This window comes from Nycticebus coucang, chromosome 2 (assembly GCF_027406575.1).
Source record: "Nycticebus coucang isolate mNycCou1 chromosome 2, mNycCou1.pri, whole genome shotgun sequence".
In the NCBI taxonomy this organism is placed as follows: Eukaryota; Metazoa; Chordata; class Mammalia; order Primates; family Lorisidae; genus Nycticebus; species Nycticebus coucang.
In genome coordinates, this window is record NC_069781.1 from 45,541,929 (window position 1) to 45,646,738 (window position 104,810).

General features: G+C 42.0%; 2 protein-coding genes across 4 annotated transcripts; one reads left to right on the forward strand and one right to left on the reverse strand.

Annotated features, from left to right (window-relative positions):
• Positions 1 to 376: 376 nt before the first annotated feature.
• On the reverse strand, positions 377 to 101,749 carry NFX1 (nuclear transcription factor, X-box binding 1). 3 transcript variants are annotated; one of them, XM_053570701.1, is made up of 24 exons: positions 101,573 to 101,749; positions 96,898 to 97,902; positions 80,880 to 81,038; positions 76,916 to 76,993; positions 70,176 to 70,281; positions 68,323 to 68,394; positions 65,685 to 65,824; positions 51,156 to 51,255; positions 50,850 to 51,067; positions 44,700 to 44,797; positions 41,214 to 41,244; positions 31,162 to 31,244; positions 30,086 to 30,194; positions 27,385 to 27,504; positions 23,535 to 23,614; positions 17,567 to 17,801; positions 16,309 to 16,378; positions 14,540 to 14,641; positions 13,854 to 13,895; positions 6,614 to 6,712; positions 5,989 to 6,055; positions 4,774 to 4,919; positions 3,721 to 3,825; positions 377 to 1,897 (listed from the first exon to the last, which is right to left on the reverse strand). In XM_053570701.1, exons 1-24 carry the CDS (start codon positions 101,595 to 101,597, stop codon positions 1,825 to 1,827), a joined length of 3,363 nt encoding a protein of 1,120 aa, XP_053426676.1. In that variant the 5' UTR covers positions 101,598 to 101,749; the 3' UTR covers positions 377 to 1,824. The 3 variants fall into 3 exon arrangements, with proteins under 3 accessions (XP_053426676.1, XP_053426679.1, XP_053426682.1); XM_053570704.1 differs by having other exon boundaries at positions 31,162 to 31,241; positions 101,573 to 101,708; XM_053570707.1 differs by lacking the exon at positions 101,573 to 101,749 and adding an exon at positions 100,436 to 100,456.
• On the forward strand, positions 35,357 to 36,004 carry LOC128571052 (60S ribosomal protein L18-like). Its single transcript, XM_053570733.1, has one exon. It carries the CDS (start codon positions 35,400 to 35,402, stop codon positions 35,964 to 35,966), a length of 567 nt encoding a protein of 188 aa, XP_053426708.1. The 5' UTR covers positions 35,357 to 35,399; the 3' UTR covers positions 35,967 to 36,004.
• Positions 101,750 to 104,810: the final 3,061 nt, after the last annotated feature.

Below are 104,810 nucleotides of genomic sequence, written 5' to 3' on the forward strand. Positions count from 1 at the left end.
TTATCCCTCCAGTTGTCTGCCCACTCTGGACAACTAATCCTTCTTCAAATCCACCACAAACCAAACCCTCAGCCTTTCCTCCTGCAAATAGCAGTCTGCTACCCCAAGCCGCAGTCTGAACTCTCCCCAACCAGGAGGGCTACCCCATTCCTACAACTTCACAATATACTCCCCTAAGGGTTCTTCAGCTCTTAATAACAGATTAGCAACCTATTTGTGCCAGACCAACCAATTCTATTAAAAACTTGTATTCAGGTATGTGTCCTCATTGGATTACTATCAGTAAATGTAGGAAAACAGGCCACATATGCTTCCCAGAGCCCTAGCACAAGGCTGGCACAGGGTAGGCAGGCAAACGTTCACCAGAAGAGGCATGTTGAGCATTCCATATTTTTTACTTGGCTAGTATTATGGATAAAGATGTTTACATATTTTCTAGATACCAAGTATCATTTTTATGAACTCTGAGCACTTATCTCTATATATGTCATTCCTGTAATCCCCACAACACCGGTGAAGCTGGTGAAACTTTCACTCCATCAAATGACAAGCTGTTATGTGGCAGAGCTAGAATCTGAAATCAGGGCACCTGCCTCCTCCTGACTGAGATGCTCTCACAAGTACAGTTTACCACTGAATCTACTGCTTGAAAGATGAGGACCAAAGGGCAGCCCTGATCTTCCCACAAAAATTAAGTGCCTTGCTTCGTGACTCCATTTTTCTAATCTCCTGCTGCTGCTCTGGGGCTTGTGGCCTGTGCTGGAGCAGAAGGAAATTGCTGGAAGTCTGCCCTTTATGCTGGAGAAGTGCCAATATAGAAGGTGAAACTAATCTATCAACACACCTAAAAGCCTGAAGAATGCCTCCAATGGATGCTGGACATAAGCCCTGGACTGTCCACATACTTCTTTGAATATTCAAACAGAAGTGCAGAGCTCAGAGACAGGGAGAGCCAATATGGTTGTTGAAGGCCTAGGAAAAAGCTACACAGTTGTCCATGTGGAGACTCTTTCTAACATAGGAGTTTGGGCTACACTGGTCAATTAAGAGGCCACAGTGTGAACTTGGCAGAAGAAACAGTTTGCTCTATGTACTCCCATGGTGGATGGCTAAACTGACTGTCACTGAATAGGCTCAATGATGTGGTTTGAGAAGTGCCAGGGACCTAAGGAATTGGAATTCTGTAAAGCAACCCGATCCTTCTCCCTAGGTTCAGAACTAACAGCACTGAGAACCATTAAAAGAAGTTCAGCTAGATAGATCAATGAGAGCTTTTGGCAAAAGACTTAGGTAAGAAAGTTGGGTTGAAGACAAAATGTGTGATTCCAGATATGGTATACCAGTTCAATGTTTGATTATTTTAGAGTACAAAATGCGCTTGTGTCTTTCCAAAGATTTCAATCAGTTTGGATAAAGGGAGGTTTGTTGACATTTCAGATAGTTTGAGGAGAATGAAAAACTGGGACAACTGAGGCTATGAATAAGTGCCCTAAAGCCGGTTTTGGGCTAAAATTCTGGTTTGTCCAAATAAAGCATAATAGTCAACCCTCAGAGCAAGCACAGCGATGGCATGAGAAGCCTCTTCAAATATATAACTGAATTCCTTGGACTCATCCAGTCAGAGATCTGGCCACACTGAAATGTTTTATGCAGACAGGAATAGACAAAGGGATTTCTGATACACTCATGCTTTGGATGTATCAGCATAAGACAGTATATGACGCTGATTCTGTCAGGCAGTAGGGAACAAGCATGATTTATCTGCTGGCAGATTAGTCTCCACTACACCTAATCATTCTTTTATCTAAGTGCATCTTGATCTTCTCAGTCCTGGACATCAAAGTAGTCAATTATTGGCTCCTTGGCTATTTTCTGTAAATTACAGCTCCCAGAATTCCTGAAAAGCAAACAAAGAATGTTCAATCTTTTCATCTTTGGAGGAAACAAATACAGGTCTTCAGAAAGTTAAGGATTAGCTGATTTACCATTTGTGAGCTTTGATAAGACAGGGGCAAACATGAGCTGGTAATTGTTAAAATTTGGTGATGGCCACACAGATATTTATTATATTAGTACTATTCTTTCTAAACATAAAGCAAGCAAAGGGGCAAAAAAAGACATCATGGCATAAATAGGCCAATGATTCCATATGATTATGCCTATGGGGCACAGCTGGGGCAAGGTCTTGGAATATCCCTCACATTTTGAAAACCTCTGTCCATGAGGGACCTCTGTCCTTTTGATCAGACCTGGGACCCCTGGTTTTTAAGGGGAAGAGGAACTGGTCCTGGGGAGCTGCATGGCTCCAGATGCTCTTGGCTGAGGCTGTACCCAACAGGCAACACTTAGCTATCTTGTTTTTTCTTCCTTTTTTGAGGCTATTTTTTGTTGCAGTTGTCATTGTTGGTTAGCTGGCCCTGGCTGGGTTTGAACCTGCCACCTTCGGTGTATGTGGCTGACGCTGCAAACACTGTGCTATGGGCACCGAGCCAATACTTAGCTATCTTATCCAGTCCCATGCAACACTAATTTGCTACGGCCTTAATGGCGACCTAGTAAACTGTCCTAACCATCCATCTAGAGGTTTTTTTTTTGGCCGGGGCTGGGTTTGAACCCGCCACCTCCGGTATATGGGGCCAGCACCCTACTCCTTTGAGCCTTAGGCGCTGCCCCCATACAGAGGTTTTATTCTGGAAGCGTAGTAGAGGTACTGCTAGAATTTGTGTGAAGGCCCGAACAGGAGTAGGAATCTCTTTTGGCCCACTGTCTTGGTCAGAGTATGGCATCTGGGGTCCCTTTCTGACAAGGAAGAAAGAGATTGCAGGACGGTGCCCCCCTCTGCTCCTGTCTGAGAAAATATCACACAGACTTGCTCCTTGCTGGTTTGGTTTTCTTTTCTCTTTAAATCATGAATATGTTGTAAAAATTGTTCAAACCATATAGAAATAAAACTTTCAAGTTCCCCCACCCCCTTCACTTAGCTAGCTTTCACCTCTAAACCCATTTCCATCTACAGAGTAACAACTTTTTTTTTTTTTTTTTTTGAGACAGAGCCTCGAGCTGTCACCCTGGGAAGTGCCATGGCATCACAGCTCATGGCAGCCTCCAACTCTTGGGGTCAAATGATCCTCTTGGCTCAGTTTTTTTTTTTTTTTCTATTTTTAGTAGAGATAGGGTCTCGCCTTTACTCAAGCTGGTCTTCAACTTGTGAGCTCAAGCTATCCACCCACCTTGGCCTCCCAAAATGCTAGGATTACAGGCATGAGTCACTAGCACCCAGCCCAGAGTAACTATTGTTAAACCAGGGGTGTTCTAGTCCTAAACCATCTGGTGTGACAGACAGAATCTACTTCCCAGTATCACCACATTCTATACTGTGGAAACTATGTTCAGCAACTGCTCTCCCTGGAGTGGAATCTAGTATTACAAACATCAAACTTGGATTCCTCTGGCACAAACATATTTGACATGCCAATCAAATCTTACATATTTGAACATGGCACCCCAAGGCCAGGCCTGAGAAAGCCACCAATGGCTGGTGCAGCCCAAGACAGTTCAGCCCCGGCTGGCTTCTCTCAACAGACAGGTCCCTTTGGAGAGTGGCTGGAGAATTCTTTTTTTTTTTTTTTTTAATTGTTGGGGATTCACTGAGGGTACAATAAACCAAGTTATTACTGATTGCATTTGTTAGGTAAAGTCCCTCTGCTGGAGAATTCTTACTTGTCTGTTGGATGTCTGTGATGAGGAATTGGTGGTGGAGGCCGTGTCTGCATTTCCCTTTCAAGCACAACTGTCAGTGTGGTAGGAGGACAGATGGATTTCCCTCTGATAAAAGTCAAAACACCAAGTATTAAAAAATAAGAATTGTTTGGGAGAGACAGGCAGTTAGAAACTCAGTCTGTGACACTGCTAAGCACTCTCTGGTATATCTGTCTCCTCTCAGGTGTGGTCACCTGCATTTAACCCTTGGCATTTCCACCCTCCTCTGCTAGGCCTAACGCTGCTTCCTCTCATGTCACACTTGAGTTTTTTCCACTGCTAAGTGCTTCCTATTCTTTTTTTTTTTGTGATTTTTGGCCGGGGCTGGGTTTGAACCCACCACCTCCGGCACATGGGACCGGCGCCCTACTCCTTGAGCCACAGGCGCCGCCCAGTGCTTCCTATTCTTTCAGGTTCTGACAGTGACTCTAGGTTATGCCTGTCCCCTCCTGGCTCCTGTTACTGCCTCAGTTTCCTCTGATGGCAAAACACTGCTCATAGGGGATGCCTTGACTTAGCATTCTTTCCATTTCCCTCATACCAGCAGGATAGAGCCTGGGAGAGGTTAGAGGGAGGATAAGAGAACAGAAGGGGAAGGGACTGATGTGATGGGCAGGCACTCTGCCCAGGCCCGCAGGGTCTGTTCCTTCTGCCTGAAAAAATGCTGCTCCCCGTGTGTGCTGTGGATTTGGCAGATGCGAGGCTTGGATACATTCAGTATTTTTGCCCTGTGGACTGAGGAATGGGTTCTTCTCTCTGGCTCAGGCCTATAGATCATCTTAGAAATCCCAGGGAAGGGCAGCTCCTGTGGCTCAACAGAGTAGGGCGCTGGCCCCATATGCCGGAGGTGGCGGGTTCAAACCCAGCCCTGGCCAAAAACTGCAAAAAAAAAAGAAAAACAGAAATCCCAGGGAAGCAGATTTTCCTTCTAGGCTTCCAAGTGGGAGAGTGGACCTAAGTGGGTCCAGTCTGCTCTCTTGAGGAGTTCCTCCCATAATAGCAAGATCAACCTACCTGATGGCAGTGACCACAACATTGCGCTTTGGTTCACTGTCATAGCTCACGCTCTCCAGGCCGTAAGCCTGGGCCAGGTCATGGATAATCCGGCGGTGGTCTCTGTTCATGGGAGGGAAGCAGTGGCTTTTCTTAGTATTCTTTCCCTGTATTGAGAGAAAAGATGACTGACTGACATCATTCTGAAAACAGAAAATACTTAAAACTAACCTTACTACAAGAGTAGTGTGGGTCAGTAAGAGCAGACTAAATTTTAGAGGTCTATAGTACATACTGCTTTATTAACTACCAAGCAAACCCAGAGAGGTTTGAGAAGATGAACGCTATTGCTCTGTAAGTGACAACAGTAGCAGCTGGACAGGGTGAGGGACAAAGAGACTAAGACAGACACTAACTGCTCCTGCTTCTGACAGGTCCCACAGCTAGAGAATGAGTGATATTCCTAAGAAATGACCAAATACACTGAAGACTTATGAAACAAGAAAATCTCATTTCCTATAAAAGCATGTTCTATTCTAAAAACCATGAGTATGCATATAAGGACACAGAAGCAGAGGAATACATTTGCTCAGGTTTCTAAATTAGGATAGAAACAATGTATTCCATATTTTCTTTCATGTAGGTATTCCATAGGGAAGTGTTAACAGAAGGGAGAAAAGGAAGGGAATGGGAAGAGGGGGAAGGAAAACCCTCAATCTTAGATATGCAGCTCAATCAGTCATCTTGACCCCATTCCCAGTCCCCACTGACTGAAGAGGGAGGTGCTGTCACACTGGCAGCTTCTGACTAAGTCAGACTTTTTTCACTTAAAGCTACCTTCTTGACATCCCTGGCCAGTCTAGGACAGGGGGGTCTTAGCCTTTTGAAGGAGTCTATCCACTCTCTTCAGTTCCAGGCATACTTTTATCCTTCCCCTAGGATTTCTTTCCAGCCTTTGGGTTAATAAAGACCCAGTGTGCTCTCCTACCGTATCACAGCCCTTCAAAGATCTGAGGACTTCTTGTGACTGCCAAAGTGTTCCACGCAGTCTTTCAATTATTACCAGTGAGTTTTTCTTAGCTTACATGGATGGGATTTGGGGAAAAATAAGGACTCTCAAGGAAGTTATGACTTCTTCCTACAACTACTCTAGGCTGACAGTGTTCTGCAACTTGATTTCTTTTTTTTATCAAGTTAGCCTTAGAGAAATGTTCAGTGGGATGTTTTGACTTCAACCTTATTCACAGCCTCCACAAGGGTTTCCATTTCCTTCTCGATGTCACTGACAAACCTTAAGTCCTTCCTGAAATGAAAAATCACCACAGTTAATTTCATCTGTCCTTATGGGAGCCTCTTCCTTCCACCCTTTGCCTGCACAGTGCAAACAATAGACAGTGTTGGCAGAAAAACTGCAAAGGTCAGGAATTGTCACACAACAGAAGGTCAACTGTGACAGAATGAAGGAAGAACGAGAGAAAAAAAATATGAGAAAAGAAGATGGAGAAATAGCCATCAAAGGGCCAAGAGACAGGAGCTGTTACTGCTCCAGGTGAGAACCCATGTGAATGTCAGATGCAGGTAGACCAGATGGAATGAAGCCCAGAGATCTTTCACTTTCATCTAGTTGAGTCTGAAAACTTACAAAACAAGAAGGCTCAAACTCTTACCAGAGTCCCACCCCCACCTCAACTTCAGCTCTTCAAAGGGACAGTTTTGAGAAACTAAGAGAAGGATATCTTATAACAGATTTAATTGGCTTAACTGCAGAAGAAATGTGTATTAGTTACTACATCTTAAAGGACTAAGCACTCTTATTAAGAGTGTTACTCTCACAGGTAAAAAGGTGTAATAAGTTACATACCTGCCATCTTCTTTCAAACTATCACTGAATTTTGACCCTGAAGAACGTACATTGAAAGGATCAGAATCCTCAGTGATATGAAATGCCTCTGCTAACCTCCTGGAAGTGGGAGAGAAGTATGTAAATAAAAGGAAAGGAGTGGGAGAGAAACTATCATAGAGTACCTACCACATCCTAAATTCCTTATGCATTACTTATCTCAAGTCAGTAAACCAAATTTTTGTTGTTGTTGTAGTTGTGATTGTTGTTTGGCAGGACCAGGCTGGGTTCGAACCTGCCAGCCCTGGCGTATGTGGCTGGCACCTTAGCCGCTAAGCTACAGGCGTCAAACCCCAGATTTTTTATGTTTTTTTTTTTTTTAGACAGAATCTCACTCTATTGCCCTTGGTAGAATGCCATCACGTCATAGTTCACAGCAACCTCAAACTCTTGGGCTCCAGACTCAGCCTCTTGAGTAGCTGGGACTATAGGCGCCTGCCACAACACCTGGCTAGTTTTCTGTTTTTAGTAGAAATGGGACTCAAGTCCTCTCTTCTAGCTATTTTGAAATATCAAATACATTGTTGTTACTATGTAGTGTCCCGAAAGTCACCCCTAAAGTCGATGTATATAGGGAAAATGGGAAATTGTAGCTAAATGTACCTTTATATACAAAATATTCATTATAAAATTTTACAAGGAGGTGGCTAACACATAGAAAATACTTTGTAAAATTTTGTAATGAATATTTTATAAGTAGGGCTCAGCGTGGTGGCTCATGCCTGTAATCCTAGTACTCTGGGAGGCTGTTGCAGGCAGATCGCTCAAGCTCATGAAATCGAGACCAGCCTGAGCTAGAGCGAGACCCTGTTTCTAAGAAACATAGCTGAGCATTCGTGGCGGGTGCCTATAATCCCAGCTCCTAGGGATGCTGAGGCAAAAGAATTGCTTGAGCCCAAGAGTTTGAGGTTGTTTTGAGTTACGATACCACAGCACTCTACCGAGGGTGACAAAGAAAGACTCTTGTCTCAAAAAAAAAAAAAAAAAAAAAAAAATTTTTTTTTTCTTGGTAAATGAAGGCACCTTTAGCTCCGATTTCCCATTTTCCCTATATATGGCGACTTCAGGGACACCCCTGTATAGTCACTCTAGTCTGCTGTTGAATAGAAATTACGCCTTTTATACTCATTAACCTACCTCCCTTCAACCCTTCTCCCACTGACCCTCCCCAGACTCTAGTTATCTATCATTCTACTCTCTACCTGTATGAGATTAACTTTTTTCCCTTTCGCATAGGAGCCAAAACATGTATTTTCTTTCTGTCCTGGGTTCTTTCACTTAACATAATGGCCTACAGTTCTGCTCATGTTGCTGCAAATGATTTCGTTCTTTTTATAAGGCCAAATAACATTCCACTATATACCCAATTCCTTGAATTATTACTCTGTATTGGACACTTGAGTTGATTCTGTATCTTGGCTATAGTAAATTAGTGCTGCAATAAACATGGGCGTGTGGATATCTTTTTGACATTCTGCTTTCATTTCCTTATGTATCCAGTAGTGGCATGCTAGATCATATGATATTGCTACTTTAAAACTTTTAAAGAAACTTCCATATATATTTTTTTTTTTTTTGTAGAGACAGAGTTTCACTTTATGGCCCTCGGTAGAGTGCCGTGGCCTCACACAGCTCACAGCAACCTCCAACTCCTGGGCTTAAGTGATTCTCCTGCCTCAGCCTCCCGAGCAGCTGGGACTACAGGCGCCCGCCACAACACCCGGCTATTTTTTGGTTGCAGTTTGGCCGGGGCTGGGTTTGAACCTGTCACCCTCGGTATATGGGGCCGGCGCCTTACCGACTGAGCCACAGGCGCCGCCCCCATATTGTTTTCTATAGTGGCTATACTAATTTAAAATACCCTGAACAGGTTCCCTATAATTTCTAAAATTCATTTAGGATCTTGCTATGTTGCTTAGGCTGGACTTAAACTCCTAGGCACAAGGGATTCTCCTTTCTTATCCTCCTGAGTAGCTGGGACGATAGTCATGCGCTACCCGACCTGGCTTGCCTATCATTTTAAGCATCTGCAATTAGTTTATATGAAACTCTGTTTCACCACATGAAAATAAGAATGTAAGGCAATGCATATTCATTAGCTTAATTTAGCCATTGTACACATATTTTAAAATACTATTCTGTATACCATAAATATCAATATATATAACTTTTATTTTTCAATAAAAATAAATTTAAAATTTAAATTAAATTAAGAAAACTTTTGCACCTTCCCCCTCTTCATTTTATTATTAGCATTTTTCATATTACTATTTTGCTTTCTTTTTTTTATATAACACCTTTTTATTAATTAATTTTTCTTTCTTTTTTCTTGCAGTTTTTTTTGGCCAGGGCTGGGTTTGAACCCGCCACCTTCGGCATATGGGGCCGGTGCCCTACTCCTTTGAGCCACAGGTGCCGCCCTTACTATTCTGTTTTCATACTTACTGTTCATTATTTTTTTAAGAGACTGGGTCTGACTCTTTCACCCAGGCTGGAGTGCAGTGGCACGATCATAGTTGCCAACTATAACTTAGAATCCCTGGGCTCACACGTGATCTATCTGACTTAGACTCCAAGTAGCTAGGACTATATGCACATACTGCTAATTTAAAAAACTTTTCTTGTGGAGACAAGACTTCACTATGTTGCCCAGCCTGGGCTTGAACTCCTGATCTCAAGCAGTCCTCCCGCCTCAGCCTCCTTAAGTGTTGGGATTATAGGCATGAGCCATGGCACCCAGTTGGACACTTAACTGTTTTAATAGCTCATACTCTTCTAATTATGTATTTCCCATAATTTATTTAAACATTCCCCATTTAGGCTTTTTCTTTCTAACTTTTTAAAGACAAGAGTCTTACTCTGTTGCCATGGGTAGAGTACAGTGGTGTCATCATAGCTCACTGCAACCTCCGATTCTCAGGCTCAAGTGATCCTTGTGCCTCAGCTTCCCAAGTAGCGCATCCTATAGACCACTGCCACAACACTCAGATAATTTTTCTATTTTTAGTAGAGATGGGGTCACTTTCTTGCTCAGGCTGGTCTCGAACTCCTGAGCTCAAGTGATTCTCCTGCCTCAGCCTCCCAGAGTGCTAAGATAATAGGAATAAGCCACTGTGCACAGCCAAAATACCATTATGACAGCATTAAAAAACATTAAAGAGCAAGGAACAATCTATTGAAAGACATAAAAAAATCTATATACAGAATATTATAAAGTATCAGTAAGAGAAATCGAAGAAGACATGAAATGGCAGGATATGCTCTGCTCATGGATTTAGAAAACTCAGTATTATAAAGATGCTGAATCTCCCCAAGTTAATCTACAAATTAAATACCCATTCAATCAAAATCCCAGCAGATTTCCTGGGTATCTATTAACAAACTAATTCTAAAATTTAAGTGCAGGCTCAGTGCCTGTAGCTCAAGCAGCAAGCCAGCCACATCCACGGGAGCTGGGGGGTTCAAACCCAGCTTGGGCTTGCCAAACAATGACAACTACAACCAAAAAATAGCCGGGCGTTGTGGCAGGCGCCTCTAGTCCCAGCTACTTGGGAGGCTGAGGCAAGAGAATAGCTCAAGCCCAAGAGTTTGAGGTTGCTGTGAGCTGTGATGCCACAGTACTCTACTGAGGGCTGACATAGTGAGACTGTCTCAAAAAAAAAAAAAAAAAAATTAAGTGCAAATGCAAAGGACCAAAAATAGTCAAGACAATCTCTAAGAACCATGTTTGAGGAGGTAGACTACCAGATATTAAGACGCATTATAAAGGTGAAATAATTAAGGCAGTGTGATACTAGTGCAATGGAACAGAATAAGCTCAGAACAGACTCACATATATATGATGTGATTTATGACAAAGGTGGCACTGCAGAGTGCAAGGAAAAGGGCAATATTGGCATTGGTCAAATAAATATTCACATGGAGAAGAAACCTGAATTGTTCACATTTAAAAAATCATTATAGGTGGCTCAGTGCTTTTAGAAGTGGCTAAGGCGCCAGCCACATGCTCCACAGCTGGCGGGTTTGAATCCAGCCTGGGCCCGCCAAACACCGACAGCTACAATCCAAAAAAAAAAAACTGGCTGGGTGTTGTGGCGGGTGCCTGTAGTCCCAGCTACTCGGGAGGTTGAGGCGAGAGAATTACTTGAGCCCAGGAGTTGGAGGCTGCTGTGAGCTGTGATGCCACAGCACTCGCCCAAGGGCGACAGCTTGAGGCTCTGTCTCCAAAAAAATAAAATCATTATAGGGCAGCTCCCATAGCTTAGTGGGTAGGGCGCCAGACACGTACACCCAGGCTGGCCAGACTGAATCCAGCCTGGGCCAGCTAAAACAACAATGACAACTGCAACAACAACAACAACAAATAGCCGGGCACTGTGGTGGGAGCCTGTGGTCCCAGTTACTTGGGAGGCCGAGGCAAGAGAATCGCTTAAGCCCAAGAGTTTGAGGTTGCTGTGAGCTGTGATGTCATAGCACTCTACTGAGGGCAACAGAGACTCTGTCTCCAAAAAATAAAGAAAAAAAAATCATTCTAGAGCCGGGCATGGTGTTTCATGCCTGTAATCCTAACACTCTGGGAGGCTGAGGGGGAGGATTGATTGAGCTCAAGGATTTGAGACCAGCCTGAGCAAGAGCAAGACCTTGTCTCTACTAAAAATAGAAAAACTAGCTGGGTATTGTGGCAGTTGCCTGTAGTCCCAGCTACTTGGGAGGCTGAGGCAAAAGAATTACTTCAGCCTAAGAGTTTGAGGTTACTGTGAGCTATGACTCTGTAGCACTCTACGCAGGGTGACAAAGAAAGACTCTGTCTAAAAAAAAAAGAAAATCATTCCAGGTCAACTGTAGATCTAAATGTGAAAGGTAAAATATTATGACTTCTAAACAGTAATAGCAGGTCATCCTGACCTTAGGACAGACAAATTTTTCTGTCAACTAAGGAAAAGACAGTAAACTTTTACTTGAACATAAGCATTGTGGTAAAAAGAAAAAAAGACAAGCTGGACAAAATTAACATTAGAAACTTCTATTTATCAAAAGACATCATTAAGAGAGTCAAAACGAAGGTACAGAGTGCAATAAAATGCACATGATGTGTAAGACCAACAAAAGACTTTTATCCTGAATATGTAAAGAACTCCTATTAGTCAATAGGCTTGAAAAAAGAGAGGCAACAAAATTAGAAAGTAAGCAAAAGACTTGAACAGGCACTTCACAAAAAGGGATATCCAATGGCCAAAACATGTAAGAAAGGTATTCGACTTCATAAATCATCAGGAAAATAAAAATGAAAAGCTTAATGATATCCTCCTACATATCGACAATGGTGGCTAAACATTTAAAAAGACCGACAATGTCGGGCGGCGCCTGTGGCTCAGTGAGTAGGGTGCCGGCCCCATATGCCGAGGGTGGCGGGTTCAAACCCAGCCCCGGCCAAACTGCAACAAAAAAATAGCCGGGCGTTGTGGCGGGTGCCTGTAGTCCCAGCTGCTCGGGAGGCTGAGGCAAGAGAATCGCGTAAGCCCAAGAGTTAGAGGTTGCTGTGAGCCGTGTGACGCCACGGCACTCTACCCGAGGGCGGTACAGTGAGACTCTGTCTCTACAAAAAAAAAAAGACCGACAATGTCAAGTACTACAAACAATGTGTAGCAATGGGAATGACTACACTGCTGGTGGGAGCATAATCTGGTATGACCACTTTGGATGCTGTTTGGCAAAATCTTCTAAAGCTAAACATATGTAAATCCTATTAACCAGCAACTCTACTCCTGTGTTTAAAACCAACAGAAATTATATGCAAGTATAAGAATATTCTTATCAGCTTTATTTATAACAGCCCAATATTTTTAACAACATACACACACCCATTAATAGTAGAATGTATAAATGAGTATTAATACAATAAAATATCTTGCAGGAATGAAAGTGAACAAAGTTGCTATGTGTAACAACAGGAATGAATGTTACATGTGTAATGAAAAAAACCACGCAAAAATACTACAAACTAGGGCTGGGTGTGTTGGCCAAGGCAGTAGGATTGCTTAAAGCCAGGTGTTTGAGACTAGCCTGAGCAAGAGCAAGACCCCATCTCTATAAAAATAGAATCAAGTTGGGCTCAGTGGCTCACGCCTGTAATCCTAGCACTCTGGGAGGCTGATGAGGTGGGTGGATTGCTTGAGCTCACAAGTTCGAGACCAGCCTGAGCAAAAGCAAGACGCCATCTCTACTAAAAGCAGAAAAAACTAAGGCAAGAGGATCGCTTGAGTCCAAGTTGGAGGATGCTGTGAACTATGATGCCCTCTACCCAGGGCAACAACTTCAGACTCTGTCTCAAAAAAAAAAAAAAAAAAAAAAAAAAAAAAATCAAATCAGAAGTTGGCCAGTAAGTATATGATGTTTACATCATGCTCCAAACCACACGACTTATGCTTCTGAATATGCTGAAATCACTTGAGTGGTTTATCACTTAGACCAGTGGTTCTCAACCTGTGGGTTGCAACCCACAGGAACTGTATTAAAGGGCCATAGCATTAGGAAGGTTGAGAACCACTGACTTAGACAATTCGCTTTTTTTTTTTTTTTGGAGACAGAGCCTCAAGCTGTCACCCTGGGTAGAGTGCTGTGGCATCATAGCTCACAGCAACCTCCAACTCCTGGGCTCAAGCGATTCTCCTGCCTCCGCCTCCCAAGTAGCTGGGACTGCAGGTGCCCGCCACAACGCCTGGGTATTTTTTGGTTGTAGCTGTCATTGTTGTTTGGTAGGCCAGGGCTGCATTTGAACCCACCAGCTCAGGTGTATGTGGCTGGCGCCTTAGCTGCTTGAGCCACAGGTGCGGAGCTGACAATTCGCTTCTTAATGATCGTGTCTCTCTTACTCTTGAACAGCAATAAAAGATTCAGAGCAGTCCTGAATGTCTTTTTTTTTTTTGAGACAGAGCCTGAAGTGATTCTCCTGCCTCTGCCTCCCAGGTAGCTGGGACTACAGGTGCCCGCCACAATGCCCAGCTTTTTGGTTGCAGCCGTCATTGTTGTTTGGCAGGCCCAGGCTGGATTTGAACCGGCCAGCTCAGGTGTATGTGGCCAGCGCCTTAGCCGCTTGAGCCACAGGCGCCAAGTCAGTCCTGAAGGTCTTAAGGGTTGCTCCCTCTCTTTAATTTCACATAGCTCAAGGGCAAGGAGATAAACAGGGGTTGAAACTACTTACTTTTTCCTTTCTAAGGCTGAACACTCCTCATCACACTCCAGCCTTGATAAGCAAATAGAAAAAATAGTTAAGTTATAGTTCTTATCCAGCAAGAAAAGAAGTCTTAGACAGCTGACTTTTGCTAAAGGAAATCTCCCCAGGCCAGGAAGACCCTGTGAGGCCACTTACTCTTCAGGTCCCACAAGCATCCCCTACCTTGGGACTCTCCTTATCTCCCTGGGACCCCAACCCAGGAATGGCTGAATGAGGCCCCCTTTCAAGTACAGGTGAGCAGCCTTCTGGGTTATGGGGATCTAGAAGTCCTCAGGTGGCCCTCAGAGTATTTCTGGCTGCTCAGCTCCCAAAATGCTCCCCAAGTGTCCCTCTAATGGACTCACTTCCCTTTTTAAACACAACCACCACTTTGGTTCTCTATTCTCCTTGGCTGGACACATACAGGTCTTTGCTTCCTGTGTCTACTATCCAGAGTGAGGTCTGGAAGGTCTCCTCTAGTCTTAGCTGTATGTTGAGTAGGATTCACTATGGTTGGAATGGGCTTGGCCTCTTAACATCAAATGTTTGTTGAACACCTTCTGTGGGTGCAAGGCTGTACTGTGGAGTGTTGAGATAAATGAATGATCCCTGGCCTCTAATCTAATTGAACAAAGAAGGCATATATGAGTATATCCGTTTTAAAGATGAATTACCTGGCTTGGTGAACTTCCTTCTTGGTAATTAACTTGCTGATCTCCACTGAATCTCCGAGCTGCATGTCTGTTATTTTAGAGGCTATGGAAATAGCAGCTATTCTGAAATATAAAAAAGAAACAGAAGAAGAGCCATTGCAGTTTCATTAGAACCATACTGGGGATGCAGAAGACCTTTTTCTTTTCTTTTTTTTTTTTTTAGATACAGAGTCTCACTTTATTGCCCTTGGTGGAGTGCTGTGGTGTCACAGCTCACAATAACCTCCAACTCCTGCGCTTAGACAATTCTCTTGCCTCAGCCTCCCGAGTATCTGGGACTACAGGTGCCTGCCACAATGCCTGGTTATTTTTTTGTTGCAGCTTGGCTGGGATCAGGTTTGAACCTGCCACCCTCAGTATATGGGGCCGGCGCCCTACCCACTGAGCCACAGGTGCCACCCCAGAAGATCTTATTCAAAACAAATCTATGCGTGACAATCTGTGTGGCTTTGGAAGCCCATCTATTACGAACTACCCACATGCTGTATCATTTCTCCTCAATTAGATTCTAAGAAGCTATACAGGAAACAGTGAGGTAACCCAACTGCTCAGTATCCACTTGAGCATCCAGGCCAATGCCTGGCACTCTGTAGGTACTCAAACACGGCTAATCCTATGTCTGCATACCCTGCATCTGTGTATCTAACCACAGATACACACACCCATTCATTCTCTAACACCTCTACCTCTGTCCTGAGATCCCTGTATGACTTTATAGGTCCTAAGATTTCAGGAATCTGCAAAGATACCTCACAAAATAATCAGTCTCCCTCTGTCACCCAAGCTAGAGTGCCAGGGTGTTAGCCTAGCTCACAGCAACCTTAAATTCCTGGGTTCAAGCAATTCTCCTGCCTCAGACTCTCAAGGAGCTGGCTACAGGCACTGTCTACACTGCCAGCTAATTTTTTTCTATTTTTAGTACAGAAAGGGTCTCACTCTTGCTCAGGCTGGTCTTGAACTCCTGAGCTCAAGAGATCCCCTTGCCTCAGCCTCCCTGAGTGTCAGGATTATAGACATGAGCCACACCGTACCCAGCCAAGAAACTAGATTTAAATAAATTTCTTTAAAAAAACTTTCTAGCCATGGCTCAGGACCTGCAGCACAGTGGTTATGGTTCCAGCCACATATACCAAGGCTGGTGGGTTTGAACCTGGCCTGGGCCTGCAAAACAACAACTACAACCAAAAAATAGCTGGGCCTTCTGGCAGGTGCCTGTAGTCCCAGCTACTTGGGAAGCTGAGGCAAGAGAATCGCTTAAGCCCAAGAATTTGAGGTTGCTATGAGCTGTGACACCATGGCACTCTATCAAGGGCAATAGAGTGAGATTCTGTCTTAAAAACAAACAAAAAAACTTTCCAGCCTTTCTTAGAAAAGCTGAAAGGATCCCACCATAAACACATGTATCCCCTTCACTTGGGTCCACCAGTTGTTAATGTTTATTTATTTATTTTTTTTTTTGTAGAGACAAGAGTCTCACTGTACCACCCTCGGTAGAGTGCCGTGGCATCACACGGCTCACAGCAACCTCTAACTCTTGGGCTTACGCAATTCTCTTGCCTCAGCCTCCTGAGCAGATGGGACTACAGGCACGCACCACAACGCCCGGCTATTTTTCTGTTGCAGTTTGGCCGGGGCTGGGTCCGAACCCGCCACCCTCGGCATATGGGGCCGGCGCCCTACTCACTGAGCCACAGGCGCCGCCCAGTTGTTAATGTTTAAGTAGCACTAACCTTTGATAAGTACTGGATGCTTCAGAGCAAATCACCATCTCTTTTCTTCGTTCACATTCGCACTGCAGCTCTACCTGAAATCAGATTAACATGCAGCAACTTACAGCACATAGGAACCATGTGAATAAGCAGGTTTCACTTTTAAATCTTTCTCAGATCAAACTATGGCAGAGAATAGAGTCAGTGAGTGGCAGCTCTCTAAGATAGAAGAAACTAACCACATGTGTAAATTAACAGGAGTTAATTGTTAACAGTTGAAAGGCTAGGAGGGAATTGCTCTGTCCACAATGTCCCCTTCTGGAAACTACTTCTGTTCTTAATCCTGGCTGATGGGATAGGACTAAAGTTTTCACCACTGATCCAGAGATGGACACTTGCCCAAGGTCAAAGTGAGGTCTAACCAACTCTACCTGATTCCTTTGCTTTCACTTTTTCAGGGTGGCCTTGCCTGACCCCACAGATTAGGCCAACTCTCCCATCTACATGCTTTCATAGCACCCTCCATGAGGGTATAATAACTTCTCCATGACACCATAGTCATAATTAGTTAACTGAGAGAACATTGAGTATTTGTTCCTTAAATTGTGAGGTACCGTATGTCTCCTACTCACTAATTTAGCCCCAGAACCTTAGACAATGTCTTGCACAAAACAGATTTTTTTTTTTTGAGACACAGCCTCAAGCTGTCACCCTGGGTAGACTGCTGTGGCATCACAGCTTACAGCAACCTCCAACTCCTGAGCTCAAGCAATTCTCCTGCTTCTACCTCCCAAGTAGCTGGGACTACAGGCGCCCGCCACAACACCCGGCTATTTTTTTTTGTTTGCAGCTGTCATTGTTGTTTGGCGGGCCGGGCTGGATTCGAACCTGCCAGCTCAGGAGTACGTGGCTGGTGCCTTAGCTGCTTGAGCCACAGGCAACGAGCCTCACAAAACAGATATTTATATGTGTGTTGAATAAATGGAGTGGATAATCAGTCTCTTGAGAATTTGACCTAAGGGAGGCTGAGACTGCAGTCAGGTGACAGTGGGTACCTGATAAATTAAAAGGCCAGAGCAAGCTGATGGCAGAAACCTACATGATACGTATCACCTACTTATTACCTACATACCACCTTTTTCTTGCTATCTTAACTTATAAGTTTCTTGCAACCAATCATTCCTGAGTAAGAGGCATGCCCAGGGACCACTGCAGACAATTCTGGACTCCCTATTAGCCTCAGAACCACAGTTAATCCCCCATCTTGGGTCAGAAATACCTACCTTGGCTTTACAAGAAGTCACAGGGCAGGGTGAGCTGGGGTGGCAGGGTGCCATACACGGGTGGCCACAGTTAGCTCTAGGAGTAGTGCAGGGTTGCTTGCAGGCCTCATCCACAAGACACTCTCCTTTGTGACAGAGTCTCTGACACTTATGCATCCCACACGGAAGCGTGGCATTGCAGGGTAACCCGCAAGAGATATCAACCAGGTGACAAGGTATGTTACTTCGTAACTAGGAGAGACCAAAAACAGCCATATTCTCATCTCCATGTAGGATTTGGAGTAAGTTTTAACTTCCTCTTAAAACATTTGCCTTTGTTTTCTTTTGAGACAGAATCTCACTTTGTTGCCCTGGGTAGAGTGCCGTGGCATCATAGTTCACAGCAACTTCAAACTCTTGGGCTCAAGTGATTCTCTTGCCTCAGCCTCCCAAGGAGTTGGGACTACAACGCCCGGCTATTTTTAGAGATGGGGTCTCGCTCTAGCTCAGGATGGTCTCGAACCTGTGAGCTCAGGCAAAAAACATTTTTGAACTTACACAATTATTTATTTATTTATTTATTTATTTAAATTGCAACAGAGTCTCATTTTGTCACCCTCAGTAGAGTGCTGTGGTGTCATAGCTCACAGCAACCTCAAATTCTTGGGCTCAAGCAATTCTCTTTCTTCCCTCCCCAGAAGCCTGGACTATAGGCACCTGCCACAACACCCGGCTATTTTTTTTTTTTTTTTTAGTTTAGCAGGCCAGGGCCAGATTTGAACCCACCAGCCCCACAGCATGTGGCTGGCGCCCTAACCACTGAGCTACAGACACCCCTGAACTTATAAAAATGTTTAAATGAATATTTTTTTTCTTCCAAGCTAGGGTCTTACTATGTTGCTCAGGTTAGACTTTAACTCGTGGGTACAAGTCTCCCAAGTAGCTTGGGAATATAAGCATACACCACTATGCCCAGCTTAAAATGAGTATTATTTGAAAAGTTGTTTTTATCTGACAAAAAATTAGTGTGATTTTCAAAGTTTGAAAGGTTTGAGAAAAGAACAAATCTGAACTTTATTTAATAATAATGCTTGTTATGATCAAAAAGGATTTGTGGTGTTAGGCAAAAAACGTAACCAGGACATAAACTTTCCACGGTGGCAACAAGCAAATGTAGGGAGATAACTAGGGAGTACTCAAAAAGTGCTACGACGAACTGGGAGGATCAGATGACCTTTGGCCTTCTATCCAAACTGCTATGGCACTGAGTTGACAGACTAACCCTCATATTAACACTTGCTGGGGAGGAGGGCAACTCTGCTCCAGGGTTCTGAGACTGCTGACAGGGCTGTTTTATGTAATTAAATATTCAACTCTTCCTCACATCTCCCAACTTGTGTTCTCCACAGGCAATGAAACCTCGACTCATTTTTTTTCTTGAAAAATTGCCTGCTTCTAGGCTTCTCGAATGTAGGAAAAACCTGTTGCATTTTACTCCTGTGGGATCAAAGGTTGTTTCTTACATATTCACTCAATTCTTTTAAGAATCCTCACAAAGAGGAATGAATATACTTCTATATGGCAGTGACGCGTAACTTCCACCCTTAAAGAACCCTTCAAAGGCAAACATGCTTCCAATCACTCCAAAATCAGTATTTGGTAGAATTTAGTTCCCAGTCATGAACCTTTATCTACTCTACTAACAGGTTGATGGGAAAATTTTTGCACGTGCTCTGCCCTGTCATCCCCTCCTTACATTACTTGCCGATTGTTTCATGATTCTTTAGGATGTTACTTCCTCCAGAACACCTTCACTGGGTAGGGGTCATTCTGTCCCCCTCAGTATCTGTACTTCCCACATCACTGAGATTGTCTGTTTACATGTCTGCCTCCCACCCCAAAGTGAAGGCTCCAAAAGGGTAAGGGCAATATCAGTTTTTTTCACTTCTGAATCACCCAAAGTTAGCCTGTGACCTACTACCCAGTAGGTACTCCATATTTGAATAAAGTTTGAATAAGCCATCAACACAGTGATGATACATGGATGTCTTAGAATGGAAAAACTCAAAAGAGGAAGTGAGATCTGTAGAGGAAGAATAAATATCAAAGACTTGAGCACCACCCACAGGAAATAAGTGGAGAAAAATATGTCCATCAAGGTAAGAAAAGAACACGGAAAGCATGTTGTTACAGATGCTGAGAAAGTCTCAGGGCTTGTTGGCTAACATGTTATGCAGTAAAAAGAGCAAGTTATCAAAGAGCAGTGTAATCTTAATCAGTGTAGGAAGTGTGTATCACACATGCCTGATAGTTTATATACCCACCACGGTGTTAAGGAGCATTTCTTTCTTTTTTATTGTTGGGGATTCATTGAGGGTACAATAAGCCAGGTTACACTGATTGCAATTGTTAGGTAAAGTCCCTCTTGCAATCATGTCTTGCCCCCATAAAGTGTGACACACACCAAGGCCCCACCCCCCTCCCTCCGTCCCTCTTTCTGCTTCCCCACCCATAACCTTAATTGTCATTAATTGTCCTATCAAAAAGGAGCATTTCTTTCTTACTAGCAGAATTATATCCTCTCAATTGTCTGCAATGAATATGCACTTTTTAATTAAAAAAATTTTAAGTGTTTTAAAGAGTCTACAAAACTCTTTGACAATACCAAATGTGGCTTAGAGTTTAAGAATGAGGGAGAATGTTTTTCAGGGTACTGGCAATATGGAAGTATAAGTGAGACCAGAGGAAGGCATGCTGGCCCAGGGGTCAGGATGGGCGGCTGCATAGGGCATAAAGAAGAAACAGTGGCAGGTGGTAGAACCTTATCTATTCTTGAGATGCTCTCATTGAAACACCTTTTCCCAGCTGTCAACTTCTCTCAATGCTGGTTAACCCAGATGCTGTCTCTGAACATAGTACATGTTCTCAAAGCCAAGTGGATGAATTTCATTTGGTTGTAACCAGATTAAAAAATGACACCAAAACAGATTCTAAATGCTATCTACTATATGATTCTGTTTACATAACATTCTGTTTTTAAAAATTTTAATTTTTTATTATGGGTACAATAGCTGAATATCTTTATAAGGTACATGAGGTGTTTGATATAGGCATATAATGTGAATTAATCAATCAGGATAATTGGGGTGTCCATCACCTTAGGCATTTAGCATTTGTGTTAGGAACATTCCAATTCCATTCTTTTAGTTAGTTTAAAGTATACTCTTAACTTATTGCTGATTATAGTTACTTTGTTGTGCTATCTTATGTTGTTCATTGTAGCTAACTATATTTTCTTTACCTGTTAAGCACCTCCATTTTATCCCTTCTCCTCACTATCCTTCCCCACCTTTGGTAACCATCATTCTACTCTCTCCATGAGGTCAACTGTTTTTAATATTTAGCTTCCTAGGCCAGGTGCGGTGGCTCACGCTTGTAATCCTAGCACTCTGGGAAACCGAGGCGGGTGGACTGCTTCGACTCACAAGTTTGAGACCAGCCTGAGCAAAAAGCAAAACCCCTTCCCTACTAAAAATAGAAAAACTGAGATGAGAGGATGGCTTGAGTTGGAGGTTGCTGTGAGCTATGACACCATGGCATTTATCCAGGGAGACAGCTTGAGACTCTGTCTCAAAAGAAAAAAATTTAGCTCCCACATGTGACATTTGTCTTTCTATGTCTGGTTTATTTCACTTAACTATGTTTTCCAGTTCCATCCATGTGTTTGCAAATGGCAGGATGTCATTCTCTTTCGGCTATATAATATTCCATTGTCCACACATACCACAACTTCTTTTTTTTTTTTTTTTTTTTTGTAGAGACTGAGTTTCACTCTATGGCCCTCGGTAGAGTGCCGTGGCATCACACAGCTCACAGCAACTTCCAACTCCTGGGCTTAGGCGATTCTCCTGCCTCAGCCTCCCGAGGAGCTGGGACTACAGGTGCCCGCCACAATGCCCGGCTATTTTTTTTTTTTGTTGTTGTTGTTGCAGTTTGGCCGGGGTTGGGTTTGAACCTGCCACCCTCGGTATATGGGGCCGGTGCCCTGCTCATTGAGCCACAGGCGCCGCCCTATACCACAACTTCTTTATCCATTCATCTGTTGATGAACACTTAGGTTGATTTCCAATCGTCGCTGTTGTGAATAGTGCTACGACAAACGTGGGAGTGTACTATTGCAATATACAAGGGCTGTATGGAAAGTACCCAGCCATTTTTAATATAACAAGAATGGTATTACATGGCTAGATACTTTCCCAACATTCCTCGTACTGAATTCCTTTCTTTGGATATATACCCAGCAGTAGGATTGCTGGATCATATGGCAGTCTTGTTTATATGACATTCTGAGAAAGTAAACTATTGGGATGGACAACTGATCACTGGTTCTCAGGATCAAGTGTTTGGGGTGAACGAAATCTTGTACATTTTGACTGTGACAGTGGTTGCAGGACTGTATGTATACTTTAGTTAAACTCATAGATCTATACATTAAAAAAGGCAAATTCTATTGAAAACAAATTTTATCTTAAAAGAAAAAAAGGGCAACAGAAAGCTTTTACTTCCCCTTTTCTTTTTTGTTTTTTCTTGAGACAGAGTCTCACTATCACGGCTTACAGCAACCTCAAACTCTTGGGCTTAAGCGATTCTCTTGCCTCAGGCTCCCAAGTACCTGGGACTACAGGTGCCTGCCACAACGCCCGACTATTTTTTGTTGAGGTTGTCGTCATTGTTGTTTAGCGGACCTGGGCTGGATTTGAACATGCCAGCCTTGGTCTATGTGGCTAGCACTGTAACCACTGTGCTATGGGCGCTGAGCCTTTTTTTTCTTGAGACAGAGTCTTTGCTTTGTTTCCAGGACTAGAGGGCCATGTCCTCAGCCTATCTTACAGCAACCTCAAAGTCCTTGGTTCAATCAAACCTCCCGCTTTGGTCTTGTAATTAGCTGAGAACATAAGCACACACAACCACGTCTAGCTAATTTTTCTTAATTTTTTTTTTTTTGTAGAGACAGAGTTTCACTTAGTTGCCCTTGGTAGAGTGCTGTGGCATCACAGCTCACAGCAACCTCCAGCTCTTGGGCTTCGGCAATTCTCTTGCCTCAGCCTCCTGAGTAGCTGGGACTACAGGCGCCTGCCACAACGCCCGCCTATTTTTTGTTGTTGTTGCAGTTTTGGCCAGGGAGGGGTTTGAACCCACCACCCTCGGTATATGGGGCCGGTGCCCTACTCACTGAGCCACAGGCACATTTTTGTATAGACAGGGGTCTCAGTTTTGCTCAGGGTGGTCTTGAACACCTGAGCTCAAATAATCCTCCTGCCTCAGTCTCCCAGAGTGCTAGGATTATAGGTGTGAGGCAACATATGCAGCCAAAAGCTTCTACTTCTCTTTTTTTTTTTTTTGAGACAGAGTCTCAAGCTGTCACCCCTGGGGAGAATGTCGTGGTGTCATAGCTCACAGCAACCTCCAATGCTTGTGATCCTCCTGCCTCAGTTTTTTTTATTTTTAGTGAGATGGGGTCTCACTTTTACTCAGGCTGGTCTCAAACTCATGAGCTCAAGCAAACCACTTGCCTTGGCCTCCCAGAGTGCTAAGCACCGCACCCAGCCTAAAAGCTTCTACTTCTTTTTTTTTTTTTGTTTGAAATAAGAGCCTCACTATGTCACCCTCCGTAGAGTGCTGTGGCTTTCACAGCTCACAGCAACCTCAAACTCTTGGGCTTAAGCAATCCTCTTGCCTCAGCCTCCTAACTAGCTGGGACTAGAGGCACCTGCCACAACACCCAGCTATTTTTTGGTTGTAGTTGTCATTGTTGTCTGGCAGGCCCAGGCTGGATTCAAACCTGCTAGCTCTGGTGTATGTGGCTGGCACCCTAGCTGCTTGAGCTACAGGTGCTGAGCCGAGACTAACACTCTTAACTAATTAAATCATAAATCTCATTGGTCCTATGGCTGGAACAATAAACACTTGAGAGAGAAAACTTACCTCATGTTTGCCCATGCACCACTTCTGAGTTAGGAAAGTGCAAGGGGGACACTTCTCTTCACTATGACAAGAATGATACACTACAGAAAAAGAAAGGCAACATTAGGAATAATTTCTAAGTAAAGCCGTACTATTAACATTATAAATGGCATATGATATGAGTCTTTTAAATTCAGGAGCTGGGAGTACTATCTATCTATCTTTTTTTTTTGAGACAGAGTCTCACTATGTTGCCCTCAGTAGAGTGCCATGTGTCACAGCTCACAGCAACCTCAAACTCTTGGGCTTAAGTGATTCTCTTGCCTCAGCCTCCCAAGTAGCTAGGACTACAGGCGCCCAACTACAATACCCAGCTATTTTTTTGATGTAGTTGTCATTGTTGTTTGGCAGGCCAGGGCTGGATTTGAACCTACCAACCTTGGTGTATATTGCTCACACCCTAGCCACTGAGCTACAGGCGTCGAGCCTATTTATCTGTCTGTCTATCTAACTATGAGACAGACTGTTGCCCTGGGTAGAGTGCTGTAGCATCACAGCTCACAGCAACCTCAAACTCTTGGGCTTGAGTAATCCTCTTGCCTCAGCCTCCTGAGTAGCTGGGACTACAGGCCTGTATCACCATGTCCGGGTAGGCTACTTTTTTTGTTTTTTTCTGTTTTTAGTACAGATGGAGTCTCACTCTTGCTCAGGCTGGTCTTAAACTCCTGAGCTTAAGCAATCCACTCACCTGGCCTCCCAGAGTGCTAGGATTTATAGGTGTGAGCCACTGCACACTAGTCAGGGAATATTTTTCAAAATGGTCACAGGAAAGTAAAAAGCACTTAGCTTTACATTGAAGTGTTGGAGGATTACCATGAGTGAGAAAAAGAAACCCAACTGAGGGGGAAGACATGCCAAAATGCAGAGGCAGAGAGGAAGGCTTCCCACCCCATTTCTGCAGCACAGCCATGTGGTCTGTGTATTCTCCTGCGTCATCCTTTCGGCCCTACCTTACATAGCAACTACTCACTTTTGCTCATCTATCTTTGTTACTGATTCCTTCTAAAATGCTTCTGCTGACTCCTTCCAATTTCTTTATTGACTATACAGGGCAGTTCGTCAAAACTCATCTGTAACAAAGCCTTCCTTGACAGACTAGACTCTAGTCTGAGTTCTCTCACACTCCTTGTTAATTTTAGCTCTTAAGGAAATGGGTTGCTGGCATGGGTGTGTCATGTGTCATGTGTATTTAACTGCCATCCTCTTCCTCTCAGGGAGAACATAAGAACCTCAAGATCATGAGCTATTTTTTTCTTCCTCTGAAGCTCATTCTTTGTCAGACATCATGATAGATATACAACAAATACTTAAGAAAATAAAAATGAATTCTAAACAAAAGCAGGCTAAAACAACACAATTCACAAATGGTTACACTTCTTACTATGGATATTGCCCTGCAGGATTTGGATTTCATCTGTAACATATGCAAGTGAGTGTAAAGGAAGAATGTGTGAGCATTTGCCTGAGTATTTAGTTCACAGCAGGGGCTCACAAATTGTGTTGGGAGAGACATTCTAAAGCAGTGGTTCTTAACCTTCCTATAATACAGTTCTTGAACCGCTGTTCTAAAGTCTCCAGGGAAGGAAGAAACTTCTCACTTCCTGAGGAATTTATTTAAGTCTGTTTTACTCTATTAACTTAAAAAACTGAGAGCTGACTGTTTATAAGTCTGGATCATATGGTCAGATTTACTGTGAGTGTCAAATCTGGTGCCTTCAGTTATTACCAGTTTGCCTCTGGGACATGGTAAAATAAAATGATGAGTCCAATTATGTTCCCAGAAGAAAGCCAGCAAGTAGACTTGACAGATTCAAAAAATGGGTGACACCAAGAAGCTGTTGGCCTCGTAGCTGAGCAGTTTACCACAGAAAACCTGGAAACAACTGTATAGCAACTATAGCAACACACGACTGCCTGAATAAATTATGGCGAATCTATGTAACAGGACACTTACTTGCCATTAAAAATTTATACTGTAGAAAAATACTCATTGACAAGGGGAGAGATTAAAACTACATTAGTAAGAGGGGAAAAAAACCTACTTAAAATTATAAAGTACGAATAGCCGGGCATAGCCGGGTGATGTGGCGGGCGCCTGTAGTCCCAGCTGCTCTGGAGGCTGAGGCAGGAGAATCACCTAAGCCCAAGAGTTAGAGGTTGCTGTGAGCCGTGTGATGCCACAGCACTCTACCCGAGGGCGGTACAGTGACCTTGTCTCTACAAAACAAAAAAAAATAAATAAAAAAAAATTATAAAGTACAAGGTGGCACCTGTGGCTCTGTGGGTAGGGCGCCGGCCCCATATACGGAGGGTGGTAGGTTCAAACCCGGCCCTGGCCAAACTGCAACAAAAAAAATAGCCAGGCATTGTGGCAGGAGCCTGTAGTCCCAGCTACTCACCAGGCTGAGGCAAGAGAATTGCCTAAGCCCAGGAGTTGGAGGTTGCTGTGAGCTGTGACACTACAGCGCTCTATTGTGGGCAATAAAGTGAGACTCTGTCTCTACAAAAAAAAAAAAAATTAAGTACAGCAGGATCAGACTTTTATTTTAGGAAAAACACAAATAGATATCTTTGAACATAGAAAATAAGCCTGAAAAATACGCACTGGGGTGTAATTCTTCAAAGGTATCACAATAGACAATTTAATTTCAATCTTTTGACTTTATCTCTATTTTCTTTCTTTCTTTTTTTTTTTTAAAGACAGAGTCTCACTCTGTATCTCAGGCTAGAGTGCTGTGCCATCAGCCTCACTCATAGTCACCTCAAAGTCCTAGATTCTAGAGATCCTCCTGCCTCAGCCTTCCGAGTAGCTGGGACTACAGGCAGCAGCCACAATGCCTGGCTAATTTTTCTATTTTTAGTAGAGATGGGGTCTCGCTCCTGCTCAGGCTGGTGTTGACTCCAGAGCTCAATGGATCTTCCCACCCTGGCCTCTCAAGAGTGCCAGGATTACATGTGTGAGCTACCTTGCCCAGCCTACTTTCTTTATTTTTATATAATAAACAGATACTGCTTCTGTAAGAGCACAACCAGGTTACTTTTAATTTTATAAAAAGGTTGGGTGTGGTGGCTCATGCCTGTAATCCTAGCACTCTGGGAGGCCAAGGTGGGTTGATTGCTTGAGCTCACGAGTTTGAGACCAGCCTGAGCAAAAGCAAGACTCCATTTCTACTAAAAACAGAAAAAAGACAGCGCCTGTAGCTCAGGGAGTAGGGTGCCAGACACATACATCGAAGCTGGAGAGTTCGAACCCAGACTGGGCCAGCTAAAACAACAATGACAACTGCAACACACACACACACAAATATGTGTATATGTTGAAATTAAATCGTATGTATGTATATACGTATGTATAAAAACTGAGGCAAGAGGATCACTTGAGCCCCAGTTGGAGGGCGTTGTGAACTGTGATGCCATGGCACTCTTCCGAGGGTGACAAGCAAGACTCTGTCTCAAAATAAAAATAAAAAATAAAATAAAATAAAAAAATTAATTTTGTAAAAAGATGCTCATCTTTAAAATATGCACCAAAAGAGGAGCCCACAAAGCAAGAAGTTTCTTAGAGACAAGATCAGTTGGGGCTTCTTGCGACCTTTTTCAGTGTGTTTGACATCTTTAGAGTAAAGCAATGGAGGGCACTATGATTTTCAGCTGTGGCCCAGATCACATATCCACCTTCACAGAAGCAGCCCCGAGGACAGGGAGCAGGGGGAAGCCATCACAGCAAGACCTTAGAGCAGTGAAGACACAGCAACATCTTAAATGATACGGTGTAAGCAGGCTGGAAAGGGTGGTGCAAGATGAGACTTACCTGGATGGTCACATTCATGGAATCTGGCACAGGTCTGGGTACACTCAGGTGGCCTAGTGCCACAGGGAACTGGAGGGTAAATCACTGATGCACCACAGTGGCAGGTTAATTCATCAAAACCTGGTGGAGTAGCAGGTGAAACAAAACAATTAATCTTTTTTTTTTTTGCGCTTTTTGTACAGGGCTGGGTTTGAACCCACCACCTCTGGCATATGGGGCTGGTGCCCTACCCCTGTGAGCCACAGGCACGGCCTCAAAACAATTATTCTTGAGTGTGAAATTGTACATACATATTTATAAATACGTATTTTTAGAGGAGAATCTTTTAGGGGGCTACTTATTTTTAAAAAGTGTTTTATTTTATTAAAGCTGAGCTAGTAAAAAAGCCACACACAGATATGAAGTGTTCTGTTTACTATTTTTTTTAAGAGACAGAGTCTCGCTTTATTGCCCACGGTAGTGTGCCATGGTGTCATAGCTCACAGCAACCTCCAACTCCTGGGCCTAGGCGATTCTTTTGCCTCAGCCTCCTGAGTAGCTGGGAATACAGGCGTCCTCCAGAATGCCCTGCCATTTTCTCATTGCTGTTTGGCCAGGGCCAGGTTTGAACCTGTTCTGGTATATGGGGCTGGTGCCCTACCCACCGAGCCACAGGCACTGCCCAGAAGCGTTCTGTTTACTACTATGAATGTGACAACTCAATACTTTCCCTAACACATTTCTAATTAGATTGGATATTAATGATTAGGTTTTTAATATTGTATACAAAATACGACAACATTTCAAAGATCTGTATAACCCAGTGAACAACTGTTTTCCAAATGATTGATGCATGCCATTATAAAATCATGCATGGGTAAAAAAATCCATTCTGAGTATAAGATCCTATTCTAGCAGGTGCAGTTAGAAAAAAAAACCAGACAAATAAAACACAAGAAACCATGAAGTATAAGACCAATGAATTTGAGCATGACAGAGAACAAAAACACTGTCTTAAGTCCCTTCTGAAACTAGGTTGGGTGTTTTTTTTTTTTTTGAGACAGAGCCTCAAGTTGTCACCCTGGGTAGAGTGCCATGGCATCACAGCTCATAGCAACCTCCAACTCCTGGGCTCAAGTGATTCTCCTGCCTCCGCCTTCCAAGTAGCTGGGACTACTGGCGCCTGCCACAACACTAGGCTAATTTGGTTGCAGCCGTCATTGTTGTTTGGCGGGCCTGGGCTGGATTCGAACCCGCCAGCTCAGGTGTTATGTGGCTGACGCCTTAGCTGCTTGAGCCACAGGCGCTGAGCCAGTGTGTTTTTCTTTTTTTTTTTTTTTTGGAGACAGAGTCTCACTATCTCATTATATCACCCTCCATAGAGTGTTGTGCTGTCATAGCTCACAGCAACCTCAAACTCTTGGGGTTAAGTGATTCTCTTGCCTCAGCTTCCCAAGTGCCTGGGACTATAGGCTTCTGCCACAATGCCCGATTATTTTTTCGTTGTAGTTGCCATTGTTGTTTGGCAGGCCCAGGCTGGGCTTGAACATGCCAGCTCTGGTGTATACGCCCTAGCCATTTGAGCTATGGACACCGAGCCAGTTGTGTTTTGGTATAATTTCAAAGACGAATACCCATAATTATTTCAAAATGTTTTAAAAATATTCTTCCCTTTTTTTAACTAGGTATCTGCATGAGGCTGGATTTTTCCCATATGCTTCAACTATACTGCAACAGACTGAATGCAGAAGTATGTAAGAGAATTCACCTAACTTCTCTTAAACCAGGCATCTGCTATTCTCACTATTTTATTAAAAGTATAGTTATTTTCTAAAAGTATGATGTTATTTATATACATGCAATTAATACATAATTACTATTTTAAAATAAACTAATGAATCAATTATTTTTAAAATTTCTTGTTTAGGGCTGGGCTATGATCATGCCACTGCACTCTAGCTAGATGACAGAGACCATGACTCAAAAAATAATTCTGTTACAATTAATTTCCTTTTTATGTGAGTTATAGTCGCCAATAGGTACCATATTTAAAAATTAAAACTGCGGCTGGGTAAGGTGGCTCGTGCCTAATTTTAGCACTCTGGGAGGCCGAGGGAAGAATGTTTGAGTTCAGGAGTTTGAAACTAGAACAAGCAAGAGTGAGACCCTGCCTATAATCCCAGCACTGTGGGAGGCTGAGGAGGGAGAATCGCTTGAGCTCAGGAGTTCGAGACTCGGCTGAACGACAGTGAGACCCCGACTCATGAAAAAAAAGAAAAACCCAGCCGGGCCTCACGGTGCCTGTGATCCCAGAGGCTTCTGGAGGCTGAGGCAGCGGGGTGCCTGCAGCCCGCATCTGAGATTGTGGTGAGCTACCACGCCCATTGCACTCTGCTCAGGGGCATAGGGTGGGACCCTGTCTCAACAAAAAAAAAAAAAAGAAAAAGAAAAAATTAGCTGGGGATGCTGGCAGGTGCCTATTGTCTCACCTACTTTGGGAGGCTGAGATGGTAGGGTTGCTTGAGTCTGGAGTGTGAGGTTGTACTGAGCTGTGATGATGCAGGGGGTAGTTTTAGAGATAATCATTTCTGAATTCTAGCATGGGTGAAACAGTGCAACCTTGCCTCAAAAAAAAAAAAATCCATACAAATTTAAGCAAATCAATTTCTCAAAATAGATTATGCCTGAATTTCTAGAAAATTCTGATAATGAAGACACTCACTGGCTTGCCAACATGTTTGGCAGTTCCCACGATGGCAAGGTTCTTCACATCTATGAAGGCCACAACGGAGTTTCCTCCCACAAATCAAAGGACACTTGTGCTCTTTATCCTGGGAAGAGAGATTCATTTTATAAACTGGCATCCATTTTTTATTTTCCATAACAAACAAGATTAATAAAAATAAAGCTCTACACATTCATGGATAAAATGAAGTCTGAAAATAGCTTCAAAATAATCAGTAAAAGGGGGAGTAATGGGGATATGGGTAAAACAAGATTAGACATGAGTTCATCACTAGTGAAGCTAGATATTCTGTCTAAGAGACTCGCTACACTAGTCTCTGCTTTTGTGTATGTTTGAAATTTTTGAGAATAGGAGTAGTCATCAAGCCTTAAAACTCTGGTTTATATGTCTTGGTTATACAACAATTTTACCACTCTTTACCTTGTCAGTATATAAATTGTAAGAATAATAATGATGTATTTTAAACACATACATATACATGTATATGTACTACTTTGCTGGTTATCTTATTTATATAGGTGTGCATATACATGTACACACATACATACACGTTATCTATATACATAAAACAATATGACAAGATAACACATTATCAAAAACCAGGTAGTACATCCTTTAATTAGTTCTACAGAAGTAAATATCTCAATTAAATGAAACTTATTCTTTTAAAAAATGTTATACTCATTTTACCTACTGACATGATCCAAGGAGTATATGAAACCTGAAGCGTGAGTTGCTAAGTCTAGGCAAGCCTGTGTTGGGACAACACACGATCTCCTGCAGAAGACTCTGTGCTCAGCTAGTGGTCTTGAGCTCTGGGGCCTGAGGTCTTCTTTTTTTCCCCTTTCTCTGCCTCCTGGCCGAGGCCTTAAAAGGCCTGGTCTGTCTCTCTGCTGAGCAGGTATAGGGACTAAGAGAGCTCTCTGACTGCTGCTTAGGGACCCCTCCCAGTGATTCCTCAATCTGGGCTGTGTTCCAGATGGCCGAGGCTTCCAGAAGTTCAGCATTTGGATGAATGAAATCTGAATATGCCTAATGATAAGTCCACTTACCACACAGCATATCTCATTACATTTATGGCGTCCACACAACCGTTTCTTGTTACACCGCTTGTCACACATAAATGTAGCATCTGCTGTGGCCAATTTAAAAAAAAAAAAAAAAAACAAGCAAAGGATAGGAACATTCATTCAACAAATATTTGAGAGACTATAGGCTGAAAAATTTAAATGTAATAATGAAAATAAATTAGTGATGATGAAAATTCATGTTAAAACATCTTTTACTTTTTAATTTGTCAAAAATTAGAATACAGCAAGACTGATTAACACATAGCATGAGTTTAAAGTGTGGAGAAAAAGGTGCACTCATCTTAGCAGATGGGCATATAAACTTTTGGAGTATAACTGTCCCTTGATATCCACGAGAAACTGGCTCTGTGACTTCTCTCAGATACCAAAATCCATGGATGCTCAAGTCCCTTAAATAAAATGGTATATAGTATTTGCATATAACCTATGTTATATGCATAGGTTCCTTATACTCAAATCCTCTCTAGATTATTTATAAGACCTAATACAATGTAAGTGCTATGTAAATAGTTGTTGTATTGTTTAGGGAATAATGACAAGAAAAAAAAAAACCCTCTGTACATGTTCAGGACAGATACAATTTGGTGTTTTGAATGTTTTCAATCTGTGGTTGGTTGAATTCATGGTTATAGAACCCAGGGATAAGAAAGCCAGACACTGTCTATACCCTCATATTACTATAAAATAAAAAAAAAAAGAATAGGACATGGAATTAATTGAAATAAAAAGGAATAAAGTACTGATATGTGCTACAACATAATAAAACTTGAAAACATGCTTAGGTGAAAAAAGCTAGGCAAAAAAGTTTATATATTATATGACTCCATTTCTATAAAGCATTTAAAAATAGTAAATCCATCAAAACAGAAAGCAGATTAGTGGCTTGCTCCTTTCCTTTCCTTTTTCATTCCTTTTTTTTTTAATGAAATAGAGTCTCACTCTATTGCCCAGCATAGAGTGCCATGATAGTGTCATAGCTCACAGCAGCTTCAAGCTTCTGGGTTCAAGTGATCCTCCTGCTCAGCCTCCCTCATAGCTGGAACTACAGGTGTCTACCACAATGTCAAGCTAATTCTTCTATTTTATTTTTTAGTAGAGATAGGGTCTCAGCTCAGACTAGTTTAGAACTCCTGAGCTCAAGCAATCCTTCCACCTCAGCCTCTCAGAGGACTAGGATTACAGGTGTGAGCCACTATGCCCAGCCTTAAATACAGGGTTTCTCTAGGCGGTGATGAAAATGTTTTGGAACTAGATTGTGAATGTACTAAATGCTACTAAACTATACATTTAAAACAGTTAATTCTATGTTATGTGAATTTTAACTAAAAAAGGTGACCAAAATGAAGTATTTACAGGTGAAATGATATTTGAGACTTGTTTTTCAAAGTCCTTCAGCAAAAATAAAACACATGGAGAGAGGGAAAGATAAAACTAGAGGTAAAATGTTGGCAATTGGTGATGACAGGTTCATGGGAGATCATAATACTAGTCTACTTCCATATATGATTGAAATTTTTCATTATAAAGTTATAAAAAGTGGGACAGGAGGATTATTGCATTATTAGTCATGTGGAAAAACTGGAGACAACCTAAATGACCATGGAGGGCCAACGTGAACTAACTATAACATGGTAGATCACACATGGAATACTCTGCAAGAAGGAACATTTTACACATTGACATGAAAAAAGGTCTTTGATGTATCAGTAAGGAAAAATACCAAGGTATAGATAGTATGGTTAATATGAATAAAAATTTAGGGGAAAAAAACAAAACTATGCTGACATATTGATATACCTCTATGAATAGAGTAAAACCATATCTAACAAACTATTAGAGTGGTTTTATCAAGGGAATAGAACCAGGAGGCAAAATGGGGTGAGGGCATATTTTCACTTTATATACAGCGTGGCCATAAAGTTCATGTGCAATTTAAATTTACTTTTACTCCAAAAATGTATTAATTTTTTCAAATTATGTCTTTAATAACCAAAATTTTAAAAATGGTTTTCAGGCAGATATTGCTGGTGACCTCCTAAGTCACTTCTATCCTCCTCCAGCCTAAAAGAACTTTAATTTTATTCAGAAGCTGAGTATCCATGTGCTCCTCAGTTCCAGGGGTGAATGGTTAATAATAGTCTTGCCCACCACAGTAATTCCATTCCCTTTGCTAATGACAGGTTTATGATAAAGCAAGTATATACTGAGGACCTTTCAGGACTTTCCTTGCTCTGAAAAAGAAAGGTGTGGTGGTTTATGCTTACAATCCTAGCACTTTGAGAGGCTGAGGCAAAAGGATTGCTTGAGGTCAGGAGTTTGAGACCAGCCCAAAAAATAAAAGAATTAGCCAGATGTGGTGGCACATGCCAGTAGTCCCAGTTTCATAGGAAGATAAGAAGATTGCTTTAGCCCAGGAGTTTGAGGTTGCAGTGAGTTATGATGAGGCCACTGCTCTTTAGCACAGACAACAAAGTGATACTCTGTTTCAAACAAAACAAAACAAAAACAAAAAAACAGGAAGAGAAAATAGAGGAGGTAGAATAAGCTGGCCAAATAGAACCCTCCAGAGATCATCCCCCTCCAACACCAAATTTATTATCCATGTAAGAAAGAACCTCCATAAGAACCAAAAGTAGTCACCAGAAGAGTATCACCAAGAGTCTGTAAAAGTTGCAGCACTGCTGAGCTTGGGGTGCCCCCTAGTGTTAATATGGCCAGTGACCAATGACTTATAACACTCAATTTGAATATCTGGAAAGACTTCTCAAGGATGGGTTCAAACAAGACCACACTGAGAAGATCAGAATAAACACCTAAGCCTTTAATGCCCAGACATTGATGAATATCAAGAACACCTAGGAAAACATGACCTCACCAAAGTAAATAAGGTACCAGTGACCAATCCGGAGTGATGGAGGTATGTGACCTTTCGGAAAAAGAACTCAAAATAGCTATTCTGAAAAAGTTCAGTTAACTTCAAGACAACACCAAAAAGGAATTCAGAAGCCTATCAGGGATATTCAATGAAGAGACTTAAACCTGAAATTCTGGAGCTGAAAAACTGAATTGACAAACTGAGAAATACATCAGTCTTTCAACAATAGAACTGACAGAGCAGAAGAGAGAAATAGCAAACCGGGCCAGTCTCAGTGGCTCATCCCTGTAATCCTAGCACCCTGGGAGGCCGAGGCGGGTGCATTGCCTGAGTTCACAGGTTTAAGATCAGCCTGAGCAAGAGTGAGACCTTGTCTCTAAAAATAGCTGGTAGTTGTGGTAGGTGCCTGTATTCCCAGTTACTGGGGAGGCTGAGATGAGAGAATGGCTTAAACCCAAGAGTTTGAGGTTTCAGTGAGCTGTGACGCCAGGGCACTCTACCAAGGGTGACAAATGAGACATTGTCTCAAAAAAAAAAAAAAAAAAAAAGAAGAAAAAGAAATAGTGAACTTGAGATAAGCACTCCAAACCCAGCAATGCTGCAACTTTTGCAGCATACTTTTTTTTTTTTTTGGTGATACTCTTCTGGTGACTACTTTTGGTTCTTATGGAGGTTCTTTCTTACATGGATAATAAATTTGGTGTTCTTGGAAGGGGATGATCTCTGGAGGGTTCTATTTGGCCAGCTTGCTCCACTTCCTCTATTTTCTCCTCCCCCCAACCCCTATTATTTTTTTAAAGACAGAGTCTCACTTTGTTGCTTGTGCTGTTTGGTAATATACATCCAGAAGAGAGAGAGAGAAAAGAAAATCAGAAAGAATGAAGTAGGCCTAGAAAATAGTCTCAAAAAGGAAAATCTAAGGATTCTGGCCTTGAAGAGGAGGTAGAAAGATTAGGGTACAAAGCTTATTGAAAGAAATAATAACAGACAACTTTCCAAACCCAGAGAAAGATATCAATATTCAGGTATAAGAAGGTCACAGAATACTGAGCAAATTTAACCCAAACAAGACTCAAGGCATTTAATAATCTAGCTCCCCAAGGTGCAGATAAAGAAAAAGTCTTGAGAGACATGATGAAAGAAAATAAAAAGCTCCAGGTGCTGGGAGAACTAGATATCCACATGTAAAAGACTGAAACTGGACCCGCACCCTTCTCCACTCACAAAAATTGATTCAAGATGGATAAAGGACTTAAAGTTAAGGCACGAAACAATAAAAATCTTCAAAGAGTTTTCCGGACCTGGCCGAGAGGGTGTCGCCATCATGGGAGTCGATATTCGCCACAACAAGGACCGAAAGGTTCGTCGCAAGGAGCCCAAGAGCCAGGACATTTACCTAAGGCTCTTGGTCAAGCTGTACAGGTTTCTAGCCAGACGAACCAATTGTACCTTCAACCAGGTTGTGCTAAAGAGGTTGTTTATGAGTCGTACCAATCAGCCACCACTGTCTCTTTCCCGGATGATCCGGAAGATGAAACTTCCTGGCCGGGAAAACAAAACAGCTGTGGTTCTGGGGACCATAACAGATGATGTGCGGGTTCAGGAAGTGCCCAAACTGAAGGTGTGTGCTTTGCGCGTGAGCAGCCGGGCCCGCACCCGTATCCTCAAGGCTGGGAGCAAGATCCTCACCTTCGACCAGTTGGCCCTGGACTCTCCCAAAGGCCGTGGCACTGTCCTGCTTTCCGGTCCTTGCAAGGGCCGGGAGGTGTACCGGCATTTTGGCAAGGCCCCAGGAACCCCGCACAGCCATACCAAACCCTATGTCCGTTCCAAGGGCCGGAAGTTCGAGCGTGCCAGAGGCCGACGGGCCAGCCGAGGCTACAAAAACTAACCCTGAAACCTACTGTTCTATTAAAAAGATTTTGGATGCGGAAAAAAAAAATCTTCAAAGAAAGCACAGGAAAAACACTGGAAAATGTCAGCCTAGGGAAAGACTTTATGACTAAAACCGCTGTGGCAATTGCAACAACAATAACAAAAATTAACAAATGGGACTTAATTAAACTGAAAAGCTTCTGTACAGCTAAGGAGACACCAACCAAAGCAAATAGACAACCTACACACTGGGAAAGGATATTTGCATATTTTGAATCAGACAAAAGCTTGATAACTAGGATCTACAGAGAACTCAAATTAATCCACATAAAAAAGCCAACAATCCCATATATCAATGGGCAAGAGAGATAATAGACCCTTCTGTAAAGAAGACAGGTGAATGGCTAACAAACATATGAAGAAATGCTCATTGTCCCTAATTATTAGAGAAATGCAAATCAAAACCACCCTGAGATACCATCTAATGCCAGCAAGAATGGCCCACATCACAAAATCTCAAAAATGCAGATGCTGGCATGGATATGGAGAGAATGGAACACTTTTACACTGCTGGTGGGACTGCAAACTAATACAACCTTTTTGGAAGGAAGTATGGAGAAACCTCAGAGAACTCAAGCTAGACCTCCCATTTGATTCTGCAATCCCATTACTGGGCATCTACCCAGAAGGAAAAAATCCTTTTATCATAAGGACACTTGTACTAGACCGTTGATCGCAGCTCAATTTACAATCGCTAAAATGTGGAAACAGCCTAAATGCCCACCAACCTAGGAATGGATTAACAAGCTGTGGATATGTACACCATGGAATACTATTCAGCCATTAAAAATGATAGAGCCTTTACATCCTTTGTATTAACCTGAATGGAAGTGGAACACATTTTTCTTAGTAAAGCATCACAAGAATGGAGAAGCTTGAATCCTATGTATACGATTTTGATATGAGGACAATTAATGACCTGATACCCGGTGGGGGTGTGTGTGGGAAGGGGGAGTAGATAGAGGAGAGAGGGGAGTAGGGGAAAGGAAGAGCAGAGAGAGGGAAGGAGAGGGGGGTGGGGTTTCAGTGTGTGACACACCTTCTGGAGGCAAGACACAATTGTAAAAGGGACTTTACCTAACAAATGCAATCAGTGTAACCTGGTTTCTTGTACCCTTGATGAATCCCCAACAATAAAAAAAAAAAAAGAAGGGCGGTGCCTGTGGCTCAGTGGGTAGGGTGCTGGCCCCATATTCTGAGGGTGGCAGGTTTGAACCCAGCCCTGGCCCAAATGCAACAAAAAATAGCCAGGCATTATGGCAGGCCAGCTACTCTGGAGGCTGAGTCAAGAGAATCGCCTAAGTCCCAGAGCCGGAGGCTGCTGTGAGCTGTGATGCCACAGCACTCTACCGAGGGTAACAAAGTGAGACACTGTCTCTAAAAAAAAAGTAGAAAAACTTCAAATAAACAATCTAACACATCTGAAAGAACTAGAAAAACAAGAGCAAATCAATCCCAAAATTAGTAGAAGAAAACAAATAATAAAAAAACAGAGCAGAAATAAATGAAATTGAAACCAAAAAATAACACAAAAGATCAATGAAAAACTTAAGTTGTTTTTTTTTCTTTTTTGAGACAGAGCCTCAAGCTGTGGCCCTGGGTAGAGTGCCATGGCATCATAACTCACAGCAACCTCCAACTCCTGGGCTCAAGTGATTCTATTGCCTCCACTTCCCAAGTAGCCGGGACCACAGGCGCCCGCCACAATGCCTGGCTATTTTTTGGTTGCAGTCGTCATTGTTGTTTGGCATGCCTGGGCTGGATTCAAACCCACCAGCTCAGGTGTATGCATGTGGTTGGCGCCTTATCCGCTTGAGCCACAGGCGCCAAGCCCTTAAGTTGGTTTTTTAAAAAAATAAACAAAACTGACAAACCTTTAGCTAGGCTAAAAAAAGAGAAGACCCAAATAAATAAAATCATACATGAAAAAAGAGACATTACAATTGATATTGTAAAAATTCAAACGATCATTAGAGACTACTATAAGAAACTATATGGCAATAAATAGGAAAACCTTGCAGAAATGAATAAATTCCTTAACACATATATACAACCTGCCAAGGTTAAACCAGGAAGAAATAAAAAAAATTTGAATAGATCAATAACAAGTAATGAGATAGAATCAATAAGAAAAAGTCTCCCGGGAGGGAGGGGGAAGGAGGGGGATTAATGGGATTACACCTGTGGTGAATCTTACAAGGGTATATGTGAATCCTAGTAAATGTGGAATGTAAAGGTCTTAGCAAAATAACTAAGAAAATGCTACAAAAGCTATGTTAACTAATGTGATGAAAATGTGTCAAACGATCTATGAACCAAGTGTATGGTGCCCCACGATCATACTAATGTACACAGCTATGGTTTAATAAAAATAAATAAATATTAAAAAAAAAAAGAAGAGATACTTAGAGAGGGTATTAAAATACAAATAACAATATTAAACTAGAGGGCGGCGCCTGTGGCTCAGTCGGTAAGGCGCCGGCCCCATATACCGAGGGTGGCGGGTTCAAACCCGGCCCCGGCTGAACTGCAACCAAAAAATAGCCGGGCGTTGTGGCGGGCGCCTGTAGTCCCAGCTACTCGGGAGGCTGAGGCAAGAGAATCGCTTAAGCCCAGGAGTTGGAGGTTGCTGTGAGCTGTGTGAGGCCACGGCACTCTACTGAGGGCCATAAAGTGAGACTCTGTCTCTACAAAAAAAAAAAAAAAAAAAATATTAAACTAGAATTGCTACTTGAAAAAAAAAAAAAAGAAAAAGTCTCCCATCAAAGAAAAGCCCAAAATCCGATGGCTTCACTGCTGAATAAACATTTAAAGAACTAATACCAATCCTACTTAAACTACTCCAAAAGATCAAGGAAAGGGGAATACTCCCAAACTCACTCTAGAAGGCCATTATCACCCTGATACCAAAACCAGAGAAAGAGACAATAAAAAAAGAAACTAAAGGTCAAATTTCTGGTGAATATAGATGCAAAAATCCTCAACAAAATACTAGCAAATGAAATTCAAGAACACATTAAAAAGATTATTCACCATGATCAAATGGGATTCATCCTGGGGATGCAAGGATGGTTCAACATACACAAATCAATGTGACACATCACATCAATAGAACAAAGGACAAAATCATATGATCATTTCAATTGATGTTGAAAAAGCACTTTATAAAATGCAACACCTCTTCATGATAAAAACTCATAAAAGTAGGTATAGAAGGAAAATACCTATTATACTGAATGGGGAAAAACGGAAAACTTTTCTAAGATCTGGAATGAGATAAGGATGCCCACTTTCACTGCTGTTATTAAACACAACGCTGGAAATTCTAGCTACAGCAATCAGATAAGAGAAAGAAATAAAGGGCATTCAAACTGGAAAGGAATCCAAATTATTCTTGTTTGCAAGGATATGATCTTATTTCTAGACAGAAACCTTAAGACTCCACTGAGTCTTACCAGAACTGATAAACAAATTCAGTAAAGTTGCAGGAAAAAAAATCAACATACAAAAATCAGTAGCATTTCTATGTCAACAGTAAACGATTGCAAGAAATCAAGAAGAAATCAAGAAAGTAATCCCATTTACAATAACGACAAATACAAACAAATAGCTAGGCCTAAACTTAACCAAAGTGAAAAGTCTCTACCAATAAAAACTACAAAACATTAATGAAAAAAACTGAAGAGGACATTAAAAAAAGAGGAAAGATACTCTATGTTGTGGATTGGAACAATCAATATTGTTAAAATATCCTTACTTCCCAAAGCAATCTACCGATTCAATGTAATCCACATCAAAATGTTATCAACATTCTTCACAGAAAGAGCAAAAATAATTTTAAAACTTACATGGAATCACAAAAGACCCAGAATAGCCAAAGCCACCTTGAACAAAAAGGACAAAACTGGAGGAATTGTATTATCTGACGCACATTGATAGTGAACTCATTTTTGACAAAGGTGCCAAGAACATAATGTTGGGGAAAGGACAGTTTCTTCAATAAATGCTGCTAGGAAAAATGGATATCCATATACAGAAAAATGAAACTAGAGTCCTATCTCTTCCCATATATTAAAATCAAATGAATTGAAGACTTAAATCTAAGACCTAAAACTACGAAATTACTAAAAGAAAACACTGGGGAAATGTTCTAGGACATTTGTCTGGGGAAAATGATTTCTTGAATAATACCCCAAAGCACATGAAACTCAAGCAAAATTGGATAACTGGATCAAACTGGATCATATAAAGCTTTTGCACAGCAAAGAAAACAATCAACAAAGGGAAGAGACAACCCACAGAATGGAAATATCTTCAAACTACACATTTGACAAGGGATTAAAATAGAATATACATATAAAGAGCTCCAACAACTCAACAGGAAATAAATCAAATAATCTGATTAAAAATGGGCAAAATAGGGCCAGTTGTTGGAGCTTCTTATATGTATATTCTAGGTTTCTTGGGGCGATGGGGTCTTGCTCTGGCTCAGGCTGGTCTCGAACCTGTGAGCTCAGGCAATCCACTTGCCTCAGCCTCCCAGAGTGCTAGCTTCTATCACTTTTCTAAAAAAGTTTTTAATGGCTTAAACAAGATTATGTGATGGTTATCAAAATTAGGATGGAACCAAAAGAGTGTGGGAAATCAGGATCCAGGCCTAAGGAAGAGATAATATTCTATGCCTCAAGGCTGCTGCTATGTCCCTGCTCCAGGTATCCAGCAGTCCTGTCAATCCTTAAGGGGAACAAACATCAGAGCCAGTGCATCAAAAGTTTGCTTCATTAGGGGTCATTTACCTTTACTCCCCACTTTCTCAACAATTTATAAAAAATTCAAAACAGATAAAAAAATTGAAACAATTTTACAGAGAACACCCATGTACCCACTACCTAGAGTATAACATACTTTTTAAATATATCTATTCATTCTTTTATCCATCTTATCAATCTACCTTATTTTTAAATGCATTTCAAAGAAAGCTGTAGATGTGAGCACACTTAGCTTAAAATTTTCAGCACTTCATTATCTAGAATTTGATTTAGGGTTTTTTTTTTCCCCCTTTGTAGGTAAAAGTTATACAGTGAAATGCATAAATCTAAAGCATATCTTTGTTGAATTTTGACAGTTACATAAACCAATCCTCTATCAAGATATAGATTACCCTCATCCCAGAAATTTCCCTCATGCCCCTTCCCAATCATACCTTCACTTTTGAGACTGGTACATGGAAGTTCCTATGGAAAAAGAAAAAGAAACTCTAACTACTTTAGGAATAATTAAAACAATACAACTACAGTATAACACTAAATGTAAAACATATATCCCAAACATCCTGTATTTCCTCTGTCCTCATCAACTTTGCATGCCTGGAGCTAGCTCGTTCCCTGGATTAAGGTGAAGACTCTAGGTTTACAGACTTTTCATGCAAAAACAATTCTAACAATCTCTGTGGTCTGGTCAAAGCAGATTAGGAATTATAAAATCTGAATGGAAACGGGCTGTTTAATGCAAAGCAAAGAGTAGTAATCGCCTAATATGTGTACAAACAGAAAAAGCCATAAAAAGCACATGTAAGAATAGTAAAGAGGTAAAAATCTGGTCATTTAATGTAGGGGCAAAAGGTTCTACACACTCAAGAGCACCTCTGACAATACCATCAAACCACAGAGAAGAGAACTTTGTTTTGGCCTCCAAAGTTTCATTACTGTAGTTTCAATTTAGTGTCCCAAAGACCTATCACATACAATTTTGCTGAGACATGATCCTGAATGACACGTGCAGTGAGGCTGGTGTGTGGAAAGCGAGTCAGCCACTTGGGTTAGAATGAGCCCAGGTGGCTGCCTAGCATCTGTATCTGATTTTGGCTTTAATGTCATTTACAGGTTGCCATATGTTCAAAAACTGGAAAAATGATAAAAACATTCCTTCTTAGTAAAAATGATCCTGAAAAAAGAAAAAAAGCAGCTACTAGAGTTGATAGTACATGTGAACAGGTATAAAAAATAGAAGGTTTTTGGCTAGAAAATAATATGTTTTAGATAAAAGATAAGTTGCCTAGGATTGTTGATATGAAATAGCTCTTCACATGCTCTCTACAGATCATAAAGCAAAAAAGTGACTCATGAAACTGAATGTTCCTGTCAATACAAATGCTAGATTGTACAGAAGAAATTTCATAACCATGGGGGTGGTTATCTATAAAGTTAAGATATGGCACACATTTCTCAAAGATTCCCACCACAGTGATGAAAAGAAAATGACCTTCGAAGGCTTAAGAATAAATTTTATTTATCTAGAAAAGTGCTTTCTGTGGAAAAGCCCATTCTTTTACAAAAACTATTTCTTTAAAAATCCATATTCATGAAAAATCTGGTTGAACAATGTGGTGATGAGTATCAGGTTTTGAAGATGTTTTAATTTTTTAAAAGTATTTAACAGAATTTGTATTGACAGTGAGCTCCTCTGTCAATTACAGATATGAATTTTACTTGTAAAGATTCAACTTAGGCTTGGTGCCCGTAGAACAGTGGTTACTGGTGCTAGCCACATACACCAAGGGTGGCGAGTTCGAACCCAGCCCAGGGCAACTGAACAACAATGGCAACTGCAACAAAAAATGGCCGGGTGTTGTAGCTGGCGGGTGCCTGTAGTCCCAGCTACCTGGGAGGCTGAGGCAAGAGAATTGCTTAAGCCCAAGAGTTTGAAGGGGGTGGCACCCGTGGCTCAGTGAACCACAGGTGGGTTCGAACCCGGCCCCGGCCAAACTGCAACAAAAAAATAGCCGGGCTTGTAGTCTCAGCTATTTGGGAGGCTGAGGCAAGACAATTGGTTAAGCCCAAAAGCTGGAGGTTGCTATGAACTGTGACACCACAGCACTCTACCAAGGGTGACAAACTGAGACTCTCTCTAAAAAAAAGATTCAACTTACACATAGCTTTTCAAGAAAATACTCACTGCCACGGGGTTCACTATTAGAAGAATTGAGGGTAAAGAATGTATGAGAAACAGGAAAGCATAAAAATAGAGATAGGAACTGTTGAAGAGAAAGAAGCAAACTGACAGCAGCCATTTCTAGCTTATACATCCCAACACTGCTTGTAATTCTAAGTCACAGGGAGCATGTGTGGGCATTGCTAAATTTAGGATCACTAAATCATATCTCAATCGTTAATCTAGTATTTATGAGATAAAAAGTGGTTGCATACCTGGCATTCAAAATACCTCATGTCCTGTGTATACTGCAGGAAAAAAACCCACGTATGCTTACACAACTTTTGTCACGTATAAACTGCACTGCTTTTACATTTCTCTCCCTTTTATCCTGAAGCTTATCTACTGAACTAGCTTCCAATTTATGGCTATATTCTCAGAATCATTTCCAAGTTGGTTGTTGCTCAGACTTTGAGTTGTATTTAATAGAACCAACTTTTCAGAACTCTGTCTCCACCCTGGCCTGTGCTCTACTGGGACAGGTGTTAATATGCACTGAAATTACCAGAGTAGGTCTAAGAGTAGGACAAATCAATGCTCAGTATGTGTATGTTCCATGGGCTAGATCACCCAAAAACCACCACAGGAAGTCTACAACATGCCTTTTCTGGTTACACACGTGTGCATGGACACTACAGTCTAACTCCATCACAGTAAGAGGCTCCTTTTTATAACACAAATTTTGATCATAGCTACATAGAGCAGAAAGTAGAAACTGATGACACAGTTATTCAGTGAAGAATTACCCTTACCCAAGCCTTTCTACATGGCTTCTGAGCTCTAAACCTACTGGAATGCCATGCCTGATAGCAGCATCATTATTTGCCTGGAGCCTTGTATCACTGGATCATTTAATAGTATCATTTAGGAGCAGGCTGGCCACACTGGATAGTCTTAGGGTGGGGGCTTTAGGTCACATAGTATCAGCAGACCTACTGGAGACTGAGATCAGTTACATAGGCAGCCAGCCACAGCTACACGATAGAACCCCGAGAAAAACTCTGAACACCCAGGCTTGAGAGAGCTTTCCTGGTTGGCAATGTGTACATATTGTCACCCATTGACACTGAGAAAGTAACACTGTCTCAACTCCACAAGAGAGGACAAATGAAGTGCCACATTCAGCATTTGCCCCAAATACTTCTTTCCTTGGCTGATTTAACCTGTATTCTTTTCCTTGTAATAGAACAGTAAACAAGAGTATAACCATCAGTGAATTCAGTGAGTCCTTTCACCAAATTATCAAGCCTTAGGGAACATTGAACTTGTAGTATCAGGAGTGGGTGGTCAGGTGACTGTTTTGTCTAATTTAGCAGTTGTCTAAATTCTTGCAGTAGGTGTCAGAAGTGAGGGTAGTCAGGTGGTCTGGGTTTCCTCTAACTTCTTAGTTGCTGACTCCTTGCAACAGTGCTATTATTCCTCTTTTCAGGCATCCATTACTAATACACTTGTACTTGGTAGAGCTATCGGTATATTTGCCTTGTCCCTCTATTGGCCTCTGAGCCTTGAGTGCTGCCACTTTCCCCCAGACCTATACTACAACTGGCCCATTGTGGCTGTTAGTATACCGTGGCTGGATTCACTGAATCATGCAAAGTATGATGGGAATAAAACTGAGGTTATTTTGATTCCTCTTCTCCCACAGTCATCATTTTAAAAGGCATTGATAGCAACAACTCTAGCATTGTTTAGTATTTACCTTTGTTCGGAAAGAGCATCTACAGGAAATAACTGATGTGCGAGAGCAGGGTCCACAGTCTCCTTCATGGCACAGCTTTTCACAGGTATGAATGAAATCTTTAATAAAAATGAAGAGCTGGGAATGACAATTGCAACTATTCACTTTCATACTCCTAAATTCACTAGCCACATTGGTCTTCCACCTCTACTTCCTATAACTCCAGAATCAAGAGTTGAGGGAAGGATGTCATCAATCTTCTTCCCTTCATCCATCCTTCTGACAAGGACAGGGACCAGCATTAGATAATGGAATATGCTTTGGAGTGCATGATGCTTAACCTAAATCAAAGAACAGAACTACTGACTCTTTAGGCCCCAAGCCTCTAGGTTAGACTCGAGTCTCCTTAAATTGTTGCCATGGATGAATTTACTGAAATGCTCTTGACTCTGAACGTCACCTGGGGATCATAAATAATCATAATCCATGATCCATAATTTCGTTGTCTCAAGCTATGTGAATGTCTGGCTATGGGCAGCCTGCAATCACTCTGCTTAACTAGGTTTAGGGTAAGTCTCGTTCCTAGGAGCTCTCTGGGATAACCCCAGAATCTCTTTCTTATAGCTAATATTAATACCACGTATTTTTACATCCTTTAACTTTTAGCCTCGTTATATTTTGGACTCTAAAATCTATCTCCTGAAGACAGAATAGTTTGGGTCTTATTTTTTTTAATCTAGCCTGAAAAATATGCTTCTGTTTAAATCCATTCATATTTATTGTTATTAGCAATGTAGTTAGATTTATGCCTGCCATTCTAGTTTAGTTTTCTATCTATCTCAAGGTTTTTTTTTTTTGTAGTGACAGAGTCTCACTTTATTGCCCTCAGTAGAGTGCTGTGGCATCACAGCTCACAGCAACCTCCGACTCCTGGGCTTAGGTGATTCTCTTGCCTCAGCCTCCCAAGTAGCTGGGACTACAGGCGCCCAACACAATGCCCGGCTATTTTTTTGTTGCAATTTGGCCGGGGCTGGGTTTGAACCTGCCACCCTCAGTATATGGGCCAGTGCCCCACTCACTGAGCCACAGGTGTCACCCTGTCTCATGGTTTTGTTGTTAATCTAATCCTTCTTGACTACTTTCTTTCACATTAAGTAAAGATTTTTCCATAGTGTAATTCTTTTACTGATCTAGCGCTCTCTGTCCTGTGGATTTGAATTTCCGTTTGTATTTACTTGCTTTTAGCCTGAAAAACTTTATTAGTATTTATTGTAATCCAAGTTGGCCTGCTAGCAATGAATTTTCTTTTCTTTTTTTTTTTTTTCCCGAGACAGAGTCTCACTATGTTGCCTTTGGTAGAGTGCCATGGCATCACAACCTCAAACTCTTGGGCTTCAGAGATTCTCTTGCCTCAGCCTCCCAAGTAGCTGGGACTACAGGCGTCCGACAATGCCCAGCTATTTTTTTGTTGTAGTTGTTGTTGTTTGGCAGGCCTGGGCTGGGTTCGAACCCTCCATCTCTGGTGTATGTGGCTGGCACCCCAGCAGCTGAGCAGCAGGCACCAAGCCCTGTCTACTTTTTTGTTGCAGTTGTCGTTGTTTACCTAACCTGGGCCAGGTTTGAACCCACCAGGCTCAGTCCATGTAGCCAGCACCATAACCACTGTGCTACGGGTGCTGAGCCATCTACGTTGTCTCTGATGTGAAGTCTGAGAAGTCTATTGTTAATCTTAGAGAGGTTCCTTTGTACGTGAGGAGTCATTTTTTTCTTGCTGCTTTCAAGATTTTCTCCTTGTCTTTGTCCTTTGCCATTTTTATTACGTGTCTGACTGTGGATCTCTTTGCATTTATTGTACTTGGAATTTGTTAAGTTTCATGGATGTGTAGACTAACATTTTTCAATAAATTGTAACATTTTCATTATCTCTTCAAATATTTTCCTGCTCATTTTTACTCTCCTTCTCATATTCCCATTACATGTATACTGGTGCACTCAAAGGTGTCCCACATTTCTCTAAGGCACTGCTCATTTTTTTCATTCTATTTTATCCCTGTCTTTTGGATTACATAATCTCCATTGATCTATTTTCATGCTTATTGCTTCTGCTGGCTCAAATCTACTGCTGAGCCCCTTTATCAAATTTTTCTTTTCTTTTTTTTTTTCTGAGACAGAGTTGCCCTTGGTTGAGTACTGTGGCATCATAGCTTACAGCAACCTCAAATTCTTGGGCTCAAGTGATTCTCTTGCCTCAGCCTCCCAAGTAGCCAGGACTACAGGCACCCTTTACAATGCTTGGCTATTTTAGAGGTGGGGTCTCGCTCTTGCTCAGGCTGGTCTCAAACCTCTGAGCTCAGGCAATCCACCTGCCTCAGCCTCCCAGAGTGCTAAGATTATAGGTGTGAGCCACTGTACCCGGCCTTTTCTTTCTTTAAGGACAGAGTCTCACTTTGTTGCCCTTGGTAGAGTGCTATGGCATCATGGCTCACAGCAACCTCTAACTATTGGGCTCAAGTGATTCTCTTGTGTCAGTCTCCCAAGTACCTGGGACTGCAGGTGCCTACAACAATAGCTGGCTGTTTGTAGAGACGGGGTCTCTATGTTTACTCTATGTTCTGAGTGTAGATTTTGTCAAGCTGAGCCAAAGGGAGGAGGGTGAGTGTATACTGTAGCTCATTGTCACAAATTCTTGCTGTTGCTTACCTAAGTTTGACTACATTTTCTTTCTTTTTTTTTTTTTTTTTTGAGACAGAGCCTCAAGCTGTCACCCTGGGTAGAGTGCTATGGCATCACAGATCAAAGCAACCTCCAACTTGTGGGCTCAAGCGATTCTCCTGCCTCTGCCTCCCAAGTAGCTGGGACTACAGGCGCCTGCCACAACACCTGGCTATTTTTTGGTTGCAGCCGTCATTGTTATTTGGTGGGCCCAGGCTGGATTCGAACCCGCCAGCTCAGGCGTATGTGGCTGGCGCCTTAGCCACTTGAGCCACAGGCGCCGAGCCGACTAGATTTTCTTGAATGAACATTTCTTCATTTGATGGATGCCCTTAGTACACTTTCCAGACTTTAAATGGCTAATTTTTACAGTTTTCCCCAGCTTTGCTTATAGTGCTGGGGAGCAGATCCACAGGGAGCTCCTCATGCTATCACTCTGAAAGTACAATTCTACTTAGTCTCTTGTACTGAGGCTATCTGTATCTTGGAGATAGAAATTTCCCACCGGGTGAGATACTAAAAGACCTGAACAAACTGTCTACAGACAAACTAGGTCCAAAAACTTGAGCACCTCTGTTACTACTAGCCACAGGTTTGTCTTTGAACTTCTCAGCCCAACTCAGCCTTGTTTCTTAAAAGTGTCCCAAGATGGCTCAGCACCTGTGGCTCAAGTGGCTAAGGTACCAGCCACATACACCAGAGCTGACAGGTTCGAATCCAGTCCGGGCCCGCCAAACAACAATGACAACTATAACCAACAAATAGTTGGGCATTGTGGCAGGGGCCTGTAGTCCCAGCTACTTGAGAGGCTGAGGCAAGAGGATTGCTTAAGCCCAAGATTTTGAGGTTGCTGTGAGCAGTGACGCCTTGACACTCTAAGCAGGACGACAGCTTGAGACTGTCTCACAAAAAGAAAAAGGTTCCCAAGATTAAAAGTTGGCTAAAGGCCAGGTGCAGTGGCTCATACCTGTAATACAAGCACTCTGGGGGGCTAAGATGGGAGGTCTGCTTGAAGTTAGCAGTTTGAGACCAGTGTGGGCCACATAATGAGATACTATCCCTACAAAAAAAATAAAAGAATTAGCTAGGCTCAGTGGTGAATACTAGCAGGCCCAGCTCGTCAGGGGTGTGGCTGAGGCAGGAAGATTGCTTGAGCTCAGGAGTTTGAGTCCGCAGTGATCTAAGATTGCACTGTTGTACTCCAGCCTGGGTAACAGAGTAAGACATCATCTCTTTAAAAAAAAAAAAATTAATAAGAAAATTTGCTCAGTATCCTCTAATCTAATGCCTTAACTTGCTTTTGTACCCCCTTAAGGTCTATTACTGATAGTTACTATCCCTTTCTTGCTCAAGTCCCCTTGTATTACCCATTTCACATTTTTTTTTCTCTCATTGCCAACAGCATACCTAAAAGCCCCTCAGGTAGAATTTTTGGTTATTTTATATGAAATTCTTATAGAATCCATGTACATTTGGAAAAGGGAAAAACTTTATCATCCTTGATTTAGAAGTCATTTGATCTCTATACTATAGATACATTTTCTTGGTAGGTGTAGAACTAATGGACAATTGATTTTCCTAATATAGCTGGAACATATGTTAAAATGAGGACAGCATTTCTCCTCTGTAAGTGATTTTAGACACCTTTTTTTTTTTTTTGCAGTTTTTGGCTGGGGTTGGGTTTGAACCCACCACCTCTGGCATATGAGGCCGGTGCCCTACTCCTTGAGCCACAGGCACCACCCACAGAAGTGATTTTAAAGTCAGACTGAAAAAAAAAAAAAAAAAAAGGATTAAGTAGGGTACTCTTACTGATTCCTGCAGGTATTAAGAAGAAATAGAAATCTATCTATCTTCTTGATAAAATGAAAACCAAATCTAAAGAATCTAGCATTACCAAAAAGATGCATGGCTACTTATAGGAATACCTTTCCTATTCAGTCTCAGTTGCCTGTTTTCATTATTCTAAATACAAGGCCTTTGAACACTCACTCATTAAGGAGAGTTGCCAAGTCACTGCAAACTTGCATGCATATACTCCCCAATGACAGGGTCGGACAGGTTCATTTAGAAACTCAGATCATTTTATATCTAATTCCAACAAGCATTTTCTGGTTTCTATGTCCAAGTAATTAAAAGCCACAAATTAGAAGGAGGAATCACTAAAGATAGGCAGCCAGGCATGGGACAAATTGCCTGAGAAACCCGTATAGTCCCTGAGGGCAGCTCTGTATTCACTATAATATAGTAAGTGAGGTTCAAGAAAATGATGACCGAAAAAAAAAAAAACAAACAAACAAAAAAAAAAGAAAATGATGACCGAGTCAATAAGAAAGAGATTAGGCTGGGTGCAGTGGCTCACGCCTATAATCCAGGCACTCTGGGAGGCTGAGGTGGGTGGACTGCTTAAGTTCATGAGTTCGAGACTAGCCTGAGCAAAAGCAAGACCCCTATCACTACTAAAAATAGAAAAACTGAGGCAAGAGGATCACTTGAGCCTGAGTTGGAGGTTGCTGTGATCTATGACACCACAGCACTCTACCCTGGGTGACAGCTTGAGACTCTGTCTAAAAAATAAATAAATAATCTCCACCAACCCATTTAAAGAAAAGAATGTAAATTTTACAAAAATCTTCATCCAAAATGATGTTTAAGAGCTGCTATCCTCAGTTAGATGGGAAACTTAGCTACAAAGAGTGATAGTCCTTAAGTGGTCTAAATGGTAGAAGTGACATTATACCTCAAATTCATCTGCTAAAATAATCTTTCTGCCTCAGCCTCCCAAGTAGCTGGTACTACAAAAGTGTATGTCACTGCATCTGACAGAATTTTAATTCCTCAATATCTTACCCATAGTTATTTCAGTGTGTTCCTATTATATGAAAATGCTTTTTAAAAAGACTTGCTGAAGCCTGGATTAGTAAAAACATATGTGGTATTCATAATAGTATAAGCACTTAAGAGAAATCATAACCCTCCCTGGAATAGCATCTTATCAATACTCCTCTATCAAATTCTCAGAATTAGTCTAAGGTAGAGTATTTTTTTTTTTGTGGTTTTTGGCTGGGGCTGGGTTTGAACCCACCACCTACGGCATATGGGACCAGCGCCCTACTCCTTGAGCCACAGGCGCCGCAATAGCATCTTATCATAGTTGTCTAGAATTTATAATAAAATATCTGAATCATGAAGATAACTTGTGCAAATGTATGTATATTTTCACAAGTATACTTTGAAAAGGAAAAGGTACCACTCAAATTTCATCATAAGAACTTCTGATATTGTCACTGGTGTTGCTGCCAAATATTTAAATTTTTTTTTTTTTTTGCAGTTTTTGGCTGGGGCTGGGTTTGAACCCACCACCTCTGGCATATGGGGCCAGCACCCTACTCCTTTGAGCCACAGGCACCGCCCTACTTTATGCCTATTTTTAAAGCCAACTTTATGCCTATTAGTTACCTAAGGAACCACAAGGCAGAGGCTTGCCACACACTTTTCCACATGAAGGGACAGGATCCATGCACGTTTTCCGACCACTACTTCCAAATTCTAACAACTGGCTGAGAGGAGTTTGGCCACAAGGGCAACAGCGCACCAGCTGGGGAAGCCGGGGGCATAGCTGGCAGGGTTGAGGGTGGCACACTTGAGAACAGGTATGGTTCCCACATTTCAAGTCCCTGTTAAAAAAACAACAATAACATACTATTACATAATTGTTACATAAACTGCAGCTTTATTCTAACTGAAGAAAATGTAACACCTTACTTGCCACACATCTTTAAACAGCTGAAGTTCCCGAATCCATCAGATTTTCCTACATCTGTTCCACACAACACATCTTGGGAGGTGCTGCCACAGTAGCATACTTGAGGACATAATTTCAAAAACAAAAGATTAGTAACCTGCATGAGATCTTATAATATTCTAAATGATCTATAAGAAAACACAAATGCCACTCATTAGTGTTGATCACTCCTGATGCAGAAATGAACGTGGCTTATATAGCAGCTCTAAGACCTACCTGAGAGCTTTATCACAGAAACAATAAAAATAAAATAAAATAAAAAAGTCCTTGTTAAACTCTGTTAATTTCATAGTGCCTCTACATCCTAAGAATAGCATTAGAGTGAAGCAACCCCTAAATTAAGAGAACATTATCTGGTCCATAAGGCTGTGCTTGAATACCATGGATTGTGAGGTTCCCTGGGGTACTCTGGAAATGTGAGTGGGGGGGACAAGCTGAGCTGGTAGTAGTGGTAGAGGGATTGAGACCTGGATTCCCCATCCTCACTTCAACCCAAGAAGCACAGACTTCATACTTTCTATAACAGGGTTTACATGAAATGCTTAAAGGTCCCTATTGCTAAAAAGAAACTTAAAAAATTACCATGATAGTATGAAATCTTTAATAATTTGTATACTACTATTGTTGAATTTAAAGTACTCATGTTTGAACAGTCACACTATGAAGTTTCAAATAACTTGACTATTACTTGCTAGACAGAGAACCCCAATCTAATGATTTTCCTATGGGTTCAAGAAATAATGGACTCATTTACTCTCTGGGATCAACAATAAGCATATGTTACTTTTAGAGAGCTATGTTTTAGATGACTAAAATTTAACAGAGTCCTAATAAGAATTGATTTTCATTAACGTAATTTTTCTGCTAAGTGTCACTTCACATCTTTAGTTTATATCATTGGCTTGGCGCCTGTGGCTCATAGCCACATACACCTGAGCTGGCGTGTTTGAATCCAGCCTGGCCGGCATGACGGCTGCAACCAAAACATAGCCATGCTTTGTGGCGGGCATCTGTAGTCCCAGCTACTTGGGAGGTGGAGGCAGGAAAATCACTTGAGCCCAGGAGTTAGAGGTTGCTGTGAGCTGTGATGCCATGGCCTCTACCCAGGGTGAAAGCTTGAGGCTCTGTCTCAAAAAAAATAAAAAATAAAAATTTATCTCATTAAAATCAATCCATGCAAGTAAAACCTGCCCTACATAACACATAGTGACTGGAAGAATGAAAAGCAAATTGAAACTGTGCAGATCTAATGTTGACTTTCTTTTTCCTCAGAACAATTTAAATAGCTACTTACAGAGAAAATCAACATCTGAATACATGCAATATTATAAAAACATATCAAATCTTTTCTTTCTTTTTTTTTTGAGAAAGAGCCTCAAGCTGTCGCCCTGGGTAGAATGCCGTGGCATCACAGCAACCTCCAACTCCTGGGCTCAAGCGATTCTCCTGCCTCTGCCTACCAAGTAGCTGGGACTATAGGCACCCACCACAACGCCTGGCTATTTTTTGGTTGCAGCCATCATTACCGTTTTGGTGGGCCTGGGCTAGATTCGAACCTGGGCTGGAACTCAGGTGTATGTGGCTGGCACCTTAGCCACTTGAGCCACAGGCGCCAAGCCAACATGCCAAATCTTAAAAATCACATGTAATAAAAGAATGTTTCTAATAAACATTAGAAATAATACTCATAAAATAAAATAGTATATTGAGCAGAACCAAAAACTTTCACAGAGCCAGGAGAAGAGGAAAGCCTCAAATCACTGAAGATACAATCCAGACTCTTGATTTTTAAAATACACATCCCATTTTCTAGTAAGTATATATGCGATTTGTCTCCTGTTCTAAAACTCATTTAATAGGCCAGATGCGGTGGCTCATGCCTGTAATCCTAGTAATTGTGAGGCCAAGGCAGGTGGATTGCCTGAGCTTGCAGGTTCAAGACCAGCCTGAGCCAGAGTGAGACCCTCGTCTCTAAAAATAGCTGGGTGTTGTGGAAGGTGCCTATAGTCCCAGCTACTTGGGAGGCTAAGGCAAGAGAATTGCTTGAGTCCAAGAGTTTGAGGTTGCTGTGAGCTGCAATGCCAGGGCACTCTACCAAGGTCAATAAAGCAAGACTCTGTCTCAAAAAAAAAAAAAACCAAAAAACAACAGAGTTCTTCAGTTCTTTCCCCCTTCCAGAAGCTCTGGTGATTTCTGTATTCCTTTTTAACTTCTAATAAAAGTCCTATCTTACCACTGATCTGTGGTCTGTGGGTTCATTCTTCGAATCCCTGAAACCAAGGACCTACTGAAGAGCGAAATTCCGGTATCATATTTGGGGGCTCGTCGTCAGGGATTGAAGATCTGTGGTAAGCAATGGGACCACTTACCTCTATCCTGCTTTTCTCTATAGCTATAATAATGGAGACTATTTTGATGCCCATTGGCCGGTAAATGTGTATAGTGTGACTGCTGACCTCCAGGTCACAGGCGACAGGCTGTTGGGGCATGAACTTTCTAATTCCCCTGAATGAACTTTCTTTCCCCAAAAGAAAGGAGTGGAAGGGAATGTTAGAAGGCTTGAGAACCGGACAAACAGAAGTAGCTCCCAGAGGTCCTGGGGCACCTAGCAATGGTTCTACCCTACGGCAAGGGAGGGCCTTCAGAAAATCATGCTCTCCCAGCTCTATCTTCTCTCCTCTTCCATGGTCCCAAACTTTTCCTATTTATCTCTATCTGCTTCTCTCTCTCTCTCCTTGTAGTTTATATGCTTGGTTTGAATGTTGGTAAAGGATTGCTTTATATACTAGTTAAGTTTGTACGGGCTCATTCTGGTATTTTTCAAATGTTATAAGTGTGCTTTGGATGTTGTACGTGTGTCATAAGGTCTTTCTTACTGCCTTTCATTGCAGAATTAAATTCAATTGGCTCTCTGTATATTTGAGAAAAAACTTAATTATGTTAACAGTTAGAGGCCAAGAAGCTGGCTCCAAACAAAGAGCAAAATAACTTCTCTATATGGCTTCTCTGGGCGACCAGGAGCCTACAAATGGAAGCCTGGGAGCAACTTCCCAGGGCAAGACTGGCTCTAAACCCTCGGCTATGGTTTAGTCTCTTGAAAATGAAAAAGGCAGGAAAAATAACCCCAGCTATTTGATTTTTCCTGGTCTGTGGCATAAATGGAAGAGTTCAAAGCCATTCTGGATTTCTCCGAGACTTCACCTAGTTGTAGCTGGTTATAATGCAAATTTTAAATCGTCTCTCAACCTTGAGTTTAATTATTGTTGCCTTTCCAACTTTTTGGGAAAGAAAGGGAGGTTGGAAAGCACAGCACTTGAGACCTGATCGTGATAAATAGCCTATTTTCCTTTGTTACTTGGAATTTAAAAGAAGCCTCTAGAAATAATGGAAAGTTAAATGTGCAAACACTGCACAGCCATTTTCTCCAGGGCAGGGCTCATCTCCACTTTGACTGATACTCTGGAGCAGGTGCAGAAAGGGGCAGAACTTGCATCAGGTGGGACCAGGCTCCCTGATACCTGATTTCTCCGGCTGTGCTGCCGGCAAGTAATATGCACAAGAGAACCAGCGGGTACTAAGTGCTACACTGGTAAGAGTGGCTAATTCCAGACAAGCGCAGGGGCTGAGGCCATTCTCCTCAGGGATTCTTCCCAAGCATTGGAAGGACACTTCCTTTTGTTTGGCTGGAAGGGTTCTTGGGTTGGTCAGAGGACGTTTTGACAACCCAGGAATACAGGGTGGGATTGATTAATACGCTGATGTTTGTTCTTTCCCACAGATGGGTAATATTCTCTCTCTGAGAACAGCCAGGTAACAAGTTCTTTTGCCAAGAGAACTATCATCAGGTGAGACCAGGCTCCTGGATACCTGATATTTCAGCTGGTGTTGCTGGAACACCCTGCCGGGCTGTATTCTGAAGCACTGGGACATGTTTGATCCCCAGATGCTAAAAAGAATATATGGTTTTCTTCTGCACCCAGGCCTGGCCTCAGTATCAACTCTTCACTGGTGAACAATGCTCCCCCCACCCCACCCAGGGTACTTTAAATTACAGTATCATTTTTAAGTTAGATACTTTTTGTAAACAACAAGAAAAGTGGTCTCAAGCGCCATATGTGCAAGCTTTCTTTTCCTCAGGGACCACCCCCAACTGTGTAAGACCAGTTGTGGGTCAGATAGATTCAGCTCTCCTGGCTTTAGTAACTTCCCCAAATGGTCAGGGATTCCCGAGAGAGATGCTGTCACCACTTAGTTCAAACCCACCATCTAGTTCTCCCACACCTTCCTCCATGTGTTCAGAAAACCCCAGGAGGGAGACTGTCCCAAGAGTTTTTTCTGGTCCACTGGGACCCCCAGAAGGCAACCACATCCATCTTTGTGTCCCTTAGTGGAGACTGCTGGTGGTGAAAGGGGAAGTACGCGAGTATACATTCCATTTTCTCTGGCAGATTAGAGACAAATTAACATTGATTTGGGAAAATTTGCTGACAACCCTGATAAATACATAGATGTTCTCCAGGGGTTAGGACAAAGCTTTGACCTCTCTTGGAGAGATGTAATGCTACTACTAGATCAAACTTTAACTTTTAATGAGAAAAATGAAGTCCTGGAGGAAGCTAGAAAGTAAGGTGATTGTGGTTCATGTCCAATACTAATGGGCAGTATGTCTCCTGAGGAAAGGGGCAGATATCTCACGGGAAGACAGGCAGTTCCCTTTGAGGATCCTGAATGGGACCCTGAGAAACAAGATGACTGGTGGCGTAAACATTTTCTAACATGTATCCTGGAAGGTTTACGTCAATCTAAGAAAAAAACTATGAACTATTCTAAGTTGTCTACCCTTTACCAGGAACAAAATGAGAGTCCCTCAGCCTTTCTTGAGCAGCTTAGGGAGGCGATGACAAAGCACACTCAGTTGACACCTGATTCCTTAGAGGGCCAAATTATTTTAAAAGATAAGATTTATCACTCAGGCAGCCCCAGACATTTGAAGAAAACTCCAGAAATTGGCTCTAGGCCCAGATCATAATCTGGAGAATCTTCTTAAAATGGCCACTGTGGTCTTTTATAATAGAGATCAGGCGGAAGAGAAGGAAAAACAGAGAAAGGATAAAAAAAGAATGACAGCTCTAATAATGGCACTACAACAAACAGGCACCATCAGGGGCAGAGGGAAGCCAGAGGAGCTAAGAACAAGTGCTGCCAACGTGGTCAGGCTGGCCACTTCAGGAAAGACTGCTTCTGGCAGAACTGCCTGTCAGGCAAGCCACCGGGCACCTGTCCAGAGTGTAAGGGTGATCAATGAAGGGCAGCCTGTCCCCAGAGGTGAAGGCCTCCTGGAACAGTGATCTCATCAGTGCCCAGACTGGACTGAGGGTGCCTGGGGCAGATTCTCATGGCTCTAGCTTGTGTCATTGCCCCTCAAGAGCCCCAGATTTGCCTCATAGTGGAGGGCCAGGAGACAGAATTTCTTTCTTTCTTTTTTTTTTTTTTAAGAGACAGAGTCTCACTTTCTTGCCCTCGGTAGAGTGCCGTGGCATCACAGCTCACAGCAACCTCCAGCTCTTGGGCTTAGGCAATTCTCTTGCCTCAGCCTCCCGTGTAGCTGGGACTACAGGCACCCGCCACAACGGCCGGCTTTTTTTTTTTTTAATTGCAGTTTGGCTGGGACCGGGTTCGAACCCACCACCCTCAGTATATGGGGCCGGCGCCCTACTCACTGAACCACAGGCGCCGCTCCAGGAGACAGAATTTCTTCTGGATACTGGAGCAACCTTTTCTGTACTCCTGTCTAACCCTGGTCTTTTATCCCCCAAATCTGTAACTATACAGTGAGTGTCTGGACAGCTGGTTACCAAATTTTGCTCTCAGCCTTTAAGCTGCAATTGGGGTGACTAGCTGTTCTCTCACGCCTTCCTAATCATGCCTGAAAGTCCTGTTCCCTTTTTGCGATGGGACATAGTAACTAAAATGGGAACAACCATTTATATGAATATGGGACAGGAATCTATACTACGCCTTCCCTTATTAGAGACAAAAATTAACCCAGAAGTGTGGGCTACCGAGGGACAAGAGGGAAGAGTAAAATAAAATTCCCAATACCTTTTTGCTTTTGAAGACCCCTCTGACTCGAACACCCAGCTCACATGGACTGTGTTACTCCAGGGATTTAGGGACAGCTCTCACTTGTTTGGATAAGCCCTAGCCAAAGACTTAAGTCGTTTTTCATATCCTACAACAACTCTTTTTTTTTTTTTTTTTTTTTTTTTGTAGAGACAGAGTCTCACTTTATCACCCTTGGTAGAGTGCCGTGGCGTCACACAGCTCACAGCAACCTCCAACTCCTAGGCTTAGGCGATTCTCTTGCCTCAGCCTCCCAAGTAGCTGGGATTACAGGCGCCCGCCACAACGCCCGGCTATTTTTTTGTTGCAGTTTGGCCGGGGCCGGGTTTGAACCCACCACCCTCGGCATGTGGGGCCGGCGCCCTACCCGCTGAGCCACAGGCGCCGCCCCCTACAACAACTCTTATTCAGTATGTAGATGACATTCTTTTGGGAGTGCCAGGTGCAGAGGAATGTCACAAAGCTACCCAAGCTCTATTAAACTTTCTAGCTGACTGTGGGTACAGTTTCCAAGGCTAAAGCACAATTATGTGTACCTGAAGTTCACTGTTCAGGTCTCCAGTTTTCACAGAAGAAGAGAGCCTTGGGCAAAGAACGAATAAGACCAACTGGTTCACCCTAAACTTCAAACTCTCAAACAGCTTCAAGGCTTCTTTGGAATTACAGGCTTTTACAGATTCTGGAAAGCCACCGTGGCGCAATGAAGGTGAAGGCCGGCGCTCTCGCCAGCTGAGGGGGGTCCCGAGGCTCCTCCACTCTGCCAAGGGCACACCACCCACCTGTCGTGCCGGGGAGGTGGAGCACGAGCACATGGGTTAGAAGTCTAACACGTGCACGAGTCTGGGGCTCTCATGACTCTTCCCTCTAATTCACCTTCCCTAACCCCAACTTGGGAAGGTCCCTTTTCTGTTATCTTGTCTTCTACAGCTGTTAAGTTAAGGAAATAGATTCCTGGATACAGTTTTCTCTCAAAATCGACCCCCTCCTCTCACTGTTCTAACCTTACCTTTTAATGTACTAATGAGATTTATGTCTTTCAGAGATAATATCATCAAACCACAGACAGTGAAAGGGTTCCAGCCCAGACCTGACTCTATCACGGACCCCTGGATCACCGCTCATCTGAAGAGACCCTAACTGTCCCCTTCTACTGATACAGGGTTCCCTCATTCCAGCCTGGACAAGGGACCCCAATTTTCAGGGCTTGGGCGATTTCATGAAGAGAATACACTAACATTTTACCCCAAGCTAGAAGAATCAACCTAAATTTCCATTTACTGTGAACCTTGGATCCACCTCCTCTGAGGAACCTCTAACTGCTTCCCCATATCACCATCCGTGTTCACCAGGAAGGAGTTTGGAGCAGTCAGCGCCCCTTTTCCCTAACAGCAGTTAGAGCTTCTATTTGGAGAGGGAGGATTGATACAGGATTCCACCACTCAGGGCTAGACAGGGAGTCCCCCATTCTCTAGGCCCAGGGGAGCTCAGAAGTCAGACCCCCCATTTCGAGGCACAAGCAGACTGCCTTTTTCGGGACACACCCTCTGGACTCTGATAAAATCATGAACAAAGCAGCCTGTGACGGTTTTGGGAGTGGTTCCACCTTGGGTAGGAGCACACACCATTATCCCTTTTCAGAGACAAAGACTGTAAAGGACCTGATAACCTCACCCTAGTGAAGGAGAAACTACAGTCATTCATTTGTTACCAGGTGCCAGCCAGATGTAATCCTCTAGACTTAAAACCCCTAGATAAAAGAGTCCTGGTGGAGACTCCTGAGAGTTTTTCAATTCTTTCCCCCTTCCAGAAGCTCTGGTGCTTTTCTGTGTTCCTTTCTAACTTCTAATAAAAGTCCTATCTTACTACTAGGGGGAAAAAAACAAACTCATTCAAAATAAAGACTTATTGAATGGGTGGTGCCTGTGGCTCAGTGGGTAGGGCACCGGCCCCATATACTAAAGATGGTGGGTTCAAACCTGGCCCTAGCCAAACTGCAACAAAAAAATAGTCGGGCATTGTGGCAGGCGCCTGTAGTCCCAGCTACTTGGGAGCCTGAGGCAAGAGAATCACCTAGCGTGGGAGTTGGAGGCTGCTGTGAGCTGTGACACCACAGCACTTTACTGAGGGCAATAAAGTGAGACTCTTGTCTCTATTAAAAAAAAAAAGGACTTATTGAAGGCAGGAGGTGCGATCAATCAACCCTGATAAACCCTGGCAACTGGGAGCTTCTGTAAGTAGGCTCTTCTTTGCTAAGTTTCTGCTCAAACAGAACAGAGGCTTTTATCAGAGGTAATGAACAGACAGCTGTAAACAAAAAAGTCAAAGTCAGTAACACTGTGAAAATAAAAGTAAAATGATTAATTAGGAAATAATCTGAGTACAATACTAAAAAGCTCTTCTATCCTTAGGTACAAGAGATAGAAATAGGATCTAGTGATGAAAATTGGAGCTGGTTAAATAGTATTAATGAACCAAAGACAGTCTGGAGAAAGGACCCTGTTGACAGCCTTAATCTGTTCAGTATTTTATCAACACACAAATAAAGGAATGCTTATTAAATCTCTAGATAAGGTTGAAAGGGATTGGAGAAAGATTATACTTTGAGAAAAACTACACACGTGGCCCAAATACTCTGTTAGATATTTAATGCAGACAAAATATTTTCAACTGGGTTTGAAAAATCAACTATGCAGAAAGAAATAAGAGGGCGGCGCCTGTGGCTCAAGGAGTAGGGTGCCGGTCTCATATGCCGGAGGTGGCGGGTTCAAACCCAGCCCTGGCCAAAAAAAAAAAAAAACCACAAAAAAAAAAAAAAAAAAAAAAGAAAGAAATAAGAGATTGGAATCCATGCAAATTTGTATAAGACAGACTTTAGGTAATTGAGGTGAATAAAAATCAACATGAATCAAGAGCTAAAAATGGCCAGGATCGAGGGGACTCTCCAACAGCACCATCTATACTGCTAAGACCAAAGGGCCAGAAGTATACTTAACTCCTGCTTCACCTCAAAATAGATTTGAAGCAGCTAATAGGGATATGTGAAATTTAACAAGAGAACATAAATTAAAAGATGTGAAAAAAAAAAGCAATAGCAGGAATACAGAACGTGCCATAGCTAAAAAATGTACACTATAAAGGTAAACATTAAGTCAGTTATACAGGATTCCTAAGATAAAACAAGATCAATAGTCTTTGAGGATAAACAATTATTTTAGGAACTAAGACCAAGCAGGAATTTATTCCAAGAAGACCCATAAAAAGAACATTGAGTAGGCCGGGCTCTTCTGTTCACACCTGTAATCCCAACACTCTGGGAGGCCGAGGTGGGTGGATTGCTTGAGCTCAAGAGGTTGAGACCAACCTGAGCAAGAGCAAGACCTTATCTCTAAAAATAGCCCGGTGTTGTGGTGGTGCCTATAGTCCCAGCTACTTGGGAGGCTGAGGCAAGAGAATCAATTGAGCCCAAGAGTTTAAGGTTGCTATGAGTTACGACACCCTGGCACTCAACCACAAGGCAACTGAGTGAGACTGTCTCAGAAAAACAAACAAAAACAAAACAAACAAACAAACAAAAACCATTGAGTAATATACAGCACAGTTCCTTACATAAAAATCCTAATAGAGCACACCACAAAACATTTTCCATAACTGTGTTACTGTAAATGCCAACATAGGTCAATAGTATCACCCCAAGGTGAAATTTAATGAAGTAACAATCTAGAAGGGACCGATACCTGTGGCCTAGGATCCCTGCTGATTAAGGGCAATCAGAAAAGAGGGGCTAGTTGGGCGAATGCATAGGTTACAGATACTGCAAGATATCTTCTCTGAACACTGTTTCTCACAACTGAGATTCTGAGAACTACTGTGTGGCATGGGTTTGTGATTATATGCCTGATAGATCCCTGAATAGAGCTTTTCTGTTTATACTTTCTGTTAAATACAGACTTATAGGACATAATGGATAATCAAGTATATTTGTAGAGTTGACATTCTTTTGAGGAGACTATCAAAAACAGGAGCTTGGAGTAGTGCCTGTGGCTCAAAGGAGTGGGGCGCCGGCCCCATATACTGGAGGTGGTGGGTTCAAACCCGGCCTGGGCCAAAAACTGCAAAAAAAAAAAAAAAAACAACAACCCAGGAGTTTGAACAGAAAATTACTCTACTTTGACCTCTGATAAAACTGAGGGGAGTTTTCAGAGATAGGAGCGAGATTCAGAACAGGTGAATAAAGCCTTGAAGTTTTACTCTATAGAGCAGTGATTTTTCAACCAGTGTGCAGTGGCACACTGGTGTGCTGTGAGAGGATCTGAGGTATGCTGTGAAAATTTTTAAAGATTAATTAAATTATTTACCTTTTTCTTTCTCTCTCTCTCTTTCTTCATTTTGAGATACAGTCTCACTTTGTAGCCCTCCATAGAGTGCTGTCCTGTCACAGCTCCCAGCAACCTCAAACTCTTTGGGCTCAAGCAATTCTCTTGCCTCAACCTCCCCAGTAGCTGGACTACAGGTGCCTGTCACATACCCGGCTATTTTTAGAGATGGGGTCTTGCTCTGGCTCAGGGTGGTCTCGAACCTGTGAGCTCAGGCAATCCACCTGCCTCACCCTCCCAGAGTGTTAGAATAACAGGTGTGAGCCACTGTGCCTGGCCCTAAATTATTTTCAAAAGAAGTTCAAAGCACAGTAAGTGTATTCTTTTTTTTGATCAACATAATTTAGGTGTGCTGTGGAAGTTTAACTATAGGCTCAAGTATGCCTATAGATAAAAAAAAAAAAGGTTGAAAAACACTGCTATGGAGAATAGACTGCAGAAGTTTTAGCTTGGAAAATGATCAGGATACCTTTAACTAGTCATCTGTCTCAGTCAAAAATCTCAAGGAAGTACACAGAGAAAACCTCATTTTGAATAATATTGACTTTGATGATGCCCACAAGAAAACTGGCATTGCTGTGATCAATCTGGCCACTTTTAAGAGGATAAGTATGTATGAGAAGCATGTTTCACAGGGAAGAAATGAAGCAATCCCAGCTGGTAGGCATGGAAATAGAACACTGGGGAGAGAGAAATACAGGACAGCTGATTTTGAACCACCCAGGAGGAATGTGGAGAAAGGTGAACCAATGAAAGGATATTTCAGGGCAGTAGATGTTGGCTCAATAAAAGAAAAAAACTGGGACAATTAGAGTTGTCCCATGACCAAACTGTCTACCAATTTAATCAGAGGCTGGGTAACTGACAACCACCACCCTGGGTGGCAAAGAGGGGATAACTGTGATAAGAAAAAAATCAATTAGATTGTTCTGTCCCATTTTAAGATTCTAATAACAAGGGAGACCAAGACTAGAAGTGAAAACACTGAAAACATACACTTACTATATTCACAATTTTAAAAAATAATCTTTTTCTGTTCATATACTTTCTTTTTTTCCACTGAGGGATAATTAACCTATAATAAATACATATTTTAGGTGTTGGTTTGATATGCTTTGGTAATTGTATACATCTACGTAACCACCATGCAAAACAAGGTATCAAATGTTTCTAACAACCCAGAAAATTCCAATTCCCACCCATTTCCACCCATTCATAATGAAAGTCAGAAAATGGTTGTTAAATGTGTCCCCACAAAATTTTGAGACATGTCTGAGCAATAAGGCAAGAAAAAATTAGTTTTATCTGTTCATATAAATAGAATCAGTAGTAAGTTCTCTTTTTTACCTAGCTTCTTTCATGTAACAATGTTTTTTAGGATTCATCTATTTTGTTGCAAATGTCACTAGTTTATTCCTGTTTATTGCTGAGTGATATTCCATTGTGTAAAAATACCATAATTTATCTATTCCTTCTTATGTTGACAGATATTTGGGTTGCTTCCAGTTTGGAGCTCCTATCAACACATACTCCTCTATAAGCCTCTTTGTGACTTAGGTATGCAAATACCTAAGAGTGGAAAGGCTGGCTCATGGGATACACATAGGTTTAATTTTATAAGAAACTGCTATACAGTTGTTCAAAGTGGGTGTATCATCTTACACATCTGCCAACAACACATGAGAGTTCCAGTTGCTCTACTCTTGCCAGTATTTGGTCGTGAGTCTTTTCTATTTTAGCCATTTTAGTAGGTATGAAAAGGTACCTCACGGTGGTTTTTTGTTTTTTAAACAGTTTTATCGTGTTATAATTCACACACCACATAGATCACCCGCTCAAAGTATGTAATTCAATGGCTTTTAGTATAGAGTCGTGTGTCTACTACAATCCATTTTAGAACATTTTCATTAATTAAAACAGAAATGCTATACCCTTAGCCATTGCCCCCCATCCTATATTCCCCCAGCCCTAAGTAACCACTAACCTACTTTTTGTCTCTATGGATTTGCCTGTTCTAGAATTTCATATAAATGCAATTGTATAATACCTGGCAGTCCTTTGTGACTGGCTTCTTTCACTTAGGGTAATATTTTGGAGGTTCATCTACTTCGTGGCAGGTACTACAGAACTTTTTTTTAATGGCTAAATAATACTCCATTGTAGGGACAGAGTCTTGCCATATTGCTTGGCCTTGTCTTGAACTCAAGTTATCCTCTTGCCTCAGCTTCCCAGAGTACTAGGATTATAGGCATGAGCCACTGCACCCAGCCTCATTTACAAGTTTTGTGGGGACAAATTCACTTCTCTTGGGCATATGCCTAGGAGTAGAAATGCTGGGTTAAATGGTAACTTTATGTTCGATCTTCTGAGGAACTGCCAGACTGTTTCCCAAAGTGACTATAATATCTTACCATCACTGTAGTTTTTTTTTTTGAGACAGAGCCTCAAGCCGTCGCCTTGGGTAGAGTGCTGTGGCATCATAGATCACAGCAACCTCAAACTCCTGGCCTCAAGCAATTCTCTTGCCTCTGCCTCCCAAGTACTGAGACTACAGGCGCCTGCCACAACGCCCAGCTACTTTTTTGGTTGCAGCCATCTTTGTTGTTTGGCGGGCCCAGGCTGGTTTCGAACCCGCCAACTCAGGTGTATGTGGCTGGTGCCTTAGCCGCTTGAGCCACCATCACTGTAGTTTTAATTTGCGCTTTCCCTATTGTTTAAAAGTGTTAAGCACTTTCCATGTGTTTTTCAAACACTTATGTAATTTCTTTCTTTTTTCTTTTTTTTTTTGAGACAGAGTCTTACTCTGTTGCCCATGCTAGAGTACTGTGGCATCAGCCACAGCAACCTCAAACTCTTAGGCTCAAATGATCCTCCTCCCACAGCCTCCAGACTAGCTGGGACTACAAGGTGCCTGTCACAACACTAAGCTAATTTTTCTATTTTTAGTAGAGAGGGAATATCACTTTTGTTCAGGCTGATCTTGAGCTCAAGGGATCCTCCTCCCACCTCGATCTCCCAGAATGCTAGGATTATAGGTGTGAGCCACTATGCCTAGCCTATAATTTCTTTTGTAAAGTATCTTTCTAGTCTTTTGTTCATATTTTTGAGTTGTTCACCTTTTTTTGTTGATTTATATAAATACTTTAAATATTCTAGATATAATCTATGGTTTATCTATTCATTTTCTTAAAGTATCTTTACTTTTTTTATTTTATGGTTAATGCTTTTGTCCATGAAATCTGCCTAATCCCAAAGTCATAAAAATATGCATATAGTTTCTAGAAGCTTTATGTTTCTGGGTTTTATATTTGTATCTATGATTCATGTACAATAAATTTTTGTGTAAAGACTGAGATGGGGGTGAAATTCATTTTTTACCTTGTATGTATACCCACTTGTTCTAATAACACTTATAAGACTTTCCTTTGCCCATTGGTTGAAGGTCAATTGATCATATATATGTGAATCTATTTCTAGACTCTATCTATTCTTTTCCATTATTATATTAGTTTTTTTTTCAAGAGATAGGATCTTATGTTTCCCACGATGAAGCTTTTGGCCTCAAGGCCTGAGTCTTCCAAGTAGCTAGGGATATATATAGTGCCCAGCTTATTAGTTTATATTTACACTAATAGCTGCACTGCCACAAATACTATAGCTTTACAGCCTTGAAATCAGGTAGTTATGTCTTTCAAGTTCTTTTTCAAGATTATTTTGGCCTTTCTCGGTCCTTAAAAAGCAGTTACTTTTAAACAGCATTTTAAAATCTACTATCCAAATTATATAAGACAATGACCTATACTGGTATTAAGCAAGTAAAATGATAAAAACCATCTAAGCAGTTTATCTCCACTTCTCTCTACTCAAGGTACCAGAGCTGAATAGAATCTCTATGACTATAGGTCTGAGCTCAATTGACATGTATCATAAAAGTCATAAACAAGGTTTCAGAAAAGTACATATGCATTGCTAGCTAGTGTGCCCACCACTTACCTTGGTTCAGTATGATCCGGCAAGGCTGGCACTGGCCTGCATGGCACAGCTCAGCACAGTGGTGCTGACCACAGTTCAAAACATTCTCACATGGATTAGAACAGTGGACTGTAACGGCCTGACCACAGCGAACTGTGTGCCTGTAAAGACAGGCGATATGAAGACAGCATTAGTCTAAAAGTTCCTGTTGGGCTACTAACACTGATACTCAAAGTTTCCCTCAAAACTTTACTAAACCTTTCCCATGACCTCAGTTCTTCCATTTTCCTATGTCTCCTGCCACCAATTCTTATTTTCTCAATTACTCTCCCTCTTTCCATTCTTTCTTCTTTCTCATTTTCCATCCTGCCTTTTCCTTTCCCCTACTTTCTGACCAGTGAGAACTGAAGGCTATTCTTGAGTATTTGTTTGAAGTGATATCATATGTGAGTTCCATTAAGCAGCATGCACAAGGGGAAAAAAGCCCTGGGAAAAAAGTTGGAAGATCTCAGTTCTAGTCTGTGCTCTACCTGGTGCTCCCTCAGTACCTTACGGACAGAGAAGGACGGGTGGCTATACTATACCCAGATTGGACATACTCCCCATAGTGAAACTGTAATGGCATTTTCCTGATACGTACCACTATGGCTTTTTATATAGCTACAATACCTAGAACATACTGCATATGACTTGGATTCAGGGTGGGGAAATCATTCTAGCTTTTTTCTAATAAACATCCTGATTTTGCCAACTTACTGGCTAGGGAAGGATGAGACCAGTGCTTTTTAGACAATCATCTTTAGTTCCATTTCCAGGGTAATGGTTTAGCAATCAAAGTCTATTCTCCTATAAGAAGAGTTTTATTCTACCCGGTACTCCCACCTCAACTATCAATTTTTTTTTTAAAGTTAATGTTATATATATAGATGATATACTTTGCATCTTTGCAGTACTTGGCATAATGTACTTTGTAGTACTTTGCATAATGATAACATTGGCTTATCATGCTACTATTTTGCCTAGCACCATGGCCAACATCAATGCCTTGAGTGGAAACTATTATTTTTCTCCTGTATGATAAGAAAAATGAGGTTCAGCAAGGCTACACAACTTTCCCAGATCAACAACCAATGAACAGCAGAGCCAGAATCTGACCTTTCTGACCCAGAACACTTGCATGTGAAATCTCAGGCCACACCAAGTTCAGTAAACACTAAACAAACACATTCCACTAAAAATCTACATGATCCATCTCATCTTGCGATTCAAAAATCATTTTAAGATCTTATTGGTTGGTCCTCAGAGGCATCCCACAGTGATCAGGGATCCTTGCACTGATGATGCTAGAGAACTTGTATCATAATAGAAAGGGTACTTTCTGGAGTTGCTTAACCTTTCATTCAACAATATTCACTGAAAACCTTCCAGATGCCAGATACTATGCTAGGCACAAGGAAACGGCCCTTGCTTCCTGGATCTTAACAGACGTGGGTTCAAATTCTGATTCTGGCACCCACTAGAGGCTAAAAAATTGCTATGACTCTAGCATTTCTACCTGAAATGGGTAATTTCACAATCTTATCATGTATATAACTCCTTAATCACTTAAAAGAATTTTTTTTTTTTTGAGACAGAGCATCAAGCTGTCGCCCTGGGTACAGTGCTGTGGCATCACAGCTCACAGCAACCTCCAACTCCTGGGTTTAAACGATTCTCTTGCCTCAGCCTCCCAAGTAGCTGGGACTACAGGTGCCTGCCACCACGCTCGGCTGGTTTTTTTGGTTGTAGTTGTCATTGTTGTTTGGCAGGCCCAGGCTGGATTTGAATCTGCCAGCTGTGGTGTATGTGGCTGGCACCTTAGTCGCTTGAGCTACAGGCACCGAGCCACTTAAAAGATTTTAAAACAGGATTGGGGCAGCACAGAAAACTACTATTTATAGAAAAGATACCATTCATATCTACCATTTATTTATATTTATCTACCAATCTTTTACTTTAGAAATTTGCAGCTGGGCACAGTGGCTCATGCCTGTAATTGCAATACTTTGGGAGGACAACGTGGGAGGATCACTTCAGACCAGCCTGGGCAACACAGAGAGCTCTCCAACTCCCCCCCAATTTTTTTTTTTTTTTTTGTAGAGACAGAGTCTCACTTTATGGCCCTCGGTAGAGTGCTGTGGCCTCACACAGCTCACAGCAACCTCCAACTCATGGGCTTAAGCGATTCTCTTGCCTCAGCCTCCCAAGTAGCTGAGACTACAGGCGCCCGCCACAACGCCCGGCTATTTTTTGTTTTTTTTGCAGTTTGGCCGGGGTCGGGTTTGAACCCGCCACCCTCGGTATATGGGGCCGGCGACCTACCGACTGAGCCACAGGCGCCGCCCTCCCCAAAAATTTTTAAAAAATTAGCTGGACATAGTGGCACACAGTAGTCCCAGTTACTCAGGAGGCTGAGGTAGGAGGATTGCTTGAGCCCAGGAGTTTGAGGTTGCAGTGAGCTATAATTGTACCACTGCACTCTAATCTGGGCAATGGTATAAGATCTTGTCTCAAAAAAAAGAGAGAGAGAGAGAAAAGAAAAGGAAAAGAAAAAGAAATTCACAAGTAAATCATCCATGTGGAAACTGAGGTCATCTTTAGAGTAGCATTCTAACTTTACCTGGTCCGTCCACATTCACATGCTTTAGTCATAAAGGCAGGGCAGGGTGGGCAGGGTCCAGGATGGCAGAGACTGTAAAAGAAAAGCTTTAATGAACGGACCATACTCATGTATCTGAACTTGAACAAAGCTGCTCCAGCTGGGTCCTATTGTGAACAAGTAAGCCTACTATAAAATGTTTTCATATTTGTCTACAGTTTTGATTAAACTACAGAAGAACCTCTGTAAGTTGACCAACCAAGGGACTATGACAAACTGGTCAATACAAAGGAGGTGGTCAACAAAAGGAACTAGGCTGACTGTACTGATAAGTACATACGGTGCATGTCCAGTCTCTGTGAGAATTAGGTCAATTCAAGGAGGTGGTCAATGTAGGGAAGTGGTCAACTATGGAGGTTCTACTATGCGTTTAAAAAGATTATCAACTATATTTTTATGAAGAAAAAAGTGACAGCATTATCATTTCAGAATATTTAACCAGAAAAATAAAACCCAAATCAGAATACTAGCTTTATTTGGGTGTGACAAAGATGACATTTTCAAATATGGTCTTGGTCCTCTTAGGGCAACATGTAGGCATAAATTTGCTTGCTACTCGGGTGAATGGCAGGACGGCCAATGGGGTTCTATAGAAGATCAGAATCTAAGCAAAGTAATAGAGCTCAAATCTACTAGGTCCATGAGAAGCAAATACATTTTTTCATCAGCTAGTGAAGGAGGCGGCTGACTGCCTTGCAGATTGCAGGTCATACTTTCTAGCTCAATCTGAAACAGCTCTATACTCAATTTCCCAAGCACACCATCACCACAGCTTGATCACAAGGCCCCTGGTCCAATGTTCACCACTGTTCCATGCACTAGAAACACCAAGATCTGATATTTACTCTTAGATGTGGATAATAAAAAGCAAGAATTACCATTTTTTGACCACTTGCCAGACTCTGTACCAACCTTCTTAGGTGTATTAATTCATTTTTTGCAGAACCCTGTGTTACTATTCATATCATTATTATTTTACAGATGCAAAAACTCAGGCTTAGAGAAGTAATTTGTCCAAGGTCCCATAACTATTAAATGACTTGACTCCAGAATTTAAACCTGAGTCTGAGGTCATAGCCCCTAGAAATGTATCTGTAACTGTTCAATTATTTCTCTATTACTACATATTTCTCTTATTATTTAGAACCTTAATGAATACATTCTAAAGCTTCCTATTTATTGTAAGGAAAGGATTCACATTCTTAAAACACTGTCTGACAGGACTTTAAACAGCTGTCTCTCTCCGGACAGAAGGCTGTTAAATATACTGTCACAGACCTTTCACCAGGGGAATAAAATATATGAGTCTCAAAAAAAAAAAAGGGTGGCTCAAAGGAGTAGGGCGCTGGCCCCATATGCTGCAGGTGGCAGGTTCAAACCCAGCCCCTGCCAAAAGCTGCAAAAAATAAATAAATAAATAAATAAAAATAAAAGTATATATATATGTGTGTGTGTGTGTATGTATGTATGAGTCTCATTGCTCCTTAGAAGCGAGCAATGTAATATAGCAGAAGAAGCACTGCTTTGGAAACTGCCACTTTACCATGTCCTAGAACTGTAACATTAGGCAAGATGCTTTGCCTTTCAGAGCCTCCTCTATAAAGTGGAAATGATAAATACCTATATATCACTCAGCAGTGGTACTGATTCAACAAGTTAACTTATGCAAGTGCCTGGCACAGAGTAAGCACTCAGTATATGGTTCCACATCACCCTTCATCCTGATGAGTTACATGCTAACCAGATATGTGTACTTAGAGCCACCACAAAGTACATCCACTAGGAATCCCAAGGGATTGAGCATTCCAACTTACAGGTTACAGGAATGTGGGCAGTCCTGGCCAGGCTGTTTCTTTCTACAAACCTCACCACAACTATGTGGAATTTCATTTCTGCTCCATTCAGGATTCTTCACCTTGCCTAGAACATATCAGATCAGAGAATTAATGGCACAAACTTCAACCACATTGTCAACTTCAATGAAACATTACAGTATAGCTATATAGCATGAAACTTTTAATGTGGTTTTCATTAGTTCAACAAATTACCTCACATTCTAAAATAAAAAGATGAATTTAATGCTATCCATCAACAGTTCCACTGAGTATGATAAACATTAAATTCTGGATTACCCTGGAAAAATAAATAAAAACTCATTTTTACTTATGAAAATGCCACTTTGACTAATAGACACTTTTAACCTGAGATAGATATCTATAAGATAAGCTTTCTGTAAATGGCCTCGGGACTGCAAGGACATAGCTGCTGTAAGCATCAGAGGGAGGGAATAAGAGGACAGCACTGGGGGAAGGGGAGAAGATGTGGAAGGGACAGAAACGGAACTCACCTATTCGAAAGCTGTGAAGTAGTTAACAAAGGGCTATAATTTTATAATCAATGTTACTCTGCATATCTCGACAGAGTACCTTCCATGGACTTAGTGCAGAGACAGGGAGAGTAGCGTGTGGCATAAGATTCCTCTTTGCCCATAAGGAATTGGGCATTCTCACGGAGGCAATTTACACACTGCACGACAGGCATCCCTGCTCCAAGGCCTCTGCTTTTCTCCCATATTGTCTCTTTAAAAAATTTTATTCATGCTGAGAGGGTTAATACACCTAAAGGTCACCAGTTCCCAAATCTTCATTTTATCTATGTATTTATTTTGGCCAGGGCCAGGTTTGAACACACCACCTCCGGTATATGGGGCTGGCACCGTATTCCTTTGAGCCACAGGCGCCGCCCTCCTAAATCTTCATTTTCTGCCTTGCCCTGAATCCTCAGTTTCAGTCCAAACATCTGCTGAACATTTCCACTTGAGGTTCACAATCATTTCAAATTGATTTTATCAACAGCCAAAGTTCACATCTTCCATGTACAACTCAACCCCTCCTTCAGTGTTCCCCATTTCTGTCAGTGACTCCATCACTGTCAGAATCACAGGAAAAACTGGAATCATCACTAACTTCTCTTTTTCTATCACATGCTACTTAATCATCAAATCTTGTCAATTTTTCCTACACAGCATCCCTCACCTCATCTTTCCTACTCCACTCTTGGCTCTCTACTGGCAAAACAACATCTCCAGACTGTTACAAAAGCTTCCTGGGGCTGGGCACAGTGGCTCACACCTGTAATCCTAGCACTCTGGGAGGCTGAGGTGGGTGGATTGCCTGAGCTTACAGGTTCAAGACCAACCTGAGCCAGAGCAAGACCTTATCTCTAAAAATAGCCAGGCATTGTGGCAGGTGCTTGTAGTAAATAAAAAATTAAAACAACAACAACAAAAAAAAAAACCCACAAGCCATCCATTTGTTGTCTGCAGAAAACACACGTAACCACAAAAGACACATTAAAATTCAGAGTTAAGGGTTGGAAGACAATTTTTCAGGCAAATGGAATTCAGAAGAAAAGAAGGGCTGCAATCTTGTTTTCAAATACATGTAGATTTAAAGCAACTAAAGTCAAAAAAAGACAGACGGTTACTTCATATTGGTCAAGGGAAAAATACAACAAGGAGACAAGGAGACCTTTCAATTCTAAATATTTATGCACCCAATTTAAATACTTCTCGATTCTTGAAACAGACCTTAACTAGTCTGAGCAATATGATATTGTATAACACCATGATAGCGGGGGACTTTAACACTCCTCTTACAGAGCTGGACAGATCCTCTAAACAGAAATTAAACAAAAATATAAGGGACTTAAATGAGAGCCCTAGAACAACTGTGCTTGATATAGCTCACCCCAACCCAAAGATAAAGAATATACATTCTGGGCGGCGCCTGTGGCTCAGTGAGCAGGGCGCCGGCCCCATATACCGAGGGTGGCAGGTTCAAACCCAGCCCGGGCCAAACTGCAATAAAAGAAAGATAGCCGGGCGTTATGGAGGACGCCTGTACTCCCAGCTACTCGGGAGGCTGAGGCAGGAGAATCACCTTAAGCCCAGGAGTTCGAGGTTGCTGTGAGCTGTGTGACACCACGGCACTCTACCGAGGGCAATAAAGTGAAACTCTGTCTCTACAAAAAAAAAAAAAAAAAAAAAAGAATATACATTCTGGGCGGCGCCTGTGGCTCAGTGAGTAGGGTGCCGGCTCCATGTGCCGAGGGTGGCGGGTTCGAGCCCAGCCCCACCAAACTGCAACAACAAAAAAAATAGCCAGGCGTTGTCGCGGGCGCTTGTAGTCCCAGCTGCTCGGGAGGCTGAGGCAAGAGAATCGCGTAAGCCCAAGAGTTAGAGGTTGCTGTGAGCCATGTGACGCCACGGCACTCTACCCGAGGGCGGTACAGTGAGACTCTGTCTCTACAAAAAAAAAAAGAATATACATTCTTCTCTGCAGCCCATGGAACATTCTCCGAAATTGATCATATCCTAGGACACAAAACAAATTTCAACAGAATCAAAGTAATTGAAATTTTACCTTCTATCTTCTCAGACTACAAGGCATTAAATGTGGAATTCAACTCCAACAAAAACATTCAACCACACACAAAGGCATGGAAATTAAACAACCTTATGCTGAATGACAGTTTGGTGCAGGAATAAATAAAAGAGGAAATCATTAACTTCCTTGAGCATAACAACAATGAAGACACAAGCTACCAATGGCAAAAGCAGTCCTGAGAGGAAAATTTATCGCTTTAGATGTCTACATTCGAAAAACAGAAAGAGAGCACATCAACAAACTCACAAACCATCTTATGGAATTGGAAAAAGAAGAACAATCTAAGCCTAAACCCAGCAGAAGAAAAGACATATCCAAAATTAAATGAGAAATTAATGAAATGGAAAACAAAAGAATCATTCAGAGGGGTGGTGCCTGTGGCTCAAAGGAGTAGGGCGCCAGCCCCATATACCAGAGGTGATGGGTTCAAACCCAGCCCCGGCCAAAACTGCAAAAAGAAAAAAAAAAAGAATCATTCAGAAATTAATGAAACAAGGAGTTGGTTTTATGAAAAAACAAATAAAACAGATAAACCTTTGCCCAGACTAACTAGAAATTGAAAAGTAAAATCTCTAATAACCTTAATCAGAAATGATAAAGGGGAAATAACTGATTCCACAGAGATACAAGAGATTATCTCTGAATGCTACCAGAAACTCTATGCCCAGAAATTTGACCATGTGAAGGAAATGGATCAATATTTGGAATCACACCCTCTCCCTAGACTTAGCCAGAAAGAAATAGAGCTCCTGAACAGACCAATTTCAAGCGCTGAAATCAAAGAAACAATAAAAAATCTGCCAACAAAAAAAATGCCATGGTCTGGATGGCTTCACACCAGAATTCTATCAAACCTTCAAAGAAGAGTTTATTCCCATACTGCAGAAATTATTCCAGAAAATTGAGGAGGAAGGAATCTTCCCCAACATGTTCTACGAAGCAAACATCACCCTGACACCAAAACCAGGAAAAGACCCAACTAAAAAGGAGAACTTCAAACCAATTATCACTAATGAATACAGATGCAAAAATTCTCAACAAAATCCCAGCCAACAGATTACAGTTTATCATCAAAAAAAGTCAGACATCATGATCAAATAGGTTTCATCCCAGGGATGAAAGGCTAGTTTAACATACGGAAGTCCATAAACGTTATTCACCGTATCAACAGAAGCAAAAACAAAGAGCATATGATCCTTTCAATACATGCAGAAAAAGCATTTCATAAAATCCAGCATCCTTTTCTATTTAGAACACTGAGGAGTACAGGCATTTCTTTCTTTTTTTTTTTTTTAAGAAAAAAATATTTAGGATTTATTTAAAGGCCTGAAAACATTCAGAATGATACCACTGGTAGCACATTTCTTAAACTGATGGAAGCTATCTATGACAAACTCACAGCTAATATTTTACTGAATGGAGTAAAACTGAAAGCTTTTCCACTTAGAACTGGAACCAGACAAGGGTGTCCTCTGTCACAATTACTATTCAACAAAGTGCTGGAAGTTCTAGCCAATACAATTAGGCAAGACATGGAAAAAAAGGGCATCCAAATGGGAGCAGAGGAGGTCAAACTCTCCCTCTTTGCTGACGATTTATCTTATACTTAGAGAACCCCAAAGACTCAACCACAAGACTTCTGGAAGTCATCAAAAAATACAGTAACGTCTTAGGATATAAAATCAATTTTTACAAGTCAGTGCTCTTTGTATACTCCAATAACAGCCAAGATGAGAGGCTAATTAAGGACACAATTCCCTTCACCATAAATACCTAAGAATATACCTAACAAAAGAGGTGAAAGACCTCTATAAAGAAAATTATGAAACCCTAAGAAAGGAAATAGCAAAGGATATTAACAAATGGAAGAACATACCTTCCTCATGGCTGGGAAGAATCAACACTGTTAAAATGTCTATACTTCCCAAAGCAATCTACCGATTCAATGCCATCCCTATTAAAATACCAACATCATACTTTCAAGACTTAGAAAAAACGATTCTTTGTTTTGTATGGAATCAGAAAAAACCTGTATAGCTAAGGCAGTTCTTAGTAATAAAAACAAAGCCAGGGGCATCAGCATACCAGATTTTAGGCTATACTACAAGGCCATAGTGGTCAAGACAGCATGGTAGTGGCACAAAAATAGAGACATAGACATTTGAAATTGAATAGAAAACCAGGAAATGAAACTAACATCTTATAGCTACCTAATCTTTGATAAACCAAACAAGAACATACAGGGGGGAAAGAATCCTTATTCAATAAATGGTGCTAGGGAGAACTGGATATCCACATGTAAAAGACTAAAATTAGACCTGCATTCCACTCACAAAAATTGATTCAAGATGGACAAAAGACTTAAATTTAAGGCATGAAACGATAAAAATCCTCAAAGAAAGCATAGGAAAACACTGGAAGATATTGGCCTGGGAAAAGACTTCATGAAGAAGACTGCCATGGCAACTGCAACAACAAAAATAAACAAATGAGACTTAATTAAACTGAAAAGCTTCTGTACAGCTAAGGAGACAATAACCAAAGTAAATAGACAACCTATACAATGGGAAAGGATATTGGCATATTTTGAATCAGATAAAAGCTTGATAACTAGGACCTATAGAGAACTCAAATTAATCCACATGAAAAAAGCCAACAATTCCATATATCAATGGGCAAGAGAGATGAATAGAAACTTCTCTAAAGAAGACAGACGAATGGCTAGCAAACATGAAAAAGAGCTCACTGTCCCTAATAGAGAAATGCAAATCAAAACCACCAAGATATCATCTAACCTGAGCGACAATGGACCACATCACAAAATCTCAAAACTGCAGATGCTGGCGTGGATGTGGAGAGAAAGAAACACTTTTACACTGCTAGTGGGACTGCAAACTAATACAACCTTTTTGGAAGGAAGTATGGAGAACCCTCAAAAAACTCAAACTAGCCCTCCCATTTGATCCTGCAATCCCCTTACTGGGCATCTACCCAGAAGGAAAAAAATCCTTTTATCATAAGGACACTTGCACTAGACTGTTTATCGCAGCTCAATTTACAATCGCTAAAATGTGGAAACAGCCTAAATGCCCACCAACCCAGGAATGGATTAATAAATTGTGGTATATGTATACCATGGAATACTATTCAGCCATTAAAAATGATGGAGCCTTTACATCCTTTGTATTAACCTGGATGGAAGTGGAACACATTATTCTTAGTAAAGCATCACAAGAATGGAGAAGCATGAATCCTATGTATTCAATTTTGATATGAGGACCATTAATGACCTAGTACATGGTGGGGGGTGGGGGAAGGGGAGAGTAGAGAGAGAGATAAGGAGGGAGGGGTGTGGGGGAAAGGAAGAGCAGAGAGGGAAGGAGGCAGGGGGCTGGGGTCTTGGTGTGTGACACACCTTTTGGGGGCAAGACAATTGTAAGAGCGACTTAACAAATGCAATCAGTGTAACCTGGTTTCTTGTACCTCAATGAAGTCCCAACAATAAAAACAATAAAATAACCATAATAAATAAATAAATAAATAAACAAATAAATAGTGGGCGGGGGTGGGGGGGAAGTGGCCTCCATAATAATTCTTAGATCTCTAGGGCCTAGCACAAAATAAGTGTGCTCAGTACATGTTTAATAAATGAATGACATTCAAACCATACTGTATTCTGCTACTTTCCCTCAATAAATAGTCTCCTATAAAAAAAACAAACAAAAAAAACCACTACTCTTTATTCATGCTGCTCAAATCTGAAATATCAAAGCTTTATAGCTAGGGGTAAGAGGAAGCCCATGTCCATACTTGTCCTGGCCACTTGGTCAACTCTGGTCTCAAGCTAAGACCAAGAAGACCAGCACCACAGCTCAGAAGCAATATAAGCCTGGGTGAGAAGGCCCATCTCCAAAACAGCCTGTCGAGAGCACAAAGGCCATGACTCTAGCTATGGCATGGACCACACGAGAATGGTCTTCTAGACTCTTATAGCTTTGAAGTTGTAGTAATTTCTAAGACATGCTCAGTAGACAACCTCTCATAGACTGGGAATGAGATTCAATGCATGAAGTAAAAGAGACTCATGAGTATAGAAACAAACTTACCACAGAAACAAGTATAGGTATTAGGAACATGTGCAGAAACATTCTGACAGGCAGGGCACCTCCAACCACTCTGGCCATCTGTCAAGAAAAATGAACATAAGCCAAATAAATCTCTTTCAAAAGCACATGTAATTTTTAAAAATTTAAATCCATCCGGGCGGCGCCTGTGGCTCAGTCGGTAAGGCGCCGGCCCCATATACCGAGGGTGGCGGGTTCAAACCCGGCCCCGGCCAAACTGCAACAAAAAAATAGCTGGGCGTTGTGGCGGGCGCCTGTAGTCCCAGCTACTCGGGAGGCTGAGGCAAGAGAATCGCTTAAGCCCAGGAGTTGGAGGTTGCTGTGAGCTGTGTGATGCCATGGCACTCTACCGAGGGCCATAAAGTGAAACTCTGTCTCTACAAAAAAAAAAAAAAAAAAAATTTAAATCCATCCAAAAGAAGCCACAATATTGAAACAAGAACAGTAATTTCAATGTTAAGTATAAAAGATGTTTGAGAAACAAATTCACAACACTGAATGCTTTGCTTAAATACTGTATTTTGGGCTTGTATTTATAAGGACTTTGAGAAACAGTGAATCAAGGGGGTATCCATTTTGTTTTATTATTCCTAATGTCAACATTATCTAAATCTTTTTTTTTTTTTTTTGTAGAGACAGAGTTTCACTTTATGGCCCTTGGTAGAGTGCCGTGGCCTCACACAGCTCACAGCAACCTCCAACTCCTGGGCTTAAGCGATTCTCTTGCCTCAGCCTCCCGAGTAGCTGGGACTACAGGCGCCCGAAACAACGCCCGGCTATTTTTTGGTTGCAGTTTGGCCGGGGCCGGGTTTGAACCCGCCACCCTCGGTATATGGGGTCGGCGCCTTACCGACTGAGCCACAGGCACCGCCCCCATTATCTGAATCTTAGTTCAAAAAGATAGCATCTTGCTGTGTGGCCTAGGCTGGAGTACAGGGGCATGACCATAGCTCACTGTGACTTTGAACTCCTGGGATCAAGCAATCCTCCGCCACAGCCTCTTGAGCTGCTGGGACTATAAGTGTGTGCCACCATGTTCAGCTAATTTTTCAAGTTTTTTTGAAAGACAGGGTCTCAGGTGGCACCTGTGGCTCAGTGAGGAGGGCACCGGCCCCATATACTGAGGGTGGCAGGTTCAAACCCGGCCCCGGCCAAACTGCAACAAAAAATAGACGGGTGTTGTGGCAGGCGCCTGTAGTCCCAGCTACTCAGGAGGCTGAGGCAAGAGAATTGCCTAAGCCCAAGAGCTGGAGGTTGCTGTGAGCTGTGATGCCATAGCACTCTACTAAGAGTGACAAAGTGAGACTTAGTCTCAAAAAAAAAACCAAAAAAACAACAAACAAAAAACAAAGAAAGATAGGGTCTCACTATATTGCCCAGACTAGTCTCAAACTCCTGGCCTCAAGAGATCCTTCTGCCTTGGTTTCCCAAAGTGCTGGGATTACAGGTGTGAGCCACTGCACTGGGTTAAAATATTTCAGTATATCCAGAAAAACCCATACAGTTTGAATTAGAAAGCTATAGTTTAGAAGCATACTATATAACATTAGCATTATCCATAGCATACTAGCATACTTTGGGAGAAGCCCACAATATACTATAGAGAAGATTTGTCAAAGGCAGAAGAAACTTGTTCTAAAAGTAAATTAAATAGTTGCTTTGTATAAATTTCAAAAGCAAACTATATAAGAAATACTTTCTATAGCACTGTTATTGAACCAAAGAACTTTTTTTTTGTCACCCTGGGAAAAGTGCTGTGGTGTCATCTCAATCTCAAACTCTTGTGCTCAAGAGATTCTCTTGCCTCAGCCTCCCAAGTAGCTGGGACTACAGGTGCCCACCACAATGTTCAGCTATTTTTAGAGATGGGGATCTCGCTCTCACTCAGCCTGGTCTCGAACTTGTGAGCTCAGGCAGTCCACCCATCCCAGCCTCTCAGTGTGCTAGGATTACAGGTGCAAAAGACCCCATTACTAAAAGGAAAGGAAAAAAACCCAGAAAAATTAGCTGAGCCTGGTGGCATGTAACGGTCAGGAGGCTGAAGCAGGAGGACTACTTGAACCCAGGAGTTTGAGATTGCAGTGAGCTATGATGATGTCACTGTACTCTAGCCCAGGCAAAAGTGAGACCCGGTATCAAAATAAAAAATAAGAAGGGGGCGGCGCCTGTGGCTCAGTCGGTAAGGCACCGGCCCCATAAACCGAGGGTGGTGGGTTCAAACCCGGCCCTGGCCAAACTGCAACCAAAAAATAGCCGGGCGTTATGGTGGGCACCTGTAGTCCCAGCTACTTGGGAGGCTGAGGCAAGAGAATCGCTTAAGCCCAGGAGTTGGAGGTTGCTGTGAGCTGTGTGAGGCCACGGCACTCTACCGAGGGCCATAAAGTGAGACTCTGTCTCTACAAAAAAAAAAAAAAAATAAAAAAAATAAAAAAAAATAAGAAGGGTAAATAACAGATTAAAAAATACAGTTAGGTGGAAGGAATAAAATCTGGTGTTTTGTGGCATAATAAGATGATTACAGTTAAAAACAATTTTTGGTATATTTCAAAATAACTAGAAGAGTAAAGCTGAATGTTCCTAACACAAAGAAATGATAAATATATGAGATGATGGATATTCCAATTACCCTGACTTAATCATTACACATTGTACGTCTGTATCGAAATATCACATGTACCCCATAAATATGTACAACTATTATATATGCATAAAAATAAAAATTTAAAAATGGAAAAAGGGCCAGGCGTGGTGGCTCATGCCTGTAATCTCAGCACATAGGGAGGCTGAGGCAGGAAGATTGCTTGAATCATGGAGTTTGAGACCAGCCTGGGTAACATAGCAAGACCCTGTCTCTAAAATTAAAAAAATTTAGCCAGAAGGGATGGCACAGTGCGTATAGTCCCTCCCAGCTAGTCAGAAGGCTGAGGCAGAAGGATTGCCTGAGCCAAGGAGTTCAAGGCTGTAGATAACTATGATTACACCACTGCATTCTAGCCTGTGAGCAATAGAGCAAGACCCTGTCTCTAAAAAAAAAAAAGAAAGAAAAAATAATTAAAATAGAGTTATTGTCCTGTCTCTAAAAAAAAAAAAAGAAAGAAAAAATAATTAAAATAGAGTTATTGTATAATACAATAATCACACTACTATGTATATACCCCCCTCAAAATAAAATCAATAGGTAAATCAATAAATAAAAGCTAACATTTCCCAGCCTGAGCAAGAGTGATACTTCATCTCTACTAAAAATAGAAAAACACTAGCTGGGCTGGTGGTGTCTATAGTCCCAGCAACTACTAGGGAGGCTGAGACTAGATTGCTCAAACCCAGGAATCTGAAGTTGCTGTGAACTATGATGCCATGGCACTCTATCCAGGGTGATTGAGTGAGACTGTCTCAAAAAAAAAAAAAAAAAAAAAGCTAACGTTTTCAATAATACCCTAAGTATAATTTAATATTGTTACATTCAGATGGTTTATTTAAGATCCATAGCTGAATTCTGGTCATCTGAAACATGTGACTAAGGTAGCATACTCTCCTTCCAGATAAATACTTAAGAGAAATTATACAGGCCAGGCATTGTGGCTCACACCTTTAATCCTAGCACGCTGGGAGGCCGAAGCAGGTGAATCGCCTGAGCTCAGGAGTTTTGAGACCAGCTTGAGCAAAAGCGAGATCCCAGTCTGTACTAAACATAGAAAAACTAGCTGGGTGTGATGGCACATGCCTGTAGTCCCAGCTACTCAGGACAATGAGGCAAGGAGATTGCCTGAGCCCAAGAGTTTGAGGTTGCTGTGAGCTATGACACTGCAGCACTCTACCGAGGGCAAAAAAAAAAAAAAAAAAAAAAAAAGAGAGAGAGAGAGAAATTATATTTTTAAAGGTAGGTTTAAAACTTGAACATATCAGATGGATGAGAATAACTACTCAGAAGAAAAAAATAATTCACCTGCTTGAGATGCTGGAGACCTTGCCCATTTCTTTATGCAGTTCAAGTGAAACACATGATAACAGCTCTGACAACTCCACACTGGGGCTATGACACGAACCAATTCACAGCACACCATGCATTCATATTTTTCCGTGGTTAGCTGTTCAACCAGAGAACCTGTTTTAAAAAATAAAACAAAATAAAAAGATAAATTCAAACACAGAAAAGCATTCCTTACACTTCCCAACCAAGGATCAACAAGTCATTTGAGAGAAAAATCCATACACAGAGATTTGAAGGGACATCTGATTCTGAGTAAGGCAGCTGGCTGTTCAGATTCTTGGCCAGGAAAATGTTGAGGTAGAGGATCTAGGAAGGGGACATTCAGATGGAGATTCCTACAAAGTAAACATTCCCAAGATATTGCCCAGGAAAATACCCGAGTAGCCAAATGCTCCTTAGAACACAGCTTGAGCATGCATGGAGCATAGGATGTTGCCATGCATACTCTGATTTCAAGAGGCCTTAATATAACAGACCCATAGATTTAGGCTCAGGAGAGGCTTGTGAAGCTGCACTCTTCAGCTATAAGAAGCCTAAACCTGGGCAGGTTCCTACATCATATGGCTGGTGAGATACTTCTAGCAATTGCACTAAAGTCTTTAGTCATTCACTCAACAAAGATATGCTTAATGCCTATCACAACCCCAGGGTATGGTTACCAGACTGAAGAAGACAGTCTCTGACTCTAAGGACTCACCATCTAATGAGAGAGACCATGTATAGCATTTTAAGACTCCTCCCAGGTTTATTCCTGAATGCCTTCACTCACTTCCAGATTTATTCCTCAAACACAATCTCCACAAAGTCCTAATATAGCCAGGCTCTCTCAAAGCTGAGTGTATATGTGTATGTGTGTATTTCTTAGTATTACTGTTGTTTTCAGGTCCAAATAGGTTAAAAGAAATAACTGACCTCAAATACAACATTCTAAGCACTATGCTGAAGCACTTTACACAAATTATTTAATCCTCTCCACAGGCTGTAACATAGGTGCCATTTTTAATACGCATAAGCTAAGGCTTCAAGCGATTATATTACTCCCCCAGAGTCAAAGAACTAAAAATTTAAAACTCAAAAATTCTGGCTTGGTGCCTGTAGCTCAGTGAGTAGGGCACTGGCCACATACACTGAAGCTGGCGGGTTCGAGTCAGGCCCAGGCCTGCTAAACAATAGTGACAACTGCAACTAAAAAAAATAGCCGGGCGTTGTGGCGGGTACCTATAGTCCCAGCCACTCTGGAGGCTGAGGCAGGAGAATCGCGACATATGTCACTAGGGTGACATAGTGAAACTATGTGTCAAAAAAACCCAAAAAACCCAAAAAAGGGGCAGTGCCTGTGGCTTAGTGAGTAGGGTGCTAGCCCCATATACCGAGGTTGGTGGGTTCAAATCCAACACTGGCTGAACTGCAACAAAAAAATAGCCGGGCGTTGTGGTGGGTGCTTGTAGTCCTAGCTACTTGGGAGGCTGAGGCAAGAGAATCCCCTAAACCCAGGAGTTGGAGGTTGCTGTGAGCTGTGTGACACCGCCACGGCACTCTACCGAGGGCAATAAAGTGAAACTCTGTCTCTACCAAAAAAAAAAAAACAACCCTCAAAATTCAATCACATCATTATCTGACTCAAAGGGTCACATTTAAATCATTATATAATATTGGGTCTCCCATGATTACTTTGTAAATGTTCAATATAACATCAAAAGAAATACAGAATACCCTGAGACTGTAAGCTCTGTGGGTAGGCACAAGGCCTTGTCTACTTTGTTCAGCGTAGGATTTCCAATGTTCACCGTGCACCAAGTGCTCAAAAACTGCTGAATGAACAAATAAACGAGTGGCATCTAGTCTGTTTGATTATTTCTTGCTAAAACTGTGGGCATCACCTAAATTGTTGAATAGCTTTCTCCCTTTATTCTCTCTCTGGAATAAAGACACATTGTGTGGCTGATTAATGGGAAACGTACTTGTTTTACATTATACACGAGTACATCATAAAACTGAATTCCATTATAAAACCAAAGAACAAGACTTAGATTCTTTCTTAAAAGTAGGGGTACCCTGTGCAGGTTAAAATCTTTGAATAACAAAGTTAATTATATTTTCTATAAGTCAGCATGTTACATGAAGAAGATTCTAGTGGGATAAGTTAAATAAAAGAGCTCATGAGAAATTTAGTTGGAGGCATCTATACACAAGAGTCTGTTTGGGACAGAGGAATAATCTGGGAAAATTATACTTGGGGTGAATTTTACAGAAAATGCCTCCTGACCACTTCAGAATAGAAATGACTTAGACGTAAAGGGCATATAAAAGTAAGTGAAATATGGAACATACTTAAAAACACTGCATACTCTGTTATTTTGATTTTTACCCTGAAGATATATTTTTATTTTATTGTTTCTCTTATTCATCAGGTTTAGAGCTTACTAATAAATAAGCATTGTTTTATAAGTGTTGTTTTAAAACCTAGTTGCAGTAAAATTTGACCACTAGGATGCACATACATAGGGATGTGATGATGGCTACTACATTTGAATAACCCACAAATTAACTGCCAGCCATTTCCAAAGGCTTTCTCTCTCATATTTGATATCCAATATCAGCTAATTCTACTGGCTCTACCTGGAAAATATATTCAGAATCCAACCACTGTTGCTATCCCTCTGGTTCAAATCACATTTAGCTCACCTGGATTATTACAATGGCCTCCTAACTAATATTTTCCCACTTCTGCCCTAGCCCTACAGTTAGTTCTCACCACAGCAGCCCAAGGAAGACTATTAAAATGCAAATTAGGAGGCAGTGCCTGTGGCTCAGTGGGTAGGGCACGCACCCCAAATACCAAGGGTGGCAGGTTCCAAACCTGACCAGCTAAAACAGCAATGAGAATTGCAACAAAAAATAGCCAGGTGTTGTGGCAGATGCCTGTAGTCCCAGCTACTCGGGAGGCTAAGGCAAGAGAATGGCTTAAGCCCAGGAGTTGGAGGTTGCTGTGAGCTGTGAACCCACAGCATTCTACCGAGGGCGACAAAGTGAAACCTTGTCTGAAAAAAAAAAAAAATAAATAAATAAAATGCAAATTAGGGTAGGTGTGCAGGCTCAAGCCTGTAATCCCAGCACTTTGGGAAGCCAAGGCAGGAGGACTGCTTGAGGCCAAGAGTTCTGAGAATAGCCTGGGCAATATAGTAAAGCCATCATCTCTACAAAATTTAAAAAACCTAGCTTGACTCTGCAAAATTAAAAGACTAGCTTGGGGGTGGCGTCTGTGGCTCAGTAGGTAGGGCACCTGACCCATATACTGAGGGTGGCGGGTTTGAACCTGACCCAGCCAAACTTCAACAAAAAAATAGCGCCTGTAGTCCCAGCTACTCGGGAGGCTGAGGCAAGAGAATTGCTTAAGCCCAGAAGTTGGAGGTTGCTGTGAGCTGTGACACCACAGCACTCTACTGAGGGCAAAAAAGTAAGACTCTGTCTCTGAAAATAAAATTAAAAACAAACAACAACAAAAAAAAACTAACTTGGTAGTCCCAGTCATTTGGGAGGCTGAGGCAGAAGTTAATTATATTTTCTATAAGTCAGCATGTTACATGAAGTATGAGTTTGAGGTTACAGTGAGGTATGATGATGCCATTGTACTCTAGCCTGGGCAAAAGAGCAAAAGAGGTCTGTCTCAAAAAGAAAAAGCAAATTAGGTAATGTCACTGTTTCGTTTAGAACTTACCAATGGCTTCTACCTCATATGCCTGTAAAAGCCAAAATCCTATCACTTCCCAGTCCTTGCTGCTATTCCTCTTTCCCTGGGTCACTAATCTGAGATATTGGCCTCCTTCCTATTTCTCAAATTAACATGCAGATCCCCTTCCTGCAGCCTTTACACTTGACATTCCCTCTGCCTAGAGATTTTTCCCTAGATATCTACACAGCTCAATCTCTCATCTCTTTCAGATGTTTACTCAAAATGTGACCTTCTCTTCCTGCTGATAAGGGGGCTAAATTAAAAAATAAAAATAGGGCTGGAGTTGGTAGCTCACACCTGTAATCCCAGCACTCTGGGAGACTGATGCGGGTGGACTGCCTGAGCTTAGAGGAGTTTGAGACCAGCCTGAGCAAGAACAGCCGAGCAAGAGCGAGACCCCATCTCTAAAATAGCCATCATTGTGACAGATGCTTATAGTCCCAGCTACTCACTTGAGCCCCAGTATTTGAGGTTGCTTCGAGCTATGACACCACGGCACTCTGCCAAAGGCGACAAAGTGAGACTCTGTCTCAAACAAAAAAAACAAAAACAAAGACATTACCTTTTCATAAGGCATTCCCTGGCCACACTTTAAAAAAACTGCAACCCAGGCGGCGCCTGTGGCTCAGTCAGTAAGGCGCCGGCCCCATATACCGAGGGTGGCGGGTTCAAACCCGGCCCCGGCTGAACTGCAACCAAAACATAGCCGGGTGTTGTGGTGGGCTCCTGTAGTCCCAGCTACTCGGGAGGCTGAGGCAAGAGAATCGCTTCAGCCCAGGAGTTGGACATTGCTGTGAGCTGTGAGATGCCACGGCACTCTACCGAGGGCGATAAAGTAAGACTCTATCTCTAAAAAAAAAAAAAAACTGCAACCCACTCCCTCAACATTCTGTAACCCTCTTCCATAATGTGTTTTCTTTCACTATTTGAGACACCATGTATTTTACTTATTTTATCTTGCTTATTATCTAACTTTACACATAGAATGTATACTACTTAAGGGCAGAGATTTTTACTAGAGTGGTGCCTGGGACATACAGCACTGAGTAATACTTGTTGTATAAATGAATGACAATAATAAATAAAAATAACAAAATGTTCCAGAAAGGTCCTGTTAAAAGAGACAGTGTAATTCTTTCACTGACAATATTAATCTTCTCTTCAGTTTTATCAAAACATCCCTAACATGTAAAATATGGTATTGTCCTCGAATGCTCTGTGCTGATACTCTACCATGTTTCAGGTCCAAGACTTGTCCATGGTGGGTGGCAGCCCTGTCCTGACCATTGGCTCTTCATCAATCATAGTAGGTCTTCTCCTACTAGGGCTTCCCTATCATGTCTCAGTCACAGTTATGTCTACTCTATACTTGTAGCTGGACAGCATGCTAGTTAAGAGGTTGATGACCCACTGAAATACTCAGAAGAACAGACCTAACTAAAGTATTGACTGCAAACTTTTTAGATATATCAGTAACTGTTAAAAAGACAAAAATCCTGATTTGAAAAATCCAAGATTAAAAAGATTTTTTTGGAGACAATCAGTAGAGTTTGATTGTGGACTGGGTGTTAGATGATTTCAAGAAAGTATCGCTAATTTTGTGAAGTGTGAAGAAAGCACAATGGTCATGTAAGAAAATGGTCATTTGTTTTAAAAGATGTATACTTGGGTTTGGCACCTGTAGCACAGTGGTTGTGGCAAAGGTCACATACACTGAAGCTGGTGGGTTCAAACCCAGCCTGGGCCAGCTAAACAACAATGACAACTGCAACAAAAAAATAGCCGGGCATTGTGGCGGGCACCTGTAGTCCCAGCTACTTGGGAGGCTGACGCAAGAGAATTGCTTAGGCCAAAGAATTTGAGGTTGCTATGAGCTGTGACACCACCGCACCCTACTGAGGGCAACACAGTAAGACTCTGTCTCAAAATACATAAATAAATAAATAAATGTATATTTCACTGGGTGCCCACAGCACAGTGGTTACGGTACCACAGCCACATGAACCAAGGCTGGCGGGTTTGAGCCCAGCCCGGGCCAGCTAAACAATAATAACTGCAACAAAAAAATAGCCGGGCGTTGTGGCAGGCGCCTGTAGTCCCAGCTACTTGGGAGGCTGAGGCAAGAAAGTCGCTTAAGCCCCAGAGTTTGAGGTTGCTGTGAGCTGTATGCCACAACACTCTATTGAGGGCAACAGAGTAAGACTCTGTCTCAAAAAAAAAAAAGATGTATACTGGAAGCAAATGGGGATAAAATAACCTCAAATCTGGAATTCATCTTTTTTTTTCTTTTGCAACAGAGTCTTACTTTGTTACCCCTGGTAGAAAGCCATGGTGTCGTAGCTCATGGCAACCTCAAACTCTTAGGCTCAAGTGATCCTCTTTCCTCAGCTTCCCAAGTAGCTGGGACTACAGGCACCTGCCAGAACACCTGGCTATTTTCAGAGACAGGGTCTCACTCCTAAGTCAGGCCACAGCACTCAGCCTGAAATTTACTTTAAAATATACTAGCAAAGAAAAAAAAAAGGAATACTGTTGAACCTCTGAAAGTTGACCACCCAAGGGACTATAACAAACTGGTCAATACACAGAGGTGGTCCACATAAGGACCTAGGGCTACTGTACTGACATGTACATGAGGTGCATGTCTGGTTTATGAAAATTAGATCAATTTAAGGAGGTGGTCAATGTAGGGAGGTAGTTGACTATGAAAGTTCTACTGCATATAAAACAAACAAATACTTATCTATTTTATGCTGGGCATGGTGGCTCACACCTGTAATCCTAGCACTCTGGGAGGCTGAGGCTGGTGGATTGCCTGAGCTTACAGGTTAGAGACCAGTCTGAGCAAGAGCAAGACCCCATCTCTAAAAAACAGCCGGGCATTGTGGTGGGTGCCTGTAGTCCCAGCTACTAGAGAGGCTGAGACAAGAGAATCACTTGAGCCCAAGAGTTTGAGGTTGCTGTGAGCTATGAGCTATGACTCCAGGGCACTATACTGAAAGTGAGACTGTGTCTCAAAAAAAAAAAATAAAAAAATAAATAGATAAATAAAATAAAATAAAAATTGTCAGGAATTGTGGTGGGCACCCGTAGTCCTAGCTACTTGGGAGGCTGAGCCAAGAGAATTGCTTAAGCCCAAGAGTTTGAGGTTGCTATGTGCTGTGATGCCATGGCATTCTACCTAGGGTGACACACTCTACCAAGGGTGACATCAAAAAAAAAAACACCCCAAAACAAAAAAACAACTAAGCCAGGCACAGTGGCTCATATTTGTAATCCTAGTACTCTGGGAAGCTAGGGCAGGAAGATTCCTTGAGCTTAGGAGTTTGAGACCAGAGTAAGAGTGAGATTCTGTGTCTCCACTAAAAATAGAAAAATCAGCAGGTGTTATGGTGGGTACCTGTTTTCCCAGCTACTTGGGAAGCTGAGGCAGGAGGATCACTTGAATCCGTGAGTTTGAGGCTGCTCTGAGTTAGGCTGACACTACAGCATTCTAGCCTAAATGACAGAGTGAGACTCGGTCTTGGGGGGAAAGAAAAGTTAAACCTGATTATATCTGGGCAGTGGGTTATAGGCAAGATACCCACTAAAGTAACTTTAGTAAGTTACCACACTAAAACTAAGGCAGCTATTTTTTAAAAAGCTAATATAAGTATGGTCAACATATTCAAGTTGGTCTTGCTAAGTCTGAAGCATATATGTCAGACATCATGTATATTTATGTTAAGTCTAAAGCTTGTAGGGGCTGGTAGTAAAGAGGAAGAAGTCAGCACAGCATAGAAGAAAGGATGGAGTTGGCTGAAATCCAAGTGAGAAGATCAGAGGGTTGATTTAAAACCCAAGGAAATACCAACAGTTAGGAAAGAGGTGGAGAAAGAGAAACTTGAAGAACACAAACAGGAATAGTCGAGAAGAATAAGTAGTACCAGAAATGTGTAGTGTTAATAGCTGGGCGTTGTGGCGGGCGCCTGTAGTCCCAGCTACTCGGGAGGCTGAGGCAAGAGAATCACTTAAGCCCAAGAGTTGGAGGTTGCTGTGAACTGTGACGCAATGGCATTCTACCAAGGGTGAAAAGTGAGACTCTGTCTCAAAAAACAAAAACAAAACAAAACAAAAAAAAAAACAAACAAAAAAAGAAATGTGTGGTGTCAATGGACTTAAGAAAGTTAAACTTCAAAAAAGACACACACGCGCGTCCCCACATCAAACCCAAAGGGAACTTCAGTATAATAAGGACTGAAAAACATCAGTGCACTGGATGTGGCAAATAGGAAGCCATTCATAACCTTAGCAATAGCTCTCTAAGTCAAGTGACAATGACAGAAGACAGAGAACTGAATTAAAATAGGAATGAGAAAGCAGAGTGGATGACTCTATTAGACTAGAATAAGAGGAGAGAATCTCACTGAGAAGCAGGGAAACTTTTTCTTTTGGAGGGTACAGAAGACCTGGCAAAAGCTTCAGGCTGAGAAATTAGAGTAAAAGATGCGAAAAGACTGATGAAAGGAAATAAAGGAGATTTCAGACTGAAAGACAAAGGATAGGCACAGATATCTCTGTTGAGAAAAGAGATACAAGCAAAAAGTTGAGAAAATTACACCAGAAGGTTTTCCCTTTCTCAGTGAAGTAGGTTCACTAAAATTGAAGATGAATGTAGAAATAAAAAAAAAATCCTAAGTCCCCTAATGGACTTATGGACCCTCTCTTAGCCAATGGGACCCTAGAGAAAACTTAAGCAAGGAAATACCAACAGTTTTCATAACCCTGACAGGCCAGACATGCCTCATTATACCCTTCCTTTGTTAACTCCATTAGGCTTTCTTCCCTAAGGACCAAGGAGAAAATAGCCCTTTGGAAAGACCTGTTCCACCACTGATTTGAATCAAGCACCTAATGCTGCTCCTCCTTTTGTGGTTTCAACACTACAACTGACTGGACTTCCTTCTGGAGAAGGGGCCAAGTATCACAGAATGTTCTGGCCAGTCTACAGAAGATGCACTCCCAGAGTTTTCCTGTCCTGTGTTTACTTTTTGATGTCAGAAGGCCCCACTGTTGGATCATGCTAATGCTGCCATTTTTTGTACATGCAACCTATGAAGGGGCATGAAAGGTCAACTGCACGTGTGCAGAATTCTCCTTTCATAAATATTCATGACTCCTCCTATAGGCTGTTAAATATGTACATCTGATCATCACACTCAGCATAAATTCCTGTGTGAGGCTATACCTGTCAGCCTGTCAGAATGGCCACCCCACAGGCTACAACTCTTTATGAGAAATAAAGCTTTCCTTTCCAAAGTTACAACCATCATTATTCTTCAGCTGACATAGTAAATAACAGGCTTGAGTAACAGTGGAAGAGGCTTAGAGTGGTCTTAGATGAAAATGAAAAGGAGGGCGGCGCCTGTGGCTCAAGGAGTAGGGCGCCAGTCCCATATGCCAGAGGTGGCGGGTTCAAACCTAGCCCCAGCCAAAAACCACAAAAAAAAAAAAAAAAAAAAGAAAATGAAAAGGAAAGCTGACCAATGTCATGTAAAGAGAAAAGGGCAGTACAGAAAACCAACTTACCGTCAAAGATACTTACCAAGACATACTATGTATTGGGCACTCTTTCAACACTAAGAATATGGTAGCCTGGTGAGCAAATTAGGCAAAAGTCATCTGCGCTTACAAAGCTTATTATCTAGCGTCAGAAGGTAGACAATAAACAATAAATGATAAAAATATGTCCTGTCATCAGACAGTGATAAGTGCTATGAAGAAAAATAAACCAAGAAAAGAAGACAAAGAAAACTAACAGTGGGTTAAGTATTATTGTTTTAAATAAGGTGATCAGAAAGACTTTTCTAAGAATGTTAATGAATGTGCAGCAGTGCCAAATCTGTGTGGTTACATGCTTCCTGGAAAAGCATTCAGTTACCCTGATGCTCGAATGGAAAAAGCGGATTTTCCAGGGATGGGATTCTGTCAAATGAGTTGGCCTCAAACTCCGGGGTTCAAGCAATCTACCTGCCTCAATTTCCCAAGTAGCTGGGACTACAGAGGCCCACCACAATGCCTGGCTAATTTTTCTACTGTTAGTAGAGATGGGGTCTCATTCTTGCTCAGGTTGGTCTTGAACTCCGGAACTCAAGCAATCCTCCTGTCTCAGTCTCCCAGAGTGCTAGGATTAGACGTGTGAGCCACCATGCCTGGCAGAAACTGGGTGTTTTGTTATCACTCACTGAATGATGAATCCAGACAGTCTGAGAGAATAGGAGCAATATTAGTACAGAATAAGACCACCAGCCTGAGCAAGAGCAAGACCTCATCTCTACTAAAAACAGAAAAATTAGCCAGGCATTTTGGTGGGCACCTGTAGTCCCAGCTACTCAGGAGGCTGAGGTAGAAGGATCACTTGAGCCCAAGAGTTTGAGGTTGTTGGGAGCTACAAAACCATAGCATTCTACCCAGGGTGACAGAGTGAGACTGTCTCTCAAACAAAACAACAACAACAAAAAAATACCCAACAGAACAAGAGACCACTCTTAAACAACCATGGACACTTATTTTGGGGTGATCCTCTCCATTCCAATCAAGATTTCATCTCCACCATGCTAATAAAACTGCTCTTATCAAGACTAATAACCTTCACATTGTCAAATCAAATAGCTAATACGCAGTTGTCATCTTTCTGGACCTATCAGTAGCACTGGGCACAATTGATCACCCCCTCCTCCCGGAATCTTTTATTTGGCATTTAGAATATGATTCACTTCCTAGCTCAATTACTACTCATTCTCCATCTCCTCTGCGGGATCCCATCTTCCAATTTTGAAACACTGGGGTATAATAGCAACGCTCAGTCTTCAAGCTTTTCTTCTCTAAATACATTCACACCTTAGGAGATGTCCTCTAGTTCCTTAAATAAAATCTCTATACACAGACAATTACCAAATTTAAATCTCTAGTCCAGCTCTCTTCCCATATGCCATTATTTTATATCAACTCCCCACTTAACATGTTTATTTGGAGGTCAAATTTGAGGTATCCAAAATTATTAAGCTTCCTTGAACAAGAGGTAAATAAAAGGAAAAACAACATTTCCTACAAAAAAGAAAAAAAAGGGCGGCGCCTGTGGCTCAAGGAGTAGGGCGCCAGTCCCATATGCCAGAGGTGGTGGGTTCAAACCCAGCCCCGGCCAAAAAAAAAAAAAATATATATATATATAGTACATAACTTCATGTATTAAAAAAAAAAAAAAAAAAAAGACTAAGAACTGTCTCAAATGAGAGATTAAGCAGACATGACTAAATGTAATGTATCCTGGATTTGATCCTAGAACAGAGAAAGGACATTAATAGAAAAACGCGGGCAGCACTTGTGGCTCAGTGAGTAGGGCGCCGGTCCCATATGCCGGAGGTGGCGGGTTCAAAACCCAGCCCCGGCCAAAAACCACCAATAAAAAAAAAAAAAAAAAGAAAAAAAGAAAAACGAGTGAAATCCAAAGTCTGCAGTTTAGTTAATACTACTGCACCAATATTGCTTTCTTAGTTTTGACAAAGGTACTCTGGTTATTTAACATGTTAACATTAGAGGAAGCCTGGTGAAAGATACATGAGAATTCTTTGTATGACCTTCACAACTTTCCTATAAACATAAAATAATTCTGAACTAGCAAGTTTTTTAGAAAAACACTTTTTTCTCACTTTTATCAGTTCAGTAAATGCCAATTCCATTCTTCTAAATCACTCAGGCACAAAATCTTTGCTCTTATCATTGACTCATTCTCTTATATCCAACTCTAACCTATCAGCCTGGTCATAGTGAGACCCCATCTCAACCAAAATTTTTAAAAATTAGTTGGGAGTGGTGGCATATACCTATAATCCAGCTACTCTGGAGCCTGAGGCAGGAGGATTGCTTGAGTTCAAGGTTGGAGTGAGCTACGGTCACACCACTATACTCCAGCCTAGGTGACAGAGACCCAGTTTCTTAAAAATACACACACACATTTTAATGATGTATATATGTGTATGTGTGTGTGTGTATATAAAATCATACCATCCCTTTTGCCAAAACCTTCCGGAAGCTTCTCATCTTCTTACTCAGAACCCAATAAACCTCAGCACCTCATGTTATCCAGCACCTGCTATCTCTTGGACCCCCTCCTGCCCTCCTCTTCATTGCCCACAATGCCCCACATCCATCTTAATTTGTTCCCCCTTCTCCCTGGAATACTCTTCTCCAAAAAGTCAAATAGCACACTTCTTTACCTCATTCTTCTCTGTTCAAATGCCTCCTCATCAAAGAGCTCAACCTATCTAAAACAGCACCCCGTCACTCTGTCCCTTAACCTACATTATATTTCTTTTAAGCCTTTATCACCACCTGACATATTAAATATTTAAGTGCTTTCTGCCTGTCTTCCCTATCAGAATGTAAAATCCCTGTACCTAGAACAGTGCTTGCCACATAGCAATTTAGCAATAAATATGAATGAAGTATTCTCAAGACTGGGAATAGGGCGGCGCCTGTGGCTCAGTGAGTAGGGCGCCGGCCCCATATGCCGAGGGTGGCGGGTTCAAACCCAGCCCCGGCCAAATTGCAACAAAAAAAAAATAGCCGGGCGTTGTGGCAGGGGCCTGTAGTCCCAGCTGCTCGGGAGGCTGAGGCAAGAGAATCACATAAGCCCAAGAGTTAAAGGTTGCTGTGAGCTGTGTGATGCCACGGCACTCTACCTGAGGGCAGTATGTGAGACTCTGTCTCTACAAAAAAAAAAACAAAAAAAAAAAGACTGGGAATAATGCAAGGATATAAGGTCCAGAGAAATCTGTCAGGCAGAATTCCAAGATGGTCTCCCGGACTTCCACCTTCCTGGTGTGCACATCCTGTATGATCTCTTTCCCTTGAGTATGGGTGGGCCTGACGTAATTAGACAAGATGTTTTAAAAGCGTCTTCAAGAAAGCAATCAGACAAACTTGAAGTTTCAGCAAGTGCTTTCCTGAAGGACCCAACGCAACAAAATACCATGTTGTGAAGAAGGCAACATGGCAGGAAGCTGTGAGTACCCTCTAGGAGCCAAGAGTGATTCCTCTGGCTAACAGCCAGCAAGAAAACAGGCACCTCAGTCCTATACCTATAAGGAACTAAATCCCACTAAAAGAGGACCCTGAGCCTCAGATGAGATTACATCCCTGGCCACATTTCAGCACTGTGAGACCCTGAGCAGAGAACATAGCTAACCTGGACTCAGACTCCTAACCCACAGAAAGTGTGAAAGAATAAACTTAAACTTGTGTTATCTTAAACCACTACATCTGTGGTAAATAATTATAAAGCAATAGGAAATTATTAACCAGCCTTAAGGATTCAAAACAACCCTAGCATAATAACATGCTTTGCTTCACACACAAGTTGAGTTTCCAAGGACTGCCTGGTGAATCAAGCAACTAGAAGAACCACGGGCCAGTGTATAAACAGGCCCTGGGCAAGTCGTGGCTTCACAGGTTAAGCTGTATCTCACAATAAAATGGAGGAAGACCAAGATGATGAAGATCTGCAAGAAGAGCTAGTGGAATAAAGCTAATAAGCCTTGATGAAATATACACTAGGCAAACTGATGGATGTCTTCAAATATCACAAAAGGCTGATTTGTAATGAGGAAAGGGGAGTTGTGAGAAGAGAGACTAGTTGCTATGCTGCTCCAGAGGATAAAACTTGAACCAAGAACAGAAAGTATTTATAGGAAAGAAGCTTTTAATTCAATGTAAGAATAAACTTTCTAACAGAGCTGATTACCGTTAATGTTCCAAGAGCCGTGTTAGGCAGCAGGGTTACAAAAAATGAAAACAGGCTTGGAGCCCGTAGCACAGTGGTTATGGTACCAGCCACATACACCAAGATACAGTCTTTAATTTTTTTGAGACAGTCTCACTTTGTTGTGGCATCATAGCTCACAGCAATCTCAAACTCTTGGGCTCAAGCGATTCTCTTGCCTTAGCCTCCCAAGTAGCTGGGACTACAGGTGCCCACCACAACACCAGGCTATATTTTTTTTTAGAGATGAGGTCTCATTCTGGCTAAGGCTGGTCTTGAACCTGTGAGCTCAGGCAATCCACTCACCTCGGCTTCCCAGAGTGCTAGGATTACAGGTGTAAGCCACCACACCTAGCCACAGTCTCTGATTTTAAGGAGCTTACAGACTAGTGAAGACACTGACACATAAACAAATTATAGTTTCTAGGAGTAAATTCTGCAATAGAAGCGTGTATATGTAAGAGAAAGACACACAAGTTCTGACAATTAATTGAAGTTTGTGAACTTGCCACTATGTGCTTACTTTGGCAACACTGTACAAACAACTCAGTAAGGTACCATAACTGTGGTATATCAGTATCTCACAGTTGTGTTAGTGTTGTGTTGACATATGGTGGTGTCTTGATGAATGGCCTTCATTATTTTTGTTGTGTGTTTTCATGGGCTGTGGCAAGAATGTCAGAGCTTAAATTAGAGCAATAAACAAACATTTGTGAATTTATTGTTAAACATGGCAAGAGAGGAAGTGAAATCAAGGACATGTTTCTCCAAGTTCTATGGGTATAATGCCATGAAGAAAATGGCAGTGTATGTGTGAATTAAACATTTTTCTGAGGGGAAAGAAAATGTCCCTGATGAAGAGAGGTCAGGGAAGACAATAACTAGCAGAACTGATGAAAACATTGCAAAAATTTGTCAATTTGTGTGTCAATGAAAATCATCTGCTGACCATGAGAAGCACAGCAGACTAAATAAACATTGATAAACAAGAACATCTTTTTTTTTTATTTTTTGTAGAGACAGAGTCTCACTTTATGGCCCTCTGTAGAGTGCCGTGGCCTCACACAGCTCACAGCAACCTCCAACTCCTGGGCTCAAGCGATTCTCTTGCCTCAGCCTCCCGAGCAGCTGGGACTACAGGCGCCTGCCACAACACCCGGCTATTTTTTGGTTGCAGTTTGGCCGGGGCTGGGTTTGAACCCGCCACCCTCGGTATATGGGGCCGGCGCCCCACCGACTGAGCCACAGGCGCTGCCCAACAAGAAAATCTTAACTGAAAATCTTGGCCAACAACTCATGCCACTTGCATCATAACAATGCACCAGATCACATGGCACTGTCTGGGAGGGAACTTTTAGCTAGGAAACAAATTACTGTCTTGGAACCCTCTCTTTAGTCACCTTACCTAGCCCTTAATGACTTTTTTCTTTATCCAAAGATAAAGGAAATATTGAAAGGAAGACATTTTGGTGACATTCAGGACATTAAGGGTAATATGGTGACAACTTTAATGGCTGTTCCAGAAAAAGAGTTCCAAAATAGCTTTGAAAGGTAGACTAGGCACTGGCGTGGGTGCACAGCTTCCCATGGGAAGTACTTCAAAGGTAACTGTAGTGATACTCCGCAATGAGGTATGTAGCACTTTTTCTAGGATGAGTCTGCAAACTTAACTGTCAAACCTTGTATATACAAGGGCTGGGATTAATGCTATCTACAGAGGTAAGAAGTTTCCTGAATATGTGACTAAAGTAGTTTTTGAAAAATGAGTAAGAATTCACCAGTGAGCTGAGTGACAAATTCTGGACAGAAGGAGCTGCATGCAACAGCATGAAAAGACAAAACAGGAAAAAAAAATGTGCTGGATACTGAGGCAGCAGCAGATGGGATTGCTGAGTAAGGCAGAGGTCAGAGTGTATAGGTGATGAGAACCAACAGAATTAAGCAGGAGAGTGACACAGTTCAATGTTTTGGAAAGATTATTCTCCAATCCTGGTATAAGAGATGAACTGAAAGAGAGACATTGAGAGATGGTGGGAACAGTTACGGCTCTGTGAGCAGACAGGATGAGGCACATGAGATGACGCAGGATGAAACCAACAGAAGCAGTAGGGATGTCATGATCCCCTATTTGCACTTTCACAAATCAAAAAAATCTTATAACCAGACATCTACACAACCCATGATCGCATTTAAACAAAAAAACTCACAAAAATACTTATTTGTATTTGCTTATGATATGTACAAAACTAAATGATTACCTACTGGAGAGAAGAGTAACAGGTAGGTAGGAGAACGGAGACAGATGGTAAATAAAGATAGAAAGGAACATTTCATCATGTACCTTTTTATACTTTCTAGTTTCTAAATGACATAATATGTTACTTATTTAAAAATTAAAATAAAAAAGACTAAAATAATTATACCCATCTAGGTAGGTTTACCTGTGTGCGTTTCCACATTCTTTAGCACATGGTTCTGTTTGCCTCGGGGGAAAGGAGATACCACTTGAGGATCCTGCCTCTGTACAGTGCATTTCTCTTGGTCAACCTTTCTGGAAGACTTGATGACTGTCAAGTTCCCACTGTCACAGGCAGATTTTGTTGATCTTTCATTGAGATTATCCTTTGGAATGGGAGCCACGTTATTTCTGGGTCCTACATTTGTATGCCGTTGGCCCTCCTGTTTTAATAGGTTCCTCCCTGGTCGTGGCCTGGCCCCTTCCACTTCCCAGGGAGGTCTTTTCTGTGGGTATCTTCTCTGATCATTTCGTCTGGGTCCATATCCATCTAATACTCCTTTTCTAACAGATGCTTCTGAAGAGTCAAGGTGGAAACCCCCCACAACTTTGGTATTTTCAAGTCCAGCATCCTCAGGTTTGGGAGTCATTCTGTTACCCCAATCATACTTGAGTTTCCCCTTGACTTTTGGTCCTCTACTATGGCTGTATATAAATTGTGTTGCTTTTTTGGGTTTTGCCCCCCTGGGATCTGCACCAGTAGCTTCCTTCTCATTGTCAGAAGGGCTGTGCTCTCTGAGATTTGTTCCACTTTCTGATCTGGTCACGCTTTCTAAGCCAGCTGTATCTGAGGTCTGGTCAGTGAGACCTTGTGCTTTTTTGACTCTGATAGGGTGCTTCTCACTCTTCAATTTCTGCCAAGGTTGACTCTGAAGGCCATGGCTCTTGGGTAATTTATTAGAAGCAGAGGAATGGAAAGAAATCTGTTGACTCTTAAGTTTGCTTCCTGAAGAATGATAGCTGTGCTGATGAACAGCAGAGATGTCATCATAAGGCACCTGCCTGGAAAGATGACAGGGAGGTGGCGAACTGTAATTTCTTCTACTGATCCTGTTAGAGTCTAGTCTCCTTCGAGTCTCACAGTATAGACCAGAATTTTTTCTCTCCTGAGGAATGAACTCAGCAGCATCCGTATTGAATTTGAAAGTACCTAGGACATAAGAAATAGACATGTCAGTAAAGAACTTAATCTTTGGCTGGGTGTGGTGGCTCATGCCTGTAATTCTAGCACTCGGAGGCTGAGGTGGGTAGACTGCCTGAGCTCAGGAGTTCAAGACCAGCCTGAGCAAAAGCAAGACCCTATCTCTAAAAATAGACAGGAAGGGTGGTGGGTACTTGGAGTCCCAGTTACTAAGGAGGCTGAGGCAAGAGAATCATTGAGCCTAAGAGTTTGAGGTTGCTGTAAGCTGTGACGTCACATCACTCTACCGAGGGTGACAAAGTGAGCCTCTTGTCTCAAGAAAAGGAAGGAATCTTTACCCATAAAGCCCACAGACTTTAAGCCACATTTAAAAATTATTTTCCGCTTGGGCACAATGGCTCATGCCTATAATCCTAGCATTCTGGGAGGCTGAGGCAAAAGGATCACTTGAGCCCATGAGTTTGGGGTTGCTGTAAGCTTGCCTGACTCCATGGTACTCTAGTCTGGGACAACCAGAGTGAGACTCTCTTTAAGTCAGTCAGTCATTAAATAAATAAATAAATAAAAATTTCCTAAGGACTTTGTATAAAACAGGCTCTTAGTTGAGACCTATGTTTTCTGTGAAGGTGCCTGTGGAGGACTCAATCATTTCATGTCAGCACATACCACTAGTCACTGACAGCTAAGTGTGTTGCCGAGTTAAAACACTCATGTGGACCACAAACCACTACGTATACATGGGTTTATTTTATTAAAAAACTTAAGGTCAATTAACAGCTCAGGGATGAGACATCAATGACTAGGTTCCACGTGGTCTTTCAAAAGTCCAAAGTAGCATTGTGTAATATCAAGCAAACAGGCTTTTTAGTAAGCCAAAATGGGTTCTAAGTCTGGCCCTCTAACTTATAGTATGAGCTTAGGAATTCACTTGCCCACTTTTAGCCTTAGTTTCTCCATCCATGATAAAGGCTAATAATACTTATTTCAAAGGTTAAATAAGATTTCATAGATAGGACCTAGTTAGTATATTAGTTTTCATCTCCTCCCCCTAGGAATATATTACAGGTTTTTCTTATACACAACCTCTAAACATAATCTAGGATTCCACAGTCAAAAAATTAAGCATAATCCCCTTTAACCCACTCATTTCCCCTGCTCCCAAGATGCTTCTTGGATAGTCAACTCAGTTCCTAAAGCCCCAAAATGAAATGATTTGCCTAAAGACACAAAATTAGCTGACAGCAAAAACTACAAGGTCAGACAATTAAGTATGCACACTCATCCTAGAAACAGTACAGCAGACCTCATTTCTGACTATCACTATGGTTGACTTTGAAGTACTCCCCTAGTGAAGTTATGTACCAATACCAGCGCCTAGTCTACCCTTCAAAGCTGTGTTGGAACTCTTTTTCTGGAATGGCTTTTAGAGCTATTGTCTGAGGTCTAACAATTATGTTCATGAACTCAACCTAGAAAAAAGTGCTTTGGGGGTGGACTAGGCACTGGGATCAGTGCATAGCTTCCCAAGGGGAGTACCTTTGAAACTGACCATATTCAGCAATGAGGTATGTAGCAGCACGTTTTCTATGATGAGTTCACAAACTTAATTGTACAATTGCATATACACAACATATATAGTATGAATTGACAGGGCCTGGAAGACATGGGTTCAAGTCCCTATCCATCACCTACCTAACTTTATACAAGTTACTTACCATTAGTTTTCTTATACATAAGGGAAACAGTAATAATCCCTACATCTAAGAGTTAATATGAAGAGTTAAAGGTAATAACAAACTTATAAAAAAAAAAGGTGGTTAAAACAGTACTTTGTTATTGCTGTTATGACTACAGACTACCCAAAACACATAGGCTTGAGTACAGATGGGTGCAGTGCAGAGCCTGAATATTTTAGGTTCAATAATAAGGCCTAACTTGTAACTGGTATTTAATACGTGTCAGGCACAATCCTGACGAGAAAACTTAGGCATTGGCTGGGTATAGTGGCTGATGCCTATAATCCCAGTACTCTGGGAACCTAAGATGGAAGGATCACTTGAGGCCAGGAGTTTGAGATCAACCTGGGCAACACAGCAAGACATCCCCTGCCCCCAATTTCCATTCCAAAATAAAAAGAAAGAAAACTGAGGTATTGATAAAGTAACTTGTTGAAGGCTACAAGGTATTCCACAGTAGACTCAAGATTCCAACTCAAGATGTGTGGCATTGGACTTTGCTTTTATATCACATTACACTGACAAAGATGGGCAGCAGGTACCATAGAAACATACAGTAAAGAATTGAATGAGAGGCAGTGCCTGTAACTCAGTGGGTAGGACGCCAGCCACATACACCCAGGCTGGTGGGTTCGAACACAGCCTGGGGCAGCTAACAATGACAATGAGGTCTATTGTTAGACCTCAGACAATAGCTCTAAAAGCCATTCCAGAAAAAGAGTTCCAACAAAAAAATAGCCAGATGTTGTGGCGGGTGCCTGTAGTCCCACCAGAAATCAACACTATGACTCATAGCTAGCACCCACCCATTTCTGCTTCATGGGTCAGGAGTCTGTAGATGTGAAGATCAATACAGTTCAGAGGATCTGGTGAAGGACTAGATGGGGAGAACAACAAAACACTAGCCTAAAAAGTTACTCACCTCTGAAGATGACTTAATACTCGAAACAGGACTGGGGTACTACAATGCAGCATGTTTCTAACTTTTAAAATTGAGAACCACAGTAGTAAAATCATTTTACCTGCCACTCAGCACACAAATACAAATAGTTTTCTTGGTGCCCAACAGCTGGTTGGTAGCAAAACTTAGATTCAAATCAATGAAATTCAAAATCCCATGCTGCAAATTGCTCTTCTATTTTCCAGAGAGTGGATCATAAAATCAATGTAGTGGGTTGTGACAAGCATTTTAAAAAAGTAAATAGAAAATAGAGTACATTGCAGATAGTGAAGGAAACCGTTGTTGCTTCCTGAAACTTTTGGTTTGCTTTTATATTTACATAAGTGTGCACTAAAGTTGTGATGCAAAATATTTCCCTTTGGGAGCTGTCTACCTATACACCTTGAAGGGAATGAAAATAAATGTCCTATTAACAGCCAAATGAGGCTGCCTATACACAGAGGCAACTCCGAGTGGGGAAGTAGTTAACAATTATGAACATGAACGGTACAGGGCGGGAGCGTTCACAACAATTAACTTATTTATTCCTAATTGACAGATCACACAGAGTTCGTGGAAGGCTGAGATTCTAAGTCAGTGGTGTTCGGCTCGCGCCTGCGCCGCTACCCCAGTTGGTATGAACACCTAAGCACAGCCCGCCATCCTCCCGGCGGTGACTCGGCCGACGCTCGCCAGTCGAAGGTCAGTGCGCTGCTGCCCCCAGGAAGGGATCTAGGGGAGAGCAGGACATCCGAAACGACTCACTCGGCGACAGGACAAGCCCGCTCTCCTCTGAAACCTAGCTGCCGGGCTTTACCACCCAGTCGGGTATGATAGAGACCGCCGTACACACCACGCGCGTGGCTTGGCCCTAGCGAGCCACTATCCCCAACTCTAGCACGCGCCATTCTCGCGGTATTAATGGCCCGAGCACTAAGACTTCGTCATTGACCAAATTTCCTCTACCTAAGAGGGTTCACTGCCGCGCCGGTTGGGACATTACCTGAGACAGGAGGCGCCTCTGCCATCCCGTGCTGCAGCCTAAAGCGAGCCTTACAGCTAAGTAAGCACTGTCACCCGGTCACGTGCCCCGGACTTCCGGCGCCACGGAAAGGTTCACTTCTACCAGCCGGTAGACCGCCCAGGAGGTTGCGCGACCGAAATTCACTGCGCGGCGCGTCCTTGACGTCAGACAGATGCGCCAGGCGTGGGGCGAGAGGAGGGGACAAGTAGCCGGAGGTGGCGAGGATCGCAGAAGGGTGGAGCTTGTATTTGCGTAATCATTATTTTTCTTTCTGAGATTCGTTGTGCTGTCACACTGCCCTGCCCTTGATACAGCCAGGCCTTCCCCTTGCCCGATCTAGGAAAGATTAAAAGGACGACACCTTGCTGGGCGCGGTGGCTCACGCATGTAACCCTAGCACTCTGGGAGGCTCAGGCGGGAGGATTACTTCAGCTTGGGAGTTCCAGACCAGCCTGAGCAAAGCGACACCCCGTCTCTACCCAAAATAGAAAATTACTGTGGCGTTGTGGCGGCCGCCTGTAGTCCAGCTACTTTGGAGGTTGAGACAGGATTGAGTGAACCCAGGAGCTGGGCTTGCTATAAGTTAAGCTGATGCCAGCACTTTTACCTGGGCAACAGAGTGAGACTCTTGTTTAAAAAAAAAAAAAAATAGCTGCTCGGGAGGCTGAGGCAAGAGAATCGCGTAAGCCCAAGAGTTAGAGGTTGCTGTGAGCCGTGTGATGTCATGGCACTCTACCTGAGGGCGGTACAGTGAGACTCTGTCTCTACAAAAAAATAATAATAAAGAAAGAAAGAAAGACTCAGCTGGGCATCGGCCAATGGAGATGGAGAGTTTGAACCCAGCCCTGGCTGCCAAACAACAATGACAAGTGTAACAACAACAACAAAAATTGCCTGGTGTTGTGGCCAGCGCCTGTGGTCCCAGCTCCTTGGGAGGCTAAGGCAAGAAAATCACTTGAGCCCAAGAATTTGAGGTTGCTGTGAGCTGTGATGCCATAGCACTCTACAGAGGGCAATAAAGTGAGACTTTGTCTCTATAAAAAAAAAAGATTGAAGAAGTCCAGACATCTCTAATAGTCTTATAGCTGCTGCCTGTTAAGTTTCATTAACCTAACAAGGCCACCTTTCTTAGTCAAGCTTCTTCCTTTGCTGTTGATACAGGACAAGTGGCATCTCAGCCAACTCTTGGAGCTGGGGGGTACAGACCTGCTGCCTCCACCTTGGCGATGTTGGTTTCATGGCAGCAAGCAGCGGAACTAGCGGGCTGAAGGGTGGGCAGGGGCCCCCATTTCCTAGGCCTGGGAATGAAAGGGATTGTAGCCATTCATTTGTGACCCAGACACACTAACTGTAACGACTGAGGGCCCCATGCAACTAAATATACCCCTAGACAAAGAGCCTAGAGAGAGAAAGCGCTTTTCTCTCCCAACTTGGGTTTTCTCTCTCTACCAGGATCTCTAGCACTTCTGTATTCTTTTCTGTAAATAAATCCTATCTTGGTGGCGCCTGTGGCTCAAAGGAGTACGGCGCCTGCCCCATATGCCGGAGGTGGCAGGTTCAAACCCAGCCCCGGCCAAAAACTGCAAAAAATAAATAAATAAATAAAATAAAAATAAATCCTATCTTACCACTGATCTGTGGTCCGTGGATTCATTCTTTGAATCACTGAGACCAAGAACCAACTGAAGAGTGAAATTCTGGTATCATATTTGGGGGCTTGTCTGGGATTGAAGATCTGTGGTAAGCAATGGGACCACTTACCTCTATCCCGCTTTTCCCTATAGTTATAATAACAGAGACTAATAATTTTGATGCACATCAGCTGGTAAATGTGCATAGTGTGGCTGCTGACCTCCAGGTCACAGTCAAGAGGCTGTTGGGGAACGAACTTTCTAGTTCCCCTTGGCTCCAGAAAGGAGTCGAAGGGAATGTTAGAAGAGTTTTGAAACTGTTCTGTTTACTCCTTTTCTCTGGTTGAGAGCTGAGCAAAGAGGTAGCACCCAGAGGCCCTGAGGTCCCAACAATGGTTCTGACCCTAGGACATGGGAGGGCCTTCTGAAAATCATGCTCTCCCAGCTTTAACTATCTTCTCTTCTCTTCCATGGTCCCAAACTTTTCCTGTCAATCTTCCGACCTCTTCTGCTTCTCTCTCTCTCCTTGTAGTTTACATCTTTGTCTGAATGTTGGTAAAGGATTGCTATATCTAGTTAGGTTTGTACGGGCTCATTCTGGTATTTTTTAGAGTTTTTTTTTTTTTTTGTAGAGACAGAGTCTCACTTTATGGCCCTCGGTAGAGTGCCATGGCCTCACACAGCTCACAGCAACCTCCAACTCCTGGGCTTAGGCGATTCTCCTGCCTCAGCCTCCCGAGCAGCTGGGACTACAGGCGCCCACCACAACGCCCAGCTATTTTTTGGTTGCAGTTTGGCTGAGGGCTGGGTTTGAACCCGCCACCCTCGGTATTCGGGGCCGGCGCCTTACTGACTGAGCCACAGGCGCCACCCATTTTTTTTAGAGATTTTAAGTGTGCCTCAAATGTTGTAGGTGTGTTGTAAGGTCCTTTTTATTGCCTTTCATTGCAAAATTAAATTCAATTGGCATTTTCATGTGTCTGAGAAAAAAAGGCTAAAACATGTTAATTACAAGTCAGCTCCCAACAGGGCAAAAAGACTCCCCTATGCGGCTTCTCTGACAACTAAAGGCCTGTGAAGGGAAGCCCTGGGCAACTCCCCAAGGTAAGAATGGCCTTAAACCCTCAGCTACAGTTCAGTGGATATTTAATTTCTTCTGGTTTATTGATGTAAATGGGAATGTTTAAAATTCTGACTTCCAGGTTTCTTTAAGACTTCAGCTAATTTAATGCAAAAGTTTCAAAGTGTCTCTCAACTCTGATTTTTCACTAAGTAATTATTGTTGCCTAGCTAACTTTTGGGAAAGAAAAGGGAGGTTGGAAAACATAGCATTTAAGACCTGCTATTTTCCTGTTACTAGGAATTTAAAAGAAGCTTGTAAAAATTATATAGAGTTAAATGAGCAAGAACTGCACAGCCATTTTCTCCAGGACAGGGCTCATCTCCCCTTTGATTGATACTCTGGAGTTGGCGGGGGGGAAGGGGCAGAAAGGGGCAGAATATGCATCAGGTGGGACCAGGCTTCCTGATACCTGATTTTTTTAGGCTGGGCTGCTGGCACGTTATAAGCAGAGGAGAAACAGCGG

Bases quoted from the DNA above. Each gene is read 5' to 3' on its own strand.
- LOC128571052 (XM_053570733.1), top strand. From the start codon at position 35,400: ATGGGAGTCGATATTCGCCACAACAAGGACCGAAAGGTTCGTCGCAAG.
- NFX1 (XM_053570701.1), bottom strand. From the start codon at position 101,597: ATGGCAGAGGCGCCTCCTGTCTCAG. The intron at 68,395-70,175 runs GTAAGTTGGAAT...TTTCTTTTACAG, and splicing joins TGCCCACATTCCTGTAACCT to TCTCTGCCATCCTGGACCCT. The intron at 6,056-6,613 runs GTATGTAACTTA...TTTTCATTTCAG, and splicing joins AGTTTGAAAGAAGATGGCAG to GAAGGACTTAAGGTTTGTCA.